Source organism: Porites lutea, chromosome 4 (assembly GCF_958299795.1).
Source record: "Porites lutea chromosome 4, jaPorLute2.1, whole genome shotgun sequence".
Taxonomy (NCBI): domain Eukaryota; kingdom Metazoa; phylum Cnidaria; class Anthozoa; order Scleractinia; family Poritidae; genus Porites; species Porites lutea.
Window position 1 is genome coordinate 3011394 of NC_133204.1, and position 142471 is coordinate 3153864.

Sequence of the window (142471 nt, forward strand, 5' to 3'; positions counted from 1 at the left end):
ACAGATTTTAAACTAACAGAACCAGGTGGGCTCCTGACAGAACTATTCATTTTTATGGGTGGGGCAACAAATAAATGATAGAGAATAAATTCATAGTTTAAAACTGCTATGACTTTTTGTTTATATGGTTACTTTCCATGTAAAAATTTCTCCAAAAATAGCTTCAGGAGGAAGATGGCAAAAGAATGTACAAAAGATAATGATCATTTGATTTATTAATAGTGAATTTTTTGTGGTTCAATTAAAGTAATTTTGTCCTTGTTGAAAATTTCGTTTTCCATGTTTTGAGAGTATGGTAATTCGGTATGGTAATGAGTTTGAAACAAAGGAAAATATGGCTATGTTCACTCTATTCCCAGTACTCGCTCGCGTAACACTGGCCTTAATTCTGACCAATTACTAGCGAGAGCTCTATTTTAGGCGTGTGTTTGGGTTTCTCCCTCTGGAGTGGCTTTCTGTGTATAATAAACACGTGTGCAAGCGAATCTGTCTAGGTTGGCTGGGTTGGCTGCAAGGGTGGGAGGATTTGATTCATGCGCCGTCGAATCCCCTTGTGGTAGAGGGGAGTGGGGCTAGTCAACACCCGTTATTTTAAAGGAAATCATATCAGAAGCATTTGATAACTCTCATAAAACTGCTTAAGACAAGACAAGCAAGTAAAGATAATGAAACCGAGTACTTGACTAGCCGCGACAGAAGAACTTACTTAGACTGAGGAGCTATAAAACTCCAGTTAACAGGCTGGGCAGGAATGACTCTTATTGGTCACTCCTCTGAAATGGAAATGACAAGAGGTGGTAATGCACCGGTCAAATCGAAGCTTCAACATGCCCCCCCCCCCCGGGCATACCCCGAGCATTTGACACCTTTGCCGTCCCGGGGAGGAGGGAATTTGATTATCAGAGTCTTCCAGGGGGTGGGGAATTTGATCCCCATGCTTTAGGGGTGGGGAATTTGAACTGCACCCTCGATTTCATGTAAAATCTTTGGCCTGGCGAGCTATCATGGGGGACGCGGTGTTAGAGGATTTTCGTGGAAAAGATTGTGCCTTTGTGGCCAATTGGTTACAAGGAAAGGGCTTAAACAAGCTTTGTGCCGTTTTTGAAGTATTTAAATTTTAAAATTTTTAATATTGGATTCAGGCTTTGAATGTATGAATATATGTTATTGTTGTGTTTACTATGAAATACAATACCTATACCAGCGATTCAATACAACAACATAAAATATAATAAAATAAAATAAAAAGCTCAGGTCAACTACTTTGATCTACTGCAAGTATGTTAATTTATACGGTGAGCGATGATGCATGTCAGTGAAATGGTCATGTCAGACATGATGTAGTAATCTCAATATGTGGGATCTTTTTTATAGAACACTTTGTATGTTGCATGATGAAGAAAAGCTGAGCATTCGGTGACCTTGTAGCAGCGATTTCCGCCGCTTTGCACGAGTGTTTTGTTCGTAGTAAATACGCTAACAGTGTTTCTCAGTTTTTGTCATATTTATTAAGATTTTGTTCGACAACTGAAGGCGTTTCCGCCGTCCTTCTGTCATTTTCGTTCCATTGAAATGTCCCCGGGGTGGGGGCATTTGATCACCTGAATGGACCCTAGTGTGGGGCATTTGAACGGCATTTTGGCCCGGGTAGGGGGGAATTTGAACAATAATTTTCAAAAAAGTCAAATGCCCGGGGGGTTGCCCGGGGGGGGCATGTTGAAGCTTCGATTTGACCGATACATAATGATCAAGTTTTACTGGTATCATTTTATGGGAATTTTAGTTACGGTTCGGGCAATGTTAACGCGAGAAAACGTTTTGAAAAAGCTTGATTTCGAAAACACTTTTTTCAAACTATTTACGTGACACTTTCGTACATTTTTTTTTCTCTTATTGTGTTTCTTACCTTGGAGATTATACCCATTGGACCCGCAAATATTTTATGTATTGTTTCAAATTTTATATATTTGTTTTACACCTTTTACTTTTTCAGTTTTCAACTTGATAATGGCGTAACGTAGCGCCGAAATGTCGTTCACTTTTTAAAATGTTTTTCAAATGTATTTTAAAAATCTTTTAGCGTTTAACTTTTAGATCAAATCATTTTCGAAATCTCTCCTGTTACTTTTTTAATGCTCACTGTAACTGCATTTTTATAATCAAACTGGAATGATAAAAAAATATGTTGGCATTCATTCGTGATTTAGGAAATAAAAGACCATAAAACTGTACCGTGCGAGCAGAGTCGGAGGATCGATGAGACTCTAATGATGCAAGGGATTGTGCTATTGATGTCGTCTTATGCGGAGAGGAAACTGGATCCAGGCGCGACGACGCCTGAGGGGACGCCCGAGGGTTTAGGGTTGTTGACCTGAGCGTCCGTCCGAGGTGTCTTGATTTGAAACGCACCAAGGACCAAGGTCATGGCGTTTAGATACTTAGCACAAAAGTGCCTCCTGTCTTAAATGAATCTTAGGTTAAAGGGAAACCTCCATGGAGAAATGTAGGTTATTCAAGGAAAGGAAATCTATACCTTTGATAGGTCACGCAACTCGAGTGTTGTTATACTGTCAAGTAATTTGATGATAAGCTTGAAGTTGCATTGAGCAATAACCATTTTGACGAAAAGTTTCAATGCGAAGACTGGTCCATCCAGCTCGTTTACAGCACTGGAAATGGCTATTTCGTTTTTGTGGGCTTTGTATTTAAAAGCAAGTTTGATTCTCCTTGCAACGCTGCACAAAAGTGACGGATCTTTGGCGGCGAACGGCCGCAACGTTTGTTCAAGGTCTCAAAGGTACAGTTTTAAAAAGACATTAATTTTGTTTCCTGAGCAGAAGAAGACGAAGTGCATGATTAGCTCGCTGTCTTTATGTTTGTTCTTTAAGGCAAGATTGAACCCTCTTTTCTGTAATATTCTGCACTATATATTAAGTTTAGTATGCATGCCGAATAAATGTGGCATGGGGGAAGTTAATTTTCTTTTTCTGCAGTTTGTTAATTGCGTGTATTGCTAGTATTTTTTTACTAGATCATGATGAAGATTTTTTTGTTTTACCAAATGCCAATCAAGCCAACCATAATTGTCATTTTTCATTCCTCTGATCAACCCTCCCCCACTCCCCCCCCCCCCCCCGCATCCTAAAGTATTTAGCATTCGTCATTGGCTTCCAAAGTGCTGTCCTGTAGGATATCCCTGGGATTGCTTCCATCTGCAGAATACCTGGGATATAAGGAATAACTGTTACCCTTAGGCTGGGAAAACAGTGGTCCCTCTTTGCCACTAGGCATGTTTCTCCTGGTCGATTATAACTACTATGTTGACCAATCAGAGCTCCTGAGCAGATTCTGGCAGATTTGACATCATACATCCCTCCTAACAAAATGTGCCTAGTGGTGAGGAGCGAGGAGAGACAGATGTTTTAACTCCTAGGTCTCACTTGTGCTAGAGCCGTGCTAATCCTTGATGAATATTTGTTTATCTAGCACATTCTTAGCTCATTGCACATTTGACCTACCAACTTAGCCTTAATGCTTGCTTGCCCTAAAAAGAAGGAAGAATTGTCATTGGTAGGTGTGCATGGGACTGCTCTGGACTAGTAAACCTCAGCAACAGCTTGCCCTAATTAAGACCAGCAATTTTTGTAATTTCATGTAACCCTGGAATGAATGTTTACAGTGAATATTTATTAAACATGCACATGATAATAGTATTGATTATGATGCTCATCATCATTATGAGGAAATATAGCCTTTCCGTTTTGATGAAAACTGATGTCAAACAAACTGTAAAACATACCATAATTTATCCAGCAGTGACAGAGTTTTTTTTGAGAAATGTACACATTCTTGTTGCATACTTACTTGATTATCAGCTGACATGTAGATCTTATGTTTGGAGCACAATTAATTTAGCTTTTCACAGACATACTTACGGTCCTACCAGATGAGCTGGCAGAGAAGATCTTCAACTGGTTGCGGATTTTGGAACTTGAGACGATGCACTGTCTACAGGTAAGCATTACAGTGCCATGCCCTGCCTGGGCATTATAATAAGCAACTGTTGAACAGGGAAGGGTGTGTTTCTTTGGGATGATACGGATCAGGATTAGTGATCCAAGATCAGTTGGATCATGGTACATGAAATAAAGAGGTGGATTTGGTGGTACCTTTGATGTGCCATGATTTGATGAGTGATCTCTGATCACTGATCCTGAACTGAATCATCCTAATGGAACTGATCACCCTAAGATTTCAAGGTACTCAGGGTATATGCAGTTAGATCGGGATCCATCCAATAGAACAGCTAGGAAGTTTATTTGGTTCTATTTTCATTTTGTTTTCTGTGAAAGTAGTTGGGTGTCATGCTTGTTGATGTAGTAGCCAGGGAAATTCCTGGCCCCTGGCCTGTAGTGACAGTCTAGGGCCCAGTTGTTCGAAGGCTGATTAGCACTAACCCGGGGTTAAATCTTAATCTGGGTTATTTTTGCTTGTGTTCAAATGCATTCTCTGCGATAATTTTCTCTATTCTATTTAGAGTAGCCAATCATCAAGTTGTAGACAAAAAGAATTAAAGTGAATTTGCTTTTTTAGACTTTCATATCTGAATTCAAATTTTGCACTTATCCTGGGTTATCTTGACCCAGCTTTGAACAATCTGGCCCTGGTTGAAACTAGCTACAGTGAGTACAGATCAGCAGACCATATTCAGATGGAATCTTAATTTTATAGAACAGCGTATGGAGTTGCCTACAAATCAGCTACACGACAAGCATATAAAGCTGTGTATTTTTGCTGTCCTGGTTGGAAGGAACAAGGCAGGGGCTGCCCAATTGGTAAGGAATTTTGATAGGCTGAGTGTACTCCTGGGAGGGGTGGGGGTACTCTGGACTTCAAGTGGTGAGGAGGATCGAAGGATCTTCTTTGGGTTTCAATTTGTTTTTCTGCGGTTTTTTGGGTAGGATAATTTTGGGAAGTAATATTGCATGTAGTGTCAGCATCTTCTGAATGCATAGTTCTGTTTATCAAACATGTTTATGGTATACTCTGAATACACTCAGTTAGATGATTTCTCATCCATCATGTTTATGTTTATACATTACCTTACCTTATCTGTTCGTGCTCTGTTTCGCATAAGGCCTGCAACACCTGGCCATCTGGGTTGGGGATTGGGCAATGGGTTATGTCCCATATCTGTAAAAAAAAACCTCATTACTGAAACAAGACACACATACAAAGCTATATACACTTTTCAAGATCATGTTTATTAAGTCACATACAGAGTTGGAATTACCAGAAAATTTGCGTGGGAGTTTTTTTGGATCAATACATTTTTGGTGCTGGAATGTTATTTTGGAAGGCGCCCTGAGGATTGAGGCCCTGTCATTTGAAATCTGGAGTTCTCTTCCTGTGGTGTGTTTGTTTTATCAAGAAATTATATAAATACTAAGCAAACCATGCTGGTTTACCACTGAAAGCTAATTGCCTGGGATTCATATTCCTTGAATTTTGTTTAATGTTAAAATTTTTGTGTTATTACAATGTGAGGTGATGGTGTTTCAAAATGCTGGAAGAATTAGGTGGCACACTTTTCTCTGAATCTGCTGTTAGAAGACTGAATCCAGATTACTCCATTGACGACCAAAGAATTTGTACTATTTTGTAGCAGCTACTTCTTGGCCCATGGAAGGGAAGACGGATTCCTGAATCCATAAAATGTTTTGTTTGTGGAATCTGGATTCTGGAAAATATTTCTTTTCTCCATTTTTGAGGTTATGACAATTTAAAGCTATGTTACAGGGTTCTCTTATCATTGATGTATTTTTTGCCTTGTACTTTTTATTAATGAGCTATCTGCAAAGATGCCTGTGTAAATGGAAGTTGTACTAAGCCAGATACGTGTTCATGCAATGCAGGCTTTTATGGAAAGACATGTGACAGAGGTGAGGGGAAGATTGTCAGTAGTGTACTCTACCAAGTGTATGTCAAGTCTCTAAACCAAAAGCTCTGAAATCCATTATTCCTGAAAAATTAAGATTTACTAGGGGACAACAAAGACTGTTAGTAAGGTCCTCCAGAAAATCTAAAGAAGATTAGGAGCAAAATAGAAGATGGATTATGTGCAAACAGCTAGACATTTTCATGACTTAGGTGATAACATAAAATGACAGTCCTGTCTTAGTAGGAGACATACATGTAAACTTAGTGTCGTCAGTTACTACTTTTGTGTTAAGTACATTGACTGCACTCAGCTAAAGTGTGTTTTTTCTTTTCTCCATTTTGATCATTTTTTGCCAGAATGTCCTTCTCATAAGTGGGGCCCTCACTGCCACCATGACTGCAAGTGTCAGAATGGAGCAAAATGTGATTCACGAACAGGTTCTTGTTCCTGCACCCCTGGGTGGCAGGGTGTGGTTTGTGAAAAGCCATGTGACCAAGGTTACTATGGTGACAAATGTCAAAAACAGTGTCAATGCTTAAATGGCGGTACATGTGACCCTGTTATGGGAAACTGCATGTGCGGACCTGGCTATACTGGGAAACAGTAAGTACTTTATATTGATTTTATGCCACTGTACTTTCCTTGTTAGCAGAAATTGAAATTTGTCCTGTGAACACTCAATGTTGTGGTTAGAAAGTATCGTTCTCACTAGACTCGTGCACAAGAAAATGATGATTTACAACACCACAAAGAAGAAGCTGCTATTTTTTAACATGTGCATGCTGTTGCATGGAAATTGTGTGTAGTGAGGATGCGCCATTAAATAATTAGCTAATAATTTGGAGATCGATAACTTAAGAATGTGTAACTTGCTACAGTTGTTTTTGGTCTTATCTCCATTTTTGTCTCCATTTTCTTGAAAATTTACAAAATAATGATAAAAACATGAGTTGTAGATTATCATTAAGAGGTTATGAGTTTTGTAAAATTCTTACAGTTTAATTGGTTTGCAAAGTTCTACAAAGGAATTTCAGTAAATTCTTTCACTTATTTTAAGCTTGTGTTTTATGTACCAGGTGTGAACTTCAGTGTCGCCAAGGTTGGTATGGCCAAGACTGCCTCAACAGATGTGGGTGCCTTAATGGTGGCAGTTGTCATCATGTCACTGGCACATGCAACTGTACTGCAGGATGGAAGGTACCTCACGCTCGCCACAGAAAACAGCCAACATTTTGCTGCCCTGTCACTGGTTTCCCCGCAAAATGGCCTTTTAGAAACAAGCACAAAAATTCCATGCTAATGATGTGTCACTACCCTGATCTGGGTGTTCTGATTGGTCCTGCCAAGTGGGAAATTTGCTTCAACCAGAAGCACTACCAAGATTTGGGTAGTGACACATCATCTGTGTTCGTTTCTCAGATGTCACTTCACAGGGAGACCAGTGGCGGCATCACAAAATGTTGGCAGCTGTCTTCTCAGGTAGCTCAGTAGCTGGAAATTTGATTTTTCACAACAGATAACTTGAAGTCTTTTTATGGGTGCTTCAGTGCAATTACGGAGGCCCTGACAGGTAAATTCCGACAAGTGACATGGCCCAAAAAGTAGCAACAGCACGTAAAATGAAATCGCGACAAGAGACAACCTCCCTCTGCCAAATTGCGACAGTGACAGCGAAGCCGACAATAAGCGACAAGCATTTATAAACACCGACACAAGACGTTTTAAAATTCAGACGGGTGACATGGGACCCTCCCCTGGCAGGGCCTCATTACTGTTGGTGACATCTCTGTTACAGTCAATTGGCTCTCTAGCTTTAATACACTGTTACGATCATTAGCAGACAGCTTTAATTTATTATAAGGTGCCAGGGACCACTGGGCACTGCTAGGGTACAGCCCCGCCCTAATAAAGCAGCACACATAACCAACAATAGTCAGAGTAATTCTCACTTTTTTTAGGTCCCCTTGTTATTCTTATTTTAAGGAATCATGATGAGGTTACAAGAAGTTTGGTTGTAATTATTCACTTATCGCTGAACTTTCATCTTCTCTAGGGTGACTTCTGTGCAGTAAAATGCCCAGAAGGCACATATGGGTATAACTGTGCTCTAACGTGTATTAACTGCTTGAATGGTGCTGTCTGTAATCATGTCAATGGAAGCTGTACTTGTTCCCCTGGCTACCGTGGACAAAGGTAATAGTTATTCAAAGTTGGAAAAGGCAGTAGAGGTTTGTCACTGCCATAAAAACTCATATACCAGTTGCGGCACTGCGTAAAGTACAAAGTATATGTTTATAGGCTTTTCTCAATCTGACTCCCTAAGGTGTGGTTTTCTTGTGAGAGGCTGTCATGATCAAAGCATTTCTTGGTATCTGTGGTGCATACCATCAAGAAATATTGCTACATGTTTTTGTACTTTCCCTGGACAAAGAGTAAACCTATATACCTGTCTGCTGCTGGTACCCAAATAAACATGAACCCATATACAGCTGTACATACTGTATGTATTTAACAATTATTCCTCGAGCCTGAATGGGCTCTGAGTCAATAGTCCATGATGCCTAAGGCTGAATTTTTGACCAACTAGTTGGATTTTACTAAAACAATAACTGTTTTAGTAAAATCCAACTAGTTGGTCAAAAATTCAGCCAAAAAAAAGGACAAAACAACTTAAGCTAGCAAAACGTGATGGAGCCGCCATTTTTTTTTTTTTTTTTTTTTTTCACTACTAGTGGGCTATAACATATAGCCTAGTAGTAGCTCAACCAATCAGAACGCAGCATTGATTATAGACCACTCGTTGGATTTTACTAATGTGCAATACTACATGTAGTTACAATGTAAGCTCTGTTTTTAAGTGGTAATACTGTAAAATGTCCCATGTGCTCATTATAAACAGAAATCTTTAGGTAAGACTGATCTATGCAGGGAAATAATCAAGCCACGATACGCCCTCATTCCCAAGGTTCTTTCCTTCTTGTCCCCATGGAGGGAGAGACTCCTACGGCAGTGAATCTGCAATGTTCTTTGCCAAAATATTTGGAGTGGAAAGTGTCCCCAATAGATTAACATAATTTTCCAGATACTCTACAGGAAGTTATACTTTCACCATGACGGTATTTCATACATTATTTTCCCTTGACTCCTACTCTCAGAGGAGACAAATCTCCCACATATCTACCCCTCCCTCGAATCGTTTATTTGTTATCTCCCAGATCCTCGGAGATACTTGACCAGACCCAACCAGGGTCTCTCTCTCTCTCTTGCTCTGTGGGACAATTAGAATCAGCGTTGGCCATGTTAGGGGTATTCATCAATGTTGAATCTTGAGAAGGTATTGAATGACTTATTATGATATTCTTATTCTATATTCTGGTGACACTTTCTTGTTCAAATGACAACTCAGGAAAACTACTGTCGAATACAACCTGTGGGAAATTGCTTTCCTGCCTTGTGACTGGCTGTATTGTTGATGGAATTAGATGATACCTTATCTATATAGTTACCTGGTCTAAGAAAGTTACTCTGGGTCCAAAGCTTATAGTACCTGAGGAAACGATGGTTGGATTACATACTTAACGTATCTTTTCTTGTTAGGTGCGGAGATATCTGCCCTCCAGGAACCTATGGACATTCTTGTGCTGAGGAGTGCAGATGTAAAAATGGAACATGTTCGCCAGTGGATGGCTGGTGTAATTGTACAGTAGGTTACACTGGAGCGTACTGTGACAAGCCTTGCTCTGTTGGCTCTGCTGGATTGAATTGCACCAAGCAATGTAACTGCACAGTTCATGGAACTTGTAATCAGTTCACTGGAAAATGCCAGTAGGTATTTGTGATTACACGTAGATATAATTTATAAGCAGTGTGTCCAAATCATCTAAGATTGTGCCTTAGGGAAGGGAACAGGGTTTCAGGTGACAGAAATTCCCAAGGAAAATAGGTTTGAGCTTTCAACAGAAATTTGAATGAAAGCCCAAGCGAGATACATTCAGGCGCTGACTTGCTGCAACATTTGTTTTCTTCTTATCTTTGATGGCCAACTTTCTGCAAAAACAGCGTGACATGAGAGACAATCAAGTTGATGTCCTTGCCGAGATTGACTGTGAATTTACCTGGGATTAAATTTTTCACCTTGAAACCTCCTTGTGCCTGTGTCACTACTTCTCAAGCAGACACCTATCCAAAATACCAACATTAGTTTTCCTCACTAAATCAGGATACAGACTTTTTTCTGATCTTTCGGCCAAAAGAAGATTTATAATTATTCGGGAGGTGTAAAAATTAGGGATAATAGAAAGATATAGAACTACGTTCTCGAAAACGGCAAACGTCAGATGCAAGTTCAGGATTTCTCAAATTAAGAAATAAACAAATAAGCGCAGTTGAAAATAGTTCTATTGTGTATAAAACTAGCATGAAACTTCTATTTCTGTGTTGATGTAACTAACAGTAAACGACAAGTAACGGGAAACCTTGGTCGTATGGACGTGATTCCTAAGCTCTCTTATATTTCTGTGTTTGACTGGGAAACGGAAGTCAGCTTTAATTCAAATTATCAGGAAGTTTGAGAAACCGAGGGAAATAGCAATCGGGATTGTACTGTTTGAGGGCGTGTGATGAGACCTCTTGTGTTGAGCGACCAGCTCCTTAGTCTTTGTAATGTATACGCATCCGTTCCACGCGTTTACATAATTATGGGTGTTAAGCCTCATCTTTAAGCAGCAGAGAGCCGCCATGTTAGTTCACACAACTACTCGGAGTTTTCGTGATTATTAAAGGATTTTACAGTCTCCTTCGCAGCCGTTCTTTTGTGTCCTCACACAACGCTCCTCTAAAAGCAATAACAAAAAGAACAAAACAAAAACGGCTTCGTAGAAGACTACCAGCTTTCTGAAGCGACCATCACAAATCGTGACCGTTTTAAGAGGTGGCTTACAGAGGTTTGACTGAATACTAATCCCAAACTGAACGCTATAATAGGGAACTTAAGCAACGGCGACGGCGACGGCAACGTGAACGGCAAAAAAGCGATAGGGTTAGATTAACAAAACAACAACTTTGCACGAGCATAACGCTTTTTTGTACACTTCTTCATTGTCGTTTCACGACTACGACGTGAAATTTGGTAATTTTAGGTTTTGTGGAGGACGTTAACTAAAGACAACGACATTTTTTTTTCTTTTCCTCAACTTAGATACAGTCCTTTAGATTCCACTCCAGAAAATTCGCCAACATTTGACGAATTAAACAAAATAGAATGAGCGCGATAAAGTTTGAAGCGGTTAGTGACGTTTTCGTAGCCGTCGCCTTCGTTGTTGCTTAAGCTCCCTAATTTCGTTTCACTCTCATCCTTAGATGTCAACCTGGTTATTACGGAGATCACTGTCAGATGCAATGCAAAGAAGGCTCTTTTGGTCCTCAGTGTAAAGGAACCTGCCAGTGTCTTAACAACGCGACCTGTGACAAGACAGATGGTACATGCGACTGTTTGCCAGGGTGGATAGGAGTTCGGTGTGACAACCCATGCCCTGCTGGATATTATGGCAAATACTGTCAATCAAAGTGCAAATGTCAAAATGGAGGGTCGTGTGATCCAGTTGATGGCAATTGTACTTGTGTGAATGAATGGCAAGGCCAGACTTGCGACCTCTGTAAGTTAGCTTTACAGTGCTGTTATACACATTTCAGAATCTTATATTACGAAGCGAGTAGCTCCCTTATATTCGTGTTACCGCGGCGTTTTCAAAGGCAAGTGTATTCCTCACGTAAGAGAGGTTTACAAGAGAGAAATCCGTCTCGCGCGCAGCGCGTGGATCACGCGTGGATGTTAGCGGCCTGCAAACTCGGAAGCGACAAAATTGGTCCGTTATTTTTGCGACCGTTTTTGGCGATCAAGAAATGCTATTGGCCATGAAATTTGGTAGCAGAAAGAGTTTGAAGCAATTTGGATTGTAAGCTTCAAATAATAGTGAAAATTGATGCACAATAACATTTGTCAGTGCGTCTCGCTTTGCAAACGAGTTTGCTTCTTCGGTTGACTGTGTGTCGGAAGTGTCTTTCAGTTCGGGTTTTTACGCTCAAAACCTAAAACGTCATGTAGTATAAGATTTGGTGGTTTCATTACACTGACATGCTTTGATTTAATTTGCGTTTCTTTATTTTTTGTCTTAAGTGTGTGACAGTTGGACCTTTGGTGAGAACTGTAGGAACTCATGCCTATGTAATCAAACTCAAACAGATCGGTTGGTTGGATTAATGAATAGAGAGGTTAACCATCACGTTTACGTCTAACGGCAAAAGCGAATTTCAAGAATTTGTATTACGTGACCAAGTTTCCCCTTAACTTGTCGTTTACTGTTCATTATTTCAACACATAAAGGAGTAGTTTCACGCAATTTTTTATCCATACGAATTGTTCTGAGCTGTTTTTTATATGCTCATTTTCTATTTTGAGAAATTCTCAACTTGAATCCTACGTTTGCCGTTTGCCGTATACGTGATGCTTAAACTCTCTAATTTAAAGTTTTTTTTACCGTTGATTTTTTAATAGTGACTATAATGGGTCCATTTGGTTCTTTGCTTATTTTTCTGGTGTTGTCGCCGAAATTTTCAGGCTAAATTTTACGACACTTCTAAGTAGTTTACTGTTCTAAAGGAAGGTCATGGGATTCACATAAATTCCATGAATTTAGTGAACTCGTAAAGTAAACATAACGGAAAGTGGTTTTCTGCCTGGTTGGCAAAATAAATCAGTGTACATTGTAATGAAAGTGCTGATATATAATATCAAACATTTTACGAGATCGGTATACCATACCTTACGTTTGTTACTTTTCTTTTGCAGATGTCACAAGATAACTGGTAAATGTATTTGTAAGAGCGGATTTACAGGCATTCACTGTAATCAGCAAATAAGTAAGTGTTATGGATATGTTCCACCAAGATTGAATACGATAGAATAAACTGACGAAAGCGGCCTCATGAAGGTCGTTGTTGCAGCCTGTAGGTACAGAGCGATTGGTTTTAATAATCCATGATGAGAACTGATAATAGTGCTAGGCGAGAAGAAGGGGCTTCTCTCTCCCTTTTCGCTCCATGTTTTTTGGCGTCTTTGAAACGTGTACTCTCTTTCACTCCCTTGCTCTGGTTGTGTGATCACTTATTTTGCTATTTCTATATTTTAGCAGAGGCAAAACGCTTATCAAAGACGCGCATGATCAGAGCTCTGTACCTGTAAACACTTTTAAAGTAGAGGGAGAGACGAATACCACATACTTGCGTAGGCACTCCAAAGTAGCTCCGCAAGCACAGGGTACGCAATGTGGCAGAATGCACCATTATAATCTTGCTTGTTTATAAACTCTTACACAGGGTGCCAAGTTGGTTTTTATGGCAACACATGCAACAAGAAGTGTAGTTGTAATGGTGCCCCATGTGATGTGGTTACTGGTGAATGCTATTGTCCTTCTGGTCTTATGCCACCCTCTTGTGTTGACAGTAAGTGATCTTAAATCTTATAAACTGGTACTGTCATCTGAGTCGTTCAGGAATAATTACCACCGTAAAAATGTATATTTCTTGTGAAGCAAGGGTGGCGCAGTGGTGAGAGCACTCGCCTCCCACCAAACTGGCCCGGGTTCAAATCCTGGCGTCAACGCCATATGTGGGTTGAGTTTGTTGTTGGTTCTCTCCCTTACTCCGAGAGGTTTTTCTTGGGGTACCCCGGTTTTTCCCTCTCCTCAAGAACCAACACTTCCAAATTCTAATTCAATCTGGAACGCACGGACACGTTTAAAAGAGGGGTAAAAAAATTACAACAATTTACAATTATTTTGAGTAATGAATGGCTAGCGCTCAAAACGTCGTTGGCTAATTCACTTTGTAAACACTATCCTTAATCCACATTTCTATCTTTAATTCCTAAATGTTGCATCGAGTTTCAGACCTGGATCGCTGTTGTGTCGAATTGCATTATGGGACGAGGTTGCGCTGGAAACTGGGTCAAAGCAGTTTTTCCCTCGAAACAGTTCCATAATGCAATTCGACACTACCCTGACCCAGTCTCACGCTCATAATGCGCGGCTAACGAAAAATTGGACATCAACGTTGACCTCCGCATTAATGACCGTCGTGAAGGCCACACATTTTTGGCGAGACTCGTCATGCCTGACTGCCTAACTCTTCTGCGACCTGTACATCTTAACCTAACACTTTTAAAATACCTTACAAGTTATCTATTAGGCCAATTTTATTTATTATTTGTTCCTTGGCTTGGAAATGGATTTTTCATCGCTGAACCACAAGCACAATGTGACCGCTTTTGTTTTTAGGTGTGGACTTGAAGAAGCCTCGGAAGAATCAACCCTCTGTAGGCAATTAAGTTTGTCAATATCGTTACCGTGAATTTGAAAATCATTTAAAACCGCGGCTAGGATAAGGTTATTCAGCAGAGCGCTTGACTGCGGAGCAGGAGGTCGCGAGTTCGATTCCCGGGACCGGACCAATACTCGGGGCTTTAAAATACCTAAGAAATGAAGGTACTGCGTTTGCCCTGCAAACTGCGAGACCTTAGAGTCATTAAAATGTCATTCATCAGGAAAGTAATCGCTTTATTTCATTAACAGAGTGTCCTACAGGAAAGTATGGTTATAAGTGCCAGCAATCGTGCATATGTCAAAACGGTGCTTCATGTGATCCAGTGTCTGGTGCTTGCAGTTGTACAGCAGGCTGGCAAGGTGTCTTCTGTGAACAAGGTAAGTGTCTGCATGTAACTGCTAGCGCTGGCAGGGCCTTGAAAGATGAAGAGAAAAGGGCGACCTTTACTTTCATTTGATAATATGTGTATGAAACTAGGGCTTGTCAAAATAAAATGAGGGAGCTTAATAAGGAACCACGACGACAACGACAACGTCAAAAAACGAGTGGGTTTTTGAGCAAAACAAAAGCTCTGCACGTGCATCACGCGTTTTAGGATATCAGTATTTCACGTCCACCGCAAGACTACGACGAGAAAACTCCTAATTAGACGTTTTATCGAGGACGTAAACGTACGACGACGAATTTTCCTTTCTCTTTTTGAACCTGAATAAAATCCTTAAGAATTCAACTCCAGGAAAAACCGCCTACCTTTGACAATTTGAGCGGATCCAGATAAACGCGATAAAGTTTGAAAAGACGCAAATTCAGTTTTTCTAATTTAGCGACATCTTTACTGCCGTTGTCGTGGTCACTTCTTAAGCTCCCTAATAACGGCTTGTCAACAGGCAATGTCCAGCCAATATGACCATTTGTCATTTTGGCCGGACACCTACTGTAAATGGATTTGAATGTATTTGTTTTGAAGTACGCCTTTTCTATAGGAGGAATTTTTTTCTTCCATTAAGCTGTTACGGTTAAAGCTCGTGGTTAAATTGTTATTATATTATTTTTAATATTTTGGACTGGGAAAATCAGAAACTACTACGTGGAGGAAAAAGTGAACGTGAAGAACCTTATTTTCACATGAAAGGATGAGCACCCGGGCTAGCTAGAAAATAGGCTAGAAACTGACGTAGATCAGAAGTACTGCGGATATTTTGAAGGATAAATTGTTGTCAAACTTAAAAAATCTTGAATACTTGAAACATTTTGGGAATGTTGATTGTGTAGTGACCAAAACAAAGATCAGCACACGCAAGTAGACCTCAAAACTACAAAATTACTTGCTTCTTGCGGTTCAGTTTTCTCACGCCTAATTGGCTTATTCGCTGCAGCACAAAGATATTGTAGAAATATTTCTGGTGTTCACGAGTTTTTGAGTTCTAAAGTTAGGGTCCGTTCAAGATTTGTCTTTGGCTTTTAAATATGAACGAGATTTGAGAATAATGATGGTGATGCGTTTGTTCGTTGCAGGCTGTGCTGACGGTTGGTATGGCCCAGGATGCAACAGTAGCTGTGATTGTCTGCACCACTCCACCTGTCATCACGTGACTGGAAAATGCACTTGCAGTGCAGGCTGGGAAGGCGTCACATGCAACAAGTGTAAGCAAACCGTTAATATACTCCCTTAAGTGCGTATAAATTCAAGGGTTTATATTCAACTAATCAAGGTCAGTTTGCTTTGTGGAACTGATGTATGTGTAATCAAATGGTTTACTCGTGAAATTAGGGGATAATTTCACGCGCGTTTTGTCCAAATTCTGGACAAAACGCAAGTGAAATTATTCCCTAATTTCACGAGTAAACCATTTGATTACGTATTAATATCATGGACCACAAATTACGCTCACAATCGTAGGTTTTTGACATGTTTTTCAAATTGATCATCGATCGAGAACTCCACGCACTGAAAACGTTAGAGCTTAAATTTTTGCTTAAGTTCATAATTTTCAGAAGTTTGTGACAAAATACCTGATAGAATCTTTCCTGATGTGCTCTTTCATGTGTTTAGGTATTCTAAATCATCTTTTAATGCCATGACATCTTCATTCGTAACATTTTGAAACTTTGCGGCCATCTTGGTGCTGATACGTACGGAACGTTGCCATGAAAGTTTTGTAATTTCACATATGAAATTATAAATTAACGATGAGGACCCATTCGGTTGGGTGACCCGCAGGGCGGCCTAAAAAGAGTACAAACGGAAGACAAGAGTCACGTTAAATCATATTCCGTACTCAAGAAACCGGTCAGCCTTTTCCCTGCAAATGGCTAGATCTTCGTGTGGCTCGGATGACCATGTAAAATGGCGGTCCCTTCTCCCGTTGGAGGCGTATTAAAAATAGTGTCGTCAACGAGTACTTGCGAAGTAAATACACTGACAATCAAACAAGAGAGAATCTTAGGACACAGAGAGAAACGCCCAGTTTAGCCCTTGGGATATGTGAACTATTTTACCTAAGTTATTTTTAGACCAATTAAACGCTTCATTTATCGGAAGTTGGTTTCCAGAGAGGTCTGCAAACTTTTATTCAGTGTTGTCAAGAGAGAATTCGACAGTCGCCATTACATTATTCTGCATTTTTTTTTGCTTCGAGGCAGTTGCGTGTGGACTTGATGACATTTCAAACAATCGATTAAAATCTGCGGACGTCCCATTGTTCTCTCTTGCACTCAAACAAAGTGCATTTTTTTTGCAGTTTCAGCTTCCCATAAGCTGTTACCCAGGATATAGTACAAGTTAGTATGTAGGTAAGTACCTGTAGGCCTTTTTTGCCTCTGTACTCACTTAAGTTCATTTTTGTTTTGCTCTTTTTCAGCATGCGATCCTGGCTTCTATGGACTTGGTTGCCAATCTGCTTGTCAATGTTATAAAGATAACACAATGTCTTGCGACCATATTGACGGCCTTTGCTTGTGTAAACCGGGATGGACTGGGGACGAGTGCACGTTGTGTACGTTGTAATTGCGTTAGAGATCGAATAGTATGGTATAAGTCGGACGGTTTTAGTTTGCTAGATGCTACCTTTCATTGTTGCGGCTGACCAGCGAAGCCCGCAATCATAATCTCCAGGATGCTATTACGCTTGCGTGTCACGTATGTAGCCACCATTCATTAAAGCTCCATGATGAATGAACGGAATGTACAGAACGCAATAATGATAATAATAATAATAATAATAATAATAATAATAATAATAATAATAATAATAATAATAATAATAATAATTATCCTTCCCCCTATGGGGCTTTTCAGGGATAATGAAACAAACAAATTTAAATAGAAAAATAACAAGGTTAAGAATCCCAACGAGGCGAACCAGTTGGCTATTTACAAGCGTGGCCTAGGATTTGAACTCGGGACAATGAAGAACAAATCCAGCCAGCGGTCAGGGTGAGACCTGAAATCAGAGCCTCCGGATTACAAGTCCAGCGCTCTACCGCTCAGCCGCGCAACCTCCTTCTAATCTGATCATGCGTGTTTGGACCTTCTGTCACTTATAATCTGATCACGCGCGTTTTGGCTTTCTATCACTTGGAACTTTCGCAAAGCATAGCGTTGCACAACAAGAGCGTTTTGACCTTCGATTGATCTCGCCCGCATTCCTTATTAAACCTTTTGTTATTACTAGTCAAAATAGTGTAATCTCAAGTAAGGAAACTGTGTTACTTATGATTGACATGTTTTCTAGTCTGCCCGAAAGGAACGTTTGGTGCTGGTTGTTTACAAGACTGTGCATGCATAGAGGCTTCTACCGAGAACTGTGATCACGTGACTGGTGCTTGCACCTGTCTGGAGGGGTGGATTGGTGACCAGTGTGACAAACGTGAGCGAAATGTGATACTTGAAATTATACGATCAACGTAAGCAATTAAAAGGCCCAAACCTGATCTCGTTTAAAGTAAGAGTTTTGATTTGTTTCTCTTGCAGGTTGTAATTTTGGTTACTATGGTTACAAGTGTAAGAAGAAATGCCAGTGCCGTTTTCCTAATATGGATATAGAATGTGACCCCGAGAACGGACTGTGTTATTGTGAACCTGGATACACCAATCCATACTGCAATCAAAGTAGGTCACGTGCCCTACCACAGGCTTGCTGCCATACATATGTAGTGTACACTTCGTCATGGTCAAACGAGAGAAATTTTTTAAAAATTAGACTTGCTACAAGTCGATCTCTCACAAGTTCTTTTAAGAACTCTTAAAAAAGCGAGCGAAGCGAGCTTCAATGAGGTCGCCCAGCGAATTCGCGAGGTCGACTTGTTTCGCTTGACTGAATATGAATCATATAAATTCACGCGGGAAAAATAATTGACAGATTCTTTGTCTGGAGGGGCGTCAAATATCATTTACCCTCTTACTGGTCAATTGTCATGACGTCACCGGTGACGTCATGACTTGCATTTCATTCCTTGAGAGGCGTAGGACTCTCGCTTATTTCATTTGTGTCTTAAGTTCCTGTCAAGTAGGCCGAAAGCGATTTTCTCTAACGATCAAAAATATGAGTTTCTTTCTGGTTCCAGAGCCCGGAATGACCTCTATCTGAGTGAAATTGTAGCGATACCTGGCCAGTTGATTTTGACAGGATCCCCTGCTCCGAGTCAATCGGAGTCGCCTTCTCACTCAGTGTTTTTTTCTCTGTTTGTAGCCTGCCCTAAGGGCAGTTATGGATTTAAATGCGAGGAGAAGTGTCTCTGTCAAAATAATTCAACTTGTGATCCTGCATTTGGTTATTGTCACTGTCTACCGGGGTTTCACGGCAAGTTCTGCGATGAAGGTTTGTTATTTTGCTTTTAGCCTTAGTCATTTGCCTACTTTTGGCCAAACCCTCCAATCCCACCTTTTATGAATGAATGAATGAATGAATTTACTCTATTTATACAAGGTAGTAATTTCAACATACAAAATTGGTTTTTAAATTAGCCGTGTCAAAAATAATTTGAGCTAATACTAACTATATTATGACGTTTTAAAATTATCGTTTCGAATACTATACGTAGATGGGATAGTAAGTTATTTATTTTAAAAAATTAATAATAAATATATCTTATTGGTCGGTTAAGTGTTTCGTATCGTGGGATATTTTTACGCGTCACGCCGTATTTTTGCGAGCCTGTTGGACGAGTCAAAATACAAGAGATGTGAAACAGGTCGTTTCTTTTTCGTTTATAAGTCGTTTCGATACAAGTCCTTTCGATATACGTCGTTACGATACGAACTCAAGAAATAAAAGTGCATGAAAATTTCAATCACTGAAAGTATAGTTTGCGCGTGAACAAGAATGTGATATATTCCTCGTTCTTTAAGCCAAGCAAGTGAGACTAATTACACCTCGACTGAATCAACTTGAATCGAAACGATTTTGTATCGAGGCGACCGGTAACTGTCGTAACTATGTTGCCTAGTGTGTTCCTGTTTTCACGTCAGGCGTGACTACAAGAAGTGTTTCTAACAACTTCATGCCACCCTTCAGTTATGAAAGGCGTACATTCATTTTCTGTAAAAATCTTCCAACATTTGTGTGTATTTTTCTTTTAGTCGTACCTCAAGTTAGTACTGTTGGTCCCAGTTCTGGCAATAGGAACTCGTCCAAAGCAGGCCGCTCAGAAGGGTCTGGTTCTAGTTCAATTGTGACACCTGTGGTTATTGCTGTCGTGGTTGTTATGGTAGCCATCATTTTAATTCTTGCGTTTGTTTACTTGAGGCGGAAGCGACTGTTGGTCAAGACAGGAGGGAAAAGGTGCGAATTGTGATAATTTTGGTTGAACGTTATTCAGTAAGCATTTTCTTAATTTCAAATACAAAAACGTTACGGATGAACTGTCTATAGAAATGCGAATTTTTTGCTATTTATTTGAATTTCTGTATTTCTTTGGAAAAAAGCGCCATCCTAGATTAAGTAACATAGAGAACCATAAGAAATATCAATAAGCTGAGCACAGTTCTCTGTGAAAACGCGGCGCTTACTTGAAGCTTTGAGTTCAATAGAATGGGTCATTCTTCGAAGATTATAGGAAGGGAAATGTACATCAATATGCTTCACTTACAACTTAAAAACAAACAAACAACGGGAACATCAATGAATTGCGGACATTTGCGGGAAATGTTATCCAAGAGACTGATGGTAAGGTAACCGGTCAAGTCGCTCGAAATTCATCTCAACTGAAGTTATTTCGCCCGAATCCAGAGTTAAATCGCCCAATATTCTGCGTTATGCATGTCGCCCGAAAGAAAGAGTGTATGTAATATATCTCGTTCTTTAAGCGATAATGAGATGAAACAAGCGGGATAAAGATGTAAGGATGTTGAAAATTTCGGGCTACTTAACTAAGCATTTTCGGCTGACTGAACTAAAAAATTTGGTCGGCATAACTTCGGGCGAGATGACTTTTGGGCGACTTGACCGTAAACCGATGGGAAGACCTAATCCCACTACGGTAATTTGCTGTCTTGCTGTTTTGTTTTGTTAGCGCCGGCATTGAATAATTCCGAATTAAACCTTTGAAAATTTCTATATAGGTAACGCGGTGCATCTTTTGGAAAACTTGGAAAAAACTCGTCGAGTTTAGGTCATAGGAAAGTTTCGAGTTCTTGGAATAGGCTGGGTCGTTTTCAACTAACTGTTCTCATATTTTTTGTCTTTTCTCACTCAGCTTTTCGGTAAGAAGACTTATCAGATCCCGAAAGACAAATGGTAAGTCTTGGAATTTGTCGCTTTTTGACGAAATATTGTTGATGTTTAACATTCGTTAAGTAATAATAATGATGTCGACGGTTGAACAATATATCCGACAGGTTTTAGAAAGCAACAACTTGTTCTGAGTACGGAAACGTAAGATCCCTAATCAACGTATAATTTGCATTGGACCGAATTTATAACTTCGAGAATTTTATTTAAGAAAACACTAAAATCACCTTTTAGTTAATCTATGAATCGTTTATCGTTTTAACCATAAAGTTATAGTCATTTAGCATTTTATCTTACGCTCATAATCTTTTAGCATTTATCTTATAATCTTAGTCATTAAGCTTTCTATCGTATCCTACTTTTATCTTTTCGTCTTTTAGTTGTTTCAGTTTGTTTATTTATTTCTATTTTGTTTTATTTCATTCATTTTTTTACAGGACCCCCATTGACAACAGTGTTTTTAAACACTGATAGCCTGCGTAGCATGGCGGTTTTGGTTGGGCGCGCTAAGTAATAAAGGTGGGCGAGGGCAGAGAAACCGCGAGGAGATTGGGGTGGGAGCAACTTTATTTTTCTCGCGGCTTTGCCGCTCGTTCTCGCGCGCTTCGCGCGCGACTTTCGCGGCTTCGCCGCTCCTGCGCCCGGCTCTACAAAACCGCTATGCTACGCAGGCTAAAACACTGATGGGTTTTTGATCCTGTTAAAATATTCACTATTATTATTATTATTATTATATGATAAAATTGTAATAGTCTACTTTTCACTGTGTTAAGGTGACGAGGACGAAGACCACGAGACTGAAGACGTGTCAGTCAATCCTATTTATGATATTGGAGATATGCCCATGGACTCCCTCCATCCCTCTGGGGACCGACCCACATCTCCGACGATGAAATCTCTCACTAATCCAAACTACGAGTGCACTTTAGACGTCGGAGTTCAGCGCGAAAGAGTGGCTAGTAATCCAATATATGAGACAGGGGGCGTTGTACCCGACAGAGGAAGTTCTCATGCTGATATGAACCCGCTGTATGAATCTGGGCCAGTCGTAAGCACCTCGGCAAAGTCCGGAAGCGTGGCTGATTCAAATCCTCTTTACCGGTCTGCCACTTCCTACCGCAGTCAAAGCGACTTAAACCCCTTGTATGAGGGGACATCAGATGTGAGCCCGCTTGTCGATTCAGCAACAACGGCCGCGGTACCGAACGCAGGAAGCCTGCGGCGACGTGTTGATTCACGATCGAAAAGGGAGGGGAAGGAAAGCAGAGAAGACGAATTGCCGATCATTGATGCAGCATGGACTGGTAATGATGATTCAGACGGCCTTGGAATCTCCAACATGGGAGCTGATATCACGTTTAATGAGCTGTACGGAAACGTTGAACAACCTCATTCTTCTCCCCATGAAAGTGAACCTGACGTGCCTCCAGTACCCCCTAGACAGCATGCCAAAGGCTCTTGATGCCTCTGATAGTTAGGTAGGGATAGTATTGCTAATGAACAGGAAAGCACCGCTGATAACACGGATGTAGAGCTTAGCAAAGGTACGAAAAACGGGCAACAAACAACCTGCAACTTGTTTTGCGACTTTGCTGCAAAACGAGGTGAAAACAACGACGACAAAAAAAACCGTTGCAACCTTATTTGTTGCGAGACAAGTTTGTACGTGGGTGGTAAAACGTGCAACATCGCTACTGAACTCGTTTTGCAGCAATGTTGCACAACAAATTGCACGTTTCTTGTTGCTCCTTTTCTTGTAGCTTAAAACACTAACATCTACATCATACTTCCAATAGCAATTTATTGAAATATAGTTAAATACAAGTATTTTAAAAGATATTTTAGACAAATTGTACTTAAACAGAATATAAAAAAATGAATTTCAAAATTGTCTTTAACCGGAGGGTTGGCTTTAGTAAAACACTAACATCTATACTTCCGGAGCAATTTTTTCAAAGTGGTGATAAATATTAATGCATTTTATTGTACTTATACAATATTCGAAAAATGAAATGACCTAAATTATAACTGGATATTATGTTGAAACCTCTAATTATCATAAATTATTTTAAGATTTTAAACACTTGAATCGTTTCTTAGGTAGATGATCTATTTGAAGAAACGTTTTTTGTACTCGCTTTCACCAAATATCATAATGTATATTTTATTAGTATCACAAATTCAGTGTTCTATTTGTAAATTTTCCATTAAAATGTGTTGAAAACGAATTTAAGGGAGTTCTGTTAGAATAAGCCATTTTTTATTGTTTTTTATTGACTTTTTACGATTTTGATTTATTTTTGTCACGTAGTGGTGCTCTTTTTTAAGATAACAGGTAACTGTTTATATAATCTTGTTCGACCCAGGCTTGCCTACCTTATTTACAGAACAAATGTCAATGTGAAGTATTTTTACGTTGCATGTCTTCTAGTTTACGTACTTTACTGTGTTTTTGTTGAAATGGAACTGCATCAGTGTGTGTTTAGTTTTGAGTTAATCTGTCAGACTGAGGTATTGCTTACTCGTTAGGTGCATTTTTCAGCTCGAAGATTCTAATAATCTGCAGTGTCTTTGTTCCGGATTTTTACTGTATTTATTTTTTGGCATTGCAAGCACAGATTTTTGTTCCAAGTCAAACGAACCGTTAAGAAATGAAAGTTTTTGCTGTCCGAAGTCCCCAATAAGACGTCAAGTCAAAAGAGATGGCAGAAAGACAACAACAACAACAATAAAAAAAAAAAAAACAGAAATACAGCTCGCATGTAAGAGATCTTCGTACAGATGAAGCCAGTCTAACATTTTATTCTTTCGCCATCAAGTTAGTCGCAAGGAAACTGAAGCTTTGTCAACTGGCCGAAACACCCTACCGAATGCTACCTTTTAGTCACGTATGAAAAGCCGATTTGTGTACCGGAAAAGTAATGCGAATGATACACCGCTGTAAATCCAAAGCAGGAGTCACCCTTGTAGAGCCATATCCACGAACTGTTAAGGCCATAAACTTTATTTTATTCAAACCTTTCACGCCGGAGAAAGGATTAGCGCAGTCGGTTAGCACTTCAGTGCCGGACGTTCCGATTTTGATTCCCAGGTGTGACCTCAAATCCTTCTATCGACTTCTTTCCTTTCTGTGTAGCTTTAAGTAGCTGTAAATACCCATAAAATGGAGCAGTGATGGAAACAGATGGACGGGGGACCGGGGGGAGGGGAGGGAGAGATGAGATGAGCGCACCGTCGTCTCAGGTTTGTCAGTCTAATGAGCAGTGTTAACAGTAGCTGGCGAAAACAGCCGTTCTGCTCACTCCTCGCCGCCTGGGACGTTAGCGAAACGTCTCAGGCGGCGAGGAGCCAGAAGAAATGGCTGTTTTCGCAAGCTATGTTACCTAATTACCGACGTAAAATAAAGACCTTAACCTTACTTTTTACTTAAAGTTATTTGTACATGTTTAAAGGCAAAGTAAACTAGTGTTTTCCTGCTTGCCCGCAGGTATAATCAAATATATTTTTCGTGTCCGTACGATATGCCAACCCACTGATATTATAGTGTACACGGCGAGTGCTTGGAAAAGGGAAAATACCGTCACCCCATCTGGATTGTCTATGGGTTGCACGTACTTAATGGGCGGTATGCCGCTAGAACATCCCTTGGGAGAGGCCGGCCAGTTTTTGTCCCAGCACACTTCAGTTTGAATAGCCCGGTGGTCACGGTCGGACAGCGACACCGCCCCAAGCTAACTATTCAGTCCAGCCAGACTTAGCTGATTTTGGATTTTAGCCTCTTTCATATCGGATTTTCATTTGAGCAAATACTGCAAAACTGGTAGTAACCACGCGAAAGAGTGAGTCCTCACACCAAAGGATCTTGTCCACAGGCTAAAGTTAGAACTATACAATCTGTCTCCATAATTGGCTACGGGAGCGGGTATATTACTTGTAACAATTTCAAACATAAGATTCAGTGACTTTGCAAGTTTATCCCAACAGCAATGGAGAGTAGTTCAAGTTCTAAAAGTTAGTGGAGTATGTGACAGCGTACAGGTCATGCCCATTACATTTTGCCACCATTTCAAACGTTTGAGTCGTGCAACATGCACTACTTTGAACACGGTTGAATATTAGCAGAAACTCGTAAGGGGTTGAACAACCCCTTATGAGTTTCTGATATTAGTGAATGAAACCATGCGGGGTAACTAACTCTTCTCTGTTCTGTAGCGCTCAATTTTGCTGTTTATGTCGCAAAACTTTTGAGCAAAATGTGTAAATTTTATTGTTTGCTCCATTTTCAAAAGTTTGCATGACCTTGGCGCAATTAGAGTTAGCTGAAAAGAACTCCCCTGAGAACTTTTGGGCGGGGTCCTTCTGCGATAGGTCAGTGCTCTCCTTTGGTCGCGTCGTGTGCCCTTGTTGCGACTTTTAATCTTTTAAGTCAATCATTTGTGCTGTCAATCATTATCCTCGCTTCGTGTTGGTTGCACTAAAAACTCTTGTGAGACTTACCTTTCTTTAAGAATTATCCGTCAGCTCCGAGAACCATTTTCTTCTCGAGTTTGCAGCGCTTCTGTAATAAATTACGCTTGATATCTTCTCTCTTAGCGTACATTTATCCAAAGCTAATTTCGAAGTTTTCTATAACGTCTAATTTCAATGACAAAGCGCTTTTTAATTGAGCAGAATGCTAACAACCAGTGCGTATCCTATTGGCTGCTAACACCTTGTTTTGTCAACGTTCATTTGCGTCTTGTAAGTACGCATGCGTGATGGCTCGTGACCCATGTGCTGGCCTGCTTGATAACAGGAGTTATGACGACAAAGTGGGCATTAGTGTGATCGCGACAGGATCAGGGCAAGCTCTGCAACTTGGCACAACAAAAGAAGCTGAGATTTTCCAGTTTCAGCCATGCAGGGCTCAAGCGAAGTCATTATGGAACGATCGAATCCTTTAGGCACTGAATTGGTCGTGAGTACCTCTTCGACTGTTGACATGACCTGTGGACATCCTGAGCTTCTTCAATCCCCAGCTATCCCAGTGTCTTTGAAGACAGCTGCCTCTCCGAGCCCTATGGATTGCGAGTCGGAGGAAGCTGATAGCGCAAACGTTGGCCTTGAGCAAGCTCTTCAATCGTTTGTAAGGTACGCAATCACAATTGATTTATTATCACATTGCGATTAAATATTTGGTCCATATTCTGGGAAAACTGCGCAAAGATCGTCTGTGCCCAGGTGGTTGCATTAAATTTGTAGATCACGCTAGGAACTTGGTGTTCTTTTTTACATGAAGGTTAAAACTGAGCGTTTTAAAATTTATTGTGAATTTTATACGGCGTTCTTCGCGTTGTCGATATAGGCAGGTCATAATCCCAATGGATTTCGACTCCTTGACTTGCGCATATTTTGACTGCTAATTGCTGGCCGTAAACTAAATTTACCGATTGAAGTCATTTATTGGGGTTTGTTTTTGTCGAGGAATTGGTGGATCGAAGCCATGTGTGTTGCTGTTAAGGGCAGATGTGATTCGCTTATGTGGGAAGTCGTTCAGTTGTTTTTTCCGCTCTGCACGTGGCTTATGAAAAAAAAATTTCATTCATTCGGTTTTCCACGATCGAGGAATTTCAGAGAAATTGCTTTAGCTAGACCGATCTCCAAGATGAGCAAACTAAACCGAGATGTGGCTGACGTTTACGGGCATATTCTCGTCTTGTTTACAAGGTTGTTGTAATTAGCAGCGAAATAAAATGGACAGCTCCATCGTTTGACATATACAACCTTTAATGTTTTTTGTTTTGTAAACACAGAAGGCGTTTATTTGAGAAATTCATTCCTTGCTAAATACGTTACATCAAAAGAGAAAAACTCTATCAAACTTACGATCAGTGAAGTTTATTTAGTATTTATCAATCTTTTTCGTTCAAAGTGCCCCCTCGTTGAATGAATGGATGCAAATCACTTTTCTTCTTTATTTTTCGCTGCATGATTTTAGTTTGTTTGCCATTAGCTCAATGAAGCGTGGTAATGTTCGGTTAAACCTCATTTCTTACGACTATTTTGTCATCTGCGGGTAAAACGTTCGGTGCCGTTGATCGCCGACCTCGCGTGTCAAAGTTTGTAATCGCGTTAGTTCTGAATGCAGATAAAACACCGAAAAATCTTCTTTGCGCGTTTTTAACTCGTGAGCTCACATGGTGGTCGAGCAACTTCCTTTTCACACATCCGTAGCGGGTCTAAAATTAGTTTAGCGAAACCCTAGTGAGCTCAGTTCCAATGACGTAGAAGTAATTTCAGTGTTCTTAACCCGTGAAACTCCATCGTACTTTTGCCATGGCAATGCTGAAATAAAGAAACACTTGCAAACAAGTTGCCGTAATATTTAAAAATGTTTTCGTGAGATGTGCGGCGATGGAGTCAAATCTATAGCAAACACGCTGTCAAAGGGGTCGGCATCGCCGTACATTTCACATGCCATCCAATTCAATGAAACACGTGTAGATAGTGATTATCAGACAACTTCAAAAGTCAGGTGCTTCTGATCAAATATACGTTATAATACCTTTTCATGCAAGCAATTATTTCTTTAGATCTTTTCACCTCCTTGTCTGGGCGGGATTTCGACGAGGTCAGTCGAAAAAGTTTGCAACGAAAAAAGGAAAAGCAGAAAATTGCATTCACGTGCAATTTTGAAAATAAGTTTCTTTCTAAAACCGTTTTTTCACCAGTTTTGGAAAGATATTGACGTCTTATTGTTATTTCCCCTGTTCGTAAATGAGTTTCGCGGGAAGTTTCGCGCGAAAAATTAAAGGACGCTCGTCTCGTTTTTTAATACAGCTTTTTGTCGCTTTAAACAAAAGCCTTCCATTTATGAGCGTACGGAATTGCAAAATCTAAATGATATTCACGAAAGATTAAAAACATAATATTTTTAGCCCAGAAATATAATCGTGCTTTCACTTTGGGCAGTTTTGAAAGATTTGAAACTGACAACGTCTGTTTATTTCGTGTTGGAAATGGACGAGGGGAAAGTTCTTTTTGAACGTGACACGAAGGCCTTACGCTGTGAAATGCAGCATGTCTAGGGGCTTTGTTCGACCATGTGTTCCACTGTTTGATCATCCATTTGGGTCGTGGGAACGGGGTTTTTATTGTTTTCATATTAAAATATTTGCCTTGTATATTTACTTGCCCTGTATTGCGTTTTAAATGACTCGGGTAAAACGGTGCATTTTTTTTGCGGATTTTTTTGCGCAATTTAACTTGCGCCTCGAGTGTTTTTTTTTTTAAAATTCAGTTACTGGTGAGTGCAAAGGGATTTACAAAGGTGGGCTCTACTTATTTATAACTTGAATGAAAAGTTTTCCGAAGAGTTAGACTTGCTTTAAATTACACAGGTGAATAAGTCAAAGATGATAAATTCATTTCAAGATTGTGCTAAATGTCCTCATTAAGATTTTTCAAGTGAATATATTGTGAACAAGAATTTTTTTCATGCTTTGATGAAGACGCCAGGTTATTTTGACTACTCAGCAGAGACTTGGTGCGCTCCAAAAATACCCATTATTTTTTCTGCATATATTCAGGGGTGGGGTTATTTTAAATTACACTATTACCAGCTTACTGTGAATTTCCATCAGATTGGTTACCTTCAAAATGACTGACTAGCTAACATTGCTGTCTTGATGGTGAAATTTTTGTATGTGTAGAAACTAAATTCTGTTGGGTAATTAAAATCCTAAAGTTTGTTTTTTTGCTAAAAATTTGTGATTTAAATAATGTTTTGTTATCTAATTGGTTAAAGTAATTTTTAAGTGGGATTTTAAGAAACAAAATGCTGCAGCCATAAATATTTCTATTTATCAGATGACTTAAACAGTCATCCAGGCCAGGTGGCCATTATTACAGTTTTTATTTGATATTTAATTTATCACCTGTCTGAACAAAATGTGTTTTGCTGTATAAAATGGTGAATGTTGTAGACAGCTCTTGTCTGTCTCAGTTCAAAGTGCAAATGAATTTTTTAACAGAACTAGTTTTTTTTTTTCAAAAAAAAAACAACAACAACATCAACAACAAATACTGATGAATACCTCTTTACATTGTCATACTATTTTGTAAACACAATTAAACTCTTTATGGATTACAAGGTTAAGAATATATAATTGAACATCTCCAAATTTTGTGTGAACATAAGCACTGTTCTGTTGACCAAAGACGGTAATTATGATGGTAGAAATTAATCCTATTTTAATCACACATACAATATGATCTAAAATTAAATTAAACATGTCCGTAGGCACTTGGGCAAGTTATAATGTAGAAACTGAAGAGGAGGTAGCATAAAAACAGCACTAAACTATGACTGTCTTCATATTTAGCCAAAACAATTCACCGTTTATACGTCTGGTTAGCAACTTCTGGTTATCAATAAATGGTTTAGCAAATGCATACTAGTCAACTTGAATTAGTCTAAGAACTGAGAACTCAACACTTGCTATGCAACGTTATAAATAGGCTGTCTTGTGCAAATAAAAGTTCATGTAACATTTTAAATTTAAACAAAGTGCGTACAACATAAACTTAAACCGTGTTTGCATGCACGTTTGACTTCAATAGTCAAACAGACTGTTTTATAGCAAAACAAGCACCAGCCACTGCTTTGTCTGCAAAAATATTTTAGATTCATGAATCTTGCATATGTGGATGAAGGTTTTGACAATTTTTCTAGCTAAAGATGAAGCATATTCAACCTTCAAACTTTTCTTTTTTCAGCAAGGAGATACAAGAGAGGATCCAAAAAATTCTGGTAAATGTAATGCCTTTATTCTTTGTTGACAAGTTTTGTGACAGGCCTTCCAGGGGTGGAAGCAGCAAGTGACATGGCGCCATCATTGAATGACTGGTGAAAATCTTCTCAGAAAGCACCGTCATCGGCAGAAAAAGAGGAAAGAATTGTGGCTGCAATAATCCATTTTCTAAGTAGTGAAAGTGACTTCCATTCACTTTTGCATTGGCTGTATTGGCAGTGACATAACAAACTCTCTTTCATTATATGCTGTGAATTACAAATTGAGTATCACAAAATTTAATTCCAAACCAAAGGCAACTTTTTCATCCTGGTTTTAAGGGGACCTGGGACATTCTTTTCCTTTAAAATACCAGGTTGACAGGCAGTATCAGAAATGACCAGACCGCACACTAATAATTTTACATATTATTAAATTATTTTACAGGAAGAGGTACAACAGCTGTCAGACACTGAAAAATTGTTGCTCTATCTTCGACTTCCTGGTGAGACAGCCTCTGAATCCAAAGATGACTTTGATCAGTAAGTCTTTAATAATTATATCTAATTTGTTAACCAGGGGCAGGGCAATACTGGTGAAATGATCAGCCTGAAGTCTTGAGTGCAGAGAACTTTTCACACTTAGGTAAAGAAATACCAAAAACAAGATAGTGAGATATTTTGCAAGGATGGTCCTGATCAGGGAAGATGAAAAAATAGTGGGTTCATTACTTCATGGAAGCAGGAAGGTTTTTTTGATATTGTAATGCTTGGAAAACATTAACGTATGAATTAATTATCGTATACTGATAATCGTATATTTGTAATTTGGTTGTTTGGTAAAAAATATTGAATAAATATGTCTTTAGTCTGTAAATTTTCAATCTGTTGTAACTTTTAAAGGATTTAAAAGTTGTTAATGTCTTACTTTAATAGAAATCAAAGTCTTCCCATCTCTACTACAAGAGCAGAGCAAACACAAGCATTTCACTGGTGAGATTTTTTTGTGGTGATGGTGGTGATACAATTACCCTGTTGAAGTTTTATTATTGATCAATTTCCTCAAATATTTGTTCAAATAGACAGACTACAAAGTCATAGTTGAATATCCGACAAATTCCCTCTGCAGAACAAACCTAGCATTCCCTGTGGAATATATATACATACAACCTCAAACAGGTTCATAAGATATACATAGGACTGTTTCTTGTCCAAACTCAGTAGCCGGTATTATAGAGTCCATTGGTCCTTATTCAGAGGAGTTTCCTTGTTAATTAGCATCTTGGTCTCCCTGCAGTTGCCTCTTGATAAGGGTTTAACAAATTGAATCATGTTTAAACACACAATCAGATTCCATCCAATCAAAACTGTTTAGCATATTTTCATTTACACGTGCAAAGATGTTTTGTCACTTTGAACAGTATATATTTGGTCAGTTTTTAGATTTCATCTTGTCATTTGATAATGTCATAGCGAAATCGAAAAATCGTGTTTAAACTTTTTTTGCTTATCTTTAATCTTAAGAATCATGTTTTAGTAGTTAATTTAACAGTAGTGCTGATTATTTGTGCTTTTTAAAGGATTCGATGTCATTTGGAGGAGTGTGACAACAATTCCACTTTGCCCAAGCATGAAGTCTATGATGAATATAAGTAAGTCATTAATTGCCATAAATCCTCTATTAAGCCCCCTGGGGGGGGCTTAATAGAGGATTTATTTAAGGCTTATTTAAGGATTTATTTAGGGCTTATTTAAGTTGGAAAAGACAATCATGGCTGTCATTAAGAGGCAGGGGCTGGGGATTCCCCCAGCTACTATAAACATGGCCCCCGGCTACTTTCAAAGGAAAATAGAAGAAAAATTGATTCCCACCTACTTGTTGTATTTACCCGGCAACTTGAAATCTTAGTGACAACCCTGGACAATGGTATCAGTTCTCCATAAAGAACTAGAATTTTATATAGAAAGTGAAAAAGCTCAAGTACAAGAAGGTTGGAGGTCATGCAGCCAAGGATCAGAATCAAATCTGAACTTCTAGTAGGTAAATAAACCACCCCACATCAGTCTACGCACAGTTTTACAGTCGTCCGAATTGTCCCACATGCTTCATCTCAGAATTTACACAGAAATCACTGTTTTTATGTGTGAACACATTAAGCCGTATCCGGTATAGCCCAAAAGCTATCTGCTATAAAGTGAAGAAAGCCTAAGGCATACAAAAGGATCCAGATGATTAGGGAAACCAGATTTAACTGTCCTGTGGCCATTCATTTTGTTTCATCATTTTTTGACTGATTGAGATGTTTCAATCAATTTTTTCAAACAGAGCTCACTGTGAGAGCATGAATGCTGCTCGGACATTAAGTGCACCTGACTTTGGGAAGATTATCAAGTGTGTGTTTCCAAGAGTGAAGGCAAGACGACTAGGGACACGAGGGAATTCCAAATACTGTTATAGTGGAATCCAAAGAAAAAAGAACGTAAAACCACCTACCCTGCCATCTCTACAAGTGCCATCAGCAAGTGAAAAAGAAAAGGTGAGAAATATATTTTGTGTTACTTTGTTATTGTTGTTTTTAATGTAGCATTTAGCTTTACAGCCTTGAAACACAATGTTAAGTTATTGCAGGCGACCAGAGAAGCCCGCAATCCTTATCTCCGGGTTGCTATTATGTGTGAGCAACACAGCATGTACAGTATGTAGCCAGCATTCATTTGGACTTCCACTAAGAATGAATGGGTGCCAAAAACTCAATCTCATCACGCATGCTCAATTGTCACTCATGTCATCTGATATCCTATCATGTGTTGCCTCGGACAAGGCTCCGTAGTAAGGGGAAAAGGCAAAAAATGGGGTGAAACTTATCCGGAGCATAGCATTACAGCAAGAGTTTTTTGACCTTCGATCTATCTCACATGTACTCCCTGACCTCTGGTTATCCTAGTTATAATGTGTAAGGCCTTCCTAAGAGTTTTTATTTGAATGGTGTCACGCAAGGATTTTGTCTGCAGACTTACAAAATCATTTCAGTTAAGTTTGCTAAGGTCCAATATTATGCCTCTCATTTAAGATATCAAAATGTCTTAACCATTAATGAAACAATTCTGGTTTCAAGCAATTTTGTCACAATAATTCTCTTTAACCAGAATTTGAATCACCTTTCAGAGTTCAAATAATTCAGCAAACAGTCCAAATGGAGGAGACAAAATAGAAGAAGACCAAACCCTCTCAGCAGCTTGTATGCTTGTGTGTGAGTGGGCCAATAAACTCCTTGGTAGGGTATTCAGCACGTTGATTGAACTGGCCAGGTTTCTTGTTGGCGGGAGTTACGTATCCAGCAAATCCATGGCAGCATTTGTGGTAATGTCCAGCAATGATCTAAGCACACCTCAGATAAGTCATTCATTAGTGTCTCTATTGACACCCTTGAAGCAAAGTGATGATCCAATGTTACTGTCACAAAAACGGCGACAGTCACAGCAGATGCCTAAGAAGATGCCGCAAAGACAACAGCAGAAGCAAATTCAACAAATTCCTTCCAATTCCTTAATCCAGCAGGGAGCAGCTCTTTGTAACACAACACCACAGTTACTGGCTCACAAGGCTTTGGTAAGTAGAAATAAATACAGTTGAACTGCCAGTAGGTTGGCCACCCTCAGGGTTCTGGCAAGTGGCCGCTTAATGGAGGTTGGCAGCTCAATGGAGGTTTGTCATAAATTAGAGTGGAACCCCATCAATACGGTCACCAATGGACCAAAAAAAGTTTGGCTGTATTTACAGGTCACCATATTAACATTAGGGTTTTTTAAAAGAAAATGTATGGCCGTTTTTCCGGGGGACAGAAAAAAAGGTGGTCGTAATAACAAGGTAGCTGTAAGGCAGGGTTTCACTGTAGCATAATCTTAAGCAGAAGTTGCACTTTGTTTTGTTGAAAGAAAAAAAAAACACGGAAGAGGAACGGCATTACTGTGCCACAATTAGTCGTCGCCTTCTATGTTACACTGAATTTTCCTTAATTATCGTATTTGTAAAATAAATCCAAGAACTTGACGGTCACTTAATATTGTGACAACAATAAGAGAACTCTCACTGAGATGGCCACAAGGTGGCGGCTGTCACAGGATAAAGGTGACTACTTACACTTTAATACTTTATTTCAACAACATAAATTACAAATTAGTACAAAGAACAGCGTTGAAAAGGGAAGGAACCTCAAAAAGTGCGGTAGCACCATTCTAGGAGGAAACCCTAAACTACCTATAAGCTTAATTATAAGATATATACAAAAAAATCGAACTATATACAGAAATTCAAAAGTGAGCTAAAATCTAGAAATCTTCGACTTAAAATCTGCCACAGAAGTCGCTCCTCTAATATCTTATTTGCCCAATTGATTTTTTATAGATTTTAAACCGAGGTTCTTGCATACTAACTGGCAAGAGAGACGATTCCATTCCCCAAATATTCTTTTCAAGAAATTATAATTATTTGAATAAATTAGTCCTTGAATAACTTATTATAGGTTTACAGTGTAATTTGTTGTTTGCATTTTTAGGTAAGCGTCTCAAGTCCACAGAAGACACCCCATAAACAGCCATTACATATCCAACCAAAGCCAATACAAGCATCTCTCCAGAGTCCCCCTTCTCAGATAGGACAGTTTTATCAACAACAACAACCACAGTCAGGGAACCCTACCACTACACCCAGTGGATTTCCTTCCAAAATAAGACCTGTTACTCCATCGATGATGTCCCCGACAACTCCTATACAGCAAGCAATGCCACAGACACCTTCACCATTCCAGTCATCACCAAAGTTCAACACTCCAGGGACACCACAGAATCGTCCTGTTACTCCCAGTTCGGCTAACGCCACACCTAGACACACACCAAACTCAGCAGAGCCCACCAGGTTTTTGTTCACACCAATCACTAATGGATCACAAGAACAGAGGGTAAATAGAGGAGAGACAAGCCCTCCGACGTTGCGACCCACTGCAACCCATCCTAGCCAGCTTATTAATAGTGACTGGCCGCAGCAAGGAGCAGCACAGATGGGAGTCAATGATATGCCCATGTCACCCAGTAAACAACCAAGATTGATTAACCAGAACCCTCCTTCTACACCAACCTCAAACCGCAGACCTGGTTCGTTTGCGTACCCTCTGCCTTCTCCCAGAACTCCACAGCGCATAGCTCCACAACAGTACGTGACGTCGCCAACAATGGCTTCGCCCGGGGTGGGGCGACAGTTGAATCCTGTCTCGCCAAATGTTGTACAAAGGAGCCAGGAATTTATGCTCCCGACAGCGATTTCACATGTTGAGACTATGGCTTCCACTGGGTACTCTCAGGGGGTCAGTATGAGTAGCGTTGTCTCCTCTGGAAGCGATGTACATATGACACAGCAGCAGCAGCAGCAACAGCAGTCTAAGCAAGGGTAAGTCATTTACAAAAGCGATAAAAGGTGTGGCATAGCCTGAGTAAGCGGGGACATTTCGCGACTCACCACTGGTTTCCCCGCGAAAGGACGTCTGAAGAACGAGCGCAAAAACTCCATATTGATGACCTGTCACTGCCCAGTTCTGGGGTTGAAGCAAATTTCCCTCGCGGCATGATCAATCAGAGGTTCTGCCGCGATCCGGGAAGTGACGCGTAATCGGTATGGAATTTCTGCGCACATCCCTCAGACGTCATTTTGCAGGGAAACCAGAGGTGGCGGTAAGAAAGTTCGGCTGTTTTCTCAAGCTAGATGTAGCAGTGACACGTTGTATAGTTCCTAGAGGGACGAGTTAAACTATAAATTTGGCGGCGTTTCTGATCTGAAAATTTGGCAAACGCCAAATTTTTGCAATGTTAAACAACAGTTCCTGTTTTGTTTGATTGTTTTCGGCTAGAAAGGTGCCTCGTAACTCTAATGGCGACCTTTTTAGGTTTGACCTCCCGAAGCGGTACCAGTTCAAAGGGGGTTTGTTAATTTTTTCATGGCAGAAACAAGAAGGGTATGAAGAATTTCTAGACCACGAATGGTCGTCTTTCTTTCCTCAGAGCCAAGCACGGCGAGGAAAGAAGTAAAATAATGCAAATTTTTGGAGAGATTGGGGCTTCAACCCTCTTTCCTCGCGACTTTGCCGCTTGCCCCTCACGCGCGCTTTCGATCTAGTGTAACTCGAAAGGAAATAAGAGAATGCTGGCAGTCTAAATAATTTCTGATACCACATAATATCCGAGCTGAGGCATTTGTAATATTAATTTGCATTTTGTTGGTATGATTTTTAGGGCACCTGGTCTGTTGCCCAAATCGTGTAGATTCAGCAGTGGTTCAGATAATGGACAAGTGCCGCAAGCGTCTATGATTCAACATCAAACAATGGATTATTCACCAGAATTGGAGTCGATCTGTAACCAGGCCATTAGTTCTACAGGTCAAATGCCTCCGCCATCGTACCAGCGAAGTCAGTCTGTTCCTCCCTTGACACAGCATGCGCTGGCCGAACAGCGGTTTCATCCATTGACACCGCAGACTACCACCCGTCCCCAGCACTTGACACCATCGCCCATGGACTCGTCAAATCAACACTTGAATGGTTTAAAGGAGCTACGCAACAGAGTTCTCCATGGTGATGTTAATAATAATGGCTCAAGACCACCGCCTGATAGCGCTTTCTCCGCGCGGAGAAACTTAACACCCATGCTCAACGCGGAACATTCAAACATGACCGCTGCCCCGCCGAACTGGGCGGTGTCACAGGTCCGAACAAACCACCCGAACAGGGCTGGCGAGGATCATGAAATGACCATTCTGGAAAATAACTTGACTTTTGCGGATCTAAGCAATGAAAATGATGAAACATTATCTGATCTAAATACGCTGGATGAGGCTACTACGGAAGCAGTACTGAGAAATATTTGTAATAACACCTCTGGTGTTTGGCCCACTAATGACGTTCATACATGGCCAAGCTCACAACCGCTGCAAATTATGGATTAAGCCTTACTTCCTGTAAACACACCCCCGCGCGCTAGAACAGAAAAAAATGTGTGCTTAAGGGAGGTTGGTTAAGAATACCGTGTTTGTATGAGGTTTTTATTATGACCAGGTTTTCGCTTACACAAAGTGTCTTCTAGCGGATTGGTTTGCTCGGTTCTACAATTTCTTCCCTCAAAAATACAGGTTTTTAATCGGTGTGATAGTTATGTCAATTAACATATACAAATATTGTAGAACATTTTGCTGAGTGGATTGTAGACCGGCAACCAAATTTTAACTTAACTATTTGTTTCAAAGTGTGCAGGTGTTGAGGTGCGGATATTGTGGAGTGTAATTTATTTTCCATATCAATCTCTTTTTCAATATAAAGTATTGATATAATTATGTATTAAAGGAGGATTTTCCTTTTATGATTTTGACTCATTTCTGTCGCTTTATTTTCTCATTACAGTCGAACCTCCCGTAAGCAACCACCCAAAATGCAAGACTGAGTGGTCGCCTACGGGAGGTGGTCGCTTACAAGAATCCAACCACAGGGGGTCTCATCCGAGAAGAGGTCCAGACACATCTACTTTATGGAAGATATTTATTGCATGCGATTCTCTAAGTTAAGCCATGCATAGTTCTATGTTGTCACTAAAGTTTTTCGTATATTCTTAGTAGCATAATGCACACAGCGAACATAGAGATCATAGAATGCGTTAAGTGGTTGCTTACAGGAGGTTAAAATCAATGGTATATCATCAACCGTCAGGACCAAAACGTGGTCGCGGTCTCTTACAGGAGGTGGTGTTTTACTAGAGGTTCCAACTGTAAGGCTGTGATTGGGAAAGTTTTGGTGTTTTGGATAGGCGGTCGTTTGCGGAACGTGGTCATTCACGAGAGGTGGTCGCACATGTATACATGAGGTTCGACTGCATACATAAATCAATACTTAAATAAAACTGCACACTGCGCTAATGGTTCGTTGATAAAGATATTGTATAGTACAGTCTTACATTACACAAGTTGATCTCACCCTAAACAAATCGGGTACATATAAAGATCAAACCGTCCCATATATAAGACTGATATCCCAAGCGGGTGGGTGTCAGTAAAACGCGGGGTCGGGATCGGGGTCTATCTTTTTACTAAAAAGACAAAAAAGATAGACGCCGACACCCTTCCCGTGTTTACTGATACCCCCCCCCACACACACACACACACACAAATAACCGTGCAGATGTTTTCTCGGTCGGCTGAGGGTCAAAAACGACACAGGGAAACCGCAACCCGTCGCCGTGACGATTCCCTTCCCATGGGTTCCCGACCAAGGAGCTGTTTACATGGAGGGAGGAAGATCCTATAGAGGGCGGATCATCCTAACGCCACATGTTAGGTTCTAGGAGCTTCCTAGCTGAGAAGTAGGAAGGTCCTGGCACCGTGTGAACTGCCCTCGCTTGGAAGATTCTAGTACTAAGAACAAACCAGACAAAAATGACGACGGTTCGTTCAGTGGATAATCACAGCAATAGAGGCCGAACAAATCGTTTGGCGTTACCACAAGCTGATCATTGTGACAATTCTGCTGTAAAGTATTTATTAACGTCGGTAAAGAGAACAGAGGGGCCCAAATTGCCGCCATCTTTAATTCCTTCTCTACTTGGGTACCAGACGGACCGGAATTTCTGCGCGTATACCAAGACCCAGAGAAAAACCTCTCGGAGCAAGGGAGAGAACCTCCAACATACTCAACCCACATATAGCGTCGACGCAGGGATTTGAGCCCAGGCCATATTAGGTGAGTCAAGTGCTTTCTACACACTGCGTCACACTTGCTCCCCAGTTCGTACCTGTCAGCCGGTCAGTGTTATATATTTTCAAAGCGATAAAGTGTACTACAAGATAGGAATTGGGAAATTATGGTTTCGCGGCGAGGCGTAACAGATCCACTACAAACCTCTCGTTACTGACGATTCCAAAACAGATGTTCCAAGAACATCGGGGACAGGAAAAACAGGAATATTTTTTGGCCCTTGCCCCAACATGCGTTTTGTTTACAGAGTGCAGAGACAAACTAATGTCCAGGTCTAATATGACTACGGTGTACCTTGTTGCGTTACATAGTACAACATTTGATAGAAAACGGTATATTGTTTTTGCTATGGACGTAAGCAAAAGCTAAGAATATTTAGTGCACAATAATAAGCACAAGGATAAAATAGTCTTAAGACACAAGACTCGTGCGTTAATGTGCCATGTTATGCCTGGGACACTAGTGAAAACCAAGCAAAATAGGCAGAAGCCAGTCAGGCAAAACCCTTCAAAAACAAGAAATTTGAAGTATCTACGAGCTGCAAGGAAAACACAAGTTTACGTTTGTTTGGAATTTTAATGTTACACGCAACATTTAGGATACGACCTTCTTATCTTGCCTTCTTAGTATTCCACCCTTTGCGCACACTTTTATATCTTGCCCTGCCAGGTATATGTTGAATTTGCATTTTCTTAGCTTTTATATTAAAACTCTCATATAAAAAAAGTAACACCAACAAAAATATTAATCATTTGATTGAAAAGAAAATTTGATTTTACGAATTCTTTTACGAAGGACGTGATTATACCAATTGTCCAGAGGCGGACTTGGTACAGGTTAGTACTTCGATTTCTTTTGAGGCGGGTGGAGGGGTGCCCACCTCCTCCCTCACGTTTTTTCTCCGTCGGGGGGTGGGCAAGGCTACACTTAAGTACTACTAGAATTCTACTAGAACACTAAACCGTTCCTACTGAAATTGCTTGTTTTCAAGTTGGAGGGGGGCAATTGCAATCATTATTTCTTACAGGAAATTCCTGGAGAAAAAACTTAACGCTGCTGATTTACTACTCACTATAATCATGCATACTAACCTTAATTGTTGCTTATAGCATCTTTCAATTTTCACCCTGACATAAATAAATATTACTTTTACATGCGCTTAAGTGCTGACATTTCTTTTCTATGTACAAAAGTGTTTTTCTTAAAGCCTATTAATTTCTAGCCTGCGTCGCAGACACTCTAAACCTAAACCTTCTGTATAGAGCGGACTATACAAATGGTTTATAGCCGAGTGCGTGGGCCAGCTGCAACGCAGGCTATTTAACTCTCGCGAGGTTTAAATTGGGAAGCTAAAATTTTTACCTGATTTCGTTTGTGAAGTAATGAATTCCTTGGAGTTGGGATCGCAAATTTCATAAAATCAAGAAGCTGCCGTTAACTAGAAATAACATTACCATAAATAAATATTATCAATTTGTGAAGTAAAAAAGGGAGGCAACAAATGTTCTTTGCTATCTTAACACAGTGGTCGTCAACTTGTGAACTTCCACTGTTTATGGGGCACCCAACGTCAATTTTCGGAAAATATCTGTTCGGAAGACGATTTCAAATCTAGAATTTTCTGAACATTTGTTGTAAAATTTCTTGCCTGCCTACCTCTCCTAGGACTTTTCGAACATCTCAAAAATGGTGTAATTGCCCATTTCTAACCGATTTTTACCATAAAAAGGTCACCTAGAATTTTCGGGAGCCATTTTTCTGGTATAACTTTTCGAAAAAGTAAGTTTTGATCCCTATATTTTTCGGACCACTAGACTTAAAGCTAGGAAATCCGAACAGATGAAAAATTTTTAGGGGATAAAAGTATGCCTAAATCTACCGAATAAATACTAAAATACCTTTAACAATGCTATGTTTAAGTGGTTTCGAACTATATTCTTGTTGGGTGCCCCTACGAACTTCCACTGTTTACCAAAACTTGTCAAAGAAATTTCAATTATAGGTCTTTTTTTTTCAACAAAAAAACATAAATAAATTTTAAAAAGCCTAGCTATATAAGCACTAGATTTGAATAAATAATATTTTGGAGAAGATTGCAGCTTTATATCATTAATTGCTGTATTATTGTTACGGCCATATACTGATTCAATTGTCAAAATTTTGATAAATTATCATAAATTTAATTAACTGTCCTACTAATTTGGTTTGTCAAAGTGTATATCGAGGTTCTGTAGGACCGTCAGTGACAGTGGAAAATGTAACTCCACTAGGGAGATCTGGGGGCTGGCGTGCAAATATCACTTTGATATCTGTGTGGAGATAGAGTCTGCCAGATTTGGAACTAATAAATCTGAAATATAATTCAAAACGTACAATTCATGAGTTGCAGGGTCTGTTCTATAAGTTCATTACGTACTTGAACGTATAAGTTAATTCTGTATATTTTTCATCCAATCCCCCCGGCTAATTCTTCGTAATCAACAGTAACCTGAGATCAGGCCCAATTTGAGCGGTTCTCATGCATTCTCTCTAAGGGCTACCGCTACGTTTCGCCATGCCCGCCGGTCTGTTATTTACAAAGCGAAACGAAAATAGAGCCTGATCTCAGGTTAAACCAACAGGCGCTTACCATATTTGGAATACCGCTATTTTGAGAAAGGTTGTTGGAAAAAAATTTGCCACGACAACCCCGGAATGTAATATGGGATATGATCACTACACTGTTCCTGACACTGTACAGTCGAATCTCCTTTTGTTGCTTTCCTTTAACACTCGCAAACACATGTCCATGGACTCTAGCGCCATTCTTTCAAATTTCTTTGAAGAACAATGAACTCACAACCACCCACAATACTTTTCGGGTTTGCCGCGTGCACTTTTTCCGACAACCTTTCTCGAAATAGCTGTATGCGAGCAACATACCATCGATTCGATGGTATATTTGATTGAAAATGAGCTGCATGGGCAATAGATCATCAATCAACTTCATTTCCAGAGGCAGCCATCTAGCTGATTGGGGGCTAATAAAATCCTATTGTTATTTTGTATCAAGCTAAATCTGTAAATACAAACAAATAAATCCACTATTTATAAATATATATACTTAAGCTCACCTTAAATGAATCAAATAATGAAGAGACATTTGACCCTAAAAAAATGTACAGTGATGTGTTATCACCAAAAACTATTTCAGAAAGAATGCATATTAACTTTATTGCCACCAAGACGTTTTGCAATTTTGACTGCCCATATCGCTCAAAGAGAGCTGAAAATTGCACAGATTGCTCAAGTTAACCAGCCATTACAACTTTTGAGTTCAAATTGTATGTACCGTCATGGCGATGGGTTAAGTACCAGTAATACGGTAATGAGAAAAAATGTAAATGTACCCTGCGAACAGAGTCTCCTTCGATCTTCCTAGATAAGTCTGGAAGAGGAACTTCCTCTTTCCCGACTTATCTAGGAAAGATGGAAGCCACTCTGCTAGCAAGGTAATGTAAACGAGGACATCAGCAAATATTTGCCCAAAGAGAAGAGCTCATAAGAGGAATTCAAAGTTCACGAGTTGACGAGATAATAAAACTTTTTTAACAACGCTATAACACTTGTTTTGATTTGATTCACACCTACACTAATTACAAAGACAATGAATTTAGCTGACGTTGTTCTTTTCACTTGAAAGCGTGTCTTCTAAAACTTTTTTCTTCCATAAATTGCTGTCAGTTAACTTACAGCACAGCCAATATCTGGTTTATCTTTGATAAAATAGTATCAAGAATTCTTAAGAAGTACAATGCCTACCTCATCTGAGTGACAAGCTCGTTTCCAAACTGAAAACGTTTTCTGACGTAAAAAAGTCTGCGCCCTTGGAGGCATATCACTAAAGTCATAGAGTACAACAAACATCTTGACCACAGTTTTGTTGGGATTGAACAAAGTCTGCAAATGCAACAGAATATTTACAACGATTTGACAACGATTTGCATTCCTTTGAAATACCTATCAAGGGTATAAGAGTGCAGCTAATCCTCTAAAGCAAATAGAAGGGAAACACTTGGTGTTTTGTGTCCATATTGTGTATGAAGCTTGGTATCTTCGAAACAAGGATAAGTTTCTGTAATTATTAGGTGACTGTGTTATCGAATGCATCCATAAGGAGAAGTTCTAGGGGCTTTAGGTGGCTCGATACAATAATTTTGTATTGACGCCTTCCATCTTTGTATGTCTTACTCTTAAACAAATTAATCTTTATGATAAAACCATTAAAACACATTTATTACACATCGACTAAACTTTATTATTATATTAATTATTAGGCAATCGGAATAAATATCACAGGGCAATGACATCACAATAGTTTAAGCTTTAAATCACTGAGACTTATACTCAAGTCTAAAGCGCTGACAACTCTGCCACGCTGCCTCCTTCAAATCTCAGCAGGACTGTCCTTGCTCTCAGTGCTGCAAATTGTACATTTTAAATTCCCATTGGTAGTCTTACCAGTTGCACGGTTCCTTTGGTAGGCACATGATAGCCTTTTCTACTTATAGAGGAATCATCTAAACTAATGTAGCCCTGCAGAATACAGTAACACCCAGATTAATAGAGGTTACAAAAATCAAATATTAATTGTTGTGACAAGATCAGATGGACAATGTTTCACTCAAACAAGAAAAAAAGTCTCACCAAGTAAGGAGATGGGGCATCATCTTCGGAGAGGCTGAAAAAATATGCTTTGACAGGAAGAGTAACATGAGCAGGGCAGAAAGATCCACTGGCTCCTAACTCAGCTGTGAAACCCTAAAACAGAAGTGGCACGTACGAGATTATCACAATGAGAGCTCTTACAAATGGTAAAATCATCTTGCCAGCAAGGACAAAATTGTATAGAACTGTAGAATAATTTTTCGGTATTCTGTAATATCATCTTAATCTCAGTTCATGTACAAACAACTATTACTAATTAGAAAGAAAACACAAATAACAGAAACATTTTTCAAAATTTGATAAATTAATCACCTCAACAGTCCCTACTGCTTCCATCCGGCCATTTAACACAGACTCCTAGAACACAATTGCAAGCGTTTGTTAAACAATAAACATGTTATAGATAGTTGCACTTTTGTTCATGTAAGGAATTAGTTGAAAAAAAAAACAATACATGTTTTAGAGAAGGGGCAAGTAAGTCAGGGCATTTGGAAAGTGGTGACCCAAAAGGCGTGGCATACCCCCATCCAATAGCATAACCAGTGGTTTCAATAAATATTGAAGTAGCCAGCAGGTTTGTATAGAGGAATCGACTGTATCAACAAAATTAAAAGGTGGATAAGGTGGATTTCCCTGCGGGTCTAGGGAGTGCTCACCCGGAAAATTTTGAAATTTCTAAGGCCTAAAAGCGATTTCCAGCCTTCTGGGCACTAAATTGAGGACAAAAGATAAAGGAAGATATCTTATCTTCTTTTTAAAGTAATGATCAGTACTGCGCTAAAGGAATATGGCACTTTGCATGTTAATACATTTATTTATTATTATAGCTGTTGTTGAACAATGTATATATTCCTTTTAGCCTTTGTTGTGCTAATTAAAACAGAAGGACTATATTTTATCGGTAAAATCCAACTAGTGGTCTATTATCAATGCTGGGTTCTGATTGGTTCAGCTACTACTAGGCTATATGTTATAACGCACTAGTAGCAAAAAGCACGCGCTTTCTGGCGGCAAAAAAGGATTGAAGTCTAGCTTTAACTAGCTAAAATTTTTTTATTCTCAATATTCTTGACCAACTAGCTGGATTTTACTAAATTAATTATTCCTCTCGCCCTCATGGCCTCTGAGTCAATAGCCCATTCGGCCTTCGGCCTCGTGGGTTTACTTGACTGACAGAACCCATTCAGGCTCGAGGAATAATTGTTAAATATCAGTATACCGTAATACAGAGTTTTGGAGTTCTGTCTTCAGATTAACTGTTTGGTTACGTAAAGAGTCAAGCATTTTGGATTTCAGACTCATTTTTTTTTAAACTGGGCCTCATTGGTTATGGACTGGGACGTCATCTTTCACAAGATGAGTCTCTGAAGACTCACCATAAATATTTGTAACAAAATCACTGAGTAAAGGTGAAATTAACATGATCCCCCTCTGTCCAGGCCCTGACTCACAATCTCATTCTGACAGAAATAACATTAATATCACTGTCATATTAATACACTCAGACTGTATTAATCAAACTGAAATACCCAGTATGACACTTTCAATGAAATACATGTGAATTTTTTGAATAGATCACTCTGATAGAAATGAGATTTCTTGAGCTTTAATTTTAATATTAAACTAGTTTAATTTACCTCAAAGTTTCCTAAGAGACGCTGTGTTGTAGAGGCTGGAGCACTTTGACTCAGCTTTGCTGTCAAGTCTATGTTACTTGACTTTTCTTGAATGCCACTTAATTCACAGGTAAATAAAAACCAGAATGATTATAAGTAAAACTAATCACTTTTACAGGGTTTGAACTAGGATATGATCACTGGGGGACAATTTGTCCCCTTGGCTAAAATTTTGGGGGACATTTTCATTTTTAGGGGGACAGAAATTTGTACACCCTTCCTTCTTAGCAGGGCTTCTGATAGGTCTCGGACGAAAAAGTCAAATTTCGCAGGATTTTTAGGGACAAATTCGCGGAAAAATCGGCCGATTTCGCGGGAGTTTCGGGGCAAACTTCACCAAAAAGCAATCGGTAAAAAACGGCCGATTTTGTCTATTTTCAAGGCAAATTTCGCTAGAAATCGATCGGTTTTGCGCTGATCAGACCAGCCTTTTTAACATTTTTCTAACAGAGGTCATCATTTGCTCTTTCAACCACAATACGCTCCAGAAATGAACCAATGGCAAAGCCTTTAACATGATGGCTAGTGCCCAGTTTTTCGCAACATAATCTGTTTGCTCGTTCCAGTGACAAACTTCCAAGATAAATTTGCAAGTTTACGGCAAGTAAATAGCCCCTATAGCTGAAATAAGTTTCAAATATGTTGTACAGACATGTATTTGATAAAATTTCTACCGAATTTCGCGGTTCCGCGACCGCGCGAAAAATCAGAAGCCCTGTCTTAGATTTCCAACAAAAATAGCAGTAGAGCGTGACTGAAACGTAACTTTGGAATGAACTTTAAAGGTGCGATGAAATATACTTTCCACGTTCTGTTTCAGCTTGCAAGTTCTGTACCGAAATAAATCTCTTCGTGTGTGCTTCCTTTCGAGTTTTTTCCCTAAATTTTGAAGGGGACAAATTGTCCCCTTGGCCGTTTTTTAAAGGGATAATTCCAATTGCAGTGCGGGATTGGCGCAATGGCGCGGCCCGGCTCAAACCCTGCTTTTATATATTTTTTTTATATTATACATTATTAGATGTCAACAAGCTTGTTATTAACACTTTAAGTAAATCTGTTGTACTAAAGCTTTGAGACCAGTGCTACTACAGCCATTTCACCTAAACTCCAAGCATCACAAGCCAAAAAAACAGCAACAAACCCTTTTTCATATTAACAATTTATTGATACAGATTTTTCCATAAAATTTCATCACACCAATGACGCTGGCCAGTTACAATTCTCCAGCTTGTCAAAAGGTGGATAGCGCTATCCACTGAAAAAAGGTTTTATCCTTGGAATTTGCCAATAGATACTGCTAATTATCAAGATGGTTTCCCTGCCACTTATCTTCTGCATAGTGATTTATGACTGGTGGACATCCAGCTATCCAGTGTGTGAACAACCAGGCCTGATCAATATTATCCAGCTAGGTATAAGGTTTAATAGATAACAATATTATAGTTTCGAGCTTACTTTGTTGTTTCCCCACAGTCATCTCCAAAGTTCAAATCAGTGGCAGAGCGACGGAGGGGAGCCTACGAACATGGAAAGCAAATTAACATTTATTACAACTACACATAAAAAAAATACAAAAGTCTTCAAACATCAACAATATAATTTGCAAACTTTCACTATAAGAGGTAATAAATCAATTACTACCAAAAGACACTTGTGGGGCTTGATAGGGTTAAGAAACTATTACTATAGCATACTGACCGGGCTTGAAGAGACAGGTAATCCTGTTTTTGAGTTGAAGATAGGAATAGTACCAGGTCCCACACGTTGGTTTCGAAGAACTTGTCTGTATCCACCAGGGTTTGAGATCTTTGGAGATGAGTGACTCCAATTTACTTGTACATCAAGTTTCTCACATTCAGAACTGGATTTCTAAGAAAGCAATAGTTTTGATCATATTTTGATATCATTTAGATAAAGGCGAAACTTTAATTTAGATCCCTTGGTCAAATAAGGCAAATAATATGATATCAAAGAAAATGATCCTTGTGTAAATACAAGTATATTAAATAAGTTGGTGACTCAAAGTAAGTTTAAAATCACTTTTATTGATAAAGAGAATGTCCGTTTTTGAGTCTCAGCTTTTCATTCACTTATGAAATCATACACCAACAGCTTTCTGATGAAGATCTCACAGAAAAAGTAACAAACACTACCCCTCCCCCCCCCTAAAAAAATAAAACTTGTTGATTGACAGTCAGCTATTTGTTGCTATGCTGCTTTTTTTTGATAGCCTGTCAATAGACTGTTGGCTGACGCTTCACCAACAATAGGCTAATTAACAAACTTTTAGAGGAGCAAAAATCCTTCTTTGTTAATAGAGTTTATGATATTGGTCCTTACCTGTTTATCACAGCCTATACTGCCTGTTGTACTTGGGTTTTCTTTCTCATACTGTTGAGTTTTCATCTGTTCATGTAATGGACTAATAGATGGTCCATCACTAAGACTACGAATTTTAAAATACCCACTTCTAAGAGAATCCTTGGAGGTCTTGGAAGTGTTTAAGCAATTCTGATCATCACATTTCATTGCTACTACTTGGTCAACCAAACTCTTGCTTGTTGAAGGTTTTGAAAACTCCAGAATACTTTGCTTGTTTAACATAGAATTGTTACCATTCAAAATCTTAACATCATGATAAGGATCACACTGCTTCCTGCATGATTTCTTTTTTAAGGGAGACCTCACTGGGTCATCAATGAATTCTAAAGAGTCTTCATTCTCATTACATTTGCAGTTCTGCCCAGCATTGAGTTGATTTATTTTAGAAGCCAGGATTTCATCTGCAAAGTTAAATATTTCACATCTCGGTAGTGAATGGACACTAACACGAAGTGCTCTGTTACTATGGAGATTTGCCAGTGGAAATGTGTGAAAATCAGGTTCTTTGAGAAACTCGCCAGATGCCACATCATCTCCTATGTCTGATATTCTGAGGAAAGATTATAAAACAAAGATATATCTACATTACTAGGGTGGTTTGAGTGAGGGAAAGATCTGTAACAAGAAACAGGAAACCCAGGCACATATAATGGACAGCCCTAGGCCAAAATACAGTGCAGCTCAGAGGCAAGCATCCACGTTCAAGATTTTTGTGTTGGGATTTATTGCCAACGAGCCATCCGAGCGAAGACGCTCGGATGGCGAGGCGGCAGCAGAATAGAGCCGCGCAAGACTGGGCAATAGGAAGAAAAATTCTCGATCGAGCTGAAAAAAGTGTAACCCAATGTAATGTAGATTCCCCTGAGACCAAGTGGTCAGTTGTGAACCAATCAAAAGGCAGTACCTGGCGCACGGGCTCAAGTTGAATAACAAACAAAATTTCACACACTTCCCGCCGTCGCGACTTCCTGTGTTTCTTTGCCTAAATTTTTTCGTTAAACCCCGCCACCGCAGTCAAGAGACATGAGCACTTGATATATTCTATTAATTTTAGGGGCCATAATGTTAAATTTTAACGAAGAGAAGTTTGTAAAACAGCAAAAGTGTTCTATGTGCAGCAAGCAATATTCTGACCACTAAAAAGGATCAGATTACACGAGGAGATAAGGAAAGCTTGACACGAAGAATGCAGTCGCTTTTGTTGGAAAATCTGGTGTTGGGGAAAAAATGTAACCACCAAACAAAGACAATGAGAACAAAAATGAATTACAAGCCTAAAGCAAACGACAAAAGAAAAGAAAACGCCATTTTTTTCGAAACGTGGCCGAGTTCAGTACAAAAATAATGAACTAAAATTAAATACCGACGTGCCGTTCATCGCTTGTCCTTGGAAACATTTCAGATGGCCCAGCGAATCATTTTAAGTTTCAATCCGATAACAAAAAGACTCGGGAAATTTGAAAGGAGGTGTAAATGATTAAACTGTGCAAATATTTATCAACAATGTGAAACCGAACCGACAGTAGATTTGTAGCTGGACTTAATAATATTCCCGATCGCTTCCTCTGCAAAGCTGACTTTATTCTTTCAAGGCACTTCACAATTTTACATAGCAGGTTTGTAAAGCCACCATACTGAATCTGAGAACTTTTCAAGAAAATAATCCTTGCAACAGGAAGGGACCAAGAAACGGTCAAATGGGAAAAACAGGAATTTTATTCCTAAGCAAAATACGCATGATTTACTCGTTGGCACTCTATCGATAGGTATAGCTAGTATAGTGATTGTTTACCTGTCAGAGGTTAGGATCAAAGATTTTCTCTGAAAAGTAGTCTGATGATTTCTTGTGTAAGAAACATAATTGTTGTCTTAACGCTAATTAACCCTAATTAGCACCTAAGCCATTAACCAAATTATCAAAGATGATGAATAATTAGGGCTGGCTAGGCAGCAAAGGAAATAACATACATGTAGGCTGAAACCATTTTAGCCTACAACATTATACACTAACCATGGAAAGCAATAATATTGAAACATTATTAACAAGGCTGCCCATACAGGGAGCGGGGAGCACTCCCTTATTTGGCCAAAGTGGGTATGTGCTGCTGAACAGGGTATGATTTTCAGGATCCTGAGTCTTAAACAGGGTAAACAATTTCACTATTTTGTGTCTGAGGGTCTTTTCCGGCCGGAAGCCTTTGAAAGAATATGAAGGTCAGTGATGCGCCGTCTCGTAAGTGGTACCAATAATATATTTTCAAAAAACTCTAACTCCATGGTGCTAGTTTAAAAAACACTTCATAATTTCTAGTGTGAAACGAAATGAATCAGAGTTGTGAAAGTAGGTCTCTTGTCCTAAACAGGGAAGCAAAATAAACAATTATTTTTGTTTTAAACAGGGTCAGGGTTTGAAGGGCTCAGCAGCACCTCTCTACCCCCTCCCCCGTGGGGTCCATATTAGTATATGGTCATCCCAGATGACTTGATGACCACTAATATTAGATCCCTGTTATTATCATCCTGTACTACATGTATACTCACCTGTAAAGGACCTGTGAAGGAACAGAACCTTTACTTCTGCTCAGCCAGGCACTGAGCTGAGAAAAGTGAATGTGAGATCTAAGAGCTTGGATCAGCATGTTTCCACTGCAACTCTGCACATCACCTATCCTATAGAGGGGAAGTAAATAATTTTACCAATAATTGCATCTAGTCAACTTGATTACTGGAGACACCCTTGGGACTGTGAGTCTACCATCCTTGAGAGCAACAGGTATTGGCCTGTAATTGCAGGTCTGGAGTTTACTTCAGTCAAATATCTGTAAATTGTTGCAGGAATTTCACTGATGTCCATTTTATTGGGGTGTGATTGACTACAAGCTTATTGTTTATTGAAAACACCATTAGCAACCAGCAGACAAGTATTCAAGACTGATAGTTCTCATGAATATAGTTCCAAAATATTATCAACAAAATGGGTTCTCCATTCAAATCAAAAAACAAAAAAAAAATCTGTCAGCAAACAGTTAACCAACAGAATCATTGACTGTTACACATTAACAAAACTTTAATTCAAAGTTTGAAACCCAAAACCACTAGCAACTGTTGCAGGCCATATGGTCGTTACCTGCCAGCCATAAGTGTTTGCTGGCCAAAAGGTTTACAATAAAATTATAATGACCATCAGCAGTGAAAAGAGAAGTAATGGTTGCTGATACTTAACAGTATAGTAGGACCCTGCTTTTTGACCACCCCGTTGTTACAACAACAATTTTTTGGCCCTAATTTAAAAACATTCAGTCATTTTCTGTTTTTTATAACCAGACTTTCCTGGCCCATTGGTGTTCCTCTCAATGTGGTTGTACTGTAGTACTCATGTCACGTACCCATCAACAGTTTCAATTGTCCACTTCTCCAGCAAAATCCAATTGCTATCATCTGGACTCTGCATCAGGACTGTGATCACCATAGGAGAACTGTTCTCCCACAACACTGTCATCTTTTCTTTTCTTTCACATACTTTCTGACACTAAAAAATGGATTTATATTACTAGTGTTAGGGATATATGCTAGAAATTCTCTATGCTGTACATTCATTGAAAATGTATTCGTTTGAATAGACAAAAAAAACCAGACTGTATTTTAAATATTCGAAGGTGCTGAACTTACAAGGTAATTTACATGTGGGTTACAGACGTGAGGGGCCACACTAATCAAGGACAGGCAGTGAGGTCCTTCAGCTCTTCCTTTTTCTGACTGCTGTGGTGTACGACCTTCCACTATCAGCATTCCAATGTGTATGAAGAAGTCTCTTGCCTGCATCTCACACTCCATCTCACCAGCAACATCACCTTCTGCCTCTGTTAACACTTTAAATCAAAACAGAAAAAAAAATTTCAAAAAACAGTTAAACCTCTATGGATGTGACCGATTCAACAAAGCGACCACCTTCAATTAGCAACCATTTATCCAAAATGCCAATTTTTTTCCATTTATCCACTTTATAATTTTCCTCTCATATTTAGCTAAAGAACCAGCTCTTATGATTCTGGTGACCGCAGCCATTTTTGAGTGGTGGTTTGATAATTTTCCATTGTTTTTAACCTTTTGTAATAAAATGTAAGCGACCACTTGACGCATGGTCTTATTGACTGTATGTGTTGTTGTTCAGTTTTATCCTTGGTTCAAATTTTATTTTCTTTTGTTTTGGGTATGGTAATGTATGATTAATTACATAATAATGAGTTTGAAACAAAAGAAAATAAAATTTGAACCAAGGATGAAATTGAACCACAACATATGTACTACAGTTGTTAACCTCTTCACAAAGGCCACCTCAGGGACAGAAGAAAGAGTGGCTATTGTAGAGAGATGTTTAAACAAGAGTCAATGTGTAAGCTGTCTACCCAAAAAAGTGGCCATTGTGGAGAGGTGGCTGTTTAGAGTTTCAACCGTATCCTCCTCAGAGTAACTGAAGAACTCTTACATACATGGTAAATTGGAAATTACATGCAATTACTTCTCTTTCAGAAAGTAGATGTGTCTGCACCTTTTCTTGACAGGGATCACCACTGGTGATTTGATTCTCGTAAGTGAGCAACTTCCATAAGTAACCACTCAATCTTTGCATTTTAGGTGGCTTCTTTTAAAACAAAGGTTTCATAACTTAACTTGAATTAATCCCCAGTCTTTGAACAGCAAAGATCAGTGCTTAAATCCTGTCCTTTGTCACTACTGGAAATAGGATATGCTTAAAGTTCTAACCACTGCTCCTAAATTACACCCTCTTTCCAAAAGAAAATCATTACATTATTGATAGTATATTTTTATGTCTTAGAGGAGCTCTGTGAGTTGGAAACTCACATGTAAGAGATAGAAAGAATACAGCACTACAGCAAATATTAATATGAGCCCTTTTTCAGGGGCAGGGGAGTCCTACATGTCACGAGTCTGACTTTCAAAACCCCCTAAGGGGGGGGGGTACTCCCTTATATAAGCTATATAAGTATGTGCCACCCCATCAGGTAGGGTTTTCGCGCCGTTTTGGTCTGAAAAAGGGTATACACTTTGCCGATTTTGGTCTGGAATCAGATATGGTTTTGAGGGAACTACAGGAGTGTATGAACGTATCTATATCATAAACTGTTACAATTCCAGATGACTAAGAAAGAAAGAGGAATATGAGAATTCAAAATGGATTTGAAGAATTTTTTTGTTTGTGCACTAATCTAAATTAATGATGACATAATTTCCGCAGGCCTAGGTATGAAAACAGGTGTGGAAAATTACATTTTTTGGTGTCAAATAGGGTCAGGATTTGAAGAACCGGGCAGCACAGTCCCACCAAAAATTCCCAGGAGTACCCCCCCCTCCACCCACCCAAGCAAAACCCCCCATTTCATTTTTCTTCATGTTTGCCCATACTCAAAGAATCACTAGAAATTCTTTAAAAAGCAGTTCTAATCTTTGGAGATGTGGTGCACTCAACAATATTGAATTTAATTATGGGGAGCCAGAAATTAAAGAGAAATGTTTTTTAACTTCTCACATTGATAAATTGCACTCAGTGTCCTGACTGCAACAACAACTTACATATTTCTCACAGCAAAGAACTCTTGTTTACAAAGTGGTCATGGACAATTGACTATGTTTAATATTCACAAGTGAACTTTGCCCCTAGAGATCGTACTTGCCTGGAGTGATGAAAAGTGGGTATTCAGTAAAAACATACGAAGGTTTGACAGACAGAACATGTAAATAAGCCAGGCAATATGCTCAGCAGTTTGATATTATGATAGAATACATTTCTTGACTAAAACAGCTTTAAACACTTCGGTTCATGTTGTCTGGGATAACAACCTTACATGCACATTAAATTAGTTGGAAAATTACAGGTGAATTATCAGCTTTGTCGGACTAAAATGTTTTCAAAGTACAACCGAAATTCAAAACGTTCCTCGCGTCTTATTAATGACTGGTTAAATGAACATGCTGTGTGCGCCAGTGACTGTTAACTTAAAAGTACGTAAGCTTATAAAGACATTTACCAGGAGCATGGAAAGCGCGTTGCTGTATTAAACATCTACACAGCCTGATACGTGAAAAGAAAAGCTGCCCAGTATTAATTATAATTTCCTTGAGGAACCATACAAGTACAAGAACATAACAGTCCTTGTATTATAATAAATGAAGCAAAGTAATAATTCGATTTAAGCTTGAGCATAGACATTTCGAAGCTATCGATAGAGGAATTTTTAACATATCTTGTTCATAACACAAGAAAAAAATTCTTCGTAATACAGATCAACTTGGCCGTACTTTGGAACCTATGGTGATTCTTTAGAAAGAAGTACATATCTCCTTTTAGAAGAATTCATATTATGATAGAATTCGCTTTAGAAAAAGCTCAAAACAGGCAAATTTCAAGTTGAAAAACACGTCAGCTGTTACCCCAACTAAACTTGGGAAAATACAAGTCCACTAGCTTACCTTCGCCGGGCTTCATTGTTCTGCCAAAAGTATCAAGTGAAAGACATGTCGTTATATTGTTGGCCAGCCAACACAAAATATTGGAGAGAGGTTTTCGAAGGAAACGACTAATCAGACAGATGAATTCCTCGACAAAAAAGTTTTTGTTTTGCGCTCGATATATTGGAGCCAAACAACTGATTTTTGATATAAGTCTTCTGATTGGCTCTCGTCAAAGGCCGAATTCTGTCATCAACAATAATGTCACGTGCCGGAAGTGTGACTAAGACAGGGCTCAAAATAGGAACGTGCGTCAAACGTGCGTTTTAGTTTGACCATGGTTTGACCTGATTGTGAGCAGCGTCAATATACAAGAAAGACTACGATAAAAGTAGTGATATCTCTGTTATTTTTACCGCATTTATGAAAATAAAGTAAAGCCAAGTGACTAAAGGATTGCGTGACATATACTATTGTGATTGGGATTTTTTATTTCCGTCACTGTTTTTTTGGTGGCCTAAGCCGCAGAAAGGACAATCTGTGGGCTCTTAAGGCTCGGCTGCTTATTTTGGCTATTTGTAGTTTCCACCAGTTTCCAGTCCTTTATATTGCACAACGTTGTGCAACCAAGGCCCTGCTGTTTATTGGTGGCCACCCCGTATATCCATTCGCGCTTTGCACGTTTCTGTCTCTTTTGGTCTTTCGATTCGAAGGCAGAACCATGCCGGTCAGTACGGGAAAGCTTTTTCTTTATTGCATGTTTCAGAAAGAACGCGAAAAGCCAGAAATCACGTTAAATCTAGGCTAATGCTTGATCTTTCAGATTTTTGGCTTGAATAGTGAAATCCTTACCCCTGGGCACGAAATGATCATGTTGAATTTTTGTTGTGTTGGAGAAGTTGATGTGGTTTCGCTTTGAAGCAACTGTTAAAAATAACTTTAAAAACCGTGAGTGTGGAAGTCCTAGCTGTGCCAAGGATTTTGAGAGTTGCTGTCTGTCGGTTTAGTTCTGGTTATCAACAAAGGATTATTTATCGTTTTCCCACTTTTTGTGCAGTTAACTTTTGAAACACAAGCTAAGTATCACCAGAAATCAATTTTGGTGATTACATTTCCGTGATGTTGAGGACCTTTGTTATATGCACAGCGTTAGATTTTTGAGGGAGAGCTCTGTTCCGGTAGAAGGAACGTTTTTAAAGTTTTGTTTTGAAGGTTGACTTAACAGCTGAAATGAGCATTTATTAAGGTTAATCAACTGATATTATGGTTTTAATATTATAATAACTATGCTATACACCGTATTCACAAATGGCGGACACGCGGGAAAAAACTGGTGCCTAGTCATGAAAGCGAGGCGTTGGAGGATAAACAAAAATTGCAAATGAAGACTTTCAGTGAACTTGCAGAGTGTTTAGCACGGATTCCACCTAAAATAACTTTCTACGGACTTCTTTATAAATACAATTACGTGGGATGTCTTCTGCTTTTAATGTTTAGTAGCGATTTGCTGTTTGCAATCAAAAGGGACGCGTATATCTTCAAGGAAACAGAATGATTTTGTAGGCTTCCGAAGCATCAGAAGCTTGACAAGTGGACGATGGCTGGAGAAAAGCGGCAAACATGTTGACCCAAACTTCACTTTGAAACCGAGTACTCTGCAAAGAAAGTCTGTTTTACGGCTTGCTGCTCGGCAAAGCTGTAGTTGACATATATTAGCCCAAGAGTCATTTTAACCAGCCCGAAATACTATTTTGATGAGGAGAATTCCTCTGTAATTTGAATTCCATATAAAGCTTCACTTACCAGTCGGGCAACTGAAGAAGAGAATTCACTTGCCTGATAGCAAAATCCACTAGCCCTATGCTATCAGACAAGACTTTCTTTGCAGCCTGAAAACCTCCACCCCCCCCCCCCCCCCCCTTAAATAAGCGAGGTAATCTCTTAAGGGAAAAACACACCATTTTCCATTCTTGATTTGGTGGGAGGTGGGGGTCTAAGTTTTCCATCTGTTTTGTCCAAGATTGTAGGTATGGATATTGTTTTGTATTCAGTGTCCACCAGCAAGAACACAAGGATATGGAACATTAATGCCTATTTCAATCTCTGTTTGTTATATCATTTGCAGTTGTTCAAAGATCTTTTGCATCCCTCGGTGGAAGAAGAAAAGCGTAAGCACAAACTTAAGAGGCTTGTACAAAGTCCAAACAGCTACTTTATGGACGTTAAATGTCCTGGTAAGTTTGTTTGCTGACTGATAGCTTAGTCCTGTTTGGAGTGAATGCTTAGTAAACCACTGTAAAATGGTCATGATCAGGCTGATGGTAGATATTGATACATTCTAGCCTTTCTGTGAGCAATCACCCAAAATACCTAGAGTAGTAACAGATAGTTGGTTGCTTGATTAAGCGCCAATGTCCAAAGGCAAATTCTCCAGACTAATCTGCATAGAATTAGTTGAAAGAATTTGTTTGAAGAACAAAGCATTTTCTTGTAGGTGATCATTCTATTAATTCTCCTAGGTTTTGGAATACGGTCATGACGTTACTCTTCATACATCAACACTCAATTGTATTTCAGTCATTTTAGCATTTTTGTTTGGACAGGTGGAAATGATTCAAACATGCAAATTTTTAAAGTGCTACTGCGACGAAAATCGCAGTCTTTCTAAACGAAATTTTTGGGCTCGAACTTAATGTTTGGACTTAAAACTTCACGAAAAAATGTAATTCAGACCAATCTGACGAAGCGGTTCCCACAAGAAAGATGTCTGAAAGTGGGAAAAATGGGTCCGCCATTACATAAACAACAAATGTCCGAGTCAAAGGGGAGGGATTGGATCGAGGTCGCCTGTGACATCATCTTATCCCCAAAACTCACCACCATCTCGCTACAACTACTTCTAGCGTGTTATTGTGTTGTCGTCTGTTCCGTGTTCTTCATCCATTTCTTCGAAAGACAGATCTGATTTAAAACAGTCGAACAGAAAGATATTTTGGACGGCAATGGAACTGCTTTTATCCCGTACGATGAGGATTTGGAGCCAAACGCGACCGTAGAAGCGGCCGCCGCATTCGAGGAAAGCGTGATTCTTGAAGAAGATCGTAATCTCGAGCTCCAAAGACATTTTACTGGTGAAATAGGCGCATGGTAGGCATTACTCCGATTAAGTTTTTTTGTCGTTTTTTTTTTTTTTTTTTTTTCATCGTACTGCGTTTCTGTTGTGATGTAATTTGCTGACAGCAGAGGGGAACCCAGTACAAGTATCTAAATTCTCTAACTCTGTGAAATAAAAACAATGCTGAACGGAGCACATGTCTCTTTTTGTTTGTTAAGTGCACTTGTTCGAACTGGTCCGTCGCCATCAGGTCCCATCACTACCAAAACGGACGAGTGTATTTGCTGCAAAGAAATGGACCGTGTAAGGGAAGTATGGGTAAAGTAGAACGGGAAGGTGACTGCATTTAATACTCTTCATCAAGATCAATCATCCCAGTTTTCAGGATGTTTGCCTGAACCGGTGGCTTCTTCAAGTTGCATCGCTTAATCTGAAGACGAAAACTGGAAAAAGTTACCGAAATTTGTTCACTCAAGGTCTTAAAACGGACTCAGAGTAATTTATTCACTCCTTGTTGTTTATTTTGTTGTTATTCGTCCTCTTGCTGTAGTTGTTGAAGTCATATGTTGTTCACCTGGGTGTCTTGTAGGTGAACCTGAAATATCTATTTATTTGGTAAATAAGGTTGAATTATACTCAAACCCTTGTTGACGAAGAAAATATAAACTCCTAGCAGTATAGACTTATTTTTTTTCTTATTAATTTTCTAGAACCCTGAAAAAAATTACTATAATTGGCCCAAAACTCCTATGTAAAATAAAGAAAATAAAACAAGGAGTGTACACCATTTACCTTACTGCATGATGAGAAAGAACAAGGTACAATAAAAAACAAAATCAAACAGTCCAGCATACAAACAAGTAGAAAAGACCAAACTGGGGATGGACTGAGTACATATTTTTTACTTCTATATAGGTTTCTCCGATCAGTGTTCTACAGACAATTTACTTGACTTGTTTGGGATTTTGTTGGAAGTTCCAAGCCTTATCCATACCCATGTTGTGCTTACAAAGCAATAAGGACAGCTTTCCAAGTGAAATTGGGGAACATCATGGCTTTGAAGATGATGAATCATAGACAATCATTGACCTGATCGGTCAATTAACTGGCAATGTTACTGGTTCTACAGTGAGCCACGTTGTTTTTTTCAGCTTTTGACATGGACAATTTAGGGAAAATCTGTCAACACCACTGGAATGAACACACTACAATACAGTTAACTAGACTTTCTAAAAGTCCTTTACATTTTTTTTTCTGGTTGGCCACTGTGTGACCTTGTTGAAGCTTGCTTCGCTCACTAAGAACCTATGAGAGGTCGACTTGTAGCAAGTCTAACAGTTAACCTGCCTAGTTTAAAAGTGTTAGGTCCTAAGTGAGGGAAGATAGAGCTCTGCAAAGTTGCAAAAATTTACACTCAGATGTTTGTATGGTGGGGGAAAGTTTGTGTCCCCCACCATACAATTAATGTCTGTAAAATTTTGCAATTTTGATGAATACTTGTTGTATAGTTTCCAACAGATCACTTTCAAACTTGGCAATTGTACTGACTGAAAGGCACTCTTTCCAACAGATTTTGCTTAACTTGCCCATGTCAAAAGTTGAAAGCCGTGAAAAGACCTGTTTATTTGTTATTTGCTTTTCTCTCTTTGTAGAACCAATAACATGACAACTTAATTCACCAATCAGGTCAATAACCAGTTTTAATTTAAAAATACCATTATAACTGACGTGATACAACCTTCTTATGAAATGACTTCTGGGTTCAAAGCTTTCACAGTTTTAAGAATAGTTTGTTATTTTACTTCAACCTCTCTCCCTCGAGGTTCATGTTAAGTGTGTGGCTCTGCTTTTGGGAGGGTTCAGGTTTCCTCCTCAGATAACATAAGGTTTTTCCTGACAGGCTGCACACATGAGCATACGTTTACAAGGTTATCAATCAACGAACTATACTTAAAAGTTTGTTACATGGAGTAGAGGTGATGCAAGATTTAAAAGGAAGAGCAGGAGCTGGAGGAAAAACAAAAGGCTCTCCAAAGAAAGACAAAACAAATAAAAACTGCGGTCATTGAGGCAAGGTGGTTGGATGCACAGTTTCAACTTATGGCTGGGCAGCTACCCCCCTTGGCTAACGATATCTTGGCACAGGCAGATGAATAATATGTAAACCAGACAGATAAAAGTAAAAAAACAGTCCCCTCTTCTTTTAAGAAATTGTATATATACATTGGTTCCGTGAAAAAAGGAAAAAGCCTAAAAAGAAAATGTAATAAAAATCACATGAATACCAAACAGAAAAGAGTAAAAAACAGATACAGATTGTTTTAAAAATTGTACATAATTATACAGTCAATGAAAAAGGGAATAACTCTTTTGAGAAAATGCATTTATATAGACAATGGAAAAGGATGAATAATTCTTCAAAAATTTTTCCTATTATATGTAGTCTTTTCATATGTCTCTCCATATCGTCCTTTCCAACCCCTTCACCCTCTGCTTCTTTAACTGGCTTTCTTTATGTAGCAATCAGCAGTAATACTCTTTATTAGAAGATCATCAAAAGAAACATCCCTTGTCAATGCAGCACTTCTTGCATCAAGTACTACAAGCCTTTTTCTCACCATCTTCGAGGGATTTCCAAATGAGAAAGTATTTGAAGTGACACCAGTCAGTAATCAAAATAAATCAAAGAGTACCCTTTACCCCTTATCATTAAATAATTATAACATCAAAAAATAACACTTGAAAGATGAAAAGGGAGTTGGAGCACTCTATCAAAATAAATCACAAAATACAAATTAATGATCATAAAATCCAAGGCTGAAGGCCCCACCCACCAGCCTAATTTTTGGAACAAACCAAAATGATAACAGGATCTAGAGCAACAACACTACTCATAAACATAACCAAGTGGAAGCATTTCCACTGTAAAGCTATGACCAGATACTAGCACTGCAAGAGGAAAAATATCAAACTAGCAGCAGGCCCCATGGCAAGAAAATTTTGAACAATGGCACTTGATGTGGCTGGCTATGATGGAGGGACAATGTCTAAATAAAATACAAAGATGGAAGTGGTTTGAACAAACTAACCCCCTCAAATAATTACCTACAATGAAAGGAAACTGTGCCATTTGTGAACTACTGCTATGGTTATTGTACTACTAGCTGTATGGTTATTGAACTATATAATTATTCTGTCTTGACTGAACTGCACCTACAGGAAAATGAAAACTGAACTAGCAGGCCTCAAGGCAAGATAATTTTGAACAGTGATACTTACGATCACTTACTGTAAAATAGGAACAATGTCTAAATAAAGTAAAATACAGAGACTAAACAACTTTAATATACGTTTTTTTTAAACTATTGCTATGGTTATTGAACTACTGTGTGGTCATTGAGCGTCTTACTGAACTTCACATACAGGAAAGTGATCACTGAACTGCACCTACAGAAAAATGAAGACTGAATCAATGATTTCATTGTCAACTAAGATTTCACATTTCAGTATCCATAAATGATTTTTACGAGTTCAGCGACTGCAGCGAATACGACCAAAACAGACTACTAAAAAATTAGCCCCTTTTCTAATTTTCGGTCGACATTTTTTACCGCCGCGAAGTTACGCGAAACACAACAAAATACTAGATTGGGCGATCGTTTCTTGACATCTCTGTTTATTTCTCCGTCAGTGTGTATATAACTTAAGTTTGTGTTTTCGAAAAAAACCGTACTAATGATTTGTATCTTGCCCTTTCTATCCCGGCTCCAAACTGAAAATTATGACACGATCCCACAAAGCAAGAGTCAAAGGGCTATGAGTGTTAACTCACCATAAGCCGGCTTCTCGCGGACATGACACTGGACTTGCCAGGTACGTTATTTTTACAAATAGTTGGATTTGCTCCGGGAGTTCCTCTTCTACGTTCTTGCAGCGTCTTTTACGTGAACTTGCCTCTCGAAGCAATCGGACGTGAAATTAATACAGAGCTCCTTGAGGTTGAAGTTCTCGCTGCACGTTCGAAAAATGCGTTCCACAGCGCTCTTTTGCCTGTGCAAAGAAATTCCCTTTTTCGGATTGGAGACTGTTGCTGCAGTCCTGGACAACGTAGCAACAAGGGCATCTTTGCTCGATGAAACTGACCGAGAAGAGTTACCAAGAAGAACTTTTCTTTCAGCCTCTGGGGATAAGATGACGTCACAGGCAACCCCGTCGACCTCGATCCAATCCCTCCCCTTTTGCTCGGACATTTTTAGTTTCGGTAATGGCGGACCGCCACTGAAGAAAAACACGGCTTAGAAAATCGGACTTCCAGTGAGAACTAGGATCTCAAATTTGGTATGTGTATTTATTAGCTTTCAAACATTCTAAAAATCGTAAAACACAAATAATGCTTGATTTGATCACAGTAGCACTTTAATGCATAATTTTTTGAAATCAAAAAAATCTTGTTTCCAAAAATATCTGGATATGTGTGGACAAGGCCATGACCCTTTCACTACTAGAAGTGGCCAAAACTTACAAGATTTATTAAAGGATAACAAAAACAGTGGTATAGCTTTTCCCTTTATTTATTTATCTATTTTTTTGGTTTAAATGGGGTGGGGGTAGGGGTATTTGGGAAGTGAAAATATATGTGGGCGTGTACAATGTGAATGTGACTGGCCCAGGTGGGGAGTGTGGACAGTATTAGAAGTTGTAGAAAAGCGGTTTCTTCATAAATTTATGATGGTCATTTAGCCAGATTTCATCCTGAAGGTTCTGAATCTGCTCTTTCCTGCAGAAGTACAATATAATGGTCTCCTACAATGTATATGTTGTAGTTCAATTTTATCCTCGGTTTAATTTTTATTTTCTTTTTTTGGGGGGGTATGGTAATGTATAATGATGAGTTTAAAACAAAAGAAAATAAAAATTAAACTAAGGATAAAATTGAACCACAATGTATGTAATACCGGTTTTTTGGTGTGTCTCAGTCAATTTGGTGGCCTGCTTCTATTAACTGAATTAGGCTATGCTGTATGGAATCATTGGTGAAATCTCTTTGTCAGTCAAAGTTTATGTTCCCAGTTATCCCCTCTGTTCCCTTAACGCTACGGCAAGTACTGTGATGGCTTTTCATGCATAGTATTAAGTATATCTTGCCTCTCAGGTTGTTACAAGATTACAACTGTGTTCAGTCATGCTCAAACAGTTGTGCTTTGTGTGTCATGTTCCATGGTGCTTTGTCAACCCACAGGAGGGCGGGCAAGACTGACAGAAGGTATGCAGTGTTTTTGTGTGCACATCATCACTTGACCTGTATGTGTACTAAGCTATTTGTAGTACATGCAGAGCTTCTAGCAACAACATGGAACTCCAGATACCTAAACTTAGAAATTGCATGCAATAAATTATCTTCCATAAAGAGGATCTGTTGGAACCTCTACTAAGAAAACACCCTTGTGGCTTGATTCTTATTAGCCACCACTAAATCTTTGCATTTTGGATTTTCGCCTATGGAAAACTTTTTTTATTACATCCTGTCACTATTGTTGAATTATCATCTATTGAAGCCTTATATAGTCTTAAGGTATTTGTCAGTGCCCTAGAATAATCGATAGTATTTAGAACACATTTTTAGTTGTTTAAATGAATTTATAATTTAAATCGGCGACTGTAAAAGGAATTTAAAAAGTGTATATCTTGAGCACTAATGCTGTCTTGCATAAAGTTTAATGAATATTAGTGTCTGATTTGCACCTTTTGAGAGAGAAGCTTTGCATTGCAGCAAAATACTTGAAAAGTTCTTACCCCCCCCCCCCCCCCTCCCCCCTCCTCTAGCTTGGAATAATGTTGTACCTTCTCTGCTTTTTTATCATTCAGTGAAAGCCAAAACACACCTTCACCTATTCTCTTTGTACTTTGTGTCACATGAGCCTCGAAATTCGAATCAAGTGATTTTAAAAGTTTATAGCATGAATTCTTATTCTGGAATATGGTAAATCAAACACACCCTTACATCTAAATTGATCTACAAATGCATCTCCGTCTCTCTATTTCTTGAGCTACATATATATACCATTTCCCAGCAGAGGAGTAGCTATGCACTGCAGCCCAACTCATGCCTTGTTATTTTTCTTATTAGGTAAAATGTAGAGGTATTCCTTGAGCATTGTCTTTGTGCTCCCTCCAAACTAGCCTCCTATGCAGACGTTCCTTTGGCTAGTCATGCAATCCTCCTCAACGTTCACGGGTCAGGAACATGTGACAAAACCCCAAGAATGTCTGCATGGGAGGCTATCTTCAAACCTAATTTGTTCTGTCTTTTGTTTGTAGGTTGCTCCTTCAGAAGAAAACAGAACTGAATTCCTCATTTGAGAATGTGGCGTCAATTAAAGAAACAATAATTTAAATCAACACTGAATTACTCTGTTATTTTTAATAGTTAAGAGAAATGAAACTTTTGTAGGAGCTTCCTGTTTTCAGAAGTAATGTTGTAGGTGTTAAGACCAAAGGATTTTTTTGTGTGCTAGTACTCAGCTTTAAGGCAAATCAAAGAAAGTTTTACCATTTTATATTTACTGGTAAGAACAGTGGCTTCGTTACTCAGACATACTTGTATGCTCTTGCCACTGACATTGCCTCTGTAAATAATAAAGTCAGTGTTGATTTAAACCTGTTCCACTGGGTAGATTTTGTAGATCCTGTCCTGTAGACGTCAATGGGTTTCAGTCAACTTGCTTGCTTGGTTTTTTGTAGCCAATTTTCTACCTGAAACACTACTTGAAGAAAGTAATTAGGATTACACACTGCATTGACTTCTGTCTTTGGTTGATATTGTGGATGTTTACAGGCTTTGCCGGATATACAGGGTTGTCAGAAAGGTTTGAAATAGACGGCTGAGATGTCAAAGTAAGCAGCCAGTCCAGGGATATTTTATTTAAAAAAAGCCATACGTAAAGAAATGCCAACCAGAGTAGCTGGCCAATACTAACCAAGTAGGCGGCGAGTTTCGTCATCAGCCGGATACTTTTGACAACCCTGGATATGGGGGTGATAATAAAAACTAAGACTAACTCCGGTTAGCAATGTGTGCGAAGCAGCGCCGATATACTTGTTCTGGGCCCCTGACAGACTTAATAAATTACTGGAAATGTGTTTCAAATTTCCTTTCAACCTGATTGGCAAATTGACAATGGCATTTGAACAGGCCAGTCATGGCGCTTACTCAAATCCTGGTACACAGGTGGAGGCCCAGAACAAGGCTTTTGGTGCTGTTTCGCAGAGGGACTTAAACCAGAAGTTAATTTCCGTCTGTGGCGCAGGCTATCCATTCCCTAAAGAACGCAGGAAAAATACCTTAGTTTAGGCCACTCCACAAGGGTCTACATCCCCTGCTCTTCAGATGTTAGTCTAGGTGCTTTTTTGCCCCCTCATGATAAGGCCATGGCTACAGTATAGTGAATAGCTTTTCATGCCAACACAAAAAGCTATTCGGTACAGTACAGGGTTCGCACGCACCTTGAAAATCCTTGAAATTCCTTGAAAATTGTAGTCGGTACTGGAAAGTCCTTGAATTTCAATGCTAACTTAATAGTTAAGGAGAAATGCAAAAGAAAAGGAGCAAACACAACAACCTTTGGGATAAAATTCTCCTGATGTGGAAGAACTAAAAAAAGACACAGACTCAAGGCTCTTTTTTTGCACTGAATGTAGTCCTTGAAAAATGCGAAATGAGTCCTTCAAAGTCCTTGAAAAATCCTTGAATGTTTTGTTCAGAAAAGGGTACGAAGGGGTTCTTAGTTTTGCGATAGAAGACGCTTGTGTTGCCAGGCTCTTGCGTGACGCGCCATTTAGTTGGTCAGCCGGAAAGCTCTTATGTGGGTTAAAATTTTAAAAACTTTTCTGATTTTTTTAGATTTCGCTATGTAAACATTCCTTGTCTTGGGATAAATATTACTTTAACAATTATGAGCTCCTCAAGCGATGAATTCACGCATATTAAGTAGGAAAATTCAAAAACAGATGTTTCTGTTGTTTTCCTGCTGCCACACTTGTGCCCCTGCGAAGGGACACCAACATGGCGTCTCCAAACAAAGCCTAAAAATTTGGGTAAAACGTTTTTCCGAATATCTCACATATGAATTATCGCACAGACCTGATTCTTGGTGAGGCTTTTCGAATATTTATCTTCTTTCATTTCCCAGATTCTGGACTTTCTGTATTGACTGGTTTGAATCTGAGTTATTTTTGATGGCGTGACAGTGATACTCTTTGATGTCACGTTATTTGAGCGACGCGATGTATAACATACGCTCATTAAAAACATAACAACGTTTCGCAGGCCTAAAAAGGCAGTTGTTGTCGTATGAACAATTTTAAAATTAGCACCCTTTAAGTTTCTCTCATAATTGCGAGCATCTCTTTAAAGCTAACCTTCAAGCGTTTTTTTCCGGACCGATGTTTGTACGGTACAGTACTGTAACGAACATAAAATAAAGCTTTAAATTGACGTTTATGTAAAAATATGCAGAAATTTCGGTAGCAGCTTTCGAAACTTTTTGGATTTTCGACGATTTTTTAGCAACTTTTTGGCATTCCAGTAAGCAACTTTCCAGCATTTTACGAACACAATCGAGACAGGTCTAAAAAGCATTCGCAAGCAAAACCATTCCATGAAATCGCATATTTGCCGCCATTACGCAGTGAAATCGGGGCCCCCAAATAAAGTGACATCAAAAAGTTCAAAAAGGTCATAGAGGTTGAGTTACCCTATGGCAAGATATTGCCCAGTCACTTTTGAACACAATGTTAAAATTCAAGTTTGTACTTCTAATAAAGTACCCAAGCCAATTAGATTGTAAGTAATTTGCATCACCCCTTGGTAGCCTCGTTCTTAGGGGTTCGTCACGCGTTAGTTGGGCAGGAACGCGTGACCAAACCCTAAGAACATCTGCGTGGGAGGCTAGACCCCCTGGAGGAGTGACTCTGCAAAAACAAACAGATCAGAAGCGAGCTAACCCTTCTCGACTTTTTTCCAACTGAACACCTAATTCTCTTGTTTGCTCGTGATGTGTGTTAAGGTTGGTAATCGGTTCCTGATCTTGTGTACATTGATGGTAGCATTCCTATCGACAGGTAAGCAAAGAAACGCAAATTCAGTGTATTTGTCTTCTCAATAAGGGCCTCGATTATGTAAGAACCCAAAAAACACGAGTCAATCCAGAAGAAGTCGGATTATAATGCACCACCATTAAATGTTAAGGCTGCGTCCAATAGGTCGTATTCCGTAGTATTAAAGGGGTATACACAGGAAAACCAACTTATCTGAAGATTGTGGATGCAACGGACGTCAGAAGCCTCCTATTCATTGTCGATCAAGATGTGAAACAGTTCAGAGGACAATCATTTAGAATTTCTACAGCCAGATCGATTATTCAGAATGCCAGAGTGTGACACAATCAAACGCGCATTTAGAAAATACGTAGGATACCTTCTGGGTTTTTCTGTGTTGTCGTTTTGAAAAGATAGTTTCTAGGAGTTTCTTGCCTCAGTATTTAGAAATATGCGTATCGCCAATGCCTCGAGAAACCCGAGGGAGGATTGCGCGTAAAACTATAGGGAGGGGAGGGAGGAAAGAATGTTGATACATAGGCACGTATCACGTCCAGGCCCCACGATTTCGCGAATTGAATAATTTTCCCGGAAGCGTTTATCTTAATTTGAGATTGTTGTTGTTGTTGTTGTTGTTGTCTTTATCTTCAATCGATTAATTGCCAATAGTGTAAGGCTAATCTACCAGTTGCCTGTACCTAAAAGGCTTCATTCTATGGATTAAATTTTCTTGCTGAGTTGTTGCCTGCCTCTTTGTTTCAATTTGTGTGTCATTTCGGGACTTCAGTTTGGCTTAACATCAACCAGGGGCAAGACTGTTATTTTTTCTCCGATACTTGGCACCTTTCATCGATCAGTAGGGCTACAATACATGCTAATTCTTTTTTCTCCCATTTTATACACAGTGAACAGTTTAAAATGTCATCACTGCCTCAGCTCCTTATCAGCTGCTAACTGCAGTAAATCCAGCAATGAAACGACATGCCCGGATGTAGCGGACAGCTGCGCCAATATTTCCACTGAGGTTTACACAGAAACTGGCTCCCTCAAAAGCTTCTTCTATGGCTGCGCGACTCAGCAGATGTGCAGCGATGCAAAAGAAAAGCTTACAATTTGCGACACCATTAAACAGAGGGGCTATAAAGTCGAGTGCAACATCACTTGCTGCAGTACAGGGGATTTTTGTCTTCCACTTCCCGATACATCAGGAGTCACACTAGAATTAAGCCGCTTCTTAGTAGCTACTTACGCATTCTTCATCGTGTTAAACTATATAATTTAGGAAGATTTGTTTGCATTCGTGTCGGCGCAGATACAGAGACAGTGAGCCTGACCCTTTCTTGTATATGTAACTGTTCGCAGCCAGCCGCCGAGACTATGTTCTATCCTGCAGAAACCGCTTATATATACTGTGAACACTTAATGCCAGAGTAACTCAACTCTTGTTAAAAATTTTACAAACAGCCCTTGGATAAACAGAAAATAGTAGTTTAGTTTAGATCAAGATTACTTTCGCGCAAAGGGCGTAGACCTCGCACGTATAGTCTCACTCTCTGTTTTAATTTCATCCTCACTCCACGAGACCTTCACGCAGAAACACGGGCTGTTTTGCACTTTGCTAGTAGCAGCAGGTTATATACTGCTGAAGCTTAATGTCGGAGCAACTTTAAAACATTTTACAGACGGCCAATGGACAAGCAGAAAATATTAGTCTAGTGTAGATCAAGATGGACTATGTCATCGATTAAACCTCCTTAATTGAAATACGTTGTTTGTGCAGGTAAAAGAAATGAAACTACTGATCAACAACTGTACACTCAACCATAGCATTGTCTATCAGTACATATGATATTAAGAAACGTAAGATCCGACGAAGGCGACAGCAACGAGAACGTCAAAAAGTAATAGGTTTGGAACCCGGGGAGGGGGGGGGGATACTTTAGGAATTTCTGGGTGGGGATGTGCCGCTGGGAGCCTGGAACCCTTAACCTTTACCAGAGCTAGTTCAGCTGAATTTTTCTACCCTATACTAGAGTAAACTCCCCAAATCCCCCTATCCTAGAGTAGCTGTGTACCTAGTCTAGATAAAATCTTCAACCAGCTGATCAGTTTCCTGACAAATGATACCCTATTCTAGACCCAAACGCTCTGATTTATATACCCTATCCTAGAGTAAACTGCTTGAAAACCATACCCTTCACAGCGGCACATACCTATATAGCCCATATATGGCAGTACCCCCCACCCCCCCTGGGGTTTGGAACAAATCTGCCTATACACTCAAATTTTTTTTGGTACATTTCTTGCCGTCACTGTACGACTTTGACAAGAAAATGCCTAATTTCTCGTTTTACTGTGGATGCAAACAAGCATCGGCGAAATTTCCCTTTTCTTTCTGAACTTGGATGTGGTTATAAGGAATTCAACTCCAGGAGGGTTTAAATTTTGCCAAAACTTGAGTAATTGTAGTGGAGATTAAAATGGAATAATCGCGATGAAGATTTAAATAAGGCGAATTCACTTTCCAAGCAATCGGTGTTCGCTGCCGTCGACGTTCTCGGATCTCAAGGTCCCTAATGTACCGTAAATGATCTAATTGCGGGCGACAAGAGGAAGCCGCAGACTATTCTTGGTCAGCGGCACATTTTAACCTGTATATAAATGAGGTTTTTCCAAAATCTGTCCACATTCTTGGGATACCTGTGTAGGTATGAAGGCCCTAGTGTTGAGTTTAAGGTCCATCTGATGTCACGGTAATCACGTGAAATGCAAATGCACTCTGGTGCAATTTTGTAAGGGGTGGCGGGGCTCTACCCCGGCGACTTTTGGCGTGCTTGTGCACCCATCCTGAGGCATGTTAACTTGTAGTGTATAGTCTGGTGTCGTACAGTTTAGTGGTTTTGTGTCTGTGTTCTATGTTATAAAATGGGTGACTTGGCATTGCACTCCGCCTTGGATGCCCGCCTCGAAACAAAAAAAAAAAAACTCTGGTGCAACAATATTTGTTCGATTCGAAAACGCACGTACTAAATTCAGCTATACACGTAATGTACTAAATGCGAGACGTAATTAATTTTCGATTCACCTTGCCGGCCAGAAATCTATTTACCAAGGGAAATGAAAAGTAAATCGAGCCTGATCTCAGCTGATCTCAGCTTAGTGGGGGAAGAGTCTTCGGTAAGACAGTAGTGATTGCAAAGTCTATAAATCCATGTAAATAAGCTTATCTTCACTACAGTGTATGGTATTTACATTTCTATACGTTTCCAAGCGTTACTTCGCTTGCAATCTGAAAGCTTCAATACGTTTTTACATGATTTTTCTATTACATTTCAACGATCTTTGTTCATTGAACAAAGATTGAACATCCGATTGAATAATAAGACTTCAAGTGTCATAACTGTATACACTCCTCGTTGAGCATTGTTTAAAATGTCACACATTACTGTTTTTATTGTACCTTTGCATTTGCCTCCTGCAAATACGTACAGCCGTCTCTCCTCTATTCGCACCGTCTGCAGGCTAATTGTATCTGAGCCACTGTAAATAAAATCGTTGAATTCGATATGAGTCTTGTTTATTGTGTTGTTCAATCAGCATAATGAAAAATAAATACGTCTCTTACTGGAATCTGAGACCCTTCAACAATCACAAAAACTCAGTTTTTATTGTACAATCAAAGACGACTATAGCCCCTCGCCGTACCTAGTTTTAACAAGAAAAAACCCTTCGAGAAAAGTATTAGTTAGATTTAGAATAAGTGGTCATCAACTTAGAATTGAAACAGGTAGATACGAAAACATTCCTCGCAATGAAAGGATATGTCACTTTTGTACAAGTAACAAAATCGAAGATGAAAATCATTTCTTACTAGATTGTAAGGATTATTCTCAGATCAGAGACAAATTTTTCTCCAAACTAGAAACTAAAATACCTGACTTCAAATCACTTTCACACAATACTTTAATATCTCTTCTTATGAATTCTTCTGATTATTTAATTAACTGTCAATTAGTTTTATTTATCTCGCAATGCTTTGAATTAAGAACCAAATTAATGTCAATGAATGAATGAATGAGAACTGTAACGTTTTGTAATGTTTTGCACTTACTAATTAGTTGAATTAGTACTTAAATCTAGACTAATAGCTTTTGCAATACTGTAATTCCTTTATGGTTATGCAAATAAGGCATTTGGTGTCATCAGTTTCCTCGTTCATGATTCGCCGCGATTCCTTTTGTTGACACTGGAACTAAAAGGGATTTCTCTGATTCACGTACACAATTATGAAAGCGGTTTTCAACATCAATCACACCTTTAAAGTAAACGTACATGTTCGCCCGCATTTCCTAACCTTTGGTTACTGCTTGCTTACGCTAAACCTCGTTCCCAGGGTTCTTTGTCTCTCGCTTTGCAGGGAAGGCTAGGAGAGAACCCTGGGAACGAGGTTGGTTCACCCCATCTCAAACAAGCGCCTCGCCTCTCTCTAATAAATGCCCCCCTATCTAATGGACTCCCCCATGACAATTATTCTTGTAAGAAATACCAAAAAGGAGCAAACTTATTTAATTCAATCAGTTTCGTGCTTAATTAACAAGGGTTTGTTTGCTGGACGGCCTGGACAAATCAATGGATGAAGTGGTTATTTTGCTATTTATAAAATCTTTTGATATTTTTTTCCAAAAGCATATTTAGTTTTCTTGAGCTTGCTACAGTTATGAGAATGACGCCGACTGTCTCTTTTAAACACTTCCTATCTCGTTTGCATTAAATGCCCCATCTTGGACACTCAAAATAAACAGTCAATGATAAAATAAATTCCCGGTTGGCCGTTTTATATTTCGACTGACTTAAGCTCCCCTCCCTAGACACTTGCCAGGCATATGCAATCTTCTTCTTCCGAAAATTGTGTATACCCCAAAATAAGGGTAGCATATTCGTGCAAGAAACCCACAGTGTGGCTTAAAAAATAAGCTTAAGTGGCCCACGCTGGGGAAAAGGCAACCACTTCAGTGTGTGTGAGCGACTTTTTCCTTTCCAATCCTGAGCCGCCTCTGGTCATACTAGACGGGAGTAATTTCTCATGTCGACATGAAAAGTAATGATTTTTATAAAGCAAAAACAACAGCTCTGCACGTGCATCACACTTCTCGGTGCATTTCTTTGATGTCAAGAGCACGAAATTCGTAATACGAGAGCACGACCTTCCCAGTTTTCTGTAAACGTACGTGACTCAAGGGACTGAGATTAAATTAATTTTTTCTTTTCGCAGGCTCCTGGTTTTCGTGAGAACTGGAAGAAACGCTTCAGTGCAGCTATAAATATAATACCACCAAAGACGTTGGCATCCGGTCTAGCACCCGGGGGGGAGGGGGGGCGGTATTCCCTATAATGGCCTGTACGGGGAGGCTCCGCCCGAAAGGGTACCTTTTTCAGGCCTCAGGGATACGAAATGTTAGGGATTTTACTCGTTGCAGTATTTGAAAGGATAGAGAAATCTGTCATTTGGGTCTGTGAAACGGCCTAAAAGGGCTAATACATGAATTTTATGGTTTTATAAAGTCGAGTAAAAGTTCTGTTTTAGCGGCTGATTCCTTTTTTAAAAAATATACGTGCATTTACAGCAGTTAAAATGGATGCAAAGTTCTAAACGAGGTATGTGAAAGGGGTACCATTTGTCAATAGAAGGTATACAAAAGGGGTGCCTTTTTCGTGAAAAATGCTATATAAAAGGGTAAGGGGTTAGAGGGCGGAGCCTCCCCGTATAAAAATTTCTTGAGTACCCTCCCCCCACCCCCGCCCCCGGTCTAGCATTCAGAAAAGAGTTTACCGTGGTATTTCACATTGAGATAGTTGTTTGAACTGATTCATCGTCCACGGTAACAGAGCATTTAATACCACTTGTTGCTTGAAATATCTGGCAGTATTAACGATATATATTACATCAAGCTTGAATAAAAGCTCTGATATTTTCTACAAAAAAACTACCCATCAGGTGGGCGGATGTTGTAACAAGAACCTTTTTGTGGCTGAGACAACCAATAGAAGAGCGCTGCGAGGACCGGAAATACGCCTGCGTCCGTAGGCTATAAGATTCCTCTGATTAGAACTCAGTGTTTTTATATAAAAACCCCTCGATAAACACCCATTAACCTTTAATTCGCAGTGTACAAACTTAAGAAGCATTTATAGCTTATGGGTAGGACTGTTGCCTTGGAGGATTTTGTAACGAGGAAAAATAATGCGTTATTTCTAGTGGTTATTCACTTTGGCTTATGTATTTCAATATTCGGTTTTAGAATGGCATCATCGGCCTTTTTAGGCTCGATTACCAGCCGCTGTTCGGGAAAATCAAAGACCGGACCCGGGAGACGGCGGAAATCGAGCCTACGGCTTTTTTGACAACCGGGGTAAAACGGAAATGGGGAGGGATGAGAAGCTGTGGAGAGACCGGAAAACTTCAGTCACAGGAAGAAATGCAAGAATAACCCTTTTTATTGAATCTGTTTGCTTAACCTTGGTATATATTTTATGCCCTGATGATTAAAGGTGTTTTTAGATACGACTACCCTAATTAACTGGGCGGCCTGTGGCGAGCCCAGTTTATAAAATGGGTTTCTTTTTTTTGTCGGGAGGTATTTCTGGGAAGTCGTATTGGGGGTGCACCGTCTGCCTCATCTCATCTTTACTCCATTTCAGAGCAATATCTATAGGGTTTATGTAAGAGAGTTCCTCCCCCGGGATTTAAGTCGTGAAAACGGACAACCTTTGACCTTATGATGGTTTAACATGAAGTACTTAACCAAGTTAAGCGAAGGCAGCCATTAAATGACGATGTATTTGAAGTTAGCGTACTGCGCTTTTTCATCGTCTTCTTCAAAAGATTCTACGATGAATACCTTGTGGGGTTTTTCTTCACTATGTGTGGAAGTTTAAAGCTTTGGATGATTTTTTCCCTTCCAAAACGTGATTGCAAATCTCTTTGTGTTTGTGCCTGGGGTGCGTGTCGCTGTGTGTGTGTGTACACTCATTGAATAAAGATTTCTCTCAAGCTGTCATTTGCACTTTTTATCAGTACCATTTTCAAAAGATGGTAGGATGGGTCGTTTTTAAGTTTTTTCTTTATGTTGAAGTTTAAATCGTCGCTGTGTGTGTGTACACTCATTGAATAAAGATTTCTCTCAAGCTGTCATTGGCACTTTTTATCAGTACCATTTTCAAAAGATGGTAGGATGGGTCGTTTTTAAGTTTTTTCTTTATGTTGAAGTTTAAATCGTTTAAAATGTGACGGCCAATGTATCATTTTATCTTATTGCGATTCTTGCTCACTGTGTGAAAAGTCATTCTTTACAGGAAAGGAATGTCCTGTGGAATGTGCTCTTCGTAGATCACCACGTCAAAAAAATATTATATACAGCTATTTCGAGAAAGGTTGTCGGAAAAAATGTGTGCACGCTACAATCCCGAAAGGTAATATGGGATATGATCAATACACTGTTCCTGGCACAATACCTGTCGAACCTACTTTTGTTGCTTTCCTTTAACACCATGGCCTCTCGTGTCATTCTTTCAAATTTCTTCGAACAACAGTGAACTCAAAACCACCCACAATACCTTTCGGGATTGTCGCGTGCACTTTTTACGACAACCTTTCTCGAAATAGCTGTATATTAACTAGGACAGTTAGAAAGGCCTTATAATGCAAGATCGGACAAAAACAAAACTCAAATTTAATTTGCTTTTTTAGTTTTAGAAATGTACTGCTTGTTGCGTTCGACGAAGGAGAACGCTTACTATTTGTGTACCGTACATGCAGTAGTAACCGTTCTGTATGCCATGCGATTTTACGGTTTGGACGCCATCTCAGTTTTCAATTAAGTTTTTTTTATATAGGAAAATTTTCATTCTAAGATAATCGGATATGCAGATATCATGTTAACAATGCGTTCTGCACATTGTATTTGTTTTTATGGATTCAAGCAACATCAGCTTAGATTGACCATACTTAATTCTATTACAAATTTCATCTTTTCACTTTCAAAAGCTATTTACAGCGCTGTATTTGCTTTTGTTTGTCACCATTTTTGAAAAATATACAAGAAGTAGAACAGTGAAACGTTGACCTTTTCGTGTCACTTATTTCGGGTGTGTTGAATGAGGTGAGTTCGTGTTAGACTAGTGTCACACAACAAGGGTTTAAAGTGATACTCGACGCCAGTCGATGCTTATAAAGACAGCTGCTGATATTGGTATTGATAAACGTGTTTGATTTTGATTTCTCCATATAACAAGCCCATCAGGTTTTGCACCCCCTTCACAGTACCACCCACCACCCCACCCCCTCCTCCCCAACGAACGCACTCCCCTAATTTGCAATTAATTAACAGCGTTTTGACCCGTAACGTTTTGACCCGTAAACGGTAATAATTTTTTTGAATTTCTGGTAAGGTCAAATTGGTCACACTATATTTTGGGGAGCAAAGGGATTGGGGGAGGGGTGTGTGAAAATAACGCTTAGTATTCCCTGCTTAGAACGGCTCACTTGCTTATTTTTATTCATAATGGTGGAATTTGAAAAGGTACCATACAGCTCCGACCTGCTCCGACTTAAAAATGGTACTCATTTTCCTCGTTACGAAAGTCTTCCAAAAGGGTACAATGTTCAAATGAGTGACTGTTTACTCTCTCATAAGATGCTACGTCACGCAGTGGTTAGAGACAAGCCTGGTGGCCTTAGTGTGCAGCCACCCCCTCCCCCAGGAAAATTAGCAGCCCGGTTAAAATCGCCTTTTTGGCGGTTCTTGTCATATCATCAGTTGCCCATCCACTCCCTGACCTTGGGATGCTGAAAGAGATATATTAGGTGATCGTAATCGGGCCTCAGCAGTAGCTCAACTTTTCAGGTATTTGTTTTTTACTTGTCATGAAATTAAGAACCGGCTGCCTGGAGGCCACTTTTTAAAAAGGGTCCTCAATGACAGACGAAATGCTCGGCTGCCTCGTGGTCTGCTTTGATAGCTAGTGTAACCGAATGAAAAGGCAATGAAATACATTATTTCTCAAGAAGCGTATCTTGACTTCTCATCTTCAAAATAAGTCCAGAAACCACGATATTTGTATAGCAGATTTCTCCTCTTAAAATCAACTCCTGTGAAAAAATCAGCATCTTTACTTTTGGTATCAAATGAACTTTCGGCCACGTGCTAGGCAACGAAGTAGTTCACAGGATCAAGTTTCACCAAGGATGTTCATTTTCCAGGCAAATGACACGCAATTCGCAACACACGTAGTGATAAAACAGAATATTTTTCGAGTTTTTGTTCTTTAAAAATTCTATTTAAATGATGATTCTGTTATTTAATGGCAATTTATCGACTTCAAAGCGCGGTCAAGGCATGCAGGAGCCGATTACTAATCGGCTCCTGGTCAAGGTATAAATTTCCGAGGTTCCTCTCCGGTCTAGTGAGTCTTCCAAGCAATATCACGAAAGATCAAAAGTCTTACGAAAATCTTCTTACGACTGCAAAGGAGACTAGCTAGACCATTTGCAGAGCATTGCAAAAAGGACATGATGCAGTGACTGCGTGTCCCGCGTTGACCTCTATTGTCACGCCAAAAAAAATGGTAATGATCATTGTTGCACGCATTCATGGCAAAGGTTAAAATCTGAAAAATGCGTTAAAAATAATTGAGAAACATTGCAATGCATTCTAAAGCATTCAAACTCGTTACAAATGCATTTTACTCTGCAGCAGCAGTCACACACGCTTTTCGAGCGCCTTTTTTTAGATTGGCAGAATCGTACAGTAATGTTTAATGAACGTGCAGCAGACGACTTCAAAGGAATTGATAACAATGACGCTTTTGTGAACGTTGCATGGAAATTAGCATACGAAAAATCCTTACCAATAATTAGGTTTTTGACCACTGAACTAAAACGGTAAAATAAGCTGTGAAGACAGATTGCAAGACGTGACTGGAAAATAAATGGTATTCATTAGACTCCGAATACATTAACTGGCAAGATTGGTTGACTTGGTTTACTGTCTAAAAAAATTGGTTTAAGGTTTCGACTGAAATTTGGGGCAACGGTAAGTCGTAAGAATCACAAACGGTACGTGCTCAAATGATTATAAAATACTATTTAGGTACCTGTGAAGTAAATTTGCGTCATTGCTGGTTTGCGTTGTTGTAAAACTTCCTTGCCACTTTGATTTCTAAGTTGCATGGATCTTTATTTGTAAGTCTTTCCTTTTGGGAGACCAAGACATTAACGATTTAATCAGTAAAATCCCGGGCCGGGTTGTTCAAAGCTGGGTTAAGATAACCCAGGGTTAGTGCAAAATTTGAATTCAAATATGAAAGCTTATAAACTAAATTCAGTTTAGTTCTTTTTGTCACCAAGTTGACGATTCGATGCTCTATATATATCAGAGAAAATTGTCCGAGAAAATGCTTTTGAGCAAAAGGAAAAGAAACCCGGGTCAAATTTAACCCTGGGTTAAGCGCTAATCGACCTTCATAACAACTGGGCCCAGGAGTAAAAACCGCTGACCGTTCCTTGTACACATATACCCCATGTGGGAGATTTTCACAGAATTAGATCTATTAGAGTTAGAGTTAGATTTAGATCGCTCCACCAGCATTTCTGCCGCGCTTGTGCACATCAGATTTCGCAATTATATAGCAAACACTAATTTTCTGTCCTCTTCGTGTGACGTCATTAATTCTTCATGCACTTGCCAGACATTTGTTGTTTTATTTTTGCCAGACATGTTAAAAATGGCGGACAATAGAGTTCTAAAGTGATGACGTCACAAAAATGATGACTCCTAGAGTCATCGGAGCATAACTGGGCTAATAGCTCAGAGACAATTTGCCCCAAAATGTTAGTTTTTGGCAAGTAGGCCTCCTGGATGTTTTTCTTTCAAAATATCTTGACAAATCCCATAATTTCTCAAATTTATTTTTTTAATGACCTCACGCTTTAGAACTCTATAGGAATCAATTTTGCGCTGACGTTTTCTGAACACCTAACACGCGCGTTTTTGAAGCTTGGCAGTTTGGCGTTAGAAGAAAAGTTGGAAGAAAAGTTTGACGATTTCTGTTTTGGACTGTTTTCGACTTTATATATATGGCTAAAATTATGTTTTTTTTTCTTTCAGCTTTAGTCAATTGCAATATGCTAAACGTGCGAATAATCAAGGGTGGTTGCCGTGGACGGGAGGTAGAGAAATTTGGATTGGTAGGTTTCAAAGATAATGTTTTCCTCCATGAAGAAATCAGCATACATTTGAGCACTAGTGACTGGACGGACAACTTCAAGATTAAAACAATGATAAATCTCGGGTTAAAGGCATTTGCTACAAACAGCAAACACTAGTCATTCATCAGAAAACTGAGCATGAAATCGTTGACCATCCCGAGGAATTGCCTATAATCTTTATTGCCAGGTCTCTTAAAAATAGATGTAGTACTTGAACAGCAGAAAAAAAAATATTTCAGTTCAAATGAAACTATTATACATTGACGTTTTCCGAGCTTCAAAGTTTTGAATAGCTTGAGACAATCCACTCAACTATGAGTAAAACTTAAGCTTAAGTCTAAAGTTCGAGTTCAAAGTCAGTCGGGTAAGTTTCCAGGATCATTGTATTTTTTTGTACTTGGAGACAATGAAGCCAATTGGAGACAATGACATATAGGGAAGGATTTATTTTTAAGTCTGTATTACTCATTGATATACCCTTATCTTATTTATGGTATTATTGTCTGGGGTAATAATTACAATCTAAGACTTGATAGTCTAATCAAAATTCAAAAGAAAGTAGTACTTGTGATAACTTTTTCCTCGTACACTGAGTCATCAAAGCTGCTCTTCCAAAAATTGGAGATCCTTTAAATGTTTATCAGTTAAATAATCAGCAAACTATTCTTTTTATGGTTGACCTATTTAATAATAAGTTGCCGTATTATTTTAGGGATATTTACATTTGAATAGTCAACTTCATTTGTATGCTACACGGCGAAGCAATAATATACATAAGCAGTTTTACAGAACAAACTACGGCTATTATTCAATACAGAGTGTAAAAAGAATTTGTGGAATTCTATACCAGAAGATTTGAGGAACAAAAAAATCACAATATAATATAAAAAAGAAACTAAAAAAGTATTTTTTGTCACAACAGTGTTTAGAAAATGCTTAGTGGTAGGCAAGTTTTTAAATTAACAATTAAGGAATGAGGCTGAGTATCTTATGAAGAATTATGGAGATCGAGGAGGGTGGCCGAGGCAGATAATACCCTCCGAGATCTCCATAATTCTTCATATGATACGAAAGCCGAATTCAATAATTGTTTTATTATTCATTCAAAATAATTCCTAGTTTAAAAGCGAAGCTAAAACATGCTTACCTCCATCGATGTTAGTTCATCGATCTTCGATAGTGCACGTTTAGGGTTGTTCAGCTCTGCAAATATTCTCCAAATAGCAGATGTCGCCCTTCAAGTTGTGTTTTTGCTGTTCTTGCCATGTTTTTAGCTATAATTTCGCCCAGTTCTTACTCTTGAAACGAGTGAAATGTCCGCCATTTTTTGTTTTCACAACTAAAACAACTCAACCTCGCCCCCAGGTCTTCTTGGTTAACGGTGCATTAACCTGCAAGAAGGCTGCACTTTTGACGTCATCGGTTCATTAAACGCAAAATTATTCCAAATTTGTTCATCAGTATCTGGTTATGGTGAATTATGCGTGTGTTTTTAGCCAATCAGAATCGGGGAAATATTTTGAATGAATAATAATTGAAATTAATTTATAGTTAGATTTATACATTAGTTAGATTATGCTGCATATGGCGTCCAGACCTGATTAAAAGATCATTCAGTATAATAATAATAATAAACAATAGGGGAATCTTGTAAAAACCCCTAAGGGTTTCCTAAATTCTCCATATTCATGTAATTATATCTGTTCAATATAATAAAGTTAATGTTGTTGTGGTAAAATGAATATTATATGCTCAAGCTTAATTCTTTATGCTTGTTTGTTCGTCCTTTGAATTTGTTTGTTTTTGCAGTTATGGCGAGCATGTTCAACTCTTGTAGCAAGGAGTAGAGCAAGCTCTACTGCTGGTACTCAAGTAAAGACTTGTTCAGCCAAATCCAAGCAGGATTTTCCCGATGACTTGGATCAAAGAGAAAGACCAGATGAGTTAAAGAGCCCAGTGTGTTCATATAATGAATGGGATCCTCTCGAGGAAGTCATTGTTGGACGCGTTGAAGGTGCAGTAAAATACATTGAACTGCAATGCATTCATGCTCTGCTTTTTGCTGTGAAACTCACAAAACCGTGAACACCAGAAATATTTATGAAATTGTCTTATGGGAAATTAGCCAATAAGGCGCGAGATAACTAAACCGCAAACAGCAACGGTAATTAGTTTGTGGTTTTGAGGCGGAACAAGAAATGAGGAACTGTCGGACTAACACTTGATAGAGTCTGACAGACAGTAATTTCAAGCAATTCACAATCAACTGGGTGGGAGAGCAAACACATTTTGATAGACATTTGTAATAACGGAAGACGGTTGGCCAATGCATGATTACAAGGGTGCATAACCTTATATATGATTATATATATACAATCGAAATGTAAATATAATTTCACAAACGCAAAAAACCACTACTTTAAACTGATTACAGTGCAGTATCACCCTTTGTCACTACAGGAGCCAAGCACATTTTGTACGATTAGATAAAACTAAAATGAGTGACAATACCTTAATGGAAGAATCATAAAATCAGGATAAAGGTTTTGACCGAAGTTCAGCAGTTGGATTCTGCCCATTACGTTCATCTGAGTAATTAATGCTGATTTTGTCCTTGTTCAGGTGCTACAGTACCGGAGTTCTCTGCTGAAGTGAAAACAAACACTTATGAGAAGAACTGGTCATTCTTCCGCCGTTTTGCAGGTCGATCTTTTCCTGAAGAACATCTTAGGAAAGCACACGCCGAAGTGGAGGAATTTTGTAAGATTTTACGGCACGAAGGAGTCGTTGTGCGTCGTCCTGAAGCAATCGACTTCTCACAGGTAAAACTGCTCATAAGCCCAGAATTTGTTTTCTAAGTACAATAATTTAATGAAGAATTTTGGAATGAAAAGTATGGTGAATAAACACTGAAAATCACAGATAGACATTTTAGTAGCATGTCTTTTTTCTTGTTCATGGTCGCCATTTTACGTCAAAAAAATTATATTTACACGAATTTTTGATAATGCTGACAGTTTATGAAACAAACTGTTGATGTACTTAACTTACTTGTCATTGGTAGTTTTAATATAAGCTCTTAAACTTCTCAAACTTTTGAATAATTCGCAACAATTTCTTCCAAGATCCTGCAGTGCCTGGTAGTAGAGAAAAGAAATTCTAAAAAATAAGGGTAAAAAACTTTCACTCTCTGAAGGGGACAATCCCTTCTTAGGAGCTTCTTCTTTCTCCTCATCTACCCAGGCTTCAAACACGGGAGAGGCGGCTTCCACAGATTGTACCTCGCATGAAACAAAGATCACTCATTCTTCATCGATGTCCCTTCCAAATGCCTACCGATTTTTTTTGCATCGTCACCTCCGTTCTTTGTAGGTTTACACGACTCCAGATTTTACCTCTTCTGGGATGTACGCAGCTATGCCACGAGACATTCTGATGGTTGTCGGCGATGAGATCATCGAGGCCCCCATGGCCTGGCGATCACGGTTCTTTGAATACCGCGCTTACAGACCCCTTCTCAAGGAGTACTTTAAACGAGGTGCCAAATGGACTACTGCGCCTAAGCCACTTATGAGTGACGACCTGTATGATCAGGTAAACATCTTGAATTTTAACGCCTTCATGGTTACAAAAAACCTATCCAGGTCGATTTTTATCAGGGCTCAGGAAGGATTTAGAGCTCAATCCCTCCCGAGTCCACGTATTATCTTTAACAAGGAGCCTTACTCTTTTTATTGAGAACTGAGGATAAAGTGTGCACATGGGTTGCAAAATAGCAAATGTCTGGGCCATTTGACTCGATTTTGTTGCCAACTTAAGTTACCAATGCAAATAACTTATAACAATATATTAAGTAAACTATTTATCTTTTACATTTATGTCCTCAGAATTACCCGACACAGACAGTTGAGGACAGGCATCAGCTGGCAGCCGAAGGAAAGTTTGTTACCACTGAGTTTGAACCGTGTTTTGACGCTGCGGACTTCATTCGAGCAGGGCGGGATATTTTCGTCCAAAGAAGTCAGGTATAAAAAAATTAAGCTGGCTGTGCTACTCTTGTACCATGCAATATTTTTGGCTCAATGTTATATTACAGCGATACGTAGATAATGCCATTGAAATGCATTGGACAGTTTTTGAGCGATGGTCGTGTGGAACAGGACTTAGTATTGAGCGTTTTCATGGGACTTCACGTCCGGCTACATTGGTTTTTCCGAAATAGTGAAACTTACGGCGGCCATTTTAGTGTACCAATCCAGTCTTTGGCATTTAAACTCTTTTACATGAAATAAATTTCTTTTGTTCCAAGAAACTAACTAATTCACTGGTCTCGTATGTGAAAACGCTCTTTAATGGGTGATCGTTACTAGCATTCAGCGTTTATTTTTCCAAATATTGTCAGGTACTGAACCAAAAAACCTTGACTTCAGGAAACGATGGTTCCTTGATTAACACTTTAATGGACAGCTTAAGCAACGACGATTACAACGGCGGGGAAAACATCTTAAAAATTAATTTTCGTTCCCTCAAGCCTCATTGCTACTCAGTTTCCGATTTACCTGCCTGTTAAGTCAAAAGAAAGCGATTTCTTTTTGAGTTTAATTCATGGGGACCGCACTTAATTAAGTTTAGAAAGACTAAGAAAAAAAATCGAGGTTGTGTTTTTACGTCGTCCATAAAACAGATGAAAAGTCGCGTTATAGGATTTCACTTTACATTCTCGAATAAAACAACTGTACAAATAAAGGGTGAGGCACGTACATAGATATTATTTTCGTTACTGTCGTCCTCTTTTCTAAAGCTTCATTATATCATTAGAAGACGCAGCATCGTTCATTTTGTCCGTTCATATTTCAGGTGACTAACAACTTAGGTATCGAATGGATGCGACGTCATTTGGGTAAACAAGGATATAGAGTTCACAAGCTGTCATTTGACGATCCAAATCCAATGCACATCGACGCAACGTTTAACATAATCGGACCCGGATTAGTGCTGTGCAATCCAGACAGGCCTTGTCATCAGATCGACATGTTTTACAAGGCTGGTTGGACAGTAATAAAGTCACCCACCCCTTTAATGCCGGACACCCACCCGATGTGGATGTCGTCCAAGTGGCTGTCCATGAACGTCCTCATGTTGGATCCAAAGAGAGTCGTGGTTGATAAAGACGAGAAGACCACTCAAAAGGTAGTGTGCCGTCATCAGCTTCAGTATTCTGTCTTGCTAGCTATTTATCTTTTTCCGCACATTTCTTCGTCTCTTCTATTTTCTGGTAGGTTTGCTTGACGAACTGACCAAGTTTTTTTTGTTTTGTTTGTTCGCATTTTAAAACTTGTGTTATTTTGCGCTCCTGTTCGATTTTGTAGCTTTAATGAATGATCATAATTCGCGAAAACGAAACACACGCAATTGCATGTCAGACCATAAGGCCCTAGTAAGATTAAATAAGAAAAAAGCAAAAAACGCCGTGTCCACGAGCATAAGCGATCTACCTTTGCATTCCTGTTAGCTGAATGCCAATTTGCAATTTTGGACAATTCCGGGGAGAAAAATCTCGTTCGCCCGAAGTTTCTTCCTTACCTAAACTGACACAGATCATTTAAGCCTCATCAGCGCTCAATTCCAAGTCAAAAAAAATTCTGTAAATGTCACCGCTTTGCATGTAACAGTCAGTACCGCTGATGAGTAAAAGTAATTAAGCTACAAAGCCTTTAATGTTCTGTATCCTTTCAGAAGTAATGTCAAATATAACTTTGACTAAAGAATGAATCCTTTTTTCCATAGATGTTTGAAAGCCTTGGCATTAGCTGTGTTCCAGTCTCTCTTCGCTTTGCCAACTCCCTTGGAGGTGGTTTTCACTGTTGGACCTGTGACGTGAGACGTCGAGGAAACTTGGAATCTTATATCTAGTCTCCGCTCAATGTTTTTTACTGAAAACACGTTAAAACTAATTTTGTGCATTTTGAAAAGTGCTTCTGGATTTTTTGTCGTCCGAAAAGGACAATTGGATTGAAATTTTGTGGTGATTCTAATATTAAACATCCTCGGTTTTGTCAAAAGAGTAATTACTGGTCAGGTGGAACAAACTTTCCTTTGTAATAAATCGATCTGTATATTGTAATCTGAACTCGATCTTCGTCACGTTCATTAGGAAACAGCCAGAAAAAGTTGTAACTCACAGAACCAGAACATTAAAAAGTATTTCATTATGTTACATGTGAGAGCCTTTTCGTACGGTGCTTTCCATTTGTCAGAACTGCCAGCCAGACCATTCCCGTCATAACAGAGGACATTATGAATTAACCTAGGTTGAAGGGAGACTGGATTAATCTATGAGAATATATTTTACCTGCAACATAGAGGTCAGTATGGGACTGTCCGGTCTTTCTTCTCATCTCTTAGCCTGCATGATGGGTGCTTTAAACCAAGTGAGGTGAATCATTCTTAGTTTTGTTGACCGTGCTACAGTTATAAGAATAACGCCGCCTCTCTCTTTTAAACAATTCCTATCTTGCTTGTATTAAACGCCCCATCTTGGACACTTAAAATAAAATAAATTCCCGGGGCACCTGTGCGGTGCGCCTGCAGCATTACCTTTTGGACGTTTTAGACTTCGGCTGACTTAAGCTTTCCTCCTTTAGACACTTGCCAGGCATAATGATATGCAATTTTTTCTTCGGAGAACTGCATATAAACCAAGTTTAGGGCAGCAGATCCGCGCAAGAAACCAACTGAGTGTGGTTTTAAAAATGAGCTCAAATGGCCCACCCTATTGGGGAAAAGCCAAAAATAAAGTTTTTCTCTTAATTTCTGGAAAGCAGCTTCAGGTTACAAATCACATGCTGTACCTGAACGAAAACAAACTCAACACTAAACAACAATAAAGTCGTTCTCATTTTTTCAGACCTTATGACAAATGCCACTGAATGCCCCAACCTGGGAACGTGCCCGACCAATGCCCAGAGTCAAAGTAGATAAATCGCATAGAAAAGTAAAAACGGCGCCATTATCTCCTGACCAAAAATGGTTTCATCCTTCTTCCATTCGTTTTGGATTCCTAAGGTTTTGCTCCAGCAGCACACTACTCGATGCATAAACCTTCAGAAGTTGCCTCTGAAACGTTTTCAGAGTGGTAAATTTTAAAGCTCTTTAAGTTTCACTTTTCTTGACATCAAATAAGCGAGCGATGGCCGCTATTTAAATGAATTAGTAGCCACGCCAGAGTTTAGAAGGGCTGGTCTATCAGTTTCTATCCCTCTAATGTGTATCTATCTCAAACTCACACTATCGAAGATGGCGGAAAAATACCAGACGGATTATCCGTCTCTAATGTGAAGACGGCCAAAGAAAATCGTCGTGCCGGTTAATCTTTTCAAACTCTTTGGAGTTGCTAACACATTCGCACGGGAAGTTTGCCACTTGTGTATAATAAGAAAGAAACATATGAAAATCGTCTATACATCATTCGCCTTTTTCATATTGCCCATGGTACAGGTTGTCAGGAAAAAAAAGGTTGGATAACTATTGTTTCCAATCTCTCCTGATTATTACAGTCGTTCCAGTAAAAAAAAAAAAAAAAAAAAAAAAAAAAAAAAAACAGCCTGTTCCAGTCGTTCAGGTTAATAAAAAAAGGACAATAAGACAATGCCTATGCAAATTTTTTTGGGGGAAGCAAAGTGTATTGTGGGTTGTGTAAACGGGGAGTTGGGCCATGAACCGGGCGGCTCTTAGCGCCCGGGACGAGAGCCATGTGCACACACCACTAGGGAGAGGTTGTGAGAGACGACTGAGGACGACTCAGACGCTGGATCGTCATATTTCGATAGGTTTCTGTTGGTTTCTGTGCGTGTGAACATGTGTTCGAACTGTAGCGGAAGTGAACGAGTGGAAGCGAGGACTGGAACCCACTAAGGCAGAACTCTCGATCCGCCCTGCTCTCGATCAACCACTTCAGTGTGAACGCCTTTCTCCAGCTCTTTGCCGTCTCTGGTCATACTAGATGGGAGTAATTTCTCATGTCGACATGAAAAGTAATGATTTTTATAAAGCAAAAACAAGGGCTCGGCACGAGCATCACACTTTTTGGTGCATTTCTTTGATGTCCACCCGCACGAATGACCTTTCCAGTTTTGTGTAAACGTACGTGACTCAAGGGACTGAGATTAAATTAAATTTTAGTTTTCGAGAGAACTGGATGAAACGCTTCAGTGCAGCTATAATAACAAAGACGTTGGCATTGGGTCTAGCCAAGTAGCATTGTAAAAAGAGTTTACCATGGTATTTCACATTCAGTTGTTTGAATTGATTCATCGTCCACGGTAACAGAGCATTTAATAGTACTTGTTGCTTGAAATATCTGGCAACAAACGATATATAATACATCAAGCTTGAATAAAAGCTCTGATACTTTCTACAAAAAAACTACCCATCAGGTGGGCGGATGTTGTAACGAGGACCGGAAATACGTCTAAGTCCGCAGGCTAAGATTTCTCTGATTAAAATGAAGTATTTTTATACAAAAAAAAACCTTGATATGGGTGGGACTGTTGCCTAGGAGGATTTTGTAACGAGGAAGACTGATGCTTTATTTCTAGAGGTTATTCACTTTGGCTTATGTGTTTCAATATTCGGTTTTAGAATGGCATCATCGGCTTTTTTGACAACCGGAGTAAAACGGAAATGGGGAGGGATGGGAAGCAGTGTAGAGACCGTAAAACGTCAAAGGAAGAAATGCAAAAATGGCCCTTTTAGTTTGAATCCGGTTGCTTAACCTTGGTATATATTTTATGCCCCGATGATTAAGGGTTTATTAAGGTACGATTACCCTTATCATATCATCAGTTACCCACTACCCAACCTTGTAATATTGAAAGAGATATATTAGATGATCGTAATCGGGCCTCAGCAGTACAGGTTGCTTAACTGTTCAGGTATTTGTGATTTACTTGTTATGAAATTAAGAACCGGCTGTCTAGAGGCCATTTTTTACAGTTAATTTCTAAAAAAAACCCTCTCCTAAATACACCTAAATACTACCTTGCTCCTGTTGTTAAGTTTGGTTGTCTATGCTTCTAAGAAATGAAATAAGGGACAGCATTGAAGTATGGGGAGCGTTTGGTTCTTTTCTCAAATTTTTAGCATATTTTATTAACCTTTTTATTTTTAGTAAATGCACTTATCTTACTGATTTCCTTTCGGTTAGCTATTCGAATTTAAACTCGAAAACACTCTGTTCTTGCAGGGATAATTGGCTTAGTAGTCATACTTTCCTTTCCAAGATATTGATCTTGGTCTAGTTCTCATTAGCAAAATTCGTTTTTTACTTGGTTTATGGCGACTTTACCAAAGACTCAGTACCATGAGAATCTTTAATCCAAGACTGGTATTGATTAGGATTGGTATTGATTCTGGATTAGTGCGCTCGGCCGTTTTACCGAGCGCACTACGGAGCGGAGAAGCCGCAAAAGCACACACAAAGCTCGCGAACGAGCTGCGAAGCCAATCTCCTCGCAGCTTCACTGCTCTCGCCCACCTTGGCTTGCTTGCACGCCCGACGAAAACCGCCATGCTTCCGCAGGCTATGGGAAAGATCTCTTCTACGGCCGCGACTGCAAAATGTCGATATGATCTCCCGAAAGTTCGGTATCGAAGCACTGGTTTAAGATGCATTGATGACAATGCAAAACAGAAAATGTTTCAGTTTTGTGAGGAACTAACTGCATATGACACACTGCACCTGAATCGAGATTCTTTGTAGTTGTGTTTGATCACAGACGAATTGAAGCATGAAAGAGAAACGATCATAGTTCAATCAAAGGGCTGACTTTGTCACGTTTTGCCGGTCAATTTGTCTTAAAAAAACCTACCGAAAAATTACCGTCCTTCTCTTCAAATTTCACTTGAAATCTACCTGAAGGAACAAGTTACAGTTGAAGTAAGGCGTTGTAATTTTAACAATTGCAAATTGGATTCCGCTCTGGCTCAGTCAAATCTTGATTATGACGAAGGGGGGCACACCGTCGCAACAGAAAGGGCAGGAACTATTTGACTGATATTGTACACTTTGTAGTGATTCTATTACGCGAGGCCGGAGAGATTACTTTTTGGCTGGTCAAGAACATACTAGCTCGCAGTAATCCCGGGGAAGTAATCTATCAGAATGCAAAACCTCAAAATCTCCTGTATTACCAGTATCGAAAAATCGTTTAGTGTACGTGATAATGAAGACGTGTATAATTACTACATAGAAAAAAACAGTCGGTTGGAAAATTGTCGCTGAAAGCTCAAATGCGGTTTTTGAAAATGTTCAGAGTTTCTGATCTCCTTGTATTGCGGCAATCAGGTTTGTCCACAGCATAGGTCCTTGATAACTTATATGATCTGTCTTTGTCATGCGTTAACTATTTGTAAAGAAAAACCATCGTTATTTAAAAAAAGTAAATGAACACCTATTTACCAATTGAAGAGTCAATTCAAAGATGAGGTAGAGGTGGTGGCGGAGGTGATCAAACATCCCTTTTTTCAGATTGGCTTAATCGTTCATGATCAGGAATGTTTTTAAATAAACGAGCAGCAGACGACTTCAATGGAGTTGATAACAATGACGCTTTTGTAAACGTTGCAAATTAGCATACGAAAAAAAAAAAAAACATTTCCTATAATTAGGTTGTTGACCACTGAACTAAAACGGTAAAAAAGAGGGAAAGACAGGTTGCAAGTACCCTGCGAGCAGTGGTTTCTCCAGGCCGGAAGCAGTGGTTTCTCTCCCTTGAAGTTCGTAGCGTAGCGTCCGGCCTGGAGAAACCACTGCTCGCAGGGCAGGCTGCAAGACGTGACTGAAAAATAAATGGTATTCATTAGACTCATACAGTTAATAGCTGGCAAGATTGGTTTACTGTCTAAAAAAATTGGTATAAGGTTTCGACCAAGAGAGAATGAGGTGGTTTTCGACTGAAATTTGGGTCAACGATAAATAAGTTGTAAGAATCACGAACGGTATACGTTCTCAACTGATTATAAAATATTATTTAGGTACCTGTGAAGTTATAAATGTGCGTTATTGTTTCCGTTATTTTAAAACTTTCTTGCCACTTTGATTTGTAAGTTGCACGGATCTTTAAGTCTTCCCCTATGCAAGACCAAGACATTAACGATTTAATCAGTCAGCCATATTACTATGACTAAATAAATAATCGCTGACCGTTCCTTGAGCCCATGTGGGAGATTTGCACAGAATTGAATTTAGATTTAGAGTTAGGCATTCCTGCCGCGCTTGCGCACATCAGATTTCCCAAACATATAGCATAATATGTGGGTCAGGCGAGTGTAGTGTTCTGAGTCTTTGCCTCACCCACCGAGAAGAGCAAAAACCAAGTCTTCACGATGCCAAAATTGACTATGAAAATGTATGCATCTCTACACTGTCTCCACTGATCACACTAATTCATTACTACTCTCCGCACAGAGCGCAAAGCGAGACCAGCGAGTGCATTATTGACAAGATGTCTTAGCAATACAGTGCAACAATACAAATGATCTTAAAAGTAAAATAAAAAAATTACAGAAACAATATAATTTCTACATATTAAACGAACATTTTAAATAATATGGAACGCGACAGAAACTAGAATCAAAGGAATGATACACTACCCGGTACGAAAACCCGGAATAAAAAACCCATTGGGACAAAAAAACCGGGAACGTACTCCTCGATCGAATGCAGTGTATCGAGCTCCGAGGATTAGAACTTTAGACTAACTTAGGAACTAATAATAAGTTTGTTCACCAACAAGACAACGGCTGTCCAAAAGGCGTGATAGCCAAAAACGCTTCTACGTCGATATTTATACAAATACTCATAGCGTATAATCACATGTTGTTACGTAACCTCTGTTAAAAGACTGAGTAATTAAGAACGAAAGGTTGACACAAATGTGAAAAGAATGCTACGAACCGTAATTTTCTGTCCTCTTCGTGTGACGTCATTAATTCTTCATACATTTGCCAGGGTTGTTAAAAATAGCAGCCAATAGGGATCAATTTTGCGCTGACGTTTTCTGAACAACAAACACGCGCGTTTTGAAGCTTGGCAGTTTGGCGTTGAAAGAAAAGTTGGGAGAAAAGTTCGACGATTTCTGTTTTGGTTTCTTTTTAAAACAAATCTGAATGAAAAAGTACGAATAATCTGAAGGGGAAGTTATGACTTATGGCAGTTTTTCTTTTCGACTTTATGAGTACGGCTAAAAGTATTTTTTTTCTTTCAGCTTTAGTAAATCTCAATATGCTAAACGTGCGAATAATCAAGGGTGGTTGCCGTGGACGCGAAGCAGCGAAATTTGGATTGGTAGGTTTCAAAGATAATGTTTTCCTCCATGAAGAAATCAGCATATATTTGAGCACAAGTGATTGCACGGACAATTGCAAGCTTAAATCAATGAGAAATCTCGGGTAAAGAAATTTGCTACTGACTGCAAACACTAGCAACTCAACAGGAAACTGAGCATGCATGAAGTCATTGACCATTCTGAGGAATTGCTTATAAGCTTTATTGCCCAGTCTCTAAAAAAAGAGATATAGTACTTGAACTGAATAGAGGTTATGTGCTCAAGCTTAACTCTTTTTGCGTGTGTTTGTTTGTTTTATTTGTTTATATTTTGCAGTTATGGCGAGCATGTTCAACACTTGTAGCAAGGAGTAGAGCAAGCGCTTCTGCTGGTACTCAAGTGAAGACTTATTCAGCCAAAACCAAGCAGGATTTTCCCGCTGACTTGGATCAAAGCGAAAGACCAGATGAGTTAAAGAGCCCAGTGTGTTCATATAATGAATGGGATCCTCTCGAGGAAGTCATTGTTGGACGCGTTGAAGGTGCAGTAAAATACATTGAACTGCAATGCATTCATACTCTGCTTTTTTTACTGAAAAGGAGGTGACATTTTGTCCCCAAAAGACTGAATAGAGTTTGTGTGACAGTCTGAGTTTCCTTTAATTTTTATCTCGAGTTTGATATTTTTAAACCAAAGTGGAAAGAATGAAAATTTTCTTTTCAAGGTAACAAAAAGTTAGTTACTAGGTTTTCATATTTCCTTTTCATGAGTTATATGACGCTCTAACTGGGTTTAAGTCCATAGTTTTCGTTTACTTTCTCCGAAATAAAAATGAGGGTGCGGACACTACATGCATGCATGCATTTTGAATCAAGAACGAGTAGGAAAGAATACGGGTTGATACTGAGAGTCAGACAGCCGTTTAAAGCAGTACACAATCAACTGGGTGGGAGAGCAAACACAGTTTGATTGACATTTTTAATATCGGAAGACGGTCTGATGCTTGTTTGCAAGTGTGCATATACATACGAAACGTAACTCTCATTTCGCAAACGCAAAAACCCTTACTTTAAAAATACAGTACATTATCACCCTCAGTCACTACAAGAGCTAAGCACGTATTTGTATACATCCTTGTACGATAAAATTAAAATGGGTTACAATACCTTTTTATGGGAGAATCATAAAATCACGATAAAGGTTTCGACCGAAGTTCAGCGGTTGGATTCTTCATGACCATGCCTAAATTACGCTCAGCTTCCCAAGCTTACATCTGTGTTATTTAAAATACTGATTTTGTCCTTGTTCAGGAGCTACCGTACCGGAGTTCTCTGCTGAAGTGAAAGCAAACACTTATGAGAAGAACTGGCCATTCTTCTGTCGGTTTGGAGGTCGATCGTTCCCTGAAGAACATCTTAGGAAAGCACATGCCGAAGTGGAGGAATTTTGTAAGATTCTACGGCACGAAGGCATCGTTGTGCGGCGTCCTGAAGCAATGGACTTCTCAAAGGTAAAACCGTTGAGAAGCCCAGAATATATATTTTCTAATTACAATGATTTATTTGAAAAGTTTTGAAACTTCATATGAAAAGCATACTAGTGAATAAACACTGAAAATCACAGATAGACATTTTAGTAGCTTGTGATCTTTTTATTTGTTCATGGTCACCAATTTACGCCCAAAAAATTATATAACAAACAATTATTGAATGAAGCTGAGTATCATCTGAAGATTTATGGAAATCGAGGAGGGTGTACCGCCTCAGCGGACAACACCCTCCGATATCTTCATAGGCGGATAACACCTTCTGGGATCTCCATATTTTAATAAAAGTCTTCAGATGATACGAAAGCCGAATTTTTTAAAATTAAATTAAGTCATGACAAAAGAAAATTATCCGTCTCGGATATTAAAAAGAAACAAGTGAAAAAAGAATAAAATCTCGTATTCCTAAACTCCTAATTCTTTCAAATGTTTCTAAAAAAAAGATTAATTCATGCAGGCTCTAATGTTTTCGATCTGTGAATCTGAGTCAATAAAGTCTAGCTGTCGTCTTCTGAGCCTCTCAAGCATAGTATCGCAGAGCGTGGGATGGCGAAAGACATGCACTTTCGCTCTTATCCAGGAAAATTGCGGCATGAGTAACTTTCTCCCTTGTTATTTGCGATCAGCTCCGCAAGTCTGCTGTGGTACTTAACATATTCATCCGCCATTCCGCCTGTGGTCGTGAAAACTAGGGGAGTGAACGTTTCCTGTTCGATCTCCATTACTCAGTTCCGCATACTGCCTCTTCTTCTCGTTCTCGTGCTTTTTGTAGATGATTTTAGCCAATCAGAAACGGAGAAATATTTTGAATGAATGACAAAAAATATATACTGTATAAACACGAGAGAGGCTTCCACAGATTGTACCTTGCATGAAACAAATCACCCATTCTTCATCGATGCACCCTCCAGTGGATAGTTTGGCTAACGATTTTTTTTGCATCGTCACCTCCATTCTTTGTAGGTTTACACGACTCCAGATTTTACCTCTTCTGGAATGTACGCAGCTATGCCACGAGACATTCTGATGGTTGTCGGCGATGAGATCATAGAGGCCCCCATGGCCTGGAGATCACGGTTCTTTGAATACCGCGCTTACAGGCCCCTTCTCAAGGAGTACTTTAAACGAGGTGCCAAATGGACTACTGCGCCTAAGCCACTTATGAGTGACGACCTGTATGATCAGGTAATCATCTTGAATTTTAACACCTTCATGGTTACAAGGAACCTATCTCAGAAAGGATTTAGAGCTCAATCGTTCCATAACCACATTTTACCTTTAACAAAGAGCCTTACTCTTTGACAACTGCATGAGGATCGGGTGGAGGCTGAGAACGTTTGACCATTAATTTTCTTTTCTTAAGACATAACCATTTTATCAACCTTTTTAGGATGATATTATTTTCTTATTTTCTGATCTTCTATTATCATGATCATACAATTATACAGATTCTATACAAGAATTTTCTCACTTCAAAAGGGAATAAGCAAGTTTCTTTCCACCAATCCCTTCCAGACAATGTGGCTGCGCTGTTCAAGGTGCAGGAAAAAAAACTTCAAAGAAGCTAACTTGAAATGGGGGGGGGGGGGGGGGGGTGGGGGCAGTTTTAGTTTTTGAAAGATGTCTGGGCAATTTGACTCGGTTTTTTAAAAATTTTGTTGTCAGCTTAAGTTACCAAATAACTTATAAAATATAAGTAAACTTTTTTATCTTTCACATTTATGTCCTCAGGATTACCCGATACAGACAGTTGAGGACAGGCATCAACTGGCAGCCGAAGGAAAGTTTGTTACCACTGAGTTTGAACCGTGTTTTGATGCTGCGGACTTCATTCGAGCAGGGCGGGATATTTTCGTCCAAAGAAGTCAGGTATAAAAAATTTAAGCTGGCTTTGCTACTCTCGAATCATGCAATATTTTTGGCTCAATATATAATTATAGCGATACGTAGATAATGCCATTGAAATGCATTGGACGGTTATTGAACGAAGGTCCTGTGGAACAGGACTTAGTATTGAGCGTTTTTTATGGGATTTCACGTCGACTACATTGCTTTTCCAAAATACCGTAAAATTCCGAAAATAAGCCCTGGGGCCTATATTTTTCAAAGGCCCTTTTTGAGGGGCTTATCTATGAAGGGAAATTTGCGTTTCAAAATTGATTGGGCTAGCCTTATAGTTGGAGCGAATTTTACCGTTTTTGCTTTGTTTTACTTTGTATCTGAGGGCAATTTCCAAGTACAAGCCCCCCGTCGGGCTTATATTTGGAGGGGCGATTTAACGGAGGGTTTTTTTGCGTTACCAGTTTGGGGGGGCTTATATTTGGAGGGGCTTAATTTCGGAATTTTACGGTAGTGAAACTTGCCCGCGCCATATTGGTGTACCAATCCAGTGCTGTGGCATTTAAACTCTTTTCCATGTAAAAACTTTCTTTTGTTCCAACTTGTCACGTAGGTGAAAGCGCTCTATTAATGAGTGACCGTTACTGAGCCAAACGACCTTGATTCAGGAAATGACGATTCCTTAACACTTTTGTAAAGCGGCTTAAGCAACGACGACAACAATGGCAGAGAAAACTTAACTTTTTAAAAAGTTAATTTTCGCTCACTCCCTAAGCTTCATTGCTGCTCAGTTTCCGATTTACCTGCCTGTTAAGTTAAAAGAAAGCGATTTTGTTTTGAGTTTAATTCATGGGGACCGCACTTAAGTTTAGAAAGACTGAAAAAAAAAAATCGAGGTTGTGTTTTTACGTCGTCCATAAAACAGATGAAAAGTTGCGTTATAGGATTTCACGTCACAGTCTTGAGTGGATACTGATGTGAAAACAGGTTTCGCCTACACAAAAGGGTAAACTAACGGACGGGGAAAAACTCTAAAACTCTCTAGGAAAGGCCTTTTTCTGGGGACACTCGCTGGCTGCGGGAAGGCACGGAATCTCTTAGGCCTGCCGAATACCCTTAAGACAATGATCACAACAGAACTTGGCTCCAATGTAGAAGCTTAATCCAAGGCTATACTGTGGGTACAGTCAAAACATAACCAAACAAAATGTAACCAAGACTAGATGTAACGACGACGTAACCAGGCCCCGGTTGTTCAAACGTCGGATAGCGCTATCCACCGGATAAATCACTATCCAGCGGATAGCGTAATTGATTTCCGTAATACTTATCCGCTGGATGGTGATTTATCCGGTGGATAGCGCTATCCAACATTTGAACAACCGGGGCCAGGACGTAACCGAAGAAGCTCCTACAAAAGCACTCGTATTTAAGCCTAAGCTAGCGAACCGATCGATACAGATTACAACACAACTCAACGAGTCAAATTACAGAGCACAACAATCATTTCTAAAAGACTATTGGTGGAAGCCTAAGCTTGTTTTCAAACATTAATAACTTTCAAAAGCTACACAGGTGGATAACGGCTTCTTACAGGTTGATTACAGCTTGAGGACTAAATACAATTATGACTTGACAAATAAGTTTACGCTTAATAAGTCAACAGGTTGTTTACGGCTTAAAGAAGTTAAGACTAAAGAATAAATGATTTCTACATTGGTTTTTCATATTTTCATTAGCAAAAGCAAAATAACTGAATAACAACAAATCCTCAGCTGTCCTCAGCTGATTAGAGGAAAAGGAAAACGATAAAAAATATACGAGAAAAACTAAGAAAATGCGCAGCGAATTGAAATATTAAAACTTACGTTTATGTTGAAATTTTATATTCGATTTTCTGGTTTTTGGAATTTTTGTATTTTTTTTTTTGTGCCTGAACCGCGACATTTACCGAACTAGCCGAAATATAGTGGCCTCGGGGGTTCAATGAAAAGCAAGAAAGACATGTAAGTTGAAAAAGCGAAAGTCTAATTATGTAAATAATCTAAGAACATAGAGTAAATAATTCGAGGAAAATGGCAGGAACAGAAAATTAATAAAAATAATTGCAACGCTTAAAATTACAGAGAATGTCACGGTTCTCCCCAAAAGAACCCAGTTCCGTGAAAGAGATAAGGATACAGATTGTGTGCCGCGGTCACAATCTTGGGCGCACCGGAACAATATTGTAGGTACAAATAATAAGCAAAGTCCTCGTGGTTGTTGGTTAAAAGGTCGTAGATTACTGAGAGAAAGTCCGTTGAAAAGTATGATTCTTGTAAGGTCGGGAGAGCATAGGCGGCAATCTGCCGTTCGAAATAGTCCTTTTCCAGTAAGAGGTAGAGCGCCACGTCGACGACCAGCAAGAAAGGGTAGGTCGTCCGGTAGTCTAATAGCTTGTCATCGAGTAAGGCGACCATAATTTCCCGGCACTCGGGCGAGTGAAGACTCTTGCTGTCATAGCAGAGGTACGTGCGGGGATGGGAGCGACGTGCACAGCCCCTTTTTTTTGCACTTGATTAGAGGAGACCGTATCCGAGCTTGGATGAAGGCGCTGATGGCGGGCAGCTCCTGGATACTCCTTTTAGTGGTCTTAACTTTCGCAAGGCGTCCTCGGCCACTTGCAAGGCTGACTGTTTGTGGTGTCTTGGCGAACGAACGAGGCATGATAAAAGCGTTTGGATGTAAAATAGACATAAAACAGTGAAAAGCGTGAATGAACTCCGTAGAGAAGGGTGAAAGAACAGCGAATAACGGTGGAATATATAGCGGCTGACATGTGGTCAAACTAGGAAGGACAAAGAAACAAAAGAACAAAGAAAACCAAAGAAGGCGGCATAAAGAAAGAGCATCACAAAATAAGATAGGTGTTAATACCGGGGTTGGCAAGGGCTAAAGCTGTGCATCGGAATGATAAAAAAAGGAAAGAAAGATAAAGAAGTTAGCCGTCTGTTGTAGTATCACGTGTAGAAAGACATGATGGTAGGTAACTGTAATGGTTGCCGAAGACGACGAACAAAAATGAGCAAAACAAAGCAATTGAGTATTGTTAAAGCAAATGTTAGATAAGTGAATATATCGTTAACGGTGGTTGTGGAGGCTGTTTGTAAGTGAGAGATGTCTTCTCTGAGTTTTGTGAGACGCTGGGTGAGTGAGTGATCGAGAAGGTTGTAGGTGTGATCCAAGGAAATGAGAGTAATGTTGTCTAACGTAAAGTCAGAGGGAACCGGAAAATTAGGGGCGGAAATATTAAGATCAAGAGGCAGGTGTACTAAGCCAAGGAACATAAGTAAAGTGATTATTTTGGAAAACTGGAATTGAATACCGCAAGGTGGATAGACAAGTTCCCAAAGCCCCTTTTTGATATTGAAAGGATGTGTTACAGGGGACGCGAATAATTGATAAGGGAGACAATGATAAGTGTTGCGTGTAACCCGGCGAATACAAGGTGAGGTTGTGGAAACCAGTGCTTAAAAAATAACGTCCCCAAGTAACAGCATTAGCGGGGTATGACGACAATGCGAACGAAGTTTGTGAAATCGGCGAAAGGCTGCTTTAGAAGTTGGCGTCCAGGGTAAGCCTAGCCACATCGGTTGTTGAACTGTGTGAAGAATATTCTAACACTTTTCTAATTCCGGTGCTTTAAGAAGAAAGCGTTGGGTATCACATGTCAGCAATAGCAAATCGTCAAAAGAAACAGGTCCACCAAAACAATGTCCTTTGTGCTGGTATGTAATTGGTCGCAATTGCTCTACAGTGCAAAGAGATTTCGAGGGAGAAATCTCAGGCAGTGTAAATAGCAAATTTAGTTGTAGCTTTTTATGTTGTTGAAATTCGTAATCAACCAGTGGTTGTATGATGGTTGCAAATCCTGACTTGAGGGCGTCCAAAGTATGAGCTAGTGCTGGTATCGCAGCTAAGCGTACGTTTAGCTCCATTGTAAGAAAACGCGGTAAGTAGGCAAAACTAATTAGAGTCTTGCGGGCAAGGTGTAACAGCTGGCGCAAAATATCTTCAATTTCATTTAAGCGTAGCATGGCACTCGTGGCGCGGTTCACCTGAAGAGAATAGAGTGACAAAAATTCCATATTCTCTTGGTAATGACATTGTTCCTTTTTAAACTGTGTTCGGATCTGTCGGCTCCAGGTGGTAAAAGAACGGTCCATATCCCGCATTGATCCAATCAATTGTTTAACTTTTGTACTAAGGAGATCTGTTGTTTTGACAAGATACGTATCTTTTCCATTGACTACGTGCCTAAGTTGCTCATTAACAGACATCGCAATGGCGGATTCGCGCCAATAAATAGGTCAGGTCTTTGCAACCATCATACAACCACTGGCTGATTACGAATTTCAACAACATAAGAAGCTACAACTAAATTTGCTATTTACACTGCCTGAGATGTCTTCCTCGAAATCTCTTTGCACTGTAGAACAATTGCGACCAATTACATACCAGCACAAAGGACATTGTTTTGGTGGACCTGTTTCTTACGGAATCTCTTAGGCCTGCTGAATACCCTTGAGACAAGGATCACAACAGAACTTGGCTCCAATGTAGAAGTTTAATCCAAGACTATACTGCGGGTACAGTCAAAACATAACCAACCAAAATGTAACCAAGACTAGATGTAACGACGACGTAACCAGGAAGTAACCGAAGAAGCTCCTATAAAGCACTCGTATTTAAGCCTAAGCTAGCGAACCGATCGATACAGATTACACCACGACTCAACGAGTCAAATTACAGAGCACAACAATCATTTCTAAAAGACTATTGGTGGAAACCTAAGATTGTTTTCAAACATTAATTACTTTCAAAAGCTACACAGGTGGATAACGGCTTCTTACAGGTTGATTACAGCTTGACGACTAAATACAATTATGACTTGACAAATAAGTTTACGCTCAATAAATCAACGGGTTGTTTACGGCTTGAAGTAGTTAAGACTAAAGAATAAATGATTTCTACATTGGTTTTTCATATTTTTATCAGCGAAAGCAAAATAACTGAATAACAATAAATCCTCTCTTCAACACTGACAGAAACATTTGTATATAAAGGGTGAAGTACGTGCATAGATATTATTCTCGTTGCTGTCGTCGTCTTTTTTTGAGCTTCATTATATCACCAGAAGACGCATAGTGTATCGTTCTTTTTGCCCCTTCATATTTCAGGTGACTAACAACTTAGGTATCGAATGGATGCGACGTCATTTGGGTAAACAAGGATATAGAGTTCACAAGCTGTCATTTGACGATCCAAATCCAATGCACATCGACGCAACGTTTAACATAATCGGACCCGGATTAGTGCTGTCCAATCCTGACAGGCCTTGTCATCAGATCGACATGTTTCACAAGGCTGGTTGGACAGTAATAAAGCCACCCACCCCTTTAATACCGGACACCCACCCACTGTGGATGTCGTCCAAGTGGCTGTCCATGAATGTCCTCATGTTGAATCCAAAGAGAGTCGTGGTTGATAAAAACGAGAGGACCACTCAAAAGGTAGTCACTAGTGTGCCGCCATAAGCTTCAGTATTCTGTATTGCTGGCTATTACCGTATTTATTCGAATAAGCGCCCAACCTCGAATTAGCGCCCACCTCGAATAAGCCTCCATCTTAAAGGCAGAAAAAGTTAATAAGCGTCCACCCCTACCCCACCACCTCCCCCTCCAACTCAAACTCAAATAAGCGCCCACCCTCACCCCACACCCCCTTCTCGCTCCCACCAGCCAAAAAAATTGAATAAGTACTAATAACTTCGCCCAAGACGTAGTTTTCTTTAGAGTAGTTATGGAAACCTTGCTTTGTTGCATCTTCGCGTTTTGTTATTAACATTTATTGTTTTGTTGCAAAATAAACATACTACACTTGGTGAAAATGGTGAAATTTTAGTAAGCGCCCAGCCTCGAATAAGCGCCCACCCTCAAGGTCCAAAAAGTTAATAAGCGTCCAGGGGCCGGTTGCTCGAAGCCTGGTTAGCGCTAACCGTTGGTTAAGAGGTATCAAAATGTATAGGTTTCCATGGTATTTAACGCTGGTTAGCACTAACCATGCTTCGAGCAACCCGGGCCAGGGAGGTTAATAGAACAACTACGGTAATCTTTTTCCTCTCGTTTCTTCGTCTCTTTTGAGTCTTTTCTGGTAGGTTTGCTTGACGAACCAAGTTCTTTTTTGCTTTGGTTGTTGAAAACAGATTTTGTAGCTTTAATAAATGATCATAATTATCGAAAACGATACACACGCAATTGCATATCAGACGGTTAAGCCCTAGTAAGATTAAATGAGAAGAGGACGAAACGTTATGTCCACGAGCATAAGCGATCTACCTTGGCATTCCGTTTAGCTGAATGCCATTTTGCAATTTTGGACAATTCTGGGGAGGAAAATCTCGTTCGCCCGAAGCTTCGTCCTTACCTAAACTGACACTGATCATTTAAGCCTCATCAGCGCTCAATTCCAAGTCAGAAAAATTCTGTAAATGTCACCGTTTTGTATGTATAAACAGTTTACCACTGCTGAGTAAAAATAATTAGCACTTATCACCCAATTCATTTCACCTCATGTTTTGAGTCTATATGATACATATGTTTGAGGCTACAAAGCCTTAAATGTTCTGCATCCCTTTCAGTTGTAAGCTCATCTATAGCACCATGCATACTTTGACATAAAGAATAAATCCTTTTTTCCATAGATGTTTGAAAGCCTTGGCATCAGCTGTGTTCCAGTATCTCTTCGCTTTGCCAACTCCCTTGGAGGTGGTTTTCACTGTTGGACCTGTGACGTTAGACGTCGAGGAAACTTGGAGTCTTATCTCTAGTCTCCGCTCAATGTTCTTTAAACACGTTAAAACTAATTTGTGCATTTTGAAAAGTGTTTCTGGATTATTTGTTATCCGGAAAGGACAATTGGATTGAAATTTTGTGGTGATTCTATATTAAACATCCTCGGTTTTGTCAAAAGAGTATTTACTGGTCAGGTGAAACAAACTTTCCTTTGCAATAAATCGATCTGTATATTGGAATCTGAACTCGATCTTCGTCACGTTCATTAGCAAACAACCAGTAAGAGTTGTAACTCACAGAACCAGAACATTAAAGTATTACATTACGTTACATATGAGTGCCTTTTCTTAGTATTAAACTGAGAGAAAAAAGACCTGGTTAACGGTAAAACGTAACTCAGTAAGATGAGGAAAGGCTTCATTTTTAGGTGACAGTCTCCTTGTCGGCAACCAAATTTCTAAATGCTGCAAAACTACCCTGAAAAAAAAAAAAACAACAACCTACATTTCGCGACGCCACCACTGGTATTTCGGGGAAACCAGTGGTGGCCTCAATCGAGTAATATCGGCTGTTTTCTCCGTCTGGTATAGGCTTCTGCCTTTGCCTAGTCCCCGTACGGCGGGTTCCCAGGCCTTCTCGGTCAATGCATTTCCCTTGCGTATCCCCGAGACGCATAGGCCGCCAGAATTATGAGGCCTTGGGACCAGGCGAGGCGAGTTGATTTGCCGGACAGTCACCCCCAAACGTTACGGTTTTTTCTGGCTAAGAAGTGAGTTTTCTCGAGCGGATAGTGTGGGTGCCCCACCACCAATATCCCGGAGAGCCCATAAACCTGCTCGGACATACAATCCCCCGCTCTCGATCTACTGTGACACAACAGAAAACTAAGATGCTGCTCACAGTCTATCCTGTCAGCTATGAAGGCTAAATGTTTGATAGACTGGTCAGGGAGGGGCAGGAGCTGCCTGTATGAGCTATTGCAGCCAATTCAAAGTCACCAGAAATTTAAAAAAAGCAGCAAATAAGTAGTAAGTGGTATTGGCAATTATTAACGTTTTAGAGTTTTGCGCCACTATAATTACAATTCCTGACTGAAATTTTAATGTTTAAGTTAGTGTATTAGATCCACGTAAGTAATACTAGATACTGTTATGAGTAAGCAATTGATATAGTTTGTGCAATAGTACATGATGTAAGGTCTAAGCTCAGTGCTCTGCGAACCTGAGTGTCAAATAAAAATAACTGAACTTTACGTGCCCAATTTCATTTGCAGTCTGTCTACTTTGAATTGTTGTTGAATTTGCCACCTCTCGGCTGGTTGTCTTTGCTCACGGTTCATCTGGGAAACACAAGAAAAACTGGGAATTAACGAATAAACTGGTTAGAAAACGGTCCTATTGCTGTAGTGATGTTAACAAACTGAACATGCTGTTTTCCCCTTGTCCCCAAGAAGCCCAGATACCACATTTTATCGAATAAGCGTCTAAGTTCGCTCTATTCCAACAAAACAAATTCTAGGAGAACAACTCTCAGTATAACTCCACCGCTTCATACACCTCAGTCAAATCCCATGGCGTCTTATACCTCAACCCTTGCCTAGTCCTTGTACCGCTTCTTTCAAGGCCTTATCGTTCAATGCATTTCGTTGACGTATCTGAGATGAACGGCCGTCACGTGACCCAAAACGCAAGGCCTGATTATTAATTCCGCGCGGTCTATAGGAATACGCAAAATTCACCAGGTCTCTTTATTGGTGATCTCGTATCCAAATCTGTTGTTGACGTAGCCTGTTCCAGGCTCTCAGATAGGACAGATAGTGAAGAAGACGCGAAAGAGTGTGGCAGACGTGAAAGTGAAAGGCACGCGCCTGGAATTTGACAAAGACCTGAAAGACGAGACGAGATTACCAAATTGGTTTTGCAGCTTGACGACGTCATAACCAAATTTTCAAGCATTTCTATACCCTGTTTCTAAAGAAATGGAGGCTCAGCTAAACCTGTGTTAAAAGCCGTTTGGGTGAAACATTGGACACGAAATACTGTAAAAATTGTCTCGCCATCATTTCTGACGGTAAACGTGAAAATGGAAAAAGAAACCAAGACAGCCAAAATGTTCAGACCTAAAATTCAATCAGAGAATATTTCTAGTGACCTGCGTTTGCTTATGAGGAAAATTATGAGCAAGGATATCAGAAATATTGCAACATCTCCCTTAACTTTTTGAGTGAAAATTAGTCTTTAAATTGTCCAGACACCTTATCATATTGGTAGGGAGTAAGTAATGAAAGGTGTTGAGATTGTCAGGGCTAACATCTGCGAGCGCGAAGCAATATAGGACACAATTTTTATTCAAACCCGGGATTGCCGGATTTTTTATCAAGATATATACACTTGCTAAAACCCCTAGCCTGCGATTAGGTGGCCCTATGTCACTTTAATTTTTGCGCTCCCCAGAAAAATAAAAACACAGTGATCGCGGACCACTAAAGCAAAGACCTTTTTTTGGCTGTTTAATAATTCGCTTCCATATCAGCGAACAAGTGCAGCTACCTCGCATACTTTGAAGAAGAATATGAACGCAGCCATTGGGGATCAATTTAGGTTCCCGGGAAACTGTCCACCTACTCCTCCCCAAAGTCAACATTTTTGTTGGCTTGACAGAATGCGAGACAGACCCAAGAGCGGTTTTAGGGGTGGGCCGAGGCCCGAGGGGGCCGTGGCCACCCCTTTTTCTTTGAAATTTTGAATTATTTTTGTAAAATTCTTAGAAAAATAGAAAGTATCTATATAGCTGGTAAGTGGGCAAGTGTCCCGGCCACCCCTTTCTGAATTTTCTGGATCCGCCCTTGAGACCAGGCTGGGTTCAATCCCACTCTCAAAAACTAGGTCGATATGTTTCTCGCTAAGCCCGAGTACAGCCCTTGGACGATGGTTGTAGTTAGCCAACTACATTCTAATTGCTTCTTCCAGTTAGGTCTTTTAATTATCACTCCACGCTCCATGATCCTGTTATGGGATCATAGAAGGCCCTAAAATGGCTCAGTGTTATTTAATGTAAATCAGCTATAAGAGCTTGTCTTTGGCTTTCGATGGCCAGGATGCAAAGAATTCCAAGTATAAAAAAAGATGACTGAAAATACTAAGTTATAAATTCAGCTCAGCTTATTTCCCAAAAAAGCGTGCAACTCACCATGACATTTCCCCTTTAATTTAATATAGAGGGTGGCTTTCTGACAAAATTTTGAACATAAGTAAGGGGCTGCTACTGCTTTGGATTGAAAGGCCAATCAGGCAAGTGCCCCTTGGGACATGCACATATAGCTGATATCAGCTGGATTGACTATTTTCCAATTCCCCATAATACACTCTGTCTGCCCCCCAAATTTTGCATAACTTATTGTCTTAAAATGCTCTTGGGAAAATGCAATACTCCCAGGAGCATTTAAAAACAATGGTTTATGCAAAATTTGGGGGGCAAACAGAGTGTATTATGGGGAATTGGAAAATAGAGAATAGAGGGAGGAAGGATCCCATGATAGGCGCCTACATTAACAGACTTGTGATAGCTTGTAAGCCAAGGAGATGTTAACTGACTCCTGAGAAGGTTTGAAAAAGGGAAGATCTTATCGTCAAGTGTTTGACTTAGCCTTATTCACCCGATCTTAAAACTCCTACTAAAGGTAATTGGCAGCATAGACTCATATTTGAAATGCCCCTTTTATGCGGTTTTTTTCTTCCTGTCGCCATTATTCTTTTATGAGGGACCAGGGACCAGGTGTTGGTCCTGTAAAACAAAATATTGGCTAAACTCGTAAACTTGTATTCAAAGTCCCAAACTTATCCGGGTATTTTTGAAAACAGAGATTTTTACTTTGCTTTCAAATAAAGTACGCTTCCAGTACGCAGCGTATTTGAATCGTCTAGATTGTCGCCGTGCACATGAACGGCGAGCTAAAAGGAAAAAAAACTCCTTTCAGTTTTGTTCACCCACAAGTAAACGAGAAAAGGTTTTTGCTATCGTGTGTAGCCTCGGTCATAGGTTGCTCGGCAACGTTTTGGCAACCTTTGCTACTTGGCGCAAACTTCTGGCAACACAATATCCCCGTTTTCAAAAAAATATGCTGATACCAGTTTTGTTTGTCATATTGATAACGATCAAGAAAGGACGAAAGGACGTTTCATATTTTTATCCTCTCTTAAAGGGAACACACTATCCATTGTGTTGTGTTATGACTGCGATGAAAGCAGGCTTTACAGTTGATCATAATAGCTAGCGCAGTATGGTTATCCTTGAAAAAGTCGGCCTTCTTTTTCAAGAGTTCTTCATGGAGGGTTACTAGTGACAACCATACAAGGACACAAAAATCGTGAGTGGTGACCGCGGGCTTCCTTCTTCCCAGTCCCTAGCCTGCGAGCAAGCTCTCCTATTTGGGCGAGTAAAGCGAGTCTCGCGAGAACGCGCGAGGGGCCGGCGAAAGGAGAGCTTGCGACCATCCCTTACAAATTTTCATTTGTACTTCGCCCGGACGAAAGGAAATACCATTGGCTGAAAAATGACGTTCCGGAAATCAAAGTTGATTGATAACAGGCTAAGCTGGCACCCGCTTCGTCTGTGTGTCAAATTTGGTTCTCAGGGGGATCAGATTGGTACCGAGAACTTGTTTCAGCCCTCAAAGCAGACGGGCTCGTTTGATGCAATTCTCGTAGGGAGAATATTGCGAGCCGAGGATAAGTCGGATCTAGTTTGTAGTTCTTGTGGAAGGAAAATGAAAAGCCTTCGTCACTGAGTTGTATTCGTTTGTGTCAAGCACCTTGTTTAGTTCTGAAAACCGGGAGAGTGAAAGTGAAAAGTGATTCAAGCGCTGTTTTCCAACATCGGTTTCTTCGCCCGGTTGAATTCTACTGGGTAGAAAAATTCAGACACATGTACTTGACAGTGTAACTGTGTAGCGTGACCGTAAAGAAGGAAAAGAGAAAGAGTTGGAAGCAACTGGAGTAAAACTTAAGAGAACCAAGTGCAGGAAAACGCTATTCTCCAGTTCCAGACGGACAAATATATGATGTTTTTGTTGGTGATTGCGATGGGGAGTAGTCTTCTACACTACAGTAGGGATGACTTTTCAAAAGTAAACGAAACGAGAATCAAATTAGTGAGTTCTTATCCGAGCGGACACGTTGAAGTTCGATGTCCCCGTGGAAAAAAGACATATAAAAACATTGCTTTGATGCTGTTGCGAAAGCGATTTATAAATAAATAAATAATTCTACGCGTCCTCGCCTGTCGGTTGTCACTTTTCTAATCTGCGGCACGTTTGCGGTGACAGTTTTCACGCTTTGCGGAGTCCCGGGGTTTCCGGGGTGGAAATGAAAATTTATGAGAGATGGTTGCAAGCTCTCCTTTCCTCGGCCCCCTCGCTCGCGCGTTCTCGCGAGGCTCACTTCGCTTACCCAAATAGGAGAGCTTGCTCGCAGGCTACCCAGTCCCCCTCGTTTGATAGCAAAAAAGGAGATTAGTGTGACAGTTTGTTCAGTCAGAGAAAAGATCCATTACAGAAACAAGTTTTCCTGCCCTTCAAGTTGAACTTTTTATACAGTTATGAGTTTGCAATGTTATTTTTGTTTTATTTTGGCTTCAATGTTCATCGCCTTGTGGAAATCAAATGTTTTAAGCGAAACTGTTGTCCCTGTTGGCCATTTGAAACCGCTCGGTTCTCATAGACCGCCAGAAACAAATCTTGTGGACGATTTAGAAGAAATGCCTTCTCCTCAAGATTTTTGGAGAAAGTATGTGCTGCCATCCAGAGCTGTTGTTTTACGTGGTGCTGCTAAACACGCAAAAGCTTTCACGGAATGGACAGATAAATACATCCAAGAAAAGTATGCCGATTTGGAGATTCGACTGGAGGGAAAAAAGGAAAAGAGTTCTAAAGTTCCTGTCGGGGCTAAAGGAGTTGGAAGAGACACAATTGGTACGTTAAACATCCTGCTTTTATTTTGGCTTCCTCAGCTGAGGTCTCAGCTGACTCATCGTTTGCATACATGTAAATTAGTCATTCAAGCATTTTTTCTCGTATAAAGACTCAGCATTTTAATGATCATGCTGTTAAGAGATTAATGAACTTAATGTATGACTAACTTAAGCATTCATGAAAGAGTTCCTACGTGAACTGTATCACTCTTTACTCCTTTTAAAATAGGTTGAAAATGAGACCAATATATTTAAGAATATCCGGCTACAATAACATATATTTATCAACCACCTTTTAATCACATTGTATATGGAACGAAAACATATTAAAGCAAGAGGAGCCATATTAAAATGTTCAATGGTCTGAAAACAAGACACGGTGTGACAAGTGGTCAGCTGGTAATCAAAAGCAGGTGCTTAAATGAAAGCATAAAATGCAAAAAATAAAACAAAAACAAAAAAAAATAGCTTAAAATAAAACAAAATAAAATAAAATAGAACAAAACAAAGCAGAAAACATTTGGTTAGTTTAGTTAGTCAAAAATACAATCTCTATTTCCCTCCTTGTGAAGATTGCAATATTCAGGTTTGTGTAGGTAATGTTTCTTTACTGTGACTGTTACTATGGTGACAGTTTAGGTCATCAGTTTCTTCCAAAACAGGGCTCAAAAAATTGCCATCTAGTACTGCAGGACTAGTAGATGTTAATGCTGTGAAACCGAGTGACTTTTAATCAAGCTTTCTTACCATATGGGCAAGGGTACAGGCGAGTTGATCATCCTCTAATAAAATCCTTAACTAAGACAAGCAAGAAGTGGCCCCCGGCAGGCAAAATGTGAGAGCTGCTGGCCCAAAGGACAAGCTGAAATTCAAGTTCTTTATGGTAGTTTAAAAAACAAAGCACTGGAAAACGAAGACCGAAGCATGAAGCACCCAAATCTCGAAAAAGGAGCACCCAAACTCGAAAACGAAGCACCCAAACTCGAAAACGAAGCACGTAAATCTCAAAAACGAAGCACCCAAGGCTCGAAAACGAAGCACCCAAGTCTCAAAACCTGTCTGTCTTTTAAAAACACGAGACAGTCCCTTGTCAAGTCACCAAATAAAAATGCTATTACAGCATGAATCAAGCATGATAACGAATAAGTGAAGAATGTAGTTCAAGGATTCCCAGTTCAAAACTATTCAATTAGAACTGCAAGGTATTGCAAATGCATTTCTGCCGTCCTGGCTAAGGTATGGGTCACACTACCTTGCGGAAGAAATCTGTCATCAGTGGACATTACTATGTGCGACCCTAAGTTTTCAGATTGGAAAAAACTTTGAAAATTGGCAAAAACATCAAAGAAGCCGATTTGTGGCATAAAAAGCATGTCTCCAGGCTTTGCCCCACTGACTGCCTTCTCCCTTCTCTCCAATAGGTTAACTCTCCATTTTTTTTCGCTCCCTAATTTTAAATTCTCCAGTTTCCCACCATGGAGCCTGGTTCCAGGCTATTACCTGAGAACAAATTCTGCCTGGATTTGATCTGGGTATCATGCAGTGTCATAGATACCCAATATGTCGTTATAAACATGTATGTATAGTATGTGTACCGAAAAAATGCATTTTAAGATGATGTATCAAGTATCGTGATACTAATAATACTGGACTTCCTATCTAGAAACGTCCAGTTAAACAGTTCGCGGGCTTAAAATAAAAACTCGGAATGGATTTGTGGACCTTTGGAGGTGCGGACGCATGCGTTGCCTCCACCGTTGTCTTGCGTTATGCAAAACTTTAAGTTGTAGTTCTTCAACCTACAGTGGTTTGGAGATTTGGGTGCTCCGTTTTCGAGCCTTGTGTGCTTCGTTTGCGAGATCTGGGTGCTTTGTGCTTCGGTCTTCGTTTTTGAGTGCTTCGTTTTCGAAACTACCAGTTTTTAATAACCAAAAATGAAAATGTCCCTGATTTGGTCATTACAAATAATTTTAAATACAATTTAAAAATGTTAAAGTAACCAAGGATGAAGTTGAACCACAACAACTAGCAATATATCATAGCAGATCTGTCAACTCTCACAATTCTGCCTTGAGTCTTACGTTTTTTTGTCTTTTATCACGGCCTCATGATAACACTCCCAATCTCACAGTTTTTTGGGGAAAATCATTCTCAAATGAAATGTTACCTTGTTGAGTAAAATGGAAATCCAGTGGGGAATGCTAGTGCCTTTTTAAGCCTTGTTGGCAGCTTAATTGTCTAACATTTTTTTAGTGGCTATGGTTAGTTTGCTAATCAGGGAGAAATGACTCATCGCTATAAGTTTTGCCCTTTTTTGTTCAGTGATGGCCTCAACAGGGACCACCGTGACAAATAACACAGGAAAAAATAACGGATTCCCATTTTTGGATATTTTAGGGTATTTAAAGAATACCCATAAAAATCCCAAATTTGGAAGAGTGACAAGTCCCAATCAGGGAACTTGGTTGGGAATTTCCTGGTTGGGACTTGTCTCACTTTGCCAAATTTGGGATTTTTATGGGTATTCTTTAAATACCCTAAAATATCCAAAAATGGGAATCCGTTATTTTTTCCTGTGTAAAGCAAGGTAATATTTAAGTAAGTACTCAACTCCCCAATAGGAAAAGCGGTTGCTAATTATTGATAGGGTGGAAAAATAGAATCTATCTACTCTTTGTAGAATCAGATTTTTTTTCATGAGTCTCCAGTTTTCCTTTATCAAGGGTTGGCAGGTCTGTCATAGACATGAGACATAAAGATTTCTCTCTTTTGTTTATTAGGAAACTTTATTAACAATTACCATGAAGAGGGCAATAATCTGTATGTTGTCTCTGAGTTACCCACCCCCATGTGGCAAGATGTAACAGTCATTCCCCCGCTGACCTGTGGCCTCTTGAAAGATCGACTTGTAGAGGTTGACTTGTGGATGAGTGGGGGTGGTACCAAGAGTATTCTTCACAAGGATGCCTATAATGCAATCAACTGTTTATATAATGGCACAAAAGAATGGAAAATGATTGAGTACAAATATGAGGACAAGATATACAAGGCATGGGAGCCTCCCCAAATGGTTGGTGGATATTCGCGGTTAAATGTTCACGCAGTTGACTTGTTGAAGTATCCAAAATTCTCTGAAGTTCCTTGGTCATTTGTAACAGTCCATGCTGGTGACTGTCTTTTCTTACCAAAGAGTAAGTGATTCCTCATCAATTTTGTACAACTCAGTCATATAATTTTAGAGCATGTGTACCTTAACTGGTTGAACCTGACCCTGCTAGTACTACACAATATCCCTTGGTATAACCACTTGCTAGTAACATTGTAAATTGTTCTGGACAGTTGTAACTTTACTCCACATGTACTTAACTTGTTTAAAGGACAACAGACAAGACAGCATTTTTATTCACAGCGTCTAGGTAAAATACGAGAAATTAAGAAAGTGCAGAAAACTGTACGGAACAAATAAAGATTATGTAACTACATGAAAGAAATGTGCAAGGTTTAAATAAGTGTGCAACAGCCAAAGTAGCAATGCTCTTGAATTGGCTGCTGCTTATTTGCAAATACGTAAAGGAAACAAAGATGAAATACAATAATAAAATATTAATAAATATTTAACTAACTCGTCGGGTAAAAGAGGAGTTATGAAAATGTAAAAAGAGGCCCAGCAAAAGGAAAAGCGCAAATAGTATAAGTTGAGTATCACACATGGGAAGTTTTGTGCCTAAGGTTTACTGTTGAAACTTTACTGTTGTGTGGGGTGACGATACTAAATAGAAAAGCCTTGTGTTATTGCTGTCCTCTAAAATCAGACACACAAAATTGACAGAAGTCTTCTTTACATCAGTGTACTAGTATTCTTTGTCGCATTCATGTTACACTAATTCAATCATGGAAAGGCTAAATTCGAAAGGCAGAACCTTTACTAAGGGCTGTGCACTTTCACGTGATCTGTGAACGTAATATTTGATGGTCGATGAAAATAGTTAGAAATGGTGGTGACATATTATATATCGGTTACTTTCCTGGTAAATTTTCATATGTGGCAAATACTTTCAAAGTAAGTACAACCACTGTCATAAACTTAGAGCAGCCTCTACATACATAACATAACATTGACTCATGTCAAATATTGGAGGAAACAACTCTGATTTATCTCACGACAAGGTGACTTGCAGTTTATCAAGACTTTCAAAAGAGCAAGGCCGACTTCATCACTGAGGGAAATTTTCTAATGGTTTAAACGAATTTGGTGATATTCTTCCAAAAGGCCGAACTTCCATTTCCACGGTATTGTGTTCATTTGACAACAATTAATTTTGCTGTCTGGTTCCATGAACTATTTAGGTGTCCCAAACTCTGCACAATGAACCTACAATTGAAATCCTCTTTCCCTTCACAATCTCTCGATTTTATATTTTAAAGCACTAATTTGTATTAATTATAATCATTCTGTGTGAGTTTAAATAAAAACTGACTTGACTTGACTTGACTTGAAAATTAGTATTTAGTACCAGGAAAGATTTTAGTGTAGAAAATAAGGCATATACTCAATTAATACATCCACCATTTCTTCAAAAAAATGTAAAGAGATTTTGTGCGCACAGAAGACTGATGGCATCAGAATCACAGGATGTTTCCAATGGAAACTAGTATCATCTGCACCCCTGATAACCGCAAAGTTTCAATGGTAAATTTCCCGTTTGTTATACTCAACTGATAATAGTAGTAAATGGGGGAGGGGAAAAAAGGGCTGTGTTCTAGCAGTGCCTGGTAAAAGTCAATGTAGCAGGGAAACTTGTTTGTCCTAAAACCATCTTGACATTTTGTCTTCTGCTTCTTTTTTTCTTCAAAAGCAGCAATTTAGCATTAGAAATAAAGCCAGCTAGTGCTTAACTTGTAAACAAAGATTTGGATATTTTGGTTCTTGTTGGCCGGATAGTGAGCAAACTAAGTACTAATGTGTAAGCCATCACAGTGACTATAACTTGAGTGTGCACAGGGTTGTCACTAAGATTTCAAGTTGCCGGGTAAATACAACAAGTAGGCAGGGAATCAAATGGCTAGGGATTTCTTTTGGTTCTATTTTTCTCCTATTTTCCAATAAAAGTAACCGGGTGCCACTCTCTTAGTAGCGGGGGAAAATCCCCATCCCCCGGCTCTTAATGACAACCCTGGTGCAGATTATTTAAATTATTATTTTATCAATACCATTATAACAACGGAAACAGTCCTTCTATACTTGCCTGTTATCTCCTTGATTTTTTTTATAATTATCTTTCCTTGTGAAGGTTAATACATTGTACCTGACGTGGTGTAAATGTTTGTCAAATGTTGTTTCCATATTATTTGCAATTACTTATGAGAGATTTTCTTTCATTATAATTAGGTTATTATCACCAAGTAACTTCATATGGAACCCAAAATACAGCAGTGGCATTGCTGTTTGGACGACTGGATGAAGTTACGGATATTGATTTCACGGGATGTGATCAGGTGTTAAGTTTTAAACCACTGAGTGAAATGGATGTAGATTGGAAATACCCTGGACATGGTAATCTCAGCATGGGAAATACCGACTTGGAAACTGTTAGGTTGGTTGATTGGTTATAATTTATCATCTGACACCATGTTGCCTTATGGCAGCCGATCATAAGCCATGGAAATCTGGTTGTGCTATAATAGAATGATTTTAACTCTCAGGTTTTGGAATATATAAATCATCTTTCACAAAATGTCCATAGGGGTAGAGAGCATTGAGAGGCAGCTGTATTTGGAGGCTAATTTAACTTGACACCACAAAAAGGCAATTTACTGGCTCCTTGTTATACTTTCCCACCTTCTTCAAGAGTTAGTGTCCACCTAAAGAGAAATTTTCTTACTTGTAACATTCTGGCTAAGATATTCATTTCTGACCTTGGAAACAATGTAGACTGTTAGATCAAGATTTAAAATTTAAGTATTATAGCACTGATTCTCACATTACTAAACACACATAAAAGGCACATGTCTGACAACAGCAGGGTCAAAGGCTATAATGTTTCTTGAAGCTTTGCTCTTTTAGATTAGAATTATTATACATTAGTCTTTATTAGTTAAATGTTGTTGTGAATCTAATGGCTGTAAAATTAGAGTTGTTGTTAGCTACTCTAGAGAAACAGTGTCACTTTACCATAGACGCTTAAAAGACCCTTGTTGTGATATGTTAGTTCTCCTACATCTGAAAATATCCCACTTTTAAATTTCCTCGACATAGCATTGTTTTTGCATTTTGCAAATGAGAAGGCCTGAGTCTATATAAATGTTTAATTTCAGGGAAGGAATGCTAGAGTTTTTCGGTGATGAGGAGAAATTGGATAAAGACAGATTTATTCGGAGAAGTGAAAAGAAATTAAAGGTGTGTTGAAATGAGCAACGCGGGTCAAAACTAATTTGTAATGAGGGAGTGCAAAATCTGTTTGTTTGTTTACAGTACCCCAGGCTTAACAATATATCCGAAAGTCATTTGAGTGATAATGGGGAGCCCAAGCAAAGGGATTTTTAAGCAACGCTCTTCAACTGGAAGTGAGGCGTATGCGAACAAATTTGTATCGCTGTCAAGTGTCTGTACTCTTATAGAGACGATTTTCCAGAAAATTTAAGCAAAACCACCGCTCAAGAATGCAAAAAGCGTACTTTTCTTTATGTGCGTGGCACGGAAATGCCTTTGCCTAAGCTTTCTAGTAAAAATATTAAATAGGGGGCTGGGGTTGGTGTATGGTGGCACGAGAGAAGAATTGTTGAGAGAATTTTTTCTTTTACCAATTCGGCCTTTTTTTGAATCCTAAAGGGCATGTGACGTCTTATGTGGGTTGAGTCTTGGTTTTTGTTCTTTCTCTGAGAGGGTTTTCTCCAAGTACTGTGGTTTGCAAGTACTCGAGGCACTCCCTAATATCTGGCCTAAGTGGGTACATGTGCTGCTGAACAGGGTATGTTTTTCAGGGTCTTGAGTCTTAAACAATCTCACTATTTAGCTCCTTGATCAGGGTGCCTTGTGAGACCGAAAGCCTTTAAAAGTGTGTGAGGCCTGGTGGTGAGCAGTCTACGTTTGTGGTACCATCAATTTTTTCCAGGAAGTCTGATTCCATGATGTTAGTTTGAAAAATTTCTTAATCCAGTAGGCAAAGCGAATTGAATCAGGGCCAAAAAAGGACTCTTGTCTAAACCAGGGTAGTGAAATGAGTAATATTTTTCTTGAACAAGGGCAAGGTTTGAAGGCCCAATACACTGTACTTTTTGTTCTAATATTCTTGGAGAGAGAGAGGAGATTTAAAAATCGAAAATAATATTGTCGACTGCTTTTCTTTCAGAAAAAGATGTTGTACAGTTATTTGGATCGTGTGCAAGAGCAGGGTTTACTGGTAAGCACCAACACTCTAAATTGTACAGAGTTCTAGCAACGCACCCATTTCCAACCTCCAACTCTGACCTTTCTCTGAAAGTCATGAAAGATGTGTATTCATTCTACTGACTCACCAACAATCATGGTCTTAAAGTAATTGATAACTAGAAAGTATTTAAAATTGAAGACGCTGTTTTTACGTCTCCAGAAGACGACAGGACTTTCATTCGTACTTGCTTATCCCGGCCATGCAAAGGTTGAGCCATTTGCGGGACAAAGTACCCTAGGTACCAGAGGTTTTCTGTCCCGTGCGGCGGGAAGCTTCGGCGGCCGCAGGCCGACACATCTTTGGACGAATGCCGAAGTCTCGAGCGACGAAGCTTTCCGCGCGGATCACTATAAAGATTTGACCGAAACCGGAAAACCGCGCATTAAAAGTCTCTGGCACCTATGCAGGGTAGCGATAAAGGCAATATCTTCTTTTTTCAGTTTTTGGTCCAGCCGCCTAGGAAATTGAGCCCACGACCTTGCACTGTGCAGTCCATTACTCTGCTGGCTTATAATTTGCAAAATTCAGCCTACAATTTCTGCAGTCTAGCGGCAGAAGAGAGTTAGTTCTGCGTTCATCCAGAATGCAAGCAATGCTTGCACTTAATCTAAAGTTCTGGCGTAAGGCAGCTCGTAAATGTCCCCTATTTGAGTTTTTGAAATCCCAGGTCGATGCAACTCCTTTCCTAGGATGTCACTTTTTTCAAAGCCTTCGATGTCAGATTTTCAGCATGTCAGATAGCACTTACAAGCTTTCACAGTATGGAGCGAGTGTGAAAACGGCGAGTGAGACTGCTGTCGGTTTTGCAGCTTAGAAAAAGAGTTGATCATAGATTTACTTCAAAATCCTGAACTTCACACAGATGTTCAATCGGCTCGGGGGCAACAAGAAAGGATTTGTAACCAAGGATGATGTAAGAAGATTAAACCGTGATGAGATGAGAGCAATTGTTCTTGCAATTGAAGGAACGGATGTTAGCAACACAGAAGAGGCAGAGTATGGAGTCGTTGATCCAGGAGAAATTAGGTAAGAAAACACGGGCTTGCAATCAGCTTTCTTGCTATTGGAATAGGGGTGCGGGGACTAACATGTCCACCCATACTTGTATGACTGACATATGGGTTACTATGTGAAGCTTAACCCACGAGCAAGCTCTCATTTCGTGTGGCGAGTGAAGCGAGCGGCATTATCTTTTGTGTGCCTTTCGCGCATGACTTGTCGCAATATCTCGAAAATGAGTGGGACTTCTTTCTTTTTTTGGCCTACCTCAGTGGCGTTCATATTCACAAACAGGAAGATCCGGGTGACGAGGTTAGGATTACTTTCGTAGATCTTTTGCTTGTGGAAATTTTCAAGTAAAACCAAGAATACCAAAGTCTCTTGGCAAAAATTATTATCAAAGGCTATGCCATACTCTTTGCAGGATGAAAGCAATTCTGAAGAACATCTTGCTCCCTAATAACTTTAGTCAGTTAACTTCTGACAAAGGAACGCCTAAAGTTTTAGTCAATACTCAACTAAGAATCGCTACAATTTGTGGTATTTAAACCGCACTGGAATTACTAAATTAAAGGCAAGAGGAAAAACGAAATGGATTCGGCGGGCAGATGTAGTAAAATGATGTCGGGTAACTGCAAGATTTACTTAGTTTGATATTTCGAATAGAAGTCTTCGATTCACTTAGTACTTTTATTTAGGCATGTACACACGTATTTTAAAATGTGCGTGTAAACTATTTTTAGGAGCATACTTCAAAACCTTGTGGTTCGTGATGGACAAATATTTAAGGACGACTGGATTGAAACTTATATGGAGGTAAGACCCACAAATTGAACAAAAAAACCAGGTGAAAGTATAAAAGTATTTTTTTTAATGTAAAATGTGAAGATGTCATGGAATTTGTTAACAATCAGAGAGTTCCTTTTACGCCAATGTTTCCGGCAACTTGCCTTCGCTGTAGTATGTACAGAACAAGCTCATGATCTTGTTATACAGCTGGATTTTTTTCCTCAACACCGCGGTCTTATATTGGTTACTTCGAGGTCACATGACATCTATTAATAAACCTGTTTCCCCCAAAAAGTTTCTGACAGGACAAGACTTCAAAGTTGCTAAACCTTCTTTTATTAATTGGTCATTGAAGCCTCAGAAGATAGTTGATAGTTTTAATGCATCAGTACATTCATGTTGCGCATGTACGTAATATAGTTGAGCCTTTTCGAAGAACTGTGAGGTCAGCAACGTAGAGAATGAAATCGTTTTTTATATGCAAAACAAGAATTCAATGTGTTTTATACGGAATAATCTCTTTTTTCTGTTATACAGGAAACAGGGGGAACAAAACACTTTGCAGAGATGGTAAGCAAAACTGCATATAACTAAGTCGTGACCAAACACCAATGAAATACCAGGTGAGCTTTCGCGCGAAAACTTGATATTTTCACTGGTGAAACTTCACATGTGAAAATATCACCGTTGCTATGGCTACATAATAGATCGCGCTTTTCACACCAAAAAGCTACTGGTTTGGTATTTCATTGGTGTTTATATATTAAATAGAACATTACATGGGCGCTTGGAGATACGAAATTTCTCTTCTCGTGTTGAAAAAATATTTCACTCGTTCGCTGCGCTCACTCGTGAAATATTTTTCAACACTCGATAAGAAATTTCGTTTCTCCTCGCGGCCATGTCATATCCTCTATTTATTATCAATATCAATTATCATTATCGTCATCATCATCATTATCATCGTCATCATCATTATCATTATTAAATATGTTGAATTCATTTCTGAACAGTTTTTCAGTAAATTGCGTGATGATACCAGTATATCAGACAAGGTCACCAAAGAGGAAATACAACGAAACCTTGACCGTGCGTTACAGAGATATATGGACTGGCAACAAGAACCCGAGATTCCCCCGGGACAGGACAGCCCCGAACCGCAAGATGCTTACAGAGAAGACGACGAAGACGACCGTGAAAAGGATGAAGAAGAGGACGATGAAGAGGATAATGAAGAGGTAGAAGCAACAGTGGAAACAAAACATGAAGAGCTATAAAGCGAATTTTTTAAAACTACAACCTTCTGCCCAGGGATTTTCTCCACGGTCTCTTCCAAACGGAAAACCGACTAGGAGTACGAATCTGAGTACGAATACGACTACACGTAGAATTTGAAGCTTATTCATCCCCAGAACTGCGTATAACTCTCTTCAGTTGTTGATGAGCCATTAAAAAACGTTGCGGATAAGATTTGTGTGATAAGTAATTATACCAGGCCAATTAGTTGACTTGCAAATTCGTACACTTTTTCTCAATCTCTTAGACGTAGTCCGATCTACAGAACACTATTAGTATAGCCTCCGAGAGGGTTCACTTGTGCGAATTCGCGGAAAATTTTGGCGGCGGAGCCGCCAAGCAGCAAAGAAAAGTGAATTTTCCCCGAATTAGCACAAATGAACCTTCTCGCGCGCTGCTGTTAGCATATTGTGTGGGATATAGCTTCCAGCCCGAAAAGGTATCGGGGGGTTCGAAAAACGAACGAAATCGTGCAACGGAGTAAAGTATTTATTAACTGTTAGTAGTTATAGAAATAGCAGGAAGTAACTATTTAAACTAAAAATACATTGCAAGAAATAATATATTTCATTATTTATTCCAATACAATAATTAGGCGTGACAATTTCTCTCTACATACATTGTCATTTTGATACAAAAACTAATTATTATGCTTTCTGTGTAAGGTTTGCCATCAACATTAAGTCATGTAACAGTCTTGCAGAGGACATTGAGAGTGAAGTGTTAATGTAAAGTCAGTTAACGATTTAATAAAGGAAGTTATTTGATTTTCTCGTCTAATTTATCGGACGTTCTCTGTTTAGTCGCGACTTTTTCATGTTTATTTATAACGAGACACGTTTTACCTACGAAAACTTCTTACTCAAAATCATGACGATGATAATACTTCTCTTTTGAGAGAGAGATCGGTCTTTTATTGGGAAATGTTTTTGCAAAGCGCGACAATGGTAGAGAAGAAATTGTTGGTAAATGACAAAATAACAACTTGTGTCAATCAAATATGTCTCCTGGGTGTTATATGTAAAAATTCGAATAGAAAAATATTGTCTGGTGAAACATTTTGCATTCTTGAAAAACGCTTGCTATCAATTTCAGATTTTTTCCTGAACTTACCAGTGTTTTCAACGAGCTGCTGATTGGCTCACAACAACTTTCTTGGAATGTTATGTTATTTTCCTGTAATCCGATTGGTCAACTTTGTCTAAGTGGCCCCGGTTACAGTAGTCGCGCTGTAATTCCCGTCTCCGATATCTGTCTAAATGACGAATTTGTGTTTTCAAATATTTTGTTCACATACGTATACGCACGCGTACACGAGCATCTTTAAAATTTACGTCCGCCTGTACGTAAAAATTACGCATCAGTGGTATTTACGAGGTTAGCATTCATCGTTTCATCGTAATCTTGAGAAATATGCGAGAAGAATCAAATTTATTTTATTATATTCAATGCATTTAATGGTTAAGAGAGGGCGCGCGGATCATAATAGAATAGCTTTAATTAGCATTGTTACGTATTAAAATCGTATCATTTTCCTTTAAACAAGTGAATTCAGTTTCAGTTTCAGCTGCATATTTGAAGGGTTCTATACTATCGCCGCAATGAGCGAAAGTGCTGAAGCAGGCAAGATAGTCACTTACCGGGAAATCACTACAGAAAGCGAGGATGAAGATAGCGATAACTCGACAGACTTTGATCCAGAGGAAATTGAAAAGGAAATAATGGGCGTAAAAAGCATGTTAAGAAGGCATTGTGGCCGACATAAGGTGAGGAGGCATTTTCACTCACGTGGCCTGCAGCTGTGCAAATTAATCGGAACAAAATGAACGAAGTTTTTTTGTTTGTTTTGAGATCGACTTTTTGCACGGATTAGTCGTTTCTTGCTCTGCGATTGATCACTTATCGGTCCGTGACCACTGTACGGATCAAGTCTTTATATTATTACGTCTTTTTTCAGACAGCTATTCCTTTTTATTCCTTTATTTCTTTTTACAGGAAGGAAGCCACATAACTGACACTCGCGTGTTTTCGTTTCTTTTGGTGCATTATGTTCAACGAGTGTTACGTTTATTTCGGGCAAGGGACATTGTCCATGGGCACCCAATGTCAATTTTTGGAAAATATCTGTTCGGAAGACGATTTGAGATCTAGAATTTTCGGAACATTTGTTGGTAAAATTTCTTGCTTGCCTGCCTCTCCTAGGATTTTCGAACATCTAAAAAATGGTATAATTGCCAATTTTTAACGGATTTTTACCCTAAAAAGGTCTCCTAGAATTTTCGGGAGCCTTTTTTCTGGCTGAAATTTTCGAAAAGGTAAATCAGGATCACCAGACTTTCAGTCAGGAAATCCGAACAGATGAAAAATTTTTAGGGAATGAAAATATGCCTATATCTACCGTTTAAATACTAAAATACGTTTAACAATGCTATGTTTAAGTGGTTTTGAACTATATTCTCGTTGGGTGCCCCTGATGGTCAAGTTCCAGGGACTCTAACCATTATACAAGTAGGTTAAAATATCATTTTTGACGCAATTTATATTTAACAGAACGTGGCAAAGTTACAGAGTGAACATGCTAACTGGCTGAAAAACGAGGTAACACTGACAAATAAACCGTTAAACTTGGAAGGCTCTAGCACCACAGAGACAATACAGAAGGTCAACAGAGCAGAAGATAGGGAAAAAATTCGCCGAATGTCCATACCGTTCTCGTGTGATGTGGAAGAGACAGACCTTGACATATCTGTAACAAGCGGACAGCTCTCAAACGTGCATCAGGAGCTTCTACACCTGTTTGCAATTCATGATGTAAGTGTGGTTTAGAGGAAAAATCAATACTAGTGTAATGAAAATTTTCAAAAGCTTCTATCCGATAACACAGGAATCGACTTCTTAAAAGACAGATTAGTTTGAGATGGTATGGCCCGCTTCTCGTCAGTAGCATTTACAATCCATTTAAAATGAAATTAACCGACGTATTATCCATTGATCTACCAAAATATCGAAGAAGAGGTAGGAATTAAAATGATTCCATCCTTTTCTGTTGTACCAGCCTCCATGTTTGCAGTTACTAGACTGCTGCTATTGGTGCGTGCACTCGGTTTTGAACTCCACCAGGCATGGACCTGGTCAATTGATGAGGATGGACTTGAGCGATGCAAAGGTCTCACTACGAAATGCCCTCCCTACCCCACCCCACGCTATAGCCCATGGGATGGTCAAAACTCAGTAGAGATTGTTTCAACGTCACTAGTGGTTCTTTTTCGCTGCGTGAGAGTTTTACCTCTTAATTTTAAACTACTGGTGAAAAAGTTTTTAAACAGCACCTCAGACGGTAAATTGGTCCCTATCCGCTAATAAGAATAGGTGCCAGTTCAAAACGACGGTAGCATCTTTTCAGCTACTTTAAAAGTCTGAGTGCTCAGCCTTTCGGGAACTGTCGACCTATAAGCCATTGCTTGCGAAATACGGTTACCCTAACAATTGAACTAACCATACTAAATAGAGTTGAGGTATTCAAGTTTAAATTGTTGCTTACAGGCCAAATACCAAATGGAATGTGAGCAGGAACGACGAACTGTTGAATGTACAAAGAACCGTATGCACGAGGAGTTACTAAGTAACATGGCACGGCGCAAGGCGCGAGAAATATTTGAAATGGAAAGACAAAGAAAAATAGAAGAAATGAAAAGGCTAACCGAGACCGTGAGTGCAGAAAGCATTGCTATGGCCGAAACCAACGATCGATTGAGTCATGTGCATGAGGATTTGAAAAATGCTTTCAAGCGAATGAGGGTAAGTAGATGTTCCAACAATTGAAGTGCACCTACTAGATTTACAGTCAAACGGTACCCCATAGATTTCATCAATGATTTCATAATAAGCTGGTTTCATATCAAGTTCCATTGTGTTTCATAAGTATGTTTTAAGGTTGAGATTAAGTGCCACTGGTTGACAAAGGGAAAATATGCATTGCGTGTAATGTGCAATTATTTTCATCAGACTTATCAGTGTCAAAGAGTGAACAAGCCTTAAGGCGCTTTTGAAAATTTTTCGAGTCTTTTCAAAAAATTGTTTCAAAAGAAAGTTTTTCTTGCCCCATGATGACAATGCCGAGATGACGTTCTACGTCCACTATTAATTGATGACGTGTTTAAACGCAGCTCTTGTCTACTTATCTTTTCCAGCATATTGGTTTGATTATCAATTTTTTCTGTTTTTACTTTTGCATTAAAGAAAAGCAATTTGCTAAAGAAATGAAGTCAAACTTGCCATTTTTGAACTTAAAAAAAAAACAAAACAAAAAACAAAAAGACAAAAAAGAACAATAGAACCAAAGAATGAAAGAAAAAAATTAAGCCAAAATAAAATCGAAGCGTCAAGGCAAGCTTTACATTCTAGGTTGGTTGATGAGCAATGTTCTTTCCACTAGGATGCCAAAGCAGCTAAAGAAGACCAAGACCGCAAAAGAACGGAAGAATTAAAGGAGATGATGTTACAGGAGATAAGAAGGAGACCAACAGGTAGCGAGCTGGACGTAATGGAAAAAGAAAGGAAAAGAAGAGAGGAGTTATATCAAGTACAGCTGAATGAGCGAAGGCAATCACACGAGAATCTGCTGCAAGTTCAAGAACAATTACTGAAAATCTTCGCTAAACTTAAGGTTTGTTCAGAACGTGGTATTATTTTTTCCAGATTCTGTATTCACCATGGCACTTCCAGAGAGCATCTCTTTGTTTTCAATTAATGTAATCGCAGTCGAGAGATAATAGTGGGTTCCATATGAGTTGACGACCACCTTACGTCGGAGAAGCTGTAATGTGTAGAGTTAGAGGTGTAAGGTGAGATCAATTTTGTGTGCGGAACAGTTAGGACATTCTCATTTTCAAAAATAAACAAGGAACCAATTCTTAGCCCGCCGCGCGCCTCGTTCAGCCGCCTTTTTTGCAACCATGCATATTACTTTCATGCGCCTGGTACACAGGCTACCGATAAACCGAAACGAGTAACTCTCGCGGGGCGTTTTCACATACCAGTGTATTAAGTTTTGGTGGTTTTTAGCCAAAATTTGTTGTATCACAAAAGCGTTTTGATTTCTATAATATACGCAGAGAGAAAAGAAGGTTAAAAAGATTGAAACGCGCCAACACCAAGAAGAAAATAAGGAACGTATGCAGGAGGAGCTGATACGAAGGTCCCTCCAGAGGGAGGTGTCCAAACTAGAGGCACAGGAAAAGGCTCGAAGGATCAAAGAATCGAAGAGTCATATTGGCGAGGGTGATGATGCTAAATCCAAGGCTATTGACATGTTGGTTGACGTCCAAAAACAGTTGCTGGATGTTTTTGCTGTATCCAAGGTTTGATTTCTAGTTTTTCTTTGTTTTGAATAAAAAAAATTAACTATATTATATTAAACAATTAGGCTATGTTCGCACAATTATACCGGATAGCTTTTCGTGCCCACACGAAAAGCTATCCGGTATTGCATGAACGCTTATCCGACTCTCCACTATACAGATGGGCGTGGCGCGCCTTTGCTACGCCAATCCCGCAGAAATCACCGTTCTTATGTGGGAACAGTAGCCCTATCCGGTATGATAAAAGCTATCGCGTGAACATAACCTTTATAAATCTTGTTTGTTCATAATGTGTCACATTATTGATGGGCTCCTGCCTTTATTGGAGAACACATAAATTGTGATGACTATGACTAATAGATCGGTTCAGTATTTTTTTTCTTACTTTAGTCCTTTCATTATCTGTTGCTTTATACCGCCATTTTTTTACTTCGGTATTTTACTTTTGCGAATAATTGTATTGCCTTGGTGCAAGCAAAGATATGGAATGAGCAAGCAGACCAGTTTTTTTATTATCATATTTTATTGCTATATTTTGTTTTGCTAAATGAATCCTTTCTTGACAACAGCTCCAGGACGTCAAACATCGAATGGACCAACTAAAGGTTATGAACTGTCGTCAAAATATGCTACAAGAAATCCGTAGCCGACGAGTGGACAGAGAAAACAGCAGCGGCATAACGTAGGTAGTACATGCGTGAACATAAAATAACATGCAGACCCACGGTTAAACGAGAAAGACCGTGGCGTTTTATTTGTCGTTTCCAGAGGCTGTGATTCTTTGGTCAGCAGCACTATATGGATAACCGGCACGGAGCTTCTTTGAAATGCCCGTAATCTCGTATCCAGAGTCCTTGGGCTCTATGGTCAGCGGGTGGTCGCCAGGCATAATTACCTCATATATGGTAATTATAATGTACCGATATAAAGCTTTCTATGAAGTACCTAACTTACGAAGGGACACCCGCTGACTAAGGAGCCCGAGGACTTTGCGCACGAAATTGAACTGTCCGTCACTTACATGAATAGCAGCTTTACAAGATACGCAGTAGGTATTTGAAGTTGATAAAAGAACTCACTTTTCACAAACTCATAGAGTTTTTGCTTAAACAGTCTAGTGAAAATTAACTTTTCTCACCATTTTTTAAAATTCGTATTATCTCAACAGACGTAAGTCTATTGTAGCTGTTCACAAGCCTGGAAGAAGACTGTCGTTAATTGGTGAAAAACTTCAGCATGAGGTTACTCATTCACCCTCTCGTGATGTTAGTCAAAACTGAAAGTGAAGAGTCACATTATGTAAAATACAACAGACAAAATAACTGGGTGGTTGTATCGTAACGGTTATAGCACAAAACAACACCTGATTTCACTAACTTGATGTCCTAGATTAAGAATTGCTTGAAGTTTTGTTTGTTAAAATTGATTAAAAAATTAACACACTAATTCTCTTAAACTGAGTTGATCAATATAGTCCATACCATGTTGGTACAGACGTACTAACATTTTATAGTTATACTTATGCCCTGACCAATTATGATTCCTATTATTTCCTTAACGTAACATCGCGCGTGCGTCGCGATCTTTCATCAGTAAGTCCCGTTTTTCGAATGAAACACTCCGTTAATGGCAAGCCTAAATTAAACTCACGGATTCATGGATTCAATGTCACTAAAACCTACATGTAAATTTATAACGAAGTATAGCTGTTTATACATGAAATGTACAGAAACCCCCCCGGGGGGGGGGGGGGTACTGCCATATATAGGCTATATAGGTATGTGCCGCTGTGAAGGGTATGGTTTTCAAGCAGTTTACTCTAGGATAGGGTATATAAATCAGAGCGTTTGGCTCTAGAATAGGGTATCATTTTTCAGGAAACTGATCAGTTGGTTGAAGATTTTATCTAGACTAGGTACACAGCTACTCTAGGATAGGGGGATTTGGGGAGTTTACTCTAGTATAGGGTAGCAAAATTCAGCTGAACTAGCTCTGGTAAAGGTTAAGGGTTCCAGGCTCCTAGCGGCACATCCCCACCCAGAAATTCCTTACGTGCCCCCCCCCCCCCCCCCGGGACAGAAACTAACCCAATGAGTTCAGCAATTTATTCTTCTGTAGTTTCAAAGAAACTTAAAAATAAAAACTTATGATCGAGTCATAGTTCTTTCCTTGACTTTAGTATTTAACTTGGGACGTTAATAATATCGTTATTGTAATCAGTTGTTTTAAAATGTTAGCCTCGTTCAGCTAGGTTAGGATTTTATGAGCCAGTCTACACCAGCCCGGAAATCCATCTTTCTCTCCAAAACCGCTAATCCAGCGTAAAATCCCAGGGGACACATGATATACAGCGCGAGGAACTGCCATGGCCGGCTGGGACAACTTATGTGATAACACATCAAAGTAGCAAGAGGTGTGCACATCGTTGATCAGAATAGTGCCACTGCGGGTCACTGGGGCGTAAACACCTTTCTCATAGACGGTGCTGATGTCTTGGACTGTCGCAGTCCTCATGAGGCCATTCTGTTTCACGTACACTGTGTCTCCAATTTGGACAGCCCTGGGGCGGGAATGGCTTGTGAGAGGCCGTTCTTTTCCACAAAAAGAAGATGGTCTTCGGTTATCTTCAAGTTATTGTTTTTTGTTGTGGTGATGCTAAGGAATTCTTGCAATTTCTCTTGTTCACGGTGAATAAAAGTGATGACCGGTTCTAAGCAGATGTTCCCTTTCGCAGCGACCTGAACTTTTTCGCCAATCTTCAAAGAATGCATCTCTCTTCGCAATCCGTACCTGTCGACAAATGTGGATGACCCTTGGAAACACCCGCCAGGTGGTTTAGAATTCAATAATTACTCAGGCTTACCTTTCGAGATTCAGTTCCTGAAAGCTATCGAAGAAGGCCACAGTTACTTGAGACTTTTAAACCCTCTTACCCGTTGAGCAAGGTGAAAAACGAAAACGATGCCATCCGAAATCTGATTACCGAATTTTGACAAGCGACGCATTTCTCAACCAAAAACCCAATAAACAAACCAGCCATGAATAACAGAAGACTCTTGATAGCAGCTGTATTTCATTTTGTACATCCAGAGGAAAAAGACAGTTAAAAACAACGAGTTGACACAAAACACTGTCAGCTTCAGCTGTCAAAGTAAACTACTTTCAAGATGTTGCATAAATTTTACTCAAGAACTCACCTGTCAAATTTTGACCAATCAGAGAATAAAAATTGGACGTAGTGCGTGACCAACGCGTGACCATGGTAAGAAAAGGTCTTCCCCGCCTGTATTTTTAAAAACCTGGCTGAATTTTCGCGTCCGAGGTCAGTTTGAAATCAAAATCCTAATAGCGAGGGGCCATAGTGACATAAACACAACATATTTCATGTGAATCATTGGAAAAAATAAACTTGAGCCTGCGATCATTTGAAACTGGTAATTTGTCAGCGACCTCCATGTGTCCACATTTGAGCCCGCGGTACAGTCAGACGATACTGGTCAGCGGATATCCTGTTTTGACAGCTGTCAATTGATCACAACAGTGATGTGCAATAAGTTTGCTCTTGGGCTCCCAAACTAGCTAGAAAGTGTGAGAGTAAAAATTGGTTATCCTGTGGTGCGGATGGACAGTCGCTCGCTCGCTCGCTCGGTCGGTCGGTGTACGGTCACTTGATTACCAAATTTTCTGGGACGGGTAGATTTTCTAAGTTATGGGGCTCCGCCCACGCTCGGCGCGAAGCGCCGCGCGTGGAGCTCCGCTACCAACTCGTCGACGTCTCTTGTTGCTTCAGGCAGTGGATCGTTATCATGTTATGAAAACGCTTCATCAGAGACAGCATAATGCCAAGTCTAATCATGGCAAGCAGAGTAGAGACTTGCCTCCACTGGAAGTTTGGGGCAAGGTGCGGTTTCGTCCAAATGGTGAGAGGGAAAGGCGCAAAGCTGAAGTAATGCCAAGATCATACATGCTAGATGAATATGGACGTACTTACAGGAGAAATAGACGACAGATCATCTCTATTCCAAGTGATTCTCCCATAGACTGCGAGCAGTCCCTCTTCAGTCAGTCAAGTCTAAGCTCGGCAGGACTGGAGAGAGCGAATTGGCCGAGAGGGAAACTGGAGAGAGGAGAGAGAGAGAGGCTCCTTTCCCGCCTTCTCCCCAGCTTCCCCTCGGCTTTCGCTCGCTTCGCTCGATTTCCTCGCTCGCTTTTTCCTCGCTCGCGTGACCATCCTAAGGGACTGCTCGCAGTCTAATTCTCCCATGACCCCAAGGACAAGGGCTCCTCCCATAAGTACCCAACCGCGTGACTCGCCTGCGAATACAAGATAGGCACTTGTATTTGAGAAGCCAGCACCAAGTCCAGTGAAACTAGAGAGACAGACACTCCCATTACAAACAGATCTGGGCGTCAAGTTAGGAGGCCGCAAAGACTCATTGAATCGTGTTAGGGGGGAAATGTTGTAACATTGAAACCTGTGGGATCCCCCTTAGGGGCCCCTGACTGACTTACATGTACACCCCGAAAACGGGGAACCGCACGCGTTGTGTTTTTGACTTCCTTTGGACACGAACATGTTAGAATAGTGTTTACTAGTTGTCGATTTTAACTTCATTGAATGATCTTATAACAAACAGTATTCCACTTTAACTGGCTCTAGACTGTACTGAGAACGCTATTAAGAACTCTACTGTTGAACTACTACTACCTCCTTAACTTCAACGTACTTTCAGTACAACGGCAAACACTACAAACAGTTACACGGTACAGCTATGGGCTCTCACGTTCCTGTTGTTGTGGCAGAAATTGTTATGCAAAACTTCGAAGAACAAGCCCTAGCTACTTACACGCGAACTATACCTCTTTGGTTACTCTACGTTGACGACACTTTACCATTGCATACAAAGACGAAATCAACGATTTTCACGAACACCTTAACAGACAGAACGCGGACATACAGTTTACCAAGGAGATCGAGGAAAATGACGAAATATCTTTTCTAGGCTACTTGGTCACTCGCGACAAGTTACAGAAAACCGACACATACCGACAGATAACCAGACCAGTCATCGTACAACCAAACCTCTTACAAAGCTACAACTATACGGACTTTTAGTCGGGCTAGCTACAATTCTAGGGATTGTTAATTAATACGGTAGACGAATCAGATCATTTTTGAGACTAAAAGAACGCCCCGACTAAAACAAATCTGTGATTCAGAAATTAAGTGAAGCGAGCTGCTCTCTGTCTCCTTTCGACCTTTCCTCGTGTCTTCGCACCTTCCTTGTTTATGTGAGTGTGTGCGTTTGATCGTAAAAAAAAAGCTAAAACGGTAGGAAGGGAAAAAAAAGAGAAAAAGACACACACTCAACTGCCAGGATTCAAACTCGCCCTTCTCCGCCAGCTGTTAGCTTCGCGTGCCGGAAACGTAACCACGCAGCCAAGGAAACAAAATACAAGATCCGTTTCATCTCTAAGTATTATGTCACGATCACGTAACCCATGCACCGCCACCGTCTGAAAATGAAACACTTTTCGCGCGGTTTCAAATACAAATATAGGTAAAAGGAAACTGTTAAGTTAATCGTGCAAACATCTTCTGCAGAAAAAAATAAAGTAGAAGGGAGTGTGACCTTCCAAAATATATTTTCTTCAATGGACGACTTTCGTCATATAGTATCGGTGCTGCCACGCAGCCCGACTAATAAAGACAAGAAGAATCTTTGTGGCTGTGCTGAAAAGGCTAATCGACAATGAGCCTTCGTGGCCGTGCTGAAAAGGCTAATCGACAATGAGCCGTCGTGGCCGCGATTGTCATCGTATGTTGAGCCTGCAACATTAAAACAGCGGTTGTGTTTGCAAATTGATTGGCACCAAAAAATGGCGCACTTTTCAGTTTAATTTATTTCTTTGGGTCATTCTGCGTATATTTAATTTACATTCCACATAATTATGTCATTCCGCAAGCCATGCCACATGCCATTCCTCAAATTCATTCCGCCTTTTACCCTCACCAGAACGACAAAGCGAGTCAGGTCAAATGTCGTCAAAGACCATTTTGATCGGTCTCGGTATTTTTCGGTGTGGTGGGAAAATAGAAAATCCGTCCATGGAAGACCTTCCTGGGAACTCGCTCCGTACGACTGTAATTCACAAAAAACTGAAAGTTTTGCCGCGTGGTGTAAACTTGTGTCGAAGGAATGCCGTTTCAATGATCGTGCTGGAGAGTGCGGAGTGGTTCGATTTACAACACATTTTTTTATTTTGGACAAGGCCAAAACACTCCCTATTAGAATAGGGAGTCAAACAGCATGATTTATATGATAACGGGAGAAACACGATAAAGGGCGGGAGTTGGGAGACAAAAGGACAAAAAAGCACGGGAGGCGGGAGAACGGGGTACGGGAAGCGGGAGATTGTGACCCCCCTGTCCCCTCCCCCCCCCCCCCCAACACTGACAAAGGGTTTCGTGACTAGGAGAAAAGTGTAACATTATCCTTACTTTGTCAGACTTCTCCACACTTCCACGCCTCTGAGAAGTGTAGAACTAAGTAAAGAATGACAAAGGGTTTGTAACTGGGGGAAAAGTGTGACATTATCCTGACTTTGTCAGACCATTCCACACTTCCACAACTCTGAGAAGTGTAGAACTAAGTAAAGAATGACAAAGGGTTTGTAACTGGGGGAAAAGTATGACAAAATCCCTACTTTGTCAGACCATTCCACACTTCTACACCTCTGAGACGTGTAGAACTAAGGATGAAAAAGGAAAGTAGGGATCTTGTGGCCAGCGCTGGACATTTGTGAGTATTTTCGTTATGTAATTTACTTAAAGGGGTCCCAAAAACATCAAAGTGTTCTGGAACATCTCCTTTGATTGCATTCTGAACAGGGAGACATCGATGTCCAAAGCGCGGCCCTCCATGAAGCAGAAGCCATTTCAACGATGCCAGTGCCTCGGCTGACGACAGTTTGCCATCTGCAATCTCTTGGGGGACCGATTTTGAATAGCCTGTAGTTGTTACTTAACGATTACAGTGCGACCACAAGAACCGAGGCCACCCAGACAAAATTTTGAGATAAATTTTGAAATAAGCCAGCAAGCACAAGTCGAGATCTAAACTTTACAATGAAATTGCACATGATTGTACTCAGAGCCAGTTCAAAATCCGATGCAAACCATTTTTCTAAAGGATATATATAAGGAATCGTGACGTTTGTATAAATCAAGCTGAAAAATGTTTTGACAAAATGGATGGAATCAAAGCCAGCAGTAAAGAAAACTCACTCAGCCCCGTTTGCCGTGAAAATGAGCGGCTGTTGCCTTTAGTTCGGATTGCTCAAAGTTTCGTTACTGATGGCTTTAATTCCGGCCAAACTAGACGTTGTCAAAACTTTTTTCAGCTTGACGTCACGATTCCTTATTTATATCTTTTAGAAAGATGGTTCGCAAATCGCAACGTATTTTTAACTGGCTGTGTGTACAATAGTCCATTTTATAGTTGTGGACTTAGTACCCTAACCCTCGAGCGAATGTGAGGCTGACGGTGACCTTTTTTGATACAAACCTCCTTTGCTTTGTTATGGAAATACTGGTTAGCATAAGAATAACTTGATTTACATGATAAAGCAGGAAGGTTTGTATCAAAACAAGGTCAATTCCAGCCTCGCTTCCATCCATAACTGCAAAATGGCCTATTATGTGCAATTTCATTGTTTAGATCTCGACTTGTGATTGGCTTATTTCAAAATTTGTTTTGTGGGTGGCCTTGGTTCGTGTGGTCGCACTGTAAGTGTGGACAGAAACGAAGGCCCTTTTTTTTTCGGACCACCCTTGTTTTAAATCTACATCAAACTATTAATTAATCTATTAATAAATGTCAAGTTATTATTCTTTATTTTATTTGCTGATGATACAAATCTATTTTTAAGTCACCAAGATTTAAAGACGCTCAACAAAATCATGAATCAAGAAGTAGACCAGGTTACATTGTTGCTAGCAGCAAACAAATCATCATTAAATGTTGGAAAGACTAGTTTTATGATCTTCAAAAGCAAAAATAAAAAAATTTAACATGACGTAACCGTAAATATTGCACAGCAAAATATAAAAAAAGTGGATCATGCAAAATTCTTGGGGGTATTAAAATGTTTAAAACATAGATATTGTGTTGGAAATTTCACATCAATTATGTATCAATGAAAAAATCAAAAATAGCAGGTATAATAGCAAAAGCAAGACATACAATATTTAGAACTAAAAAATTTAAAGGAACTATACAATACCATGGTTTATGCATACCTGACCTATTGTAATATTAACTGGGCATGCACATGTCCTTATAGACCAAGATCTATTTAGTACATATCACTAAAGAACACAGTAAAACATTTTAAAGTTTTGTTTAAGTCAGTAAAAATAATGAATATCTATGAAATAAATCTATACCTACATGCAATCTTCATGTACTTGCATTATTACGGCAAACGTCCTGAAACACTTAATGACTACTGCGTAATAAACGATAGTATACACTCCTAAAATACAAGATCAACTTAAAAAATACACATTGATTTAAAAGAACAAATTACGGTAAATTTTCTCTTCAGTATAGGGGAGTCATAACATGGAATAGTTTGCCAAATGATTTAAAGGAATTAAAATCAAGCAACACATTCAAGAAAGCATTACAGCCAGGTACTATTCAGCTAACTATTTCTCCTTGATACCTTGATTTATATGTAAAGTGAAACTCATTACGACACCTTCTATCAACTATGTAAAGAAATCATTGAGGAATCTTAAAAAAAGCTCATCAGAGCTTGTTATGTTTCTCTTTGCCTTAGCTATATATCACTGTAATAACAAAATGATGTAGCTGGCAATAAACAATTCTCGTGAGAATAACGGGACAAAATAGCTGAGAATGCGTGGTTATTACAAAATGGAGCAGCGCTTCTTAGGGCGTCGGCCTTTAACTTTCTTTGTTGCCGCTCCACCAGATTCAGTTTGAGTCTCTTCTTTTGCATGTTCTTGTCTCTCTTCAATTTCTATGGCTTTCTTCTCTCTATTTTTGGCATCAATTTTGTCTTCGACATCTCTGAGCAAGTTTTCGTACTCACTTTTGTCTTCCTCACTGAGGTCCTTTTCCTCTCGCAGTATTTTTCTTAGTCGTTCCCTCTCTTGTTTCAGCTGTTCAAACTCCAAGGTAAATCCACTGGAATCCAGAGTTTTCTTGATGCGCTCTTCAAGAACTTCCTTTGAAGCATCGGTGAGACTGTTGATGAAAGGACTTTTTGCCAGATTCATTTTGTCGATTGTCTGGAGGAAAAAAGGAGAAAATAAGCTATTTAGCTTGTCAGTTAAGATCTATCCAAAATTGCCAATGAACTCCGAAAACAAAGGTACGACTGTAATGGATATAAATTACGAGTTCCAGTACACCTTTTCCATTAATCTCCCTCCATTATTTCCTAATTAGTTTGATTAAAGTAGGGGAGGACAGAGTCCTTCATAACTAGTTAATTTAACGAAAAGACGGGGAGCCTGTTAAATGAACAAGGGAGAAAAAGATTGTACACTGCAACAATATGTTAAATTTACACTTCTATTAAATTTACGCCTTCACTCTCTAAATCTAAAAGGTAGTACGAATTCGATAACAGAAAATACAAATTAAAATATTAAAAAATATATCATTAATTCCGAGCGTAGCGAGGCTTATAACTTCGTCGCGCGCAAAGCACGTGCACCTCGCGTAACTCCCACGAGGATCGCAAGACAAGCGTGATCGTCTCTTTGATATAAATCTATCGAGTTTGGTCACAGGTGACCCAAGCGTAATATGAGAGTTTGTATGGGAAAACTAGAGTTTGAAACTTAGATGAAATAAATGAAGTAAAAGCGATAAAAGTTATTAATAAAGTGTAAATATTGTTACCTGGTGTCTTTGTCTTTGTTTTTACGAAGTTTCAACGCGATTTGAGTACTTCTACATCATCTGGCCTGACAGTGTAATAATAAGAGACAAGGTAGGACAGAATCGCTCGATAGACCTTCAAAGCTGCTCAGAATCGGCTCCAAATTTCACGCGAAAACACAAACTCACTTACATTTTACACCGCTGAATCCACAAAATGGTACCTTAAGATCACCTTTCTGCAATCCGTTCCGGTAAACCTTGCGTTTGGATCGCATAACTCGATCGAAAAGATCAACTACAGTTCAAAAATCGGCGCCATTTATCCGTGACTAGTAAAAGTGTAACATTTCAACCGTTTTGTCGCCCGGCAGTGACTGGGCGCTAGCGTCAACTAATAACTCACCGGGAGAGGGTGACATTACTTCGTTAAGACAAATTTCTGCGCACCCACCTCCGAGCAAGGTGGGCTTCTTTGTTTTCACTCGGCCAATGAACGAAGAAACAAAACAAAACAAAGAAGAGCCGCCCTTGCTGGAAGGTGGGTGCGTAGAGATTTGTCTTAACGAAGTAATGTCACCCTCTCCCGGTGAGTTATTGATTTGACACTAGCGCCCAGACACCGCCGAGCGACAAAACGGTTGAAATGTTACACTTTTACTAGTCACGGATAAATGGCGCCGATTTTTGAACTGTAGTTGATCTTTTCGATCGAGTTATGCGATCCAAACGCAAGGTTTACCGGGACGGATTGCAGAAAGGTGATCTTAAGGTACCACTTTGTGGATTCGGCGGCGTAAAATGTAAGTGTGTTTGTGTTTTCGCGTAAAATTTGGAGCCGATTCTGAGCAGCTTTGAAGGTCTATCGAGCGATTCTGTCCTACCTTGTCTCTTATTATTACACTGTCATGTCAGATGATGTAGAAGTACTCAAATCGCGTTGAAACTTCGTAAAAACAAAGACAACGACTCCAGGTAACAATATTTACACTTTATTGATAACTTTTATCGCTTTCACTTCATTTATTTCATCTAAGTTTCAAACTCTATTTTTCCCGTACAAACTCTCAAATTACGCTTGGGCCACCTGTGGTTTGGTTGGTGTTCGCCTTAACATCATCGCATTGTTGGTTTCCAGGCAACCGATAGGCTTGCTTTGCGAAGAGCGTCGTCTTGCTTTGGTCATATTTCTATCGGGTTGGTTTTATAATGGCCCGTGTTTGGAGTCGATAAGTACTTTTTGCGATGAATTTCGAAGGCAAAAGTACTTTTAAGAGAAAATGGAAGCGACTTGGATCATTAGCCTTAAGATATGAACGAAAATCGAGGTAATAAAACACATGTTTTGTTCGCATACGAGTTTGTACCATATCGGCTTTGTTGAGCATCTGTTCTTTAAATGCGATGAAATGCGTTTAAGTTCGGTTTTTTTTATCGTAAAAACACCAGTCATTCTCCTGAAAAATAGCTTTGAACCAAACTTAGTGAGTTAAGTTCATGAAAAGTTCGACGTCTGGCCTAGGGAACATACCATGGAAGAGATGATCTTTTTTAAAAGCCTTTATAACTTTTTTAAAGCCTTTAGAACTTCCGCCAGCACGCCCTGTTCCCTACGCACTTCGCCGTGACGTGATCAACGGTCGCTCAAAGCCAAAAAAGCTTAATACGTCACAGCGACAACTTGCCTCCGTCCGGGAGCGGGCACAGTGTTCATTTGCCAGTGACAAATCGCGCCAAAACATGACCCGAGCGCCCGGCTATTTACACAACCGAGCAGTCTTCTTCGTTTTCTTCTTGGTCTGACCTCGATGCTTTTTAAAAACTTTCACTTTCACATACTTTCAATTTCAATTTAAACCTCTCAGAGTCTTTAAAACAACGATGCACTGTGCCCGCTCCCGGACGGTGGCAAATTATCGCTGTGACGTAAGCTTTGAGCGACCGTTGATCACGTCATGTCCAAGTGCCCGGTAGTACGCATCGAGAGAAAGAAAACTCTAAGGGAAAAAGTTTAAAATCCAGCGCTTCGCGAGGGGTTTTGGTGAAATCTGAGACTCCAGAAGCATAGAGGGGAAAGACAAATTATCGACAGATCCTTTGACGGCAATTTTGGCGAGTTTGGACCGTTTTTATGAGATTTATGGAGCTTCGAACTTGAACGGTCGGCTTCAGAGTCTCCAGCCTTCCCATTTTTCTTATTGTTAGTAAAACTAAAAATCTTAAACCTCGATAAAACGGCTTGCAAATGGCTTTAGAAGTGAAGAGACAGTAAAAAAAAAACAAAAAAACAAAACAAAACAAAAACACAAGGTGAGTCATTTTTGTTTCTTTTTTTGGTCAAAAAATGGAATTTAGGACGTATTTTGTTTATTTTCATACATTCTCTTATTAGTCAGGTCTCTTAAGGTCAGGATCGTTACAGAGCTGACAAAAGCACCAAACTTTGCACAGCGATAGCTTATTGTAGTACCATGAATATTAGAGGGGGTGCCCAATGCAAATATGCCACTGAAGCGTGCTAAACAGGATTTAATTATTGTAAATTTAACCTGCTGGGGTCCCTGTGGTGTTTTGATTGAAAATTGTTATTCAATACCTTAAATCACTCTGAATGCTATTCTTATGTTGCAAACAACAATTTCACTCGAACATCTGGCATTCCCATCCATTATTAGCTTATTGATTGTATAATTAGGTTGATTATTACTGTGCCCCAGGAGCCCCTTAAAGCAAGTCCACAGTCCGCCCACGTTTTCATAAGTCATTTCTAAGATGGCCTCGTCTTTGCTTCATAACTTGCAAGTACTCAGCTTCTGGGGTTCTCGTCTCCTTTTCTAATGTACTTCAATTACAGGAGGCCTTATTGAGTGGCTTAAGTCTTATTTATCAAGTATTGTCATTACATGTCACTTTAAGCTAAAGAAAGCGTGTGGCATAGCGATTCACACACAAAATTTCAGAAAAAAGAAATTGTCAAAGAGTCTGTTGTATCACATATTATCAGGGATTTATGACAGCTATTCATGAAGAGCAAATAACGAAATAACAGAACCCAAAATAGTTCTTTCCTAGGGAGGTAATTAATTTTTCAGCTTAACATAGGCCTGGATGCCTTTCAGTCTATCTTTATCCAGATATCTGCTGGACGTAAGTGCATGTTTTGACAGAGAAGCAAGCACCGTGGCACAAGTCATATCATTTACAATTCCCGCAGTTTGTCTAAGCTTTACAAAGCAAAAACAAACAAAAAAGAATCTGGTCTCATAAACGAAAAAAAGAAACAAGTTAGCCCAAGCTTCAAAAAAGAGCACAGTTTATCATGAAGCCTCTACATTTGGCACTGAAACACTCATGTCCAGAAAATTAATAATAACAGCTTATCAAGTCGTAAAAGTGAGACTCAAGTGGTACAAGATTGACTCAAATGATAAATGGTGAATGGTTTAACTGCTGAAACTGTAGAAAGGGGGCCGAGCTAACTTTTAGGGCCTGTTTAAATGGAGAAGGGGGGACCCCGGGTAGGCATGGTAACCCACTTAGGTGGGGTAACCCGCCTGTCCATATAATCTCTCATTTTAATTTGATCACGTTTACATGATAGGTGGGGTCACCCTTCAAGGTGGGTAGCCCGGTCTGCCACCCCAGGTAACCCTCTCAGCTGAGGTCAAATTTTGCCATGTCAATGTTTCAAGGTGAGGTAACCCAGGCTAGTCGGGGTCGGATTCGTGATACATCAAATTCGCGCAAAATTCACTTTGGCGCCGGTTGGCTTCACATAATTATTAAAGGTAACAATAGAAAGCCACAACACTGAAGGTTGCAGCAAGAGCAGCAAGTGAGCGTAGACGTGGTTTGCCAGTATTTCTCTTGTTTACGTGCTTAGGGACCATTCAATAATCTTGAGAAACTGCACCCCAGGATGGCGGGGTTGTAAGATTGCATGTAAAGGGGGGTTATTTTTTTACCCCACCTAAGCAGGTTACCTCACCTACCTGGGGTCCCCCACCTTTATGTTAACAGGCCCTAAGTCTCAGGAACCGTGAAACTGGTAATAAACGGTATATCTAACCCGGGACTAGCTGTGATACTACTTCCATCTTCAAGAACGTCAGCATAGCAGCCAAAGGAGCCATTAAATCGGTGTAACACGAATATTAATTTGCGGTTGTTTCATACGTCTCGTTTTGTGACTTTTTTTGTGTTCGTTTTTGTCAGCATCTGTACATATCAATCACGTTCAAAACACCCCTAGTAACAAAATATTTCGTAAAGCTCTTTAGAATGATATTCAGCAATAAAATCAAGGTGTGACCAGGAGCCGATTTCTAGGCTCCTGGTGTGGCAACATAGGCATCATTGAATGCAAAGTTTTGCAGTATGTAATCTGTCAGAAATCTGTTTGAGTGGTCAAAGTTGGGACTGATGGGCTTCTTTATCATGACCACTCCATTATTATAAGGGACCAGGCCATAATTATTGTTGACCCTTGCTTTTTTTGATATTTTCTGTAATTTTCCACAGCATTATTTTGTGAAAAGCTGGTAACTGAATTGCTCTTTAGGAATTTATGATCGTAAGATTTCGTAACCACGGGGTATTCGCCTAATTGCATCAAACACATTACATTCATTTTCATAAATGATGCATCATTGGTTGGCTAAAAGAGGCCTTGTTCCTGTAAATTTCAGCTCTTCTGAAGTTAGTTTGTTTGTACATTGTAACGCACGCGACGACCTTCCTTTGTTTTGAAAGATCGTATAGACCTACCACTAACACTCTGGTCCAAGGGCTCTGAAGTGAATGAGCCGCCTACAGGTGTCTAGGCATGCAGGGACCTCATACACTTCTTTTTAAATGCAAATGTGTAAAAAACAAAGAGTGTTAAAAATTCCTGGAGAGGCATGTTTTACAACCTCGTCCCCAGGGCTTAATAAAAAGGTAGAAAAAACTTGAGGTCGACGGTGCGCTCCTTTTAACCCCCTCTCTCCATTAATTTTCCGTTTTAAGAGTATTTAGAGCTAGTCAAAGCTACATAGAAAGGAGAGAAGTTGAAATAAGGATGTGTTGACACCGGGGATTGAACTCGAGACCTCGCACACCGAAGGCAGCGCACTAACCAACTGTGCCACCCTTGCTCCTCCTTTTCCCCCTGAGGACGAGTTTGACATGTTTTAATCATTATCTCAAGGACAGGGTTACCAACGAAGCAAATTATAATCTAATCTTAGCTGCACAATTACAAAGTGGGCGCGTTGTCAGTTACGGTTTATGAGGTCGTTCATGTGGCATGTCAAACTTTCACGATTCTATCGTTTAGGATGTGATACATTTGAGTTTTATGTTATTGTGTGACATCTTTGAAAGCTGGCTTTGTGATCTGTTTAAATTGATATGTAATCATATTATCACTGGCAAGTCTTAGCAGTGACCAGTGTTCGACTCTAATTTTCCTGTTAACTTGCCCTCTGGGCAACTATGTCTCTAGTTTTACTTGCCGAGTGTATTTTTTGGTTGCCCAAAAAAAATCACCAGCTCGCTTTGCTCGCAGTTTCATTGAATTTTCAATACTTGTGCCTTCTTACTTTAATGCCTAGCATAAATCCCAAGCGAGGGGTCATATGGTACCATTGCCTGCTAACCGTGAAAAATTTCAACTTTATTTCATTGTAATCAACACAGTCATGCTTGAATGACGTTTGCAATACATATGATAGGCTTTTTTGGGGGGGCTTCTTAAAGACGTTGATTGATAGACTCTATCAATCATCGAGCCAAGGAAAGTCGCGCTCCCATGACGTTTGGTATTTTCGATCTCGTTTGCTTTTCCTAGCGAAGACTTCTGGTTGAGATTCAGCTTTTCTCTTGTCTCCTGGTTCCTTAAGCTTTGTAGAATTTAACTGTTGTGTTGCCTGGATGTCCTCACTTTTAGTGACTGTGTCCACTGCCTTTCGCGTAAAACCAAAACGAAATAAACTCATGGTTGCTCATCAGGCCGCCATCTTTGTTTGTTTGGTAGTTCGTGGCAAGTACGTGAGAGGACTGGGTACAAACTTACCCATGAATACTTGCTCGTGAAGAAAAACATGGCGGAAAACGAAATACTCAATGTATCGGCGTAAGGACCCGTCACTGTACTTGTTTTTCATTCTCCTTCTATGTTCACCTGACTAAAATTCCAAAAAAGGGATCAGGTGATTTTGCTGCAGCTGTTGGATTTTATTCTTGTCCCAGCGGCTCAAGTGTTATCCTTAACCACTTGCCCAAACGGGCAACCTGTGCAGCTTACACACTTGCCCAACGCATAATTCTACTTGCCTCGGGCAAGTGGGCAAGCGTTAGTGTCGAACACTGAGTGACACTGATAGCCGCACAGGCCGCACAGTGAACATGGCCACATTTACCGTGTGGAGACTGGGCACTAGTCAGTATTATGTACATGTAAAACTATTTTGAATAGTGTAACAAGAACTAAACATTACCAAATTAAAAACTTAAAAATTTGAAACAAACGTTTTTTTAGCCAAATAAAAAAAAAAGAGTACTCACCACAGGCACCCAATCTGCTATTATAGGTGAAAGTTAACCCCCCCTTTTATCTGTAATTAGGACCACTTGTAACGGGCACCCCCTCCAGTATTAATCGGTAGGTGCTAAGGAAGTTCTGTGCCAAATTTGACACTTTTGTCACGTCTGTAACGATCCGGCCTATATTTTGCACTAAGAGACCTGACTATATAAAGTCCCAACGAACTCCCACCGAGTTTGGGACGCCTGTGGAGAATGTCAACAACAAATCTCGGTCGGCGGTGCGGTCCGGAAGAAAATCTTGTCGCGTCAATATGACAGTTCTATTGTATTTTTAAGGAAAAACAGACGACAATAGCGCGTGCGCATAATCAGGACACTGTCCCTTTTTAATTCTCAATGATGATGACCGGACGCTACGCTCTATCCATTAAGCTAATCAAGCCAAATGGAGAGCAGGTCATTGTGAGTTCGTTATATACCCGAAGGTGGAAATGACATAAATGGAAATATAGGAAATGACTAATGTTTTGAACTGCGGATAAAGAAATGAAAGTCGAAAGAATCCTTGCACAGTTGAATAAACAACCTAAGCGGTTGAAAAAGAACATGACAAAAATTAACGAACTTACAATGACCTGCTCTCCAGTTGGCTTGATTTGCTTTGATAGAGCACAGGTGGCCCAAGCTCGAAATATGACCATCGGCACTGTTGCGTATCGTTCTAATTATAAGGATTTGTATGGGAGAAAAAAAAAACATTTGTTTCTGTAGCCTGTGAAAGTAAAAGGATTTAAATAAAAAATCGGCTAACTTCGCGCGCGCGTGGGAGCCTCACTATAAAGAATTTTAATAGCAACAGTAAACAAATACCGTAGAACCTCGATAACACGAACTCGGATAACTGGAATTCCCCGCTAACTCAAACCAAATTTCCTTTCCCATGATCGAAATTTCACTGAAATTTACCCCGATAACTCGACTTCCTCGCTAACTCGAACTTTTTTTCTTTTCCCTTCAGAGTTCGAGTTACAGGGTTCTATTGTAGTGGCTTAATCCATTCATCACTCCAATGATTTTGGAAATTTTAGCGACTAACAGATTTATATGTTTGAGCCATGTAAAGTTGTCAGACATGTAACTAAACACTCCCAAAAACTTACAGTCGTTTGCGTTTTTAACAATATTCCTATCGATTTTACATAATTATTATCCCGACGTAGTCAATCGAACGTTCGGTAATCGAGTATAGCAGGCAAGATGTCGGACAGGGCAGAGGTGAAACTTACTATTCTATTCTATTACATTGCTTGCGTTTTGCAGCAGCTTCTGCAAACACCACTTGCAGTTTTAATAGAAATCTACTTCGAGGTAATGAGGACACTTTTAGCGCTAGTAGGAACTATTTTGTACACACTGTATACTGTTGCGTTCGTCCAGATTCAGTTGCAGTGGTCGTTTTCTAGTTATCTAAGCGAAGCTTTAGCGACCACGGTATAAATCTTTTAAAAATATCCCCGTTCGGTGTTATCACGAGCGATATAAAGACAGTTTACATGTTGTACTGAGCCGTTCATGTTATATTTATATTGTGAATGAATCAATTTCGAATCAGCTAAACAATAAAGATTTTAGTTCATTGAAATGTGTTAATATCTCTCACACTTGCTCCTCTAGTTAAAACTCAGTTAAAGAGTGAATTCCTTCCAATTCTACTAAGAGTTAATGCTTATCAATTTTGTATACCATTTTGTTTTTCTACCGAACAAAATCGAACCAATCGCGTCGATTGAGTTCGATTGGGTTCGGTAATCGAACTTAATCGAACTCACAAAAAAGCTCTAGTTCGATTATGTTCGATTGCCGAACCAATCGAACTCCAATCGAACGATTGGGTTCGATTGGGTTCGGTTGGTTTTTGGTTCGGTTTCGTTCAATTGACTACGCCGGGTATTGTTCAACGCTTACCTTGATAAGATTTGTCAGTTGCTTCTTATATCCCTCTGGATCTTTTTCCTCCCTTAGCATGTTGTTAAACAGCACCACTCGCTCGTTGATGTCGTCGACAAATTGGCGCATCCATTCTGGCGCATTTCTTACCCACTGCATACAGCATTCCTCCATTGTTATGTTTTGTTCTTCTACTACATTCTTCGTCTGGTCACCATACGTAAGAACGAGAATCGTGTACTTCAAAGATTCATTGCCCAGAAAGGTGGTTAGAAGTCTTAACGCTTGTTCATCTTCGCCTGTCAATCGAGAGCCATATCTTGCTACAAACAAGAAAGCATCAAATCCTCTCGGAGCAAGTGCAAAGATTTTGCTCACTTCTGTCAAAATCTTTTCTTGATCGAGTCGCGCTTGACTTGCGAGAGTGACAGCTGTCAACCTCTTAACTGCGTCCGTATACAGAACGCCTGGGGTGTCTATCACGAAAATAGAACGCTCAAGGGATCTTTGTCCATGTTCACATTCTCGTGTGACAGCTAAACAGTCTGAGTTAGACGTAAAGCATCTCTCCCCAATGATTGTGTTTCCTGTTGCGCTTTTTCCGTTGCCGGTCTTCCCAAGGAGAACAACAGTGAGGTCTTTGCCACTTGGAAGCTAGAGAAACACATGCAGTGTATTAGTGATAATGACAACAAGTGAGAGATGATGGCTATTTAATAGGGCAAGTAAGAGATTGTGCCATTTGCGTGTCTCGCGCGTTTTGCTCGACGGACCAAGTAAAAAGAGAAACTGCTCGTAGTCTAAGTCGGAGCAAATTCGATGATGATCGAAAGTAAATGCCATTTTGCGGCGATTTGGCATGAAATCATTATCCGTTTCTGTCCAATGTACGCATAGTATTTCTTATTTTTATAACACGCAGAGAAAAATGCCATTTTTTTAGGGCGTCGATAAAACCCGGAACACGGAACATTCCGGAACATTCCGGAACATGCCGGAACATGACGGAACATCCCGGAACATGAAAAAATAAAAATAATTTTCATGAAAAAAAAAATAAAATAAAATAATAATAATAACATAGTTTTGTAAAAATTAATAATAACAAAATAACATGAAAAAACAGAAAAAACAAAAAATTAAGAAATCTGATTAAGAAAAAGAAACTGGTATCTGTTCATCTAGGAGTATGAGAAAACAATATTTTGTCGCAATTAATTTGTTGGGTGAGTGAGAGTCCATGCAAATGGTAGTAATGAGTGAAGGCTTGCTTCTAAATTCAAAATATATTGAAATGGGTCACGAGGAGGGAGGTTTTCAAGCTTTCCTCACAGAGCCATCTCTTGTAATTGTTTGCCATGAGTTAATCATTTGGCGGTTATCCATTTAAGGCTCTGTGATGGTCTGAAATGTCGGTGCATTATTTCATGTCAAGCTAAGTCGGTATGTAGCTCGTGTCAAGCCAACATATAGTGTCCTTATATAACCGACATTTGATTACTTGAGGTGCTTTGCTTTCTTGAGGTTGACATGAATTACTTACAGACAGGAGCCGATTGACTAAGTTGAGGATGGTGACCGCCGCTGTTAAAGTGATTTAACTTGAGCATTCCCTGTGACGTTGCATTTTTTCCACTCTGTGTGCTGAAACGCTGTTCCCCCTATATTTCGAGCCCAAGCCTAATTTATAGAAGACACTTGAAGGTTTGCTTATGCGACTTGTTATTTTTGTAAACTCTATTTTTCATCTAAATTCACTGAATATTACAGTATCAGTTTGTTACTTGTCCGGGTCAAAGGTGAATAGAAAGGAAAAGAGGCGTCCGTCTTTGTTTGTTTGTTTTGTGTCCCAAATGCTCCGAGACTGATATATTTAGCAAAGTGGTTCCGTCGTGTCAGTGTCATGTCTGGAGTCTGAAACGGGCCTAGCTAGGAAGTCTGTGGGGATCTCCATGATCACGGGAATCACAACAGCCCCTCCCATAAAAGTTGTAGTTCCATTATTGGGTCATTATTTTATTCTGCGGAACTCAAGATTGTTTTTTTTTGTAATTATGTGGGATGAATAGTCAACATAAGGATTTTAATTCAAGAAAGTCTAGTCGCTGAGCCAGCTACGCATTACTGTTTCCAAAATGAAAGCTTGTTCACTAAAATCCAGTAACGTCACAAAATTCAACAACAACAACAACAACAACAACAATACCTTTATTCGCCTTGTACTTAATTACATACATTAAAGAGAGAAAAAAAAATGTATATATTTATTTGTACTTAATAAGGCCTGGAGCTGAAATAATCCTAAGATTTTCTAGCCAGTTCTCCAGAATTTAAAATTTTAGAGAATTGAGATAGAATTTATTTCCAAAGA

The 142471-nt window shown here is 39.5% G+C and overlaps 9 protein-coding genes and 1 long non-coding RNA gene across 13 annotated transcripts in view; 8 read left to right on the plus strand and 2 right to left on the minus strand.

Annotated features, from left to right (window-relative positions):
- The first annotated feature begins 2420 nt into the window (after positions 1 to 2420).
- On the plus strand, positions 2421 to 23548 carry LOC140935265 (uncharacterized). The gene is made up of 21 exons (XM_073384812.1): positions 2421 to 2797; positions 3916 to 4014; positions 4732 to 4835; positions 5850 to 5942; positions 6298 to 6544; positions 7018 to 7138; positions 7995 to 8134; positions 9539 to 9766; positions 11300 to 11595; positions 12117 to 12186; positions 12789 to 12859; positions 13316 to 13441; positions 14569 to 14697; positions 15836 to 15964; positions 17182 to 17316; positions 18055 to 18189; positions 18294 to 18431; positions 19012 to 19140; positions 19902 to 20103; positions 21017 to 21057; positions 21825 to 23548. The coding sequence occupies exons 1-21, from the start codon at positions 2676 to 2678 to the stop codon at positions 22511 to 22513; spliced, it is 3444 nt and encodes a 1147-aa protein (XP_073240913.1). The 5' UTR covers positions 2421 to 2675; the 3' UTR covers positions 22514 to 23548.
- Positions 23549 to 25315: 1767 nt separating this feature from the next.
- LOC140935266 (uncharacterized) lies at positions 25316 to 36887 on the plus strand. Its single transcript, XM_073384813.1, has 9 exons — positions 25316 to 26181; positions 29809 to 29842; positions 30270 to 30364; positions 30758 to 30814; positions 31402 to 31473; positions 32148 to 32358; positions 32988 to 33431; positions 34378 to 35264; positions 36104 to 36887. The coding sequence occupies exons 1-9, from the start codon at positions 25949 to 25951 to the stop codon at positions 36813 to 36815; spliced, it is 2745 nt and encodes a 914-aa protein (XP_073240914.1). The 5' UTR covers positions 25316 to 25948; the 3' UTR covers positions 36816 to 36887.
- A 3768-nt stretch (positions 36888 to 40655) lies between these two features.
- LOC140935267 (atos homolog protein A-like) lies at positions 40656 to 54042 on the minus strand. 2 transcript variants are annotated; one of them, XM_073384814.1, is made up of 14 exons: positions 53865 to 54042; positions 51045 to 51244; positions 50762 to 50904; positions 49917 to 50045; positions 47334 to 47925; positions 46692 to 46862; positions 46449 to 46510; positions 44955 to 45051; positions 43630 to 43674; positions 43297 to 43410; positions 43111 to 43185; positions 42412 to 42549; positions 41724 to 41758; positions 40656 to 40960 (listed from the first exon to the last, which is right to left on the minus strand). In XM_073384814.1, the coding sequence occupies exons 1-14, from the start codon at positions 53878 to 53880 to the stop codon at positions 40819 to 40821; spliced, it is 1959 nt and encodes a 652-aa protein (XP_073240915.1). In that variant the 5' UTR covers positions 53881 to 54042; the 3' UTR covers positions 40656 to 40818. The 2 variants fall into 2 exon arrangements, with proteins under 2 accessions (XP_073240915.1, XP_073240916.1); XM_073384815.1 differs by lacking the exon at positions 43111 to 43185.
- Positions 54043 to 54470: 428 nt separating this feature from the next.
- LOC140935270 (small ribosomal subunit protein eS27) lies at positions 54471 to 63615 on the plus strand. Its single transcript, XM_073384817.1, has 4 exons — positions 54471 to 54570; positions 55969 to 56077; positions 62111 to 62221; positions 63277 to 63615. Exons 1-4 carry the CDS (start codon positions 54565 to 54567, stop codon positions 63303 to 63305), a joined length of 255 nt encoding a protein of 84 aa, XP_073240918.1. The 5' UTR covers positions 54471 to 54564; the 3' UTR covers positions 63306 to 63615.
- On the plus strand, positions 56727 to 58041 carry LOC140935271 (uncharacterized). Of its 2 annotated transcripts, none has more exons than XR_012165186.1 (3): positions 56727 to 56990; positions 57177 to 57434; positions 57874 to 58041. It is a non-coding gene; the product is annotated as an uncharacterized lncRNA (long non-coding RNA). The 2 variants fall into 2 exon arrangements; XR_012165187.1 differs by having other exon boundaries at positions 57177 to 57294.
- A 13609-nt stretch (positions 63616 to 77224) lies between the features above and the next one.
- Positions 77225 to 83272, plus strand: LOC140934003 (glycine amidinotransferase, mitochondrial-like). Its single transcript, XM_073383690.1, has 7 exons — positions 77225 to 77299; positions 79130 to 79334; positions 79943 to 80142; positions 80693 to 80914; positions 81208 to 81345; positions 82178 to 82510; positions 83108 to 83272. The coding sequence occupies exons 1-7, from the start codon at positions 77237 to 77239 to the stop codon at positions 83231 to 83233; spliced, it is 1287 nt and encodes a 428-aa protein (XP_073239791.1). The 5' UTR covers positions 77225 to 77236; the 3' UTR covers positions 83234 to 83272.
- A 6246-nt stretch (positions 83273 to 89518) lies between these two features.
- LOC140933983 (glycine amidinotransferase, mitochondrial-like) lies at positions 89519 to 100194 on the plus strand. Its single transcript, XM_073383673.1, has 7 exons — positions 89519 to 89666; positions 89983 to 90187; positions 90957 to 91156; positions 92156 to 92377; positions 92924 to 93061; positions 98251 to 98583; positions 99774 to 100194. The coding sequence occupies exons 1-7, from the start codon at positions 89529 to 89531 to the stop codon at positions 99897 to 99899; spliced, it is 1362 nt and encodes a 453-aa protein (XP_073239774.1). The 5' UTR covers positions 89519 to 89528; the 3' UTR covers positions 99900 to 100194.
- Positions 100195 to 105413: 5219 nt separating this feature from the next.
- On the plus strand, positions 105414 to 117112 carry LOC140935273 (uncharacterized). 2 transcript variants are annotated; one of them, XM_073384820.1, is made up of 9 exons: positions 105415 to 105832; positions 108612 to 109022; positions 111221 to 111425; positions 112147 to 112228; positions 113181 to 113231; positions 114124 to 114287; positions 115004 to 115076; positions 115587 to 115619; positions 116063 to 117112. In XM_073384820.1, exons 1-9 carry the CDS (start codon positions 105460 to 105462, stop codon positions 116324 to 116326), a joined length of 1656 nt encoding a protein of 551 aa, XP_073240921.1. In that variant the 5' UTR covers positions 105415 to 105459; the 3' UTR covers positions 116327 to 117112. The 2 variants fall into 2 exon arrangements, with proteins under 2 accessions (XP_073240922.1, XP_073240921.1); XM_073384821.1 differs by lacking the exon at positions 115587 to 115619 and having other exon boundaries at positions 105414 to 105832.
- Positions 117113 to 117946: 834 nt separating this feature from the next.
- Positions 117947 to 123074, plus strand: LOC140934983 (uncharacterized). The gene is made up of 7 exons (XM_073384536.1): positions 117947 to 118111; positions 118896 to 119156; positions 119889 to 120143; positions 120781 to 121011; positions 121460 to 121705; positions 122275 to 122387; positions 122874 to 123074. Exons 1-7 carry the CDS (start codon positions 117947 to 117949, stop codon positions 122983 to 122985), a joined length of 1383 nt encoding a protein of 460 aa, XP_073240637.1. The 3' UTR covers positions 122986 to 123074.
- A 7216-nt stretch (positions 123075 to 130290) lies between these two features.
- Positions 130291 to 142471, minus strand: part of LOC140935275 (uncharacterized) — an 87654-nt gene continuing 75473 nt past the window's right edge. Inside the window, exons 7-8 of the mRNA XM_073384824.1 lie at positions 140119 to 140754; positions 130291 to 131027 (exon numbers count right to left, since the gene is read on the minus strand). Coding sequence (XP_073240925.1) covers positions 130644 to 131027; positions 140119 to 140754 — 1020 coding nt within the window. The 3' untranslated portion in view covers positions 130291 to 130643. The remainder of the gene's footprint in view (positions 131028 to 140118; positions 140755 to 142471) is intronic.

Excerpts from the sequence above, each read along its gene's own strand:
- LOC140935265 (XM_073384812.1), top strand. The coding sequence starts at position 2,676 with ATGGCTATTTCGTTTTTGTGGGCTTTGTATTTAAAAGCAAGTTTGATT. Across the intron at positions 13,442-14,568 it reads GCCACCCTCTTGTGTTGACA|AGTGTCCTACAGGAAAGTAT; the intron begins GTAAGTGATCTT and ends TTTCATTAACAG. Across the intron at positions 14,698-15,835 it reads AGGTGTCTTCTGTGAACAAG|GCTGTGCTGACGGTTGGTAT; the intron begins GTAAGTGTCTGC and ends TGTTCGTTGCAG.
- LOC140935266 (XM_073384813.1), top strand. The coding sequence starts at position 25,949 with ATGCAGGGCTCAAGCGAAGTCATTATGGAACGATCGAATCCTTTAGGC. Across the intron at positions 26,182-29,808 it reads GCTCTTCAATCGTTTGTAAG|CAAGGAGATACAAGAGAGGA; the intron begins GTACGCAATCAC and ends TTCTTTTTTCAG. Across the intron at positions 33,432-34,377 it reads TACTGGCTCACAAGGCTTTG|GTAAGCGTCTCAAGTCCACA; the intron begins GTAAGTAGAAAT and ends TTGCATTTTTAG.
- LOC140935267 (XM_073384814.1), bottom strand. Across the intron at positions 46,511-46,691 it reads TACCTGTCTCTTCAAGCCCG|GCTCCCCTCCGTCGCTCTGC; the intron begins GTCAGTATGCTA and ends CCATGTTCGTAG. Across the intron at positions 43,186-43,296 it reads ATGCCCCATCTCCTTACTTG|GGCTACATTAGTTTAGATGA; the intron begins GTGAGACTTTTT and ends TGTATTCTGCAG.
- LOC140935270 (XM_073384817.1), top strand. Across the intron at positions 56,078-62,110 it reads TATGGACGTTAAATGTCCTG|GTTGTTACAAGATTACAACT; the intron begins GTAAGTTTGTTT and ends CTTGCCTCTCAG. Across the intron at positions 62,222-63,276 it reads GCGGGCAAGACTGACAGAAG|GTTGCTCCTTCAGAAGAAAA; the intron begins GTATGCAGTGTT and ends TTTTGTTTGTAG.
- LOC140934003 (XM_073383690.1), top strand. The coding sequence starts at position 77,237 with ATGCTAAACGTGCGAATAATCAAGGGTGGTTGCCGTGGACGGGAGGTA. Across the intron at positions 79,335-79,942 it reads CATTGTTGGACGCGTTGAAG|GTGCTACAGTACCGGAGTTC; the intron begins GTGCAGTAAAAT and ends GTCCTTGTTCAG. Across the intron at positions 82,511-83,107 it reads ACGAGAAGACCACTCAAAAG|ATGTTTGAAAGCCTTGGCAT; the intron begins GTAGTGTGCCGT and ends TTTTTTCCATAG.
- LOC140933983 (XM_073383673.1), top strand. The coding sequence starts at position 89,529 with ATGGCAGTTTTTCTTTTCGACTTTATGAGTACGGCTAAAAGTATTTTT. Across the intron at positions 92,378-92,923 it reads GTGACGACCTGTATGATCAG|GATTACCCGATACAGACAGT; the intron begins GTAATCATCTTG and ends TTATGTCCTCAG. Across the intron at positions 93,062-98,250 it reads TTTTCGTCCAAAGAAGTCAG|GTGACTAACAACTTAGGTAT; the intron begins GTATAAAAAATT and ends TTCATATTTCAG.
- LOC140935273 (XM_073384820.1), top strand. The coding sequence starts at position 105,460 with ATGAGTTTGCAATGTTATTTTTGTTTTATTTTGGCTTCAATGTTCATC. Across the intron at positions 114,288-115,003 it reads GTTGATCCAGGAGAAATTAG|GAGCATACTTCAAAACCTTG; the intron begins GTAAGAAAACAC and ends AACTATTTTTAG. Across the intron at positions 115,077-115,586 it reads GGATTGAAACTTATATGGAG|GAAACAGGGGGAACAAAACA; the intron begins GTAAGACCCACA and ends TCTGTTATACAG.
- LOC140934983 (XM_073384536.1), top strand. The coding sequence starts at position 117,947 with ATGAGCGAAAGTGCTGAAGCAGGCAAGATAGTCACTTACCGGGAAATC. Across the intron at positions 120,144-120,780 it reads ATGCTTTCAAGCGAATGAGG|GATGCCAAAGCAGCTAAAGA; the intron begins GTAAGTAGATGT and ends TCTTTCCACTAG. Across the intron at positions 121,012-121,459 it reads AAATCTTCGCTAAACTTAAG|AGAGAAAAGAAGGTTAAAAA; the intron begins GTTTGTTCAGAA and ends TAATATACGCAG.